The following is a 101,151-nucleotide window of genomic DNA, read 5'->3' as shown; positions in this document are numbered from 1 at the left end:
GTACAGTGCTCACCTTTATTTCCCCTTCGCTGTTTCTCTACCCAGAATGCGTCTGGAGTGCCGCTTCCCACAAGCAACTCAACTTTGTTTACATCAGTTTTCGGTAAATTGATACCATTATGGTGCTTCCACTTACCTGTCACAGACTGGTCTGACAACGACTGCAAAGATATAGGTAGGGCTTTAACAGACCAAACCCTTTGAAGGTTAATAACCTGACCCCAATTTAATGCACTTACCTGTAGTTGTACTTCTTTCCAATTCGTCTTTTGACCAGACTTGTTGACGGTAGTAAACGTGAACTTACAAGATTTACTTCAGCCAAAAGCCTTTATCAAGGCTATCGCTACAAAGTGTTACATCGCTCCCTCATAAAAGAGATCATAAGTGTCTACTTGCATACAAAGGTGCTTGTCGCATTGATTTGACCTAAAATATGTTTAATCTTGTTATTCATGTCATACTATATAAAAATATTTAAAAAGAATGAAATATTTTTTTATATATTTTTGTTATATTGTTATAGACAAGGTATGCAACATCCGAGTACGACACTTATGGGTATGTCCGTTCTTGTTGTTAAAATTTTCCAGCGTGTGGTAATATCGTCGGATTTTCGCATGGAATCAATGCAAAATAATGTTTATTTTTCTATCTCAACTGACTATGAACAGATCCTTATTTGCAGTAAAGCCCGCAAGTAAGAAATCCACAACTGGTCCAAAAAGATGGGGAAATTCGATGCGAATTCACTGTTTTTTACTTGACTTATTCGCAAGGTCATAATCATACATTGTTTTTGCTACAATTGAACGTTCCCTCACAAAAGTAAGAAGATGATTGAAACTTGGTTCAATCTGTAACAATATACCTTTAAAGCATATGCCTTTAAAGTTAGAACTGATATTATTGTTATTGTTGTTATTTGTTTTAAGATTCCACTGATCATACTCTAGAAGATAAATTTCTTTATTAAAGGAACGCATCCTTATTAGTTATTGATTTATTGATTTTTGCATTGGTATTATCTATATACAGTCCTCCCTTTGGAAAGAAGAAATGGTGAGAAGGATAAGAGAAGATCATAAAAATAAATGACCTGGGTTGTTGTGGCGGCTATTGAAATAAACTTAGAAATTACTTTGTAGTTGTTATTTAAACTCCCGTCCTGTTACACGAGGGTTTATTTTTGGTGCCGTGACTAGGATTTTTAAAAAATGGACAGGAATAAATTTGTGTAAATATGTTGCAAATATTTAATATACGTGACAATGAAAAGAACAGCAAAATTTTCTCTAGCATAAACAACAAGTCTGAAAAGGTGTTGTGCAGAAGAGAAACTGGTCAAGACTTCGAAATAGGAGAAACAAGCCCAACAAGGAAAGGCGGCGTTCAATGAACGCAACCCCCAACCGACCCAGCCACAAGAGCCAGTGGCAAGGAGCCCAGGAGGACCCCAAAACAAAAGCAGGACAGGGCACAAGGGCATGGACAGGCTAACTACTAAAATCATAAATAATTAGTTACTGATAAGGAACTAAAAGAAAACAAATAAATGATTGAAAAATAGGCCCATATAAAGTCAAAGGGCACAGGGGAAGGGGACAGGAGACCCGGGGAAGGGAGGGGATAAATAAAATAAATAAAAACTGGGGGCAAAGGGGAAAATACTTACCGTAGACGAGAAAACAACAAGGGACACAAGTGTCACCAAAACAGTATGAAACAACATAGACATGCATCTGAGGAACACAGAGTGGCGCCGTATTTGTGGTGAGTAACTTTAAGTACTTTAATTAATTGCTATGGCTGAACGGGAAAAAAACGGCAGATCTTTTTAGGCAAATGGAACAGCAAATTTCTCGCTTACCAATCACTGTAGTAGCCCAGGACGTGGCTAAGGCGGTCCCATCTTTTGAAGGCGATAGCAAGGCTTTCAGGGACTGGATAGAAGCGTTGAAATATGCAATGCTTGTCGGTATGACCAGAGGGAGTATTAAGTATATTGCTTATCAGTCAGTAAAGGAGCCGGTAAGCAACTTTATGAAGCGTCGTTTCAAAGCATTTCCTGACCAATCATGGGATGAAATAAAAAATGAATTAAAAATAAGGTTCGCAGAAATTGTTGACCCGCAATACGCATTATTGCTTTTGCGTAAAGCAGTACAAAACGCGTGTGAGTCTATCCAAGTTTTTCTAGAAAGATTAATGGATCTTAGTAAAGACTGTTTTAAATGGACAGCCTCAATACTTTATCCGAAAGATATTAATTGGTTACTTCACTGACGCACTGACGTGTGACTACTTAAAAATGAAAATTATGCGAGCAGACCTATAAAACTTTGGACGAGGCCGTGGCCATTGCCGCTGCTGAACAAAATATCAGAAAAAGATTTACTTTAAGGTCAGGGCATGAGTTTGATTAGCCACAAAGATATATTGGCCCAGGTCCTGTGTCGATGGACGTTTATTTGTATCACCAGCAGAGGTTTTGCATTAAGTGCAGAAAATACAGACATGTTGTTCGAGACTGTAGGAGCAAAGATATAAATTAAACCAATTCAATGAAAAAGAACTCTCGTGTTCAATGTCGAAATTGCCAATTTGGGCATATTGCACGAAAGTGTCCTAACGCTAGGTCCAGGCAATAAAATTACCCAAAAAGGGGCGCTTCTCCCATGTAGAAGCCGATGGAAGAAGAATAAATTTAAGAAGCAACATTACGCACAAAACATTTTAACACTTAGTTTAGCTTAAGATCAACTTTAATTACAATTGAAAAACAAAAATTAAGAGCTTTAGTAGACACGGCGCTGAATGTTCATTAATTCACATGAAAGTTGATGACAGACTTAGAATTAAGAAAACGCTCTATACATTTACAAACAGTTGATGGTACTGCATTAAAAGTACATGGATATATTGATCTTTCTTTTGAGATGGACGGTATAAAATGGGTTACCAATTTGTTTTTGCACCTGACATGAATAGAAAAGTTATTTTAGGTAGGGATTGGTTACGTAATCACTGGATGAGTTAGGGTGTCCCGACGAAATAGATTCAGTCGTGCAACACTTAAACATGCAGCCTGATTGTTCTTGATTATTCAATGATCGTAGATAATGTAGACACCAGAACATATTTCGAACAACCTTGGGTCTTAGGAATAAGTTATGTCACGATAACAGATCATGATTTCGAATTGCTTCACAATTATAACGTTACAAAATCTATGCTCTGGCCACGCTTTGAAAGATATTTCCCGGACCTTACTCAGGTTCAAACCCCACAATCCCTAAAGGAAGTCAAAGAAATATTCCTACAAGGTCTCATATATGAATTAAATTTCTTGCATAGCCTTTAGGTCAAGAAAAAACAATGGAAAATGTTGGCTATACGTGAGTGTTGGCTCAATTTTCATTATTATTCTCTCCATTATTGCACTATGCCTATAAAAAAATAGGTTATATGAGATGCCGAAATGCACATATTTAGCTTAGGAAAGAAGTTATCTCTCAACATAAAGAAAGCACAGAATTGGTTTCTACCGAGGAGACACAACGTTCGTCCAGGAATCCAAATCTTCCTGTGTCATCAAAGATACTTTAGATACTTTTTGTAAAACTGATCTACCCAAGTTTGTCTTAAGAAATTGTCACCGAAGTTTCAAGTTTATAAACGTTTTGGAATGATTAACTGTGTTGTGAGTAGTGTGTATATTGTTGTGTATAATGTATAGAAGCTACATTCTTTATACTATTTGGAATTTATAAACTAATTATACTATTAACTATGTGATATTATATAAACTAATTATTATGTCGTATGAATATAAAGCTATTGTAAATGAAAAAAAAACAAGAGATTTAACAGAGAAAATATTATTGTAGATCTCCTCTATTCTTTGTACTTCGATCACTTTATTGTACTTTTAATCGCCGTAGAGGGGGAGGATTATTGTTGTTATTGGTTTTAAGATACTGATCATAAGGAGTGACTTTACAGAATCACGGCGTAGGACGACAACAACAAAGCAGTCCCCCTGAACAATTGCGAAAGGAAAATTAATTTGCTTCAAACTTTTTTCTATCAACAACCAACGCCGTGACGAACAATAGTTTAGTTAATAGTTCCTCGATCATCTCAATGAATATCAGACAGAGGTGACTCTTTATGTACAGCGTGATTTATTGTGGATAATAGGCATATATCTTTAACAAAATTTACAGTTTTGTTGATTACATTGCTAATATAATAACAGTGCTTTATCATTCTAAGAGGACTTTCATTGTTAGGACGCCATGAGCTGGATTAATTTCCATGGACTTTAGAACTTGAGTGACAGATTTTTCTTGTTATCATATGAGTTTATGATTAATCTTCTGATTCATTATTCTTAAGTTGACTCGTTCAAAGAAAAAATATCTTGATTAATTGTGTACTCATAGATTGACTCAGTTTGAAAAAAATATCATAATTAATTCAAAAATCCGTAGAGACTCATTTAGTATTTGAAAAGGTTCATGGTGAATGATATTCTTTTAAATTAAAATTATGTCTTACGTGTGGGGCCAATCTGTAACAATATGCCTTTAAAGCATATGCCTTTAAAGTTACAAAGTTCTGATATTATTGTTATTGTTGTTATTTGTTTTAAGATTCTACTGATCATACTCTAGAAGAAGTATTAATAAATTTCTGAACTATAGGAACGCATCATTACTAGTGATAGGTTAATTGATTTCTGCATTGATATTATCTACATACAGTCCTACCTTGGGGAAGAAGAGATACAGAAGATCATAAAAATAAATGACCTGGATTATTGTCGCGGTTATTGACATTAACTTAGAAATGACTTTGTATGTTGTTGTTTTTTAACTCCCGCCCTTTTACAGAGCCCGTGCTCCATCAGGCTACTTGCAAGTTCGACCCACTTGAAACGAATGTGTAGTGGTATTCTCCTGACTCTTTTTCGCAGATTTTTTCCATATTATTCACATCGGGCATGAGACCTAGCTGAGTTAGAGTTATGTGAAATTTCTCCATATGGTGTGACAGGTTCATTAGACCCTTTACATCATTATTTATATGGCACTGCCATTTACCAAATTATCTGCATGAGACCTGGCCAATGAATGGGGTTTACCGTACGTACCTAGACTTTAGGATTACTTTAGTCCTAAAATAACATTCGTTCGGAGACAAAATTACACAATCTTCAATACAATATTTGACTTCACCCTGACATAATTGAATTAAATAATTTAATCTTAATCTATGATCACTTACCCTAGCCTCAATGTTCGTTAAGATGTTACTGAGAAATTTACAATAATCAGCAGGATTCCCATTAAATTTCATTAATTTCGGTTTTGGTAAACCATAAATGTTCTGAGAACAAACTTGTGTGGATGTCACATTGTCACAAATGTTTTCACCAATTATATAAAAAATTATTGTCAGGTTAGTCCTTTACGTAATTTCCTTATCGAACGTAGGTTGCTGGCGGATCAGTAAAGGACAGCACTCCTCTGTCGTCGAAATCTTTCTCTTCCATCTCAGCTAGTTCTAGTTCGTGCCGGGCCGACTGGAGTTCGAGCTCTCGGCGAACCTCCTCGCTCCTACGCTGTTTCTTGCTTTTCTTTCAACCGTATGAGGCGCAGTTCTTCCCTCTGCTTGCGTGAGGCTGTAGAGTACATGTTACAGCGGAAGTAGTGGGACTCGTGCTTTCTTGAATCAAATCACTGATTTGAGACAATATATCCCGGTACTGCTGGTGGATTTCCTCGAACCTTTTATGTTCAATAACTTAAACAGTGCCTGAAAAGAACACGTTTGCACTAGTGTTCACTTCAACTGTTTAATAACTGTAAGTTAACTACTGTTCAATAACTGTATATTACGTGGGTAAGAGAGAACACGTTAATACCGGTGTTCACTTCAAACTCTTCAAACAATTACATGGACACTACAACACAGCCGTAGCGGGCAGCTTCGCAAACAAGAAGATGTAATGCACGCGCTATATTTCAACTTTTATTCCAGTTCGATATATATAGCGTATAGCGTTTATCTGAAAGTTAAAATTTATACTTTAAATAATAACATATATACAAACAACATACAAACTATTCATACATACTAACAAATTAACGAATAACAATACAATTCATCCTTAACTATGAACAATTACTGTGGGAATCCTGCTGCTAGTCACGTTAACATTTATAAATTAATATAATTACTGATTATCAACTTTTACAGCAAAATTTTAACTATGATACGGTTTTATTTATCTTAGCATAAAATTGTAAATGTATTTACCTTAACAATAATAAATGTAATTATTTTGGGACAAATATTGTTTAAACAATAGTTTTCCCGATCGAAGGCAAGTAAAACAAAAAAGCTTACTGAACAATGGTATCTGTGTCCGAAACTTAGTAATTTGAAACACACACCATTCGTACTTCACATTCCGATATCTCAACTTCTACTGCGCCTTGGGAAGGCGGCATCATGTATTTGCATAAAATTATCATTTCTAGGGACAGTTTTGACCAACCAAAATGCACGAAGCGCCCTCTAAGAAAATAAAAGAAAACTTTCATTTTCTAAATATGGGGATCGTTAATTAATAGGGAACGCTAAGTTCTGACAGGGACAATTCAACTCAACAAAAGCGCTTCTAAACTAACACTCCTCTGGACAGTTGGAATCAAAACAATTAATCAAAACATAACTCGGTCTCTGATAATCAAAACCAGCACCAACTTTCGGAGTCTGGAACAAACAGCAACAACAAACTGAAAATTATTCAAGTTAAATTCAGATATGATTCCACCTTACATTTTTGTTTATATTTTATAGCTGGATAATTTAACAAATGAGTTTAAGGCAACAACATTAAGTTTCACGCTTTCTTGTATAGGTTTAAAGGCACATTATGCCTCAGAAATGAATACGATTAAACTTCATTAGAATAGGCATGCATGTATTTTTTAACGTTCAAATAATGATTTTAGAGCAAGGTAATTGCTTGTAACCTGAAGAAATTGGCGATAATGTAAAATAATTTGTCATAAAAGTAGCAAAATTTAAGTAGTATTTTGACTTCCATATAAAATACTAAATCACTATATAAATGTCTAGTAAGAAATAAAAGGTATAATTTTGACAAAATGCAAACTACAAAATTAGAAAAAATGAGACTTTCAAATGCAAAAGAGTATTGGAAATTGTTAAAAAGTTTGTGTGGTAATAATATTTCGAACAATATTTCTGCTGATCGTTTTGCTGAATATTTTAAAGCAGTTAACAACCCAGAGTCTGCATTTTTTCAACCTGATGATGATGTTCTACATTTTAAAGAAAGATATCTTAATAATGAGCTTAACGTTATGTTTTCAGAATTAAACGTGGAAATTTCTTCTGCTGAGGTTTTAAAAGCTTGTAATGAGTTAAAATTAGGAAAAGCGGCAGGTCCAGACTTAGTTTTAAATGATTTTTTTAAATATGGGTCTCAAAATAGATTTTTCTTATCTTTCCTTAAAAATTTATTTAACAAAATTTTTGACCTCGGTTATTTCCCTGAAAAGTGGACTGAAGGATACATCATCCCTATACACAAAAAGGTGATACAGATGAATCTGGAAATTACAGACCAATTACTTTATTAAGTACTATAGGCAAGCTATTTACTAAAGTTTTGAATAACCGATTAAATTGTTGGGCCGAAGATTATAATGTGTATATTGAAGCACAGGCAGGCTTCCGAAAAAATATGGGAACGATTGATAATATCTTTATTCTACATGGATTAATTAATCATATGCTTAACAATAACAAAAAACTTTTTGTAGCCTTTATAGATTTTACCAAGGCATTTGATTTTGTTGTACGTGATATAATATGGTATAAATTACTTAAGTTAGGCATTAGAGGAAAGATATTAGATGTCATAAGATCAATGTATAATAATGTTAAATCTAGAGTTAAGCATTTAAATACAGTTAGCTGATGATATTGTGATGTTTGCGGAAACCGAAACTAGTTTACAAAAAGGTTTAGATCTGTTATTTGACTATTGTATGAAATGGAAACTAACAGTTAATGTTGAAAAAACAAAGGTAATTGTATTTAGAAAAGGCGGCACAAACAGAAGAAATATGAACTTCACATATAATGGTCACACTGTAGACATTGTTAAAAAAATTTCTTATTTAGGTATTACATTTACCACAGGTGGTTCTTTTAGCGCAACGCACGAGACATTAGCAGGCCAGGCGTTGAAGGCAATATACAAACTCAAGTCTAATTTAGTTAAATTCACTAATATTGATGTTAAGCACTCCTTAGAACTATTTGATAAGTTAGTTGTTCCTATTTTAAACTATGGATGTGAAATATGGGGATTCAAAGAAACAAATGTTATAGAAAGAATACATTTACAATATTGTAAACTACTTTTAGGAGTACGTGCCCAAACCCAGAATAATTTTGTCTATGGAGAATTAGGTCGAACAAGTTTACTTTCAAATAGCTAATATGTATAGTAAGATTCTGGTTTAAAATATTAGAATGCGAATGCACAAAATATATAAGACATGTATACGATATGATGTTAAGAGACTTAGAAATGTATCCTAATAAGATTTCATGGGCCTATAATATTAAACTTTTACTAGACTCATTAGGTTTTAATCATGTGTGGCTATTCCAAGGAGTTGAAAACAAAAATATTTTTATAGATGTATTTAAGCAAAGAATGTATGATAATTGTTTACAACTATGGAACGCTCAATTAGAAAATTCGACAAGAGCCAGGACATATAAACTTTTTTCATGTTTTAGATATCAGCCATATTTAGACATTGTTAAAATTACTAAATTTAGAAAAGCATTAACAAGACTGAGAGTGTCAGGTAGAAGCGGGTAGATGGCATAGGCCACAAAAAATATCATTTGACGAAAGAAAATGTAGACTTTGTAATACTCTAGAGGATGAGTTTCATTTTTTATTTGAATGTCCCCTGTACCAAGATATTAGACAAATGCATATGAAAAAATATTTTTGGAAGAGACCTAATGTAATTAAATTAAGAGAACTATTTGAATCTGAAAATATTTGGATTGTTAAAAATTTAGCAATATTTGTTTACAAAAGTTTTGATAAAAGAGACAGTGCATTGTATCAACGATAACCTTGTCCTCTCACTATTTCATATATATGATGCTTATATCAAGTCATTGATGTTATCATATACATTTTATATGTATCACATATATAATAGACTAGATATGTTATAATGAATAAGTATTGACTTTTTAATAGAACTATTTTATGTATACCATGCTATATCATGCCATTGATGTTAATATGTAACTGCTGATTGTATTATTACTGTGTACTGATGGGCATATTGCCTTTGTATGAATAAAGTTTATCTATCTATCTATGAAAAAGTAAAAAGCAGCATATGAAAAAAATGGTTCAGATAATTGACCAATGAGTAACGTTTTCGAAACTATATATAAAAGTATACCAAAAATAAAAGCATTTGAGAAATAAGAATAAAAGCCATTCTGAGGCATTATGGGTCTTTAAGTATGAAAGGCTTAAGATTAAAATGGTGATAAGAAGAATGTCATTTTTAAATAGGGGGGGGGGGGGGCTTTTGTCCGGAGTTACCGCTACTGCCAGAATAACCCGGAGTTACTGATACTGCCAGAGTAACCCGGAGTTACTGATACTGCCAGTGTAACCCGGAGTTACTGAAACTGCCAGAGTAACCCGGAGTTATCGCTACTGCTAGAATAACCCGGAGTTACTGCTACTGCCAGAGTAACCCGTAGTTACTGATACTGCTAGAGTAACCCGGAGTGATTGATACTGCCAGCTAACCCGGAGTTACTGTTACTGCTAGAGTAACCCGGAGTTACCGCTACTGCCAGAGTAACCCGGAGTTACTGATACTGCCAGAGAAACCCGGAGTAACTGATACTGCAAAAGTAAACCGTAGTTACTGATACATTTGTACTGTCAGAGTGACCCGTAGTTACTGATACTGCCAGAATAACCCGGAGTTACTGCTACTGCCAGAGTAACCCGAAGTTACTGCTACTGCCAAAGTAACCCGTAGTTTCTTCTACTGCCAGAATATTGTGCTACCGCCAGATTTACTCCAGATTCTAAGTTCCAGAATATGTACCGCAGTAACTCTGCTGCAAGAATCCACCGCAGTAACTTTACAGCTTCTGCAAAGCAGTCACCGCTATAACTACTAAATAACTTTAACGTAAAACGAGATAACTGAAAATATACAAAATTGATTTTGACTTACGACAAAGAAAAATATTCGTATATTTATCTGAAATGATAAAGTATCACTTAACAGGGGAACTCAATGTACAGGTTAAACAAAGCAAACATCAATGTGAATAATTAATGATTAAACTTGATCGCTTAATTAGTCATATAAACATTTGGAAAAGTTTTGTAAAGACAAGAACAATTTAAAGCTTCGTATAACAAAGGAAAATAATACTGACCACACTTTAAACAAATAAAAAAGTGGGCCATGAGTTTGGGCATGTCCGATCAATTTTCAGTAGCAATATTAAGTTCATAAGTCTTAGAAACAATTTAAGTGTTAACGCGTCTTTCCTATAGCTAGTATGTATGGCGGTACATATTGCTTACTTTTTTAGAAAGACTTTCCTGGGGATAAGATATTATTTGTTACACATAGGGAATCTCTTAATATAATTTTGTGCGTTACCATCGAGATAAAATAATGAGTAGTTTATCTGTTCCCGGAAGTGACGACATCCATGCACGTGCCGGCTCGAGAAATGAACAGGTTCCTAACATAGTGTAAGTACTATAGTCAGCATATTCCAGCTATATTTCGTTCATAGAAGCTTTTCTCACTTTTACAGCTTTTTCTATCTACTTCATCCTGAATTAATTACCGTTTCTTAAATGTTCGTGAAGTTAGCCAGACAGCCGGAACAGCCGGAGCAGCCGGAGCCGGCTGTTCCGGCTGTCTGGCTAACTTCACGAACATGTTTCTTAAACCTAGAAAATATTCAAGTTCCTATAACTAATGGACTTATTGTCATCGAGTGGCATGAAAAGAAATCAAGAGTGGCGTTAAGCACGAGTGGAATATGCTATTTTTTATACCGATCGATGAAAATAAATCCTGTATTTACAGAAAAAACTTGAATTTTTGTTTATCATAAAATTATCCTTTCTCCATTTTTTAGTCTTTTTTACTTATTGTATTATAAACATTTTTTTTTTTCATTATCGATTAATGTTTTGTTTTGTTTTTTTCAGTGAGAAAGAAGAATTTGAATATTGTTTTGTTGATCCCCTGGAGAAGGATTATGAATGCCCGGTGTGTGGTAGCGTGCTCAAGTACCCGGTGCTGTTCGAGGAATGTAGTCACCGGTGTTGTGCCAACTGTTTACCGGAACTACTAAGGACTACCGCTAAATGCCCGATAGACGGCACTCCCATTGATAGAAACCGTCAAGTAAATATGTTACTTTACAGCTTTATTATAGTATTCATTGTAACGTTTTAGTAATGTAAAGTTTATTTTGAAATAAATTGTGATATATAATAGATACATGTACATTATAAAGCATATTTCATATGTATATTTAAAGGCACGATATGCCTAATAAAATAATTTAAAAAAAATCTTATTCAGAAGGGCAAACAAGAGTTTATCTAAATAGAGTATGTAAGTTGCTTAAAGGAACTCGACTGAAGTCCAAAAGCCTAAAAACATAAAATTTGAATTTCGTACAAAGCCAGGGCACTTAAAACATAGAGATATGCAAAAATTAATTAAGAAATACTCAAAAATAATTTGAAAATCGTATTTTGTGCAATTCTTTGTCCGATTAGAGAAAAATAAGCGTTGATCAACTTTCAGGATAAAAAATAAAGCATTTCTGGGGCATAATGGACCTTTAAGGAAAAAAAACAAAACAAACATAAACATTCGAATTATAATCAGATCAAGGTTTTTCAAATTCTCACATAAGGGTTTGTTAAATTCCATCAGGTCACTATAGAAATATTCATGTAAAATTAAAATGATTATTCCATTTTTTAAATCAGCAGTTCTGTTATTTATGGACCAGTGTAAACCGTATTCCAACCGCGAGGAATAGAGGTGACATTATCTTTTGGAGGTTTTAGAAAAATGAGTTCTGTCTCAATTCCCATGATTTACATTAGTCAGTTGACATTCAATTGCCTGAAATCCAAGGAGAACCTCGGACCCTACTGAAAACCGCACATACTCTGTAGATGATCTAGATATTATCCATATTTTTGACGTTTTTTTTTCCAGGGTTTGAGCTAAGGTTATATAATAAGTTCTTAAGACACGGGATGGATGAAACACAATAAAAGTATTTAAACAATTGTTTTGAATGCGTGTTTTGTGTTTAATTATTGACTGCGTTACTGATAATAGTACTTATAAAGTTTAAAGAAAATGAGAAAACACTTCTGTGTTATTTGCTTTTTGGATAGAACAAAATCAAATTTTACTGTTTGAAACAATTGAAAAATATAAAAGATAGTTGGATTGTTGTCGGAACTGGAACATAAGTCCCAGGTTGGAAAAAGCGTCGTTTAGACTAGTTTAAATTTAAAACTGAAAAAAATCTTTAAATATTCGGTGAATTCAGTGGAAATATTTCTGATGCTCACTTGTTGAAATAAGGTATGAAAACTAAACAAATATGCTCTGTTTATCAGGTTATAACAAATATGTTATGTTTATCAGGTTATAACAAATATGCTCTGTTTATCAGGTTATAACAAATATGCTATGTTTATCAGGTTATAACAAATATGCTATGTTTATCAGGTTATAACAAATATGCTATGTTTATCAGGTTATAACAAATATACTATGTTTATCAGGTTATAACAAATATGCTCTGTTTATCAGGTTATAACAAATAGCCTCTGTTTATCAGGTTATTGTTGACAAGGAATACCAGAAGGAGATAGAGGCTCTCAATGTTAACTGTTCTTTCTACACTAAAGGATGTACGTGGTCGGGTAAATTGAAGGATATTCAGGTAGTCGGATTTTCTAATTACAGTTTTATTTACTTTAATAATAATGTTACTCTGACAACTGAAAACACCACGTGATTTGTTATTTCCTAGTGTATTTTAATAAAATTTCAAACGTATAAGAAAAACATAATTTACAGATAAACTTTGATTAAAAATGCTTAGAACTTTAAAGGAAAATATCAGTTTTTAATTGTTAATATTATAAATGACTTGATCAATCTAATTAAAATCAACTCCTAAATAACGATACGTATTAGGTAAATGTAAGAAATAAGTAGATCTGAACTTTAGTCAGATTGAGTGATCGATATATTAAACTTGAAAAGTTCTTGTTTATTATTGTCAGATTCACGTCGCCGACTGCAAGTATTACTTACTGAAATGTCCAAAAGGCTGCGGAATGAAGCTCGAGAAAATCGTGCTAAAACATCATCTTCAAGAAGACTGTGACAAACGTGATATACGCTGCGAGTTTTGTTCAATGCGCATGCGTGCTGAGGAGGAGGTCCATCATTTAGGAACTTGCGGGAAGTTTAAGATGCCATGTCCTAACAAATGTAGTAATGGTAAAGAACTTGAGCGCGAGAACATGCGAGATCACTTGGAGAACACGTGCACACGAGAAATGATAAAATGTCCATTCTGGGATGGTGGTTGTCAGTTTGAGGTAGGTTTCGCAGGGACTCTGTATTTCATGATTGTCATCTATCATAATTTTGTAACATCAGGAACTAAGTTATGAGAATACATGTACTTACTGACTCAAGTTTACTGAAACCTAATGTACATTTGAGCCGCGTCACGACAAAACCAACATAATGGGTTTGCGACCAGCATGGATCCAGACCAGCCTGCGCATCCGCGCAGTCTGATCAGGATCCATGCTGTTCGCTTACCAACCCTTTTACAAGTAGAGTAACTGATAGCGAACAGCATGGATCCTGATCAGACTGCGCGGATGCGCAGGCTGGTCTGGATCCATGCTGGTCGCAAACGCATTATGTTGGTTTTGTCATGACGCGGCTCATTTGTACTTGAATCACAGTGACCATTCTTGTGGTTAGTGATAATCTTTATTAAAATGATATGCACTCTCTTCTTGTATGGTAAACTCTGTTAAAAAGTATTTGATACTATTGGGGACAAAAGGAGCATGTTCTGAGCACTATTCCTATTTGTTAGTTCTTTGAAGACACTTTTAGAGTTTCGTTATTCCTATTTAGGAACACAATTTTAAGAGATGTATGTTTTACAGTGTAGGAGAAAGCATATGGATAAGCATATTAAAGAAGACCCCATTGTTCATCTGGGAATGGCATGTGACACGGTCATTCTTCACCGCAAGGAGCTGGAAATTCATGCTAAATCCTTAACGAAGCAACTCCAACAGGTATCTTGCAAATAACACATTAATTTTGTCGGTGACATTTCACAAAATAGGAATAATATTTTCGGGCTATTTAAAGTGTGATTATACGATCCTTTATTTTTCATGAAATAGTTCTTCTGATGTTCATAGAACTGAAGTCTGTAAGTCACAGTGATATCAAAATTTAACACTTGCTGCGGCTAACTTAAACCGAGCTTTGCAGAAAAAAAATCATTGCCTGAAGTCTACATAAGACATGACTTATTGATTAAATTCAAATAAAGTGACCCAATGCCTTCTGACCACATGATTAGTATAATGCACATGTGAAAAAAAAAAACAACAACAACAAGCCGAAAAGATTCATTCGTCGCATAGCTCTTCGTCCAAAAAATATATTCAATTTTAACACAAACAGTTCAAGGTTTCCAAAAAATTGTGTCTTGTTTCTCATTATATAGTTATAACGGTCAATATTTAAATTTCTATCAGATAACTACATTAGAGCGGAAGGTTGACGCCTTGGAGAAGTTGTATGGTTGTCAAATGGTGTGGAGAATAGAAAAGTGGGCGGAGAAAGTACATGAAGCTAAGCTAGGTCGTAAAGCCACACTGTTCAGTCCGCCATTCCTCACAAGTCGCCATGGTTACAAGATGGCGTTGTCTTTGTGTCCATACGGAGACGGGAAAGGTTGTTTTTTTTTAATTCAGGCGGTATCGCTATAGCATTACGTACCCGTAATTGAACGTTTTGAATAAGGGCTCATGATGACTTAACGTTGAATATTGTAAGGTTGTCAAAACAATCTTCATACAGTGTAGATACAATAAAAGATCTTAAGACCGAACGTATGTAACTAGCTAGGCTTCTAAAATTTGTTGAATTTAAATTTAATACATTTTCAGTTTTCTTTTCATTGCGTGCAATGAAGAATAATACATTTCATAAGTAAAACAAAGAAGTTATGAATTATGAATTTGTTTCAGAATGACAAAGTGTCTTTATTTGCAGCTCCGATGGAAGTTTCTGTAAAAATTAATATGCATATATGCCTTTGTTCGCAGCACGTCGATATTTACAAGTATATGCTTTGGGTTCCAACCCAAAGGAAATTGCTATCGATATTTATATGTATTTACCTTTGTTTACAGCACGAGGGAAGTTTCTGTCTATATTTATATGTATTTACCTTTGTTTGAAGCCCGAGGGAATTAAGTTTCTGTCTATATTTATATGTATTTACCTTTGTTTACAGCACGAGGGAAGTTTCTGTCTATATTTATATGTATTTACCTTTGTTTGAAGCCCGGGGGAAGTTTCTGTCTATATTTATATGTATTTACCTTTGTTTACAGCACGAGGGAAGCTTCTGTCGATATTTATATGTATTTACCTTTGTTTACAGCACGAGGGAAGTTTCTGTCTATATTTATATGTATTTACCTTTGTTTGAAGCCCGAGGGAATTAAGTTTCTGTCTATATTTATATGTATTTACCTTTGTTTACAGCACGAGGGAAGTTTCTGTCGCTATTTATATGTATATGCCCTTGTTTACAGCCCGGGGGAAGTTTCTGTCGATATCTATATCATATGCCTTTATTAAAAGCACGAGGGAAGTTTCTGTCGATATTGATATGTATATGCCTTTATTTACAGCACGAGGGAAGTTTCTGTCGATATTTATATGTATATACCTTTGTTTACAGCTCGAGGGAAGCTTCTGTCGATATTTATATGTATTTACCTTTGTTTACAGCCCGGAGGATGTTTCTGTCGATATTTATATGTATTTACCTTTGTTTACAGCTCGGGGGAAGTTTCTGTCGATATTTATATGTATTTACCTTTGTTTACAGCCCGGGGGAAGTTTCTGTCGATATTTATATGTATATGTAGTGGCGAGTACGATCCTTTATTATTATGGCCGTTCGGTCACACTGTCACCTTCACGTTGATAGATCAATGTCAGGATCCCGAGGCAAGACGTAACGTTAGCTACATTATACAGGTATAATTCCAATATCCAACCACAACGTGTGTTTTGTTCTTATTTTTTTTGTCTTTCACGTCGTAATCTATGAAATTCTTTTATAGGATCAGTAAAATTTATCTTTGAAATACCTTCATTTAGAAATCTTCCAAGCTCGAGACGACCATGTTGCAATCACTTGTTAAGTCTTTACAATTGTAGAGGTAAAATTTAAAGAAACCATTACCTTAGAGCAGTAACGGGTTAACTTCTATCAAATTTTAATAGGAATTAACCCTTCACTGCAGTAAAGTGACATGACTAGTTTTATAACTTCAGCCATTTTTGTCATTTTCCAGTTCTGCTATCCATTAGATGCTTATTTGTTTTATTTATGAGACACAAATAATGAAACAGGTCAACTACGACTTCATCCTGGATATAACCTTATAAACCAAGAATTGTATGACAAAATAACATTCTCGAACATTATCTAAATTTTCAGCCAAATACAATCAAAGACAACAAACCATTTCTTGGACGCCCTGTAGGCGAGAGGAACGCGTCTTTCGGTGCACAGAGGTTTATAGAGTTGGACATACTGGATACATACGACTATCTCCGAGATGATCAACTATTCATCAAATGTGAGATCGACAGTGAACACATGATGCTTCTTTAATTAAATATATGTAGAATCCTTAAAACTTTCGCTGAATGTATGTAGAATCCTCAAGACTTGGATCGTACAATGGATATTTGTACAATCCTTAAGAATTTGAAGCATACCAAGAATTTTTGTAGAATCCTTTAGAAATGCAACAGAGAATGATTTTTTTTGTAGAATCGTTTACGGCTATAAGCTTATATTATGAATTTAATATGTAGAATACTAAGACTTGAAATACACAGCGAGTATATGTAGAATCCAACAGATTTGAAATATAAAACGAGTATAATGTAGATTCCATGACTTGAAATATGCATTGATATATACAAAGAAGATAAGAAAATATGTAGTTTTCTTCTGTTTGCATGTGAAGTCATGTTGTTATACAATGAAAATGAATATGTAAATAAAACTTTTGGCTTTAGGATTAGTTTCGTAATTACACTAGCAAATAAAGCAATGTGATTACTTTTCAGAAAACTCTCAGGTGCCAACCTACCCGCCTACTTGCTTGCAAGCCATTTTTCTGATGACCCAAGGCACTCAAGTAGAACCACTGACATTCCGTAAGCAAGCTGGATAGCTTCCTCACATGAAATAATCCAAAGTAGAACTGGCCATAGGGCATTCATTAAACTTACAGAACTTGTCTATGACAATTTGATTGACAGTGTAAAAGTGACCAGTGATTCCAGCTCTTGATCAAAATAATAATAGGATAAAAAGAAAAATCTTAACTTCTATTATTTTTATATATCTATAAAATTTAATTAACCAGTAGCTGACAATAATAATACTTCAATACAAAACAACAGTTTAATGGTAAACAAGTAAATACAATAAAATTGTATACCCAGTTGAATATTCATACAAGTATATAAAAACAGGCCATGTTTTACTGACATATCCAGTACTACTGGACATTGATGCATTACACAAAATATTTTCTTAAAAAATATGGTTATGTTACATAACTTTGTCTTAAAGGGGTAAAAAATGACAATTGTGAATAAGAAAGCATTTTTGGTTAAATTATGTAGAAAGTAATTGAAAGCAAGAGATATATGACTAGGCTTGAGAATTTTACAGTATTTAAATAAATATATATAATTATAAATGAATGAAGTGTGGAGGTATTTTCTACCCTACTTTCTCAAGAACTAAACTATTTGCATTCCTTTACAGAATTACTAGGATACATTAAAAATTAATTTTAATTCGTATAAATGGCCATAACTTTGGTATTTCTCAAGGAATGTAAATCAGGTTTTTTTTGGTTTAGTTTTCATCCTAAATTTCAGTTGTTTCTAAATGATTATAAAATGTTGTAGATGTAGGAATTCAGAAGGGACAAACAAGAAATACCAAAATATAATTATTTCATTTTTTAGTGGGCTGATATAATATCAATTCAAAATTTTAACAAAATCTTCAGTTAACTTACAAAGAAAAATACAAATTATATAAATAATTTATGAGTAAGAGTCATAATTTTTCAAATAAACTCACATGTTCTAGCATTAGATTACATTAGAATTTTACACCACACATTTCCCCATCATTAAAGCATTATATTTTGTTCTCTTTAATAGTAACAAAATATAAATGTACATTTAGTTCAACTTCAGATATAGTCATGTAACAGGATTTACAGAAACCAGTCATTTAGTTTTAAAGGGAGACTCAGGCAAAATTTTCATTTCACCGTTTTGATTTTTTCATTCATTACTCTGTAAATGCCCTCAAAATAAATACACTAGGCAATCATAGGAACAAAACTTTACTCCTTATAAAAAATAAAATAGTGGCATACTAACTTGATCCAAGTGAGTCAGGTTAGAACGTTAAGATTTCACAAAAGTTGTCACAGTGAGCTCTGGACACGTTAAAGAACATGTCAAATGAATAACTTAAACTTATTTCAATCATACAATATCTACATTATCTGTTATTGTAACTTCCAAGGTTTGTTCAAGTCACATGGCTTGTTTTAAAACTATGCGGTGATTCTGTCGGCATCTAAGTTTGTTCATTATATCTAGATATATTTACGCTTTAAACCCGAAATATCTAGAATTTATATAGAAATTCATGCTGAGACTTTTTAGCATGATTTGAGTACATTAAATCATTTTAAAAAATTTGTCATTTAATTTTACTATTATAGTGCCTCTAAATCCCATAGAACATTTTTAAGTTCCAGCTCACTGCACAAATAAAATACATAAAATACAATTCATATGGGTATAGTATATATTTAGACCCATGGCATGAAAAGTCAATAATTTTTGGCTATAGTTAATCATATTTGTTACAACTTATACCCATAAATATTTAGATTATCTCCCCTTTTGTATTCATAGTAAACATGTATGTATATCAAGTTTTTGAGATATTTTGATACTTTCTGCAAAAGTGACCTTAAACAAAATTGTTAACAAATAATTATGAGGGGATCATGATTAAAGCTCTTTTTCTTTTTCGAAAAGATGAGCAAAGAAATGGAAGATGACAGAAACCGTTTGAATTGAGCCTTATTAGCATGTTTATGTAGCTAAAACAATACTCAAAAATTTAAATTAACATGAATTATACATCACATAACCACTAACAAAAATCATAAACTTTCCAGTATTTTTACAATACAACAAACTGCTACATTGTGTAACCAGCAAAGAAAACACAAAATTAGATGTCAAAACAGTATTATCATATTTACCATGTATAACATAAGCATTTAATGCCCAATGTATACCTGTTAATTTAAACTTTACCAAAATATTTCTGAAAAATAAATTTTCATAAAATCAAAAGTTGAAACTGGGCAAAAGAAATCTCCATTGCAGAAATATTATAATTTGTTTGGTCTGCATTCAAGAAATTATATTAAAGACATATATAAGATAAACTATTGCACAGTGAAGTGGCAGTGTACCAGTGATCACTGCACTCGTCACTCACTCATTTTCTCACTCATTTGCTACTTCATTCACTCACTTTTCTCAGATATTCAAACACTCACTTGCTTATTTACACAGTCACTCCCTCACTCACATGCTCAGTTACTAATTCACTTAGCTCTTTACACCTGATGCCTTTAGTCAAGACAGGTTTGTATAAATATTGAGTAAAACCTTTTCCCCCAAAAAATCATAAGCTTCTATAAACAATTTTCTTCGGGTAACATATAATTGTATTGTACCAAAATCATCAATTTATTATAACAATACAATTACAATGTGTGGTATTTAATAAATTACTAATTTACACAAGAATTAGTCTGACAGTACATGAAGTTTTTTTGTATATTCTGCATGTAGTTGTTTTTTTTGTATATTTTCTGAAACTATAATATTTTATCTTGTCAATGACATCTTACTGGCCACAATGTTGACTGTATCACAAAATCAATAAAGCGCTTTAACAATATACTCTAAAATGCAACAAAATAAATACGATACAACAGTCTACAGCCCTTATAAAGGGCATCTTCTCCTCGCTTTATATAACATAAATACAAGGGGGAAGTTTCTTTTATACGAAATGCTTTTTAGATTCTCCCCTGCCAATATTATGCACATCATCATTCTGAAGATATAAATTTATTTTCTGTTTGTCCGAACACGTGACATGTCATCCATTTCTTCATCACTCTGGTAACCAGTCGCCCCTGTGTTTGTTCCAAACCCTCGTGTAGCTTTCATCAATTCAGCATCTGGTCTCGAGTGACGGTTTTCATATAGTAGACAATTTAACGCCTCTTCATATATCTTTGCTTCAGGAAATTCAACCTGAAATCATACCAACACTTTTTTAAGGAGCTGTAATTTAGTAATTTTCTTATGCCTAGCATTTTACTAAACCAGCTATTTGTTAGTAACATAAAACATCCGACTAATGCCCTGCTTAGTAACGATAGTGCAAATATATAACATAAGATAGTCTTTTATGTTGACAAAACAATTTGTATCATGATTATAATACCAATGTAACATATCTTTTTTTAAATGTCTCATGGGTGGTAAAGCTAACCAGCTTTCCTGAATACATAATTAGAAAGTTAATTTCAGTATTTCCATAACAAAAGACTACTAATGCAACATAATATCCAAATCAACGGTGAGAGACAAGTGACCTTTACACGCAATGTCTGAGATCAATGGTCATGAAAAAATTCCCCCTTGTCCAAGGATCGAACCAACGACACCTGGATTACAAACCCTTTGGACTCCAGACTTAACTAAGCAGGCAGACATGGACATAATGAAGGCTCAGGACAAAATTAGGAAATTAAATATATATAATATGTCATTTATAATGATAGTCTGTTGATCATGTAATGATATGAGACTAACACCTTGTTTCGTAAGTGAGCTTATGACCATCAGACATAATTCATTATTGTCATGATAAACTATGATTACATGTACTAATATATCACTTATATAATTATATATACAATGTATATATAAAAACAAACACACATACCTTAGTATGTTTTTTCTGTTCACCATACACAATGGATGTACAACAAACCTCGGCTATTTTCTGATTATGACCGTAGAATGACCAGCAACAGATTTCACTACTACCTAGAACATCTTTCAGAAATAAGACACGCCCACTGAATCTTAACGCTAACTTGTCAAATAGCTCCAAATTCTTCAAAAAATTGTCATCAGAATTTCTGCAATAAAATAATACAAATCCTTATTCATTATATCTATCTTTTACAATTACATTGCAAACATTCATTCAACCAGTAAAGTAATGCAAATAAACTCAGAACTTACTCAAGAAATCATGTTCAAGCTTTATAATAAGCTAAGAATAGCATCAACAACTACTTCCAGATAAAATTGCCTTAAGTAATAAGTAAGACTTACTAAGACAATTTATTTTGTGATAAATTCCAGTTTGGCTGAAATTCTAATAAATTCATAGCCTTATGAAATTCAAATAAGAAAATCAATGATTTACTTTACATCAAGGGGCCTTGGAAGCATTTGGAAAAGAGGTGCATGTACTTTAATTTCGTATTTTTAACAATTTTTTAACATACAGTATATAACATTGGTCAAAATTTATAATAAATATATACTTACGGAGTGTATGAATACTTGTTGTTATGTCTGTTACATATTAGTTTAATCACAGGCTGAAATATAATATAAATATTTAGATAACAAAATAGTAAATACATGTATAACAAAGTGAAATTATAAAATACTATTTTTCATCCAAACTTGTGCTAGTTTTAGAACTGAAATATTTTCAAATTTATCTCAGGTTCTTTCCTCACAAAGCAGAAAAAGAGACTGATGTGTAATAATGTAACTTTTGAATAATGATGTATATGTACATGTAATCATAAAATTTCTTACTTTGATTCACACTGGTTGTTACTTAATAGTTTAGGTTATGGTGAGCCTGGTGAGGTAGTGGTTATGGTGAGCGAGATGAGGTAGTGGTTATGGTGAGTCAGGTGAGGTAGTGGTTATGGTGAGCCTGGTGAGGTAGTGGTTATGGTGAGCTAGATGAGGTAGTGGTTATGGTGAGTCAGGTGAGGTAGTGGTTATGGTGAGCAAGGTGAGGTAGTGGTTATGGTGAGCCAGGTGAGGTAGTGGTTATGGTGAGCCAGGTGAGGTAGTGGTTATGGTGAGCCTGGTGAGGGTAGTGGTTATGGTGAGCCAGGTGAGGTAGTGGTTATGGTGAGCTAGATGAGGTAGTGGTAATGGTGAGTCAGGTGAGGTAGTGGTTATGGTGAGCCAGGTGAGGTAGTGGTTATGGTGAGCCAGGTGAGGTAGTGGTTATGGTGAGCCAGGTGAGGTAGTGGTTATGGTGAGCCAGGTGAGGTAGTGGTTATGGTGAGCCACGTGAGATAGTGGTTATGTTGAAATAGAGTGGTAATGGTGAGGCAAAGTGATTATGATAAAGTAGTGGTTATGTTGAGATAGAGTGGTTATGGTAAGGTTGTGCTTTTGATGAGACAAAGGGGTTATGATGAGACATAGTGGTTATAGTGAAACAGAGTTGTTATGGTAAGGTAGTTGAGGTCATTTTTTTACGAGATCACTATGCTTGTGTCTAAAATAATACAAGGAGGAGCACCTGAAAACTTTGCTTAAAACCTCACTCATAAACAATCTTCAACTTTAATTTGGACAAAATGATACATTAACATACCTTTACAGTTGTTGAGATGAGACTTTGTTCCTCCCTTTGTGAAGTGACCAGTGGTATACGACACATTGGTTCTACATCATCCTTACCAAGTCTCTGTAAGATACACATATCTATGTTACAGTTGCTCAAAAATTACAATTTTCTCACGAACTGTTTAAACTTTAATGTGCTAAAACTGATTTAAAGACTTTAAATAATAGTAAGCATCTAAGAAAAAAAAGTCAGATCAAAATTAAAACTGTTGAGATGTGGCTAGTCCATGCTAGTAGAGGATTGGAAATTTATGTTTTCAGAATCATGAATTTGGTGATACCAAAATATCATTCCAAATTGTACCAGCTCAATCCATCAACTGAAACTGATTTATCATGCATGTATACATACATACATGTAGTAGAAATACACGCCCAAGTTCTTACAAAGTTCTCAGCATTTCTATCGACACTTGATATGTAAATCAAGCTCATTAATTTTGTAACCCTTAACTTGTTTAGCTAAAAGTGATTAGCATTTTCAACAGGTATAAAGCTAGGCGAGCATGTATGCTCATTTAAATAGGCTCTACCCTGTTGGTAGATTAGTTGTAAACTGAAATCCTTCAATTTTCTAATGTATTATCCAAATTCAAGCAGAGCAACCCCAGTATACAATTTTGGCAGGAAAAGAGGGTTTTAGCATTTTAATAACAAAATCCCTCAAAATAACAATCTGTTCCAACAATTCCAAGAAAATAGTTTGTTATAACTTATATATGGTAAGAACTTAAATATAATCAAACCTTTAAATGTGCCTCCACAAGTTTGACCAGATCTTGAACAAGGAAATATTTAGCTTCCTGCAACAGTTCCATCAGTTCTCTCCTACTGTCTGGAAGTGCAACAGTTCCATCACGCAGAAAATTTAAAATGTATCCAAAATACTGACCATTCCTGTCTATTAAGATCCAACCTGTAACATAATACAAATGAAAATAGTAAAAAAAAGAGAACAAAATATAAATAAAAATATATTATATTATGAAAACAGGACCGTTACAAGTTATAAGTAATTTACTAAAGTAAACAATTTGTCAATGGCCAAAAACAGACTGTCTCCTAACAACATTGATCATACTGCTTATCTCTAAAACAGGTGTTTAAAAAAGTTATTGCACAAAAATAGAGAAATTTTTAGTTTTAAGAGGACATAGTGATGTATTTCAGATCTAAATACTATCAGTGTTTGAAAATACATTGGCCTCAACAGTGCATACATATACAATGTATAGGCTGGATATATGTGACTCACCTACGGCTAGAACTTTTGGCTAGCAATACGGGTAAAGGGTCAACTCTGCCCTATACCAACTCAGCACAGGTCAATTCCGCCCTCTATTATTAACTTATATTACGATATAGATTGTTTAGTTAATAAAAAATTCAAGGAGTAAATAATTATAAAAGTATTCAGAAGTACGATCACTTACAAACAGAAATTAAAAAGGTTGGCAGTGTACATGTACGAATTGTTTGAAATTTTGAAATTATCTTTGTTAAGAAGAGATATCAATACAATATATGTTAAACATTGATCCATAAATATAGTTTTTAGACTGAATTTTATGACAATAAATGTTATTGTATTTAACACTGTTTGTTCTTTTATACGACCAATGCTATTTGAACGAAATTAAAAAAAAACAAACATCTGAAGTATATATATTGACAAAACATGCAAATAAATTGTAAATTCTTCCTTTCTCTACAAATTCACATAGAAATTGGTACTTTGTCAAATTAAAACTTTTCAATATCCTTGAGTAGAGGTCTGTGAAAAATGAAAGTTATAATGAAAACATATAAAAAGTAATAAAAGTAAGCATTACCAGTAATATTTAATTATGGGCCAAGTTGACCCGTGCCGAGTTGGAATAGGACGGAGCTAACTCGGAGCCAAATACCTTTTAGGGCCAAGCTGACCCTGATTCAGCAATACGGGCCCTAGTCCAACTAATTGTACTGCGCGATGAGATATTGTGCTATTTTCTGTCTGGGCAATAACTCGCAATATAAAAGAGAGATTCTGACCCAGAATGAAAATGATCTAGGAATCTCATCTGGCCTTGGAGGAAAAGTCAACTCGGCCCTTTACCAACTCGGCACGGGTCAACTCGGCCCAAGTTACAAAAATATATATAACGTATTAACTTTGCTTTGCATGTTGTTAAGGTAAATGAATGATAAGAAATATCTTATTATTATATAATTATACATTGTACTTCTGCACTGTTTGCTCTTTGTTATATTTATAAACTCTCTCTGTCTGTCTCTTAAAATATGAACTACGTAAATAACCGAGGTAAATCAAGTGAAAAAACAAGAGTTGTTTCCATTCGTTTGATAAAGCCATGTTTAAATCGCTAGTTTGGGGCGATTAAATGTCCGATTTTAAAATTTATTACATCAATTAAAAGCTGGTGATCTAAGCTTCCTCTCAGTATATATTTCAACACATTCTTTGACACTGAAGGTATTTAAATTTACGGTTAAACCTACGACGAGTACAAGTCAGAAATACAGTGAGATACGCAATCGGTTAACTTTACTCGCAATTCTACTGATAAGAAAAGCCTGTCTGCTGCTAGTTAGGAAACTGTCAATCTATGTATTATAAATAGTTACAATAATTACAATAAATAGTGATAACACAAACCTAAATATTAATAATTGAAAAGTGGGCCGAGTTGACCTGTGCCGAGTGGGAATAGGGCCGATTTGACTCGGGGGCCGAGTACGTTTTAGGGCTGAGCTGACCAGGATTCGGCCTTGGCACCTTAATAAGTTAATGTATTTTGACTATATGGGTCCGTACGGCTAGACACTGCCAAAAATTAAACTAAACTCACTTCTCTGTCAGGTTCAGAATTCAAGCTTTGGTAACTATATTCCCAGGTTGGGGTTACATTGACTGGGCATTAGATACAGGAAATGCATTGATACAGTTCACCAAATTTAATCACTAGATGATAGATCTATCACTAAAAATTTGACATTTTACAACTTGAAAAAAGTGAGTTTTCACACTTATTACACCGTTTTCCTGTATTTATGCTTACTTTAAGATAATGTTATACCTTCTGAATCTGTAAGAACCTCCATGCGTCCACTAAACATCGCCCGTAACATGGTATCTTGCTTGGTAAGGGTCCCTATGGTCGTATAATGGAGGGAACCCCCTACGTTCAACTTCACATATTTAGAAGAATTCCCTTTTATCACAGTTTTATGTTCACCCGACATGTTTTTGGTTACTTTAGCTTAATTGTTCACGACCTATAATCTTCAACAGCGTAACGTCTAATGTAATTCCACATACCGGACCTTTTAAAGTGGTTAAATTTAGTAAAATATTCTTAAAAATCTATTTTTACCACACCTAGTTTGTTTCTATTTTTAGAACCAATTTAGAGATTGTGACGTCACTTGTGTCAACACCCTAAAATTATTACGAATACATTTTTACGTTGTTATGATCTTCAAAAGGCTACAGAGGAAATATACATATAAAACACACAAAAATGCAACAAAAATATAATCATAAAAATATTTTTCATTACCCTTGGATTGCCCATAAAGTACCCAGCACTTCCCACACCAATGTATATTAAAATTCATTTTAATCTATAAGACTTATAATTAATAAGGAAAATGTGGAACACAGTTATGTTTATCCATCCAAGGTTTATTTGATAACCACATAGTTGTTGTTTTTTTTCATCGTATAATTGTATGTGACAGGATGACAAAAATTGGCAGCCTCACTAGGGCTCAAACATAGGTCCCTCCCACTCTGCAGCTCTTTTGACCCAGCTACATGTAACCGACTGCTTACCAACCTTCCTGTAATAGTCAACAGATCTATACCATAATAATCTGGTGGCCTTGCCACTTTAGATGTCTTTGTGACCATAATTGGTAGTCTCAGTCCAAGGGCAGTAACTCTAACTTGGACTTTATGGCCCTTTCTGGAAATTTATGAAAATTCATAGTTACTGTTTAACATGCTCAATCAATCTTCAAAAACTGGAGATAACTTCGAGATAATAAATGAAGGTCACTTATAACCCATAAGGCTCTTCTGGCATGGTTTTCATTTCAAAATGAACATGCAAAAAGACCATTGAATGTATAAATACCAACTTTGTCAATAAGCCGGTGACACAAATACCAAACTACCGTATCTTAATAGTTTTATCAGATCCTAAGGTGCATATGTACAAAAAGTCATGAACTCAAATGGAAGAGCTTTAAGTTACTGATATCTATGGATTTAGCTTGTCTGACATTTTTATGGTCTTTGTTATCAGATCTTTTGAGATATCTTTTAAAAAGAAGTAAAGTTTTCAAGATGAACTTCAGAAAATCAACCATGCTCTGTTATCCCTTAGCCCAGATTTCCGCATTGGCCATTCCAATTTGCAGAAAAAATGTTGCAATTTTGCGCATGTCAGCACATTTTCCAAAAAATTATTTCCACATATGGTATGCAAAAACACCTTTTATGTGCGGAGAAAACCAAGCTGAGTTTTAATTAAATCATTGCTTCATGTGATAACTGCAAACCTTGTTTACATACAGCCTTTAATTTTGATGAAAAATATTATAATTAGACATACTAACATCAAGCAGAAAAGTAATTTTCTTGATGCCATTTAGTTTTACTAATGTCACAACTGACATAATATGATATTCATTTAAATCTACCAAATCTGATGATATTACATGGATTAAGTTCATGACAAAGTTGTCCTCGGATATTTGCTATTTAAAGGTAAACAAATCTAGTCATAAATTTTTTAAATTTTTATATCATAATATCAAAAGAAGCACTTAAAAAGTAACTAGAACTTGGCGAGTCGGATGTGTTGCCTTGTGAACAGTATAGTTCTCACTTAGGCATTTTCTTCTTAAATATAGGTAATTTATGAACACTGCTAAAGGGCAATAACTAAAAAAAAAAAGAAGCGCAGATTACCAGTTTTTGTGCACTGCACTTCTTCTTAATGAGATCTACCATCCTATGAAGATTCAAGTCCATAGTTTTTATGGTGTAGGTGAAATGGCCGGGATAAAAATAAAGTAAGAAAATCAACAAAAGGCATTGACTCAAAAATCATGGAGTACCAGTTTTTGTGCACTGCACTTCATCTCAATGAGATCTAACATTCTATGAAGATTCATATCCAAAGCTTTTATAGTTTGGGAGAAATGGCACTGACAAAAATAAAGTATGAAAATAAATAAAGGGCAATAACTCAAAAATTAAGAAGTGCAGAGAACTGGTTCTTGTTCACTGCACTTTTCCTTAATGAGATCTATCATCCTATAAAGTTTCAAGTAAATAGCATTTATTGTTTAGGAGAAATGGCCCGGTGAAAAATAACGTATGAAAATTAACAAAGGGCAATAACTAAAAAATTATGAAGTGCAGAGTGCCGGTTCTTATGCGCTGCACTTCTTCTTAATAAGATTTATCATCTTTAAAATTAACAAAGGGCAATAACTCAAAAAGTAAGAAGTGCAGAGTACCAGTTCTTGTGCACTGCACTCATTCTTAATGAGATCTATCATCTTATAAGTTTCAAGTTGATAGCTTTTATAATCCATGAGAAAAGGCCTGGTCAAAAATAAAGTATGAAAATTAACAAAGGGCAATAACTCAAAAATTAAGAAGTGCAGAGAACCGGTTCTTGCGCACTGCACTTCAGGTTATTAAAAGGAGCATGCATATCAAGTTTGGAGTCAATCCGACTAATAGTGACCAAGTTATGTGCAGGACAAGCTTTTGGGGACGCCGACAATGCCACCGCCAACAAAAGTAACCCCTATATGCCCTTTTAAAGGCAACACAAAAATCTGCAAAGGATAATAAAGAAAATACTCAGAATTGATTTTTGTGCAACTCTACGCCCAATATGAGTAAAATTCATTCATTTATGGGTCATTTTGCATAATAAAAATTAATGTACTGGAAAGGAAAAATTGGTGAGAGAATGATTAGCAAATTTGCACATGATTCAGACCAACATCAAATGGTTTACAAATTTTGGAAAAATATTTCACGTCAAATATCATGTCAAAAAAAACTCAATGGAGTCACTGTAAGCTATAATGGTCCCTTTAATAAATGTATAGAATGAGCCAACAAATATTTTCTGATTTCAGCTCTAAAAGGATCCTTAAGTCATAGGTAATCAAGGTTAAAGAAAGATTGCTCGTATTATCTGTTACAATTATACTAAGCAGATATTTTTTAAGAAGAAATCAAATGAAATTACTCATGTTTAAATAATTTTATTTTATTTTCATAAAAATAATATAAAAAATCACAATTGCATCATACTAAACTATTGTTCACAATAATATAGTTAAACAAATGATAGAGCACAACAACTAATGTTTATAGTTATACATCTGCCTGCAGGAAACATGTGACAAAATGTAACTCATCAGAATATCAAGAATAATTCAGACAGTTCATTACAGGCTGCAATTTAAACACAATAATCCTGTCACAATTATACAGATGAACATTTACTTCAGATTCTTACATGTACATTTTGTGATTCATTAATGTTATGTGAACATTAGAAAGTCACTCATGCTGCAGAAGGAATGGATTTAAAGATTGTTCTACAATATTATCACACTTTAACTCGGTGGTTTTTTCTCATCTGCTGTCCCAAGTACTTGTCTTTCAATTTCATTTGGTTCAATATTCTTCTCCCTCATAGCTTTCTGAAAAAGGAATAACAAACCTCATTAGAAAAATATGAAAAGAAAATTTTATATAAAATTAATATTTGTTAAAGATGTCTTAACAGGTTTTATTGAAAAGAAAAAATAGAAGTGACATATTTATCTAAACTGCAGTATTTTTCACATAAAACACAAAGTTTTAAAATGTTTGATATCATTAAAATTTTGATAAAAATATCCCTAAAAAAAACGGAAAAGAAAATATGATAATTTCAGATAACTGGGACAAGCAGCTGAGTTATTTGTTCAGCCAATCAGGTAAACAGATTTTTTATTTCATCAAGTTGATCATTGTGAAAGAGTATTTTACTAATTTAATTAAGAGAATATATGCCAAAGATGTAAGATTTAAACAGTACTTTTGTAGCTAAATTGTCTAAACATAATTATACAAAAGTTTATAAATGTAATTAATATAATACAGATTCAATTATATTTAATTTAAAAGCCATGCTTATAATAAGAGCATTAATATCAGTTAATAAACATCTATTTAAACAATACACTTATAAATGGATCCATCGAATGCTCATTGGGCGCCAACATAAGACGGGTTAGACTGCTTATTCAATTGTAGTTGCTTGTCCCATACTATGATATTTCAGATGATACAAAATGACATATTAATTAGATTGTTTTTGAAAAGTACACTTAGGGCAGCTTTGTAGAGGGGGTATAGCTAAAGATACTTCAGCGAACAGGTTTTATAGTTCTGCTAGACCTGTTCGCAGTGTCAAAATAAAAGCGACATATAAAGTTATGGAAGCCAGAACTATCCGGGGTAGTGACTAATCGACACAAAGAACCCCTGTTCAAAAACACAATTTCATCATAATTCAGTAGAAAGTTCTACATGTACCTCAAGCAGTTAATCTTTAATGGAAGAAACAAGCACTAAAGGAGTTTTTTATGTGAATGTTTTACTGTATTTCATCATCTTAGTTTAAACAGATACCTTGACACACTGATTGTAGGGTTTAAACAGTTCAGGACATGGCTCCGACTTCTCCCCTTTCAGAAATTTCTCAGACAGCCACTCATTAAAACATTCGTCGTAAGCTCGTTTGAGTTCAACACACTCTTCCCCTACACTATTCATGTTTACAGGGTTGCATATGCCGGAAGTGCCTACCAACACCCAAGAACCTACATACACATATAAAATAGTTTTTAAAAACTGTTCACGAAAAAAGTGAAAACTGTCTCTTTTCTCACAAAATTGACTGACAAAATTATAGAAAAGTTAATATTACAAATGTGCAAACAATTTTGATAAAAAAAGACAATGTTTTCCACATTGCGGAGGAATACAGTAATGAAAGGGTTTGCCTAAAATACGAAAGTGAGATTTTTGACGAAAGTGAGCGAAAGTGAGCGAAAGTGAGTTTTAGAATTTGAATTGTATCGTTTTAATAGAATTTTACAGTACAATTGCTGTTTGTCGACGTATATTATTAGCAACTTATTATATATATATTATAATAAATTACCATAATCATGATTTAATCGCCATTTATTGGCCTAATTTCTATATACAAGTTCAGCGATCTTCCTTTCGCTTACATTGAAAAATACGAAAGTGACTTGTAAAATATCAAATATTGAGTTTGAATTGAAAATGTCCTTAAACTGCAGTTTGTAAACGTATATTTTCAGAAATTAATAATTTGATATTCAACACTACATTTCAGTTAAACCTTGTATTTGATATTTTAGAGGTCACTTTCGTATTTTCAATGTTCACATGAGCGAAAGGAAGATTGTTGAACTTGTATATATAGAAATTATGTAGAAAAAATGGGGTAAAAATCATCATAATGATTAATTTTGAAAATGAATAATATTAATTTTGGATATTATACGCCTGAAAAATGCAATTTATGCGTAACTTTCAATTTGAACAATGCTTTATTTCATATTTTACAAGTCACTTTCGTATTCTTCAATGTGAGCGCAAGGAAGATCTCAGAACTTGTGCATAGAAATTATTCAAACAAATGGTGATTAAATCATCATACTGATTGTTATTGAAAATATATATTATATATTTCTGATGATATACGTCTGCAAACTGCAAATTTCAATTTAAACTCTATATTTAATATTTTACATGTCACTTTTTTATTTTTCAAAGTGAGCGAAAGGAAGATCTCAGAACTTGTGTATAGAAATTGTGCAAATAAATCGCGATTAAATCATCATAGGGATTATTTTTATAAAAAAATGTTATTAGTTGCTAATAATATACGTCTACAAACAGAAAATTCAGTGTGAAATTCTATTAAAACGGTACAATTCAAAATTTAAAAGTCACTTTCGCCCACTTTCGCTCACTTTCGTCCAAAATCTCACTTTCGTATTTTAGGCATACCGGTAATGAAATAAGCACGTGTTTACATCTGTCAAAACAACAAATGTAAACAAACATGTCTGAGTGTGTGATAGTTCCAGCAAAACGTGACAGGAAGGTTATAACTGGCCCAAAAGGTTATATGAAACATTGTATTATTACGAAGTTTTTGAAAAATGATATAAAATTTTAATTATAAAAATGTCGCGAAAATATATGACAAATAGAAAATTCCTGAATTTCGGATATGTCACAATTTGGCTATTGTTTTCTTTATGTACACTTACTTGAATGTATATACATGTACATTCATATATATATATTTAATGCCAACTATAAGTCGATGACTTCTCAGGAGAATGTAACATTAGTTACTGTATTTTTAAGTTATGCTCAGACAAATACATTTTGTATATTTAAACAAGTTATGCACTGTTATGATTTTCATCACACAGATGCTGCCATTCTAAACCTAGATTCTAAACACTGACTGGTGTCTGAACCCTATATCTGTAAATAACTAGGTGGACATTCAATAATGTTGTTAAACTGTTAACACAACTGCAATTTAGTTGAAGTGGCCTTATATTACCCCACAGTCTACTAAATTTGGTGTGAATTTCTGTTACTATTGTCCTATCTTGTGATTGCTACTTTTTTACTCATATCCTACAACTTCACTATATTAATTACAATATTATATAAAGAGAACTTCATAAAAAGTTAAATTTCATTTGGAATGTAAACTGTTTTATTAAACCATTGTAAATTAAGGTTATTAATATTATTACATTTGTCTGGATATAAAAAAAAAACCCGCCTTTTTAAGGATGTTTTAGACTTACAAACATGCTTCTTTTCTGTACAAGAGATATTTTCCTTTATCAGTATCTTCATATTTTGTTGGAGTGAAATAGTGGCATTAATATAATTAAAGTGGCATAACAATAACCAATTTCTTAACTTTTAAATTACATACATTTTTGTGTATTAAAGCATTATTTTGAAAAACAGTCACTATTAAGAATGTCCAAGCCAAGATTCAAAATCCAATTCATTTCCAACTATTCTTATAATCTGCTAAAATCAAATCATTGTTTACCTGATTTTAAATACAACATAATTTAGACCGAAAAAGATTTGAAACATACCATAATACATTGTAATTCAATTGTTTTATATTTCAGGACCAAGAAAGACTGCTCACCAGATTCCAGATGAAATATTAAATGATGCCATGTTAAATGAGGCAGTTCAGCAGGTTTCAGAAACAATTATTATCAACTTTCTGTATCATTTAATGATAGATTGCTTTTAAAATTTCACTTGTTTTTATAATGAAAAACTAATGTTATAAGATAAATGTATTTTTTTCCAATAGCAATGAAAAATCAAAATATAATAGACAATTATGGCAAGCTTTTTGATTATTAGGCAAACTTAATGTTTTAGCTACATTATTAGCTTCTTTTTATGGCTTCAGTGTTGTAATAGTGGTCAAAGGGAAGTAACTACAATAAACTTTACTTAATCCCCATAATTAAACATTAAAACCAGGTATCATAAATGTTTTTCCTGGAGCCATATTTCTAGCTTAGATTTTGACTGAATAATATCCCTTTTCAACTGGGAAAATAATAAGTAAAATGCAACGTCTGTCTATTCAACCTGACTGATGATATTCTTTTTAAACTTCACACTGTCTTTAGTGTCGTAATTGCAGGTCACTGGCCAATTTCCAAACTTTGGCATATCTCCTTGATTTTCAATGAATTATTCCCCTTAGTGAAAATCCTGTATAACTTTTGTAAATTGTACGTTATTAATTAATCTCTGAAAAAGTGTCAGACACCATTTTTTTTGCTTTCAGTTACCATCAAATTACAATTTTGAAATTCCTAAAACAATATGGAGGATCAGACAGACTGGAGCAAAGAGAGGTAGGTTATATGCTGCTGTTGCCATGGTGACAATTTATCAAATTACAATGTAGATACATGTACATGTAGTTAATACGTGCAATGTATATTTTTTCAGTGTTTATTTATCTGCAGACTTGTTTGTTTATACGCATACATTGTATTTAAAGGGTCTCCACTGAGGGTTTTTAAGGGTCTCATGAGAGGACTGAAAATATTTGTGAAAAAGATTTGTGTACTATTTTACAGAGGCCTTGAACAAAAAATTGTGTTCAAACTTTCAGATCATTTTCTAGCTCTGTTTTCCCAGATAATCCTTTTTTGTGTAAATGGCCCAAACATGAATAGTGTTGCACTCAAATCTAGCTAAGAATCACTTAAATGATCAATATTCATTGAATTTTGAATATATTTCTTTATTATCCTTTACAGACTTTTTCATTTTGAGTTCTTGACTATTACATGTATTACCTACTAGTAAATAAGAATTTCAGATTTTATGTTTTTTTTGCTTTTTAACATCCCTGGAGCTCCTTTAAGGTTCATAAGATTCTTTTTATATTTTACAAATATATAATATATAATATAATCCATCAGCTTAGATTTCTCTGCTGAAAGATGATTTTAGGGAAATAGTTTTTGATTGTTGATAACATTGATATTCAATTTACATGATATGTTTTATATTTCAGTTGCCCTGCAGTTCCCAGAAGGTCTCTTGTTATTTGCATGTACAATATCAGATATTATAGAACAGTGAGTTATCTCAATCCTTAAGTCATTTCACATCGGCATAAGGCTTATACATTTTCAAAATCAAGGAAGCAGACTTTTGAAAACAATAAAAAATAGAGAGAAAAAAGCTTGAAAAGGGAATCGAAAAAAGGCTTGAAAGGAAAATAGAAAAAAAAAAGCTTGAAACAAAATACTTCAGAACATTCATCCATGCCCAGTGGAATCAGTATTTTATACTGAAATAGATATTATTGGTAGCACTTTTAAGCAGTTTAAATTAGACAAAGTTTTGTTTAAATCTCTCACATGTAACTGTATGAAGAGAAGGTCATAGAATTGCAAAATTTTGTTACTGACCATTATGGCTTGTAATTGCATGCCTCGCACCACTGTTTGTTTAAGTGTTGTAAGGAATAATGAATTTGCTCATGTTAAAAGGCTTTTATTGAAGTTATAAATTGTTCTACTTAGGCAAACTTTCTTGTACCTGAAGTAATCAAACTAGCATAACCTTAATACCGTAAGTTATCGATATACAACAATTATTCAGTAATACTGCGCATTTGTGACATTGCTTGGTTGGATAATTGTGATGTTTATATAGTTTTATATACATGGCTGCTGTCAGTTTTTGTAGAAATTACAATTTTCTTCCTCTAAAAAAAGACGTTTGCTGACAGAATATATGTCCGTATATAAACACTTGTTTACAATATAACCCTTGCCGTCATATATTCAAACAACTGTTTATTTAGGGCTATACAAAGTGCCAATATCTTTATAACTAAATATGTATGACATGACAATAATCATACAATGTATATGATCAGATTTACAGATGCCGATACATTGATTATGGGAGACGTGACATATGGGGCATGTTGTGTTGATGATTATTCTGCCCGCGCTCTCGGAGCTGACATCATGATCCACTATGGTCATAGTTGTCTAGGTAATCTTTCCCTGCACCCAAGGGGTCATTATGTTTTATTCGAATTCATAAAATACCTTTGCTGTGTTCATTGTCCTATGATCATAAAATGGTTGTTTCCCAAGGCCATTTGTTTTTGGGCATAGTATGAAAAGCTTGAAAAATTTTCTGACAATATACCTGAAGGCCCAAATTTAAGACATCTTATTCAAAGAACGACTACTCACTAGATGGTTAAAAATTGTTTGAATTGTGAAAAAGAATACTTCCAATATGCATGTATTAAAGAAATATATTACATATAGTTTATTTCCTTAAGAGTAAATGGCAGTTGCTTTAATTCATTGATTGACAGTTAAAAACTTTACAAAAACAACAGCATAATATTTTGTTACAGAATATTATATTTTGTTTACATATAATATTAATTTGTGTTAAATAACAGAGGCATTTTATATAAAAAAAACTGTCTGGAGCATTGACCTTAAGAGTCTAAAAAACGATATAATTTTATTGTTGATGAATTTTATAAAAGATATTTCATAAGATATAGCTTTATACCCTTTAAACTAATTGGGGAAAAAACATTTTGTCGAAGACCACATGACTGGTATTTGAATATTTCATATGTTTTATATTTCAGTACCTATAGATAGAACAGAGGGTATACAGATGTTATATGTGTTTGTGGACATTAAGATTGACACTGTACATTTTATAGACACATTGAGACATAATTTCTCACAAGGTACATGTACTAGCCTAGCACTAGTCAGCACTATACAGTTTGTTACAGCATTACAGGTATATATTGACACTGTGTTATAGGTTCTTTTAATTACCAGTATTTATTTTGGACTGCCACATACAAATACAAGTAGTCTGAAAATTTCTCAGCTGGAGGCACTTTGAATATTTTGTGTAAAAACAGTTCAATACGTTGATGTGTCATTCACCATTATATTTTCAATAGATAAACTTATACCAAACTTTTATATGTATAAATATGTACGACCATAGACTTTGATGCTTGTGAGAGGTAGGCGAGAATGTAGAATAGAGTTGCTTTTAATGGGTTCACAAAGACATGTTTAACTCTTAGGAAATAGCTCTTTAAGTGAGAACTCAGATGTATAAATCTGTCAGTAATTAATAATCTTGCTAACTAAAAATAAATTTGAGCATTTACTATACCATATGTCGGGAAGACGTACGCTATGTGTAGGCGGAAACAACAACGACGTATTGATGGCGGGAATCAAGATGACGTCAACATATATATCAACGTCACTACCGCTTTACTTGTTTATATTGAGATACATGTAATAAAAAAGATATAGAAACAAGACACAACGCGAAGCTTATATATCTATACCTCACACCATACTTAAAAAATCTGTTATTCTTTCAGTCTGTGAGTGAACATCTTAAGGAAGAATATAAGATAATATTACCTCAGTGTAAACCTCTCTCACCTGGAGAAATACTTGGCTGCACATCACCAAAACTAACTGGAGCTGATGTCATTGTGTAAGTGTCAAAATTAATGCTGTAATGGTTTCTCTGTGTCAGTGTTGTTGATTTCTAGTGCTGGTTCAATGATAAATATTTATATAACTTACTTGAAGACAGTTATCTAACAAGTCTCCCAGGGTTCCATTTTACTTATTAGTAAAAACGATACATAATGTGCCATATCACCTTACTATTTCTCATCTTCACAAATTTTTTAGTAAAAACAACTGAAGCTTTTTATATTCTTCAAATATTAAATCATGATTAATTTAAACATTATCTATCTATGCTTGATGTGAAAAAATGTGTAGCTTATTTTTTTGAACACACTCTCAAGCACATTTCCTAGAAATAACTAGTCAATAGAAAGAAGTCTTGTGATCCCATTATGGCTTAAACCTATGTTCAGAAAATTTGACTACTAGACTGCCACATCATAATCTAAAGATTGAAATGAAATAGTATATAAGATATGCAAGAAATAATTTTTGATACATAAAATCAATACAATGTGAATATAACATACTATTGCAGATATCTGGGAGATGGAAGATTTCATTTGGAGTCAATAATGATCCATAATCCTGATATACCAGCATACAGGTAAATTATCTCATTAAACCAACCTACAGGTACACCATCTTGATATACCATTACACACTATACAGTTAACATTTATATAAACGAAATATCCTAATATACCAGCACATGTATAGAGGTGAAATATCTTGATATACCAGAATACACTATACAGATAAGATTTCTATTATACCAGCATTCTGATACACCAGTATACAGGTATTTTATCCTTATATACACAAGAACACAGTTACTTTATCCTGATATCCCATTATGCAGATAAGTAATCCTGTTAACCATTTATAGTATAAACATGTAGTTGGTATACCAGTAGAGAGCGTAGCAAGTGTGATAATATATACCAGCATTCAGGTAAGATATATACTGAAGACCAGTATATAGGTACCATGAAGATATCCTATGATATTAAAGAACAGTAATGATTATATGAACCCCTAATGCAGTCAACATTTAGGTCAGTTATTTGTCCACTGCATTGTTTATGGCAGTAGAATGGTAATATTGTGTTGGGAATGCAGTTAGATAAATAATTAATAAATTTTAAAAAGAGTAAGTAAGCACATTAGTTACTCAACTTACTAACACTGTAAAGGTCATATGGTGACTTTCCAGCTTTACCTCAAGTGGCCCTCTGTGCATTATTTCAAGCACAAACAGGCATCCAAGTAGAACCACCGACGTTCTTTAAGCTAGCTGGATAGTTTCCTCACATGAAAGAATCCAATGTCCCTGGAGGGATTTGAACCAACAGCTATGAGTGGCAAGTAGTTTGAGGTCAAAGACCTCAGTCACTTGGCCAGAGACTCTCCTTTAAACATTTAATACAGCATTATTTTTCCTCCATATTTTTACATTTCTTCCTTTTTCAATATTTTTAGATATGATCCGTACAGTAAGATATTTTCACGAGAATATTACGAGACAGAGAAGATGCATGAAATACGTAGACAAGCTATAGCCCGGGCATCTCGTGCTCAAAATATTGGAATTATTCTTGGTACACTAGGCAGACAAGGAAATCCTAAAATTCTACAGGTTCGTGAATGTATAAACTTTGTAAACAAATATTCTACAAGTATTTACAAGCAGAGTAGTGCATGGTTTTTATACCTAATCATATGGTAAATTCTAACTTTGATTAAAAGCTTAATGCACATTGCCAGCAAGTTTATTGGTTGTCTGTCAAACGTTGATCTTGTAATGAACTGGATAAGAACTTACTGCTCTTATATATGATTAAGTTTGTATATTACAAAGATATTTTTCTGATTGTGACTCCTTAGATAAACCACAAATTGTTTAAAATTCAACATTATATAAACCTTGTATTGTTTTTGGTTTAAAGAGAATTCAATTAATATTGTCCATGTATTTTGACTTCCAAAAAATTAATTTGTTTAAGACTGTGTACCGTAATGTTGTCTGGGCGATAAATAGCAAATGTATTTTCACTAGTATAGAAAATGTGCAAAAAATATACCTACCATTTAGTAGAATTAGGAATATACATGTATGACTGAATGAAATTACTTAATGTGGAGATTTGTTTTTTTTTGCAAACATAATGAAATCAGGACATATGATACATCCGTGATATATACATTTATCACATAAACTGTGGCGCAGAAGTATAATAATGCCATTTAATAAAAATGATTTTACACTAGTGTAATAACTCTTTGACATGACGTTTGTGCTATATATAAACATATAAGCATTAAAGCGCGCTAATGTAAACGTTACACTATAGGCGCGTCATTGAAAAATTAGGTTATTTTAACAGTTTACTGTTCTTATTTTATATATGTGATAAATAGAATATTATATTTGTGTAGATTCAATAATAATTTTATTGAACTCGAATAAAACAATATTGATTTTATTCAACTTGTTCAATAAATTGAGACTAGTATTAAACTACACTTATTCAATATCCTCTATATATTTTCATTAATTACACATAAGATTTTGGCAGATGTTGATTTATAGGAAAGTGCCCTTTTGGAAACAAAAATCTGTTATATTGATAACTAACCCATGATGATTTATCTTCAGCATCTACAAGATAAAATTGTTGAAAGTGGTAGAAAATATGTCACTGTGTTACTGTCAGAGATTTTCCCAAATAAACTTGCTCTGTTCCAAGATATAGATGCGTAAGTAAAAAATATTTACAGGAACAAATATACTACTATAAACTAAACAAAGATTACATTTATTATTTTGTTTAACAGAAAAAAAGAACAAGTAATTTTTTTCTAGACTTAATGTAGCTATGTTATAACAAATAAATGTCAGGCTGCTTTCACATTTTTAGCTTGACTTTTTTTTTTCACGAAAAAACAAAAGAGTTGATAATAACTTTTTAAGTTTTCATTGTATTGGCTTCGTACTTGGCTACAAAAGCCATTGGGACAAGACCTTCAAGTAGACCAGACGAAAAAAATTTTGTGACAGAAATATAAATGTATCACCTGTACTTAAAAAAATATACAATGTATTAGTAAATATTATCATTTCATATATAACAGAATAGTAACAGAGCTGTTTATATTGTAGTTGGGTACAAATTGCGTGTCCAAGATTGTCAATAGATTGGGGAATGGCATTTGATAAACCTTTACTATCACCATACGAGGTATGTAAGCTTAGGTTTTATAAATATACTACATTGTGTCACATTTCACATACATGTGACAAATGAAATGGGCCATATCTGGATTTTCAGCTGGATTTTGAGGCTCAAAACTGGATTTTTTTATTGACTCGAATTTCAATGGGTGTTTGGCACATTTTGTTCAAAGAATCTATATTACCCACAAAATCATTAAATGATTTTATTTTTGTATGATTTTTTTGTTGATCAATATTAATTCATTTCACCAAAAAATAAATAAATAGATAAATAAATAAGTGTAGTCATACAGGCTATTTCTAAAACAGTCACATTTTCACATTTCATTATTTTCAGTTTAAATAATTATATCAGTCTTTTCACTCATACAATGATTGGCTAATAATTTAAAACACAATCTATTTGAAAACGTGCAAAACCTATTCATGAACAAAAGACTCTGACAGTTGAATAACATAACGTAAGTAGAAGACTCAAAATAAATGCAAGAATCGTCCAGTAAATTAAATCCACATTTTTGCCTCGATGATTGTGTAATTCCTAAACAAAACAACAAAAAAATTACCCACTCACTAAAAATAGGTTAATTAGACATGTACTATTTGCCGCATCTCAAACAGGTTTTTGAATCATCCATTTTAAATGATTCTGCTCACCTTTAATCTTTATCAGTGCGGCACTAATCAAAGAAAATCAAAGGTTGAGCCGAATTCATACATGTAAATTTACAGAGTCATGTTGATTTTTTTTAAATATCGGGAATTCAAGCTGTAATGTCGGGAATCTGGATCAGTGTTGAAATATCAGGATTTTTTTAAATCCCGCCAGGATATCACATTTATGATTTAATATGTTACATTAAGTAAAAGTATATCTTGGATTAAAGCTTTCTACGAGTATCTCAAAATTTACTTTCCAATATTTTGTCCAAACCTGTCTCTCTTTTTTTAGCAATATATTTTGTGTTATATTATTTAGATGTCAGTGGCGTTGAATTCTGTACAGTGGCAGAGTGTATACCCAATGGATTTTTATGCTAATGACAGTCTTGGTGCCTGGACAAACAATAATGAAGCTCATAGGCCAGTCAGACAGAGAAAAACTAGACCAGTCAAAATTTAAATAAAACCAGACAACCATTCAGCATCATCTGGAGGCTTGCAGGCAGAAAAGTTACAGAACAGTTCTGCAGACGTTTGTTTAGATAAACAGAACACTGTAGCAGATAAAACTGTTTCAGACAAGAACACTGAAGATTTACATGAAGTTTTAAATACATGCTCTGATAACTCTTGTTGCAGAGCAGAAGACACAAAATGTTGCGCTAACAATACTTGACCTAGTTTTTATGATAGCAATAAAATGTTACATTAATCTCGATCGTTGTTTATTCTAACTGTATCTTTATAAGCAACAGGACACTATGTTAAGTTCTGAAGCTTTGTAATGTAGTTTGTCATATCCTTAATTTAAATTGGGGTAACATACAAAATGTGCAATTATTAAAAAATAGGTATTTTTGTTAAAACGTCTTTTTAAAATCATTTTATTTTTTTTATAAATAATTGCCCTCCAGCCTTCATTTCAAAAAATTTGTTAGAAATACATAACTTAAACAATTGTTTAAAACAAAAAAAAAAAAATTTTAAACCTTGCTCAGGTTTTATAAGTACTATGTTTGCTTTTTCTACGAGCTTTTTGAGTATATAAAGCCTATGTGCTCTCATTTGTAATTCAGGCACTGTCGGGTTTGCTTAAAAGGTAGAGCGTTGACTTTGCATTGGGTGTTTTCTGGGTTTGATTCTCAGACAGTGCAGGTCACTTTCGTTGTGATTGATCATAAAATCCTGTCTATGGTCATACGCACTATACCTCTGTTCTGGTATGTACAGAAGTTGTCAGTTGAAAGAGAAGGCAACTAGTACTGGTAAACTGCTAGACAGCTTGCCCAGGAAGAATACGGTGGCTAACTGTGCTCTGGTAAATTCATTGTGGCTTAATGCGAAAAACTACCAATACCACCACATTTGTAATTAATTTGGTACATTGTATTGGCAAAACAAAGGTTATTATAATTCTAGTCTATACTAAGAATAACAAAAACATTTAAATTATGGATTTTTTCTTTTTATTATTAAAAGCCTGTCATAATATGTTTATAAATAATCTATATTTACACTTTTATACAAATGATCCATAAAAACAAACATTAAGAGATTCATCTACATTAGATCAACTTTAACACATGTACAAAACTTGTTGATGTAGTTTACATCTCTATCTAAGGCCACTAAGTTCACTAACAATAATAGTGATATTGTATTCAAAATCAAGATAGGTACCTTTACAAATGTGACTTTTTAATGCAAGCAACAAAATAACTGGAAACCTTTGCCACCAGTAATGAGCCAGGTCAGCATGCACTTCTGTAAGTGACTAGTAAGTGGTTTATTTAGATAAATTCCTCAAACTAAAGAATTCAAAATACCTTAACAGAATAACAAGTTTACTACTTTCATTGTAATGAGATTAAGCCATCATGAATATTCTAACATGCCTATCAGACAGATAGGGTGATCAAGTGCATAGCATATCTGTCTTCACGATTATCTTCCAGCAGATTTGAACTTGAACCATGCATTATTCAACAACAATGCACTCAAAATTGATATCAATCTCCTAAATGATACAGACAGCATAGGTTATTATTGGTTATTCAAACATGGATTATCTTGTGTTATAAAGCAAGTTATGAAAAATATCAATGCTAAACAGAATCCTGTTACACCACATTGAGGCCTCAATCTTGTTTGTGGCTGCCGGAATTTAACTTCATCATTACTGTAACCACTATCATAATCTTACACTGATCTAGTTTTTATATATCATTTACTGAAAAGACACTTCAGCATTCATCATAACAATCTTATTATATCTAACAACTTAACAAGGACGGATATTTTCTTTTATACTTTATTTTGAACCTTATTTCAAGCAGTGGCTGTTCGTGATGAAGTTTTTATCAAATCTTTTGTTGCACTTTCACGAGCATTTAACATACGCTGCCGAGCCTTCTTGAAGGCATCTGTAAATATAAAAATATAAATACTCATGGTTAAATCCCTGCACATTTGCTCTCGTAGTACAAAATGCAAAAAAATAAATTAAAAAAAATACGGTTTTTTTTTTTGCTCATCACTATCACATTCAAGAGTTTTTTTAATAAGGTAACATAAAAATGAAAAAAGTTGTCACAATTAATTATGCAATTAAGTTTAATTATTATAATTTATCAAGTAATGCTTGAAGTTCTTGATGGATAGACTGACAAACAGCCAACATGAGAACCACAACATTGTAGGATAAATCAGCGTATTATAAATGTAAAAACCTAACAATACTTGATTTCTCAAACTTACCTAACACATTTGTGATGTTCTGTTGTACAGCATTTATTCTGAAAAATTTAGAAGAAATACCTTAAAAAGTAATAAAATAGAAACTAGAAGAATAAATCATTAAATTTAGTAGCTCAAGGTATTTACTATCAACATAATTAATATTCCAATATATGCAAAAACATAACCCTGACATAACTCCATACGGAACATGGCACATTTGTTTGTTTGTTTGGTTTTAATGCCAATTTTAATACTTTTTTGGTAATATTTTGGCAATCAATTCACCTTGTTGGCTTGATAACTAGCCAGTAATTATCAATTTCTCCACTAGTGACTGACCAATAGTCCCACAAGTTTTTTTAATCAGGTGTGAGAGACAAATGACCATTAGACCTTCTATATAAAATCAACTATGTCACTGAGAAATTTAACTTTGCACAAGGTGATCATATCCCTACTGAGCTATTATTTGGTCAACATGGTAGAAATAAGTAAAGGCAGAAATATAAAATTCAATAATATTTGGTATAAATATGCTAAGCATAAGCTGGAATGTGAATACTTATCCATTTCTACAACACTTTTTTTTCTCAAGTTTGATATTCACAACTGTTAGTAATCTGGAGGTATACAGGTGTAATTAGATGTATATGCTTTATCAATTTCAAGTATACACGTTAAGCTTTGTTTTTACAAGTCAAATATCAGCAAAACTCAAAAGTATAATTAAATAAAAGGAAAATTAAAATGGCAACATAAGAATGGACGATATATTTTTTAGACTTACCCTAATGCCTCCAGTAGAGAACTTAATGACTGTTTACTGGCTTTCTTCTCTCTAAATGCCCTGAAATACAATTATATATCTCTTTTTTAATTTAATTGGTTTGTTAATTGGTTGGGTTTTTAAGTCACAGAAGACTGTTAAAATTACATGGACATTTTCCAGCTAATAAACCCTTAATACCCTCCATGTGCATCATTTCAGGCATAAGGTGGCATTTAATACAATGTACTGGTTAGTGTTTGTCAAGTCAGTATTAAATGAAATGAGGACTGTTTGATGCTGTGCACCAGCATAACAGAATCAATGAAATTAATGCTAACTTTCTTAATAGTTAACATTATGTAGTAAATCTTATACAGGCCAAGGATGATACGCTGATGTTATGGGATAGTATTTTTTGAATAGGTGCTGATAAATTAAACAAAATATAATTTCAATTACTAAAGTAGACATTTTGCAAGCCAACCGGAAGAACTTTCCCAGAAAGATTTCAATTGTCAAGTTGGAATTTAACCTCGCGATGATTCAAAGTCAGTGACCTAAACTTCTTGATTCCTGAAACTGACCTATGAGGAAACATGGGTCATGACCAGAGTTGGGCCAGAACCCATGATATCTGGGTTGAGAGGCAGACAGTTTGACCACTAGGCCACCAATTCTCTATTAATGCTTGGTATAAATCATATTTTCTTTCACTAATTAGACAACATGATTTGGTCACACTTGTCTATCACATTTCCATATACATGTATTAGGAAATCCTTACAGTCTTTAAAACTGTACATCTAAAATAACATTGATAATCTTTGCTTGCTATTAAAACTCATAGTTCATAAAGTAAAAATATAAACAATAAAATACCTTGACTGCATCATCACATTTAGGTTAACATCCACACTTCCTGTTGTTTCTGTCTTAAATCCAAACTTACTCAAGTGTGTTCCCTGTAATAAACAAATTTGTAAACTTTTAACTCTAATATTTTACTGACTATTTTGTTAGAACTTATATCCATCATATCAATGGGAGAACATAGAAAATATTAAAGAGTTACAATTGGCAAAGTATATCATGAAAATTTCTTGTTTCTCAAGAGTTTCCATAAAGAATGTTTGCTCATTTAGCTTCATGAAAATAAATTGTTATTGTTATTGTTTATCGTTAAAATGCTTTGTAATTAATCACTCAGGCCTGCACATATGAAATAAAACCATGCAATATTCTACAAAAACACACTCAAAACCAATATCTTTTCCTAACTAAAGAAATAGATATCATGATACATACAGTAAATGTTGAAGGAATGGCTGAGTAGGTGGGATCCTCTAGCTCTGGTGATCCACCAATGAAAAACCTGCGTAGCTGTGATGTCATACTTGTACCAGTAGGTCGCCAACAATGTAGTCTCTCCTTATGTTTACCTGGAATAAATGATGTTATAACTTTAATTTTTGTATTCCTTATGTTTACTTGAGAATAAATGATGTTATAACTTTAATTTTTATATTCCTTATGTTTACCTGAGGATAATAAATGATGTTATAACTTTAATTTGTATACCTTATGTTTACCTGAAGATAATAAATGATCCTATAACTTTAATTTGTATACCTTATGTTTACCTGAAGATAATAAATGATGTTATAACTTTAATTTTTGTATTCCTTATGTTTACCTGAGGATAATAAATGATGTTATAACTTTAATTTGTATACCTTATGTTTACCTGAAGATAATAAATGATCCTATAACTTTAATTTGTATACCTTATGTTTACCTGAGGATAATAAATGATGTTATAACTTTAATTTTTGTATTCCTTATGTTTACCTGAGGATAATAAATGATGTTATAACTTTAATTTGTATACCTTATGTTTACCTGAAGATAATAAATGATGTTATAACTTTAATTTTTATATTCCTTATGTTTACCTGAGGATAATAAATGATGTTATAACTTTAATTTGTATACCTTATGTTTACCTGAAGATAATAAATGATCCTATAACTTTAATTTGTATACCTTATGTTTACCTGAGGATAATAAATGATGTTATAACTTTAATTTTTGTATTCCTTATGTTTACCTTCCTTATGTTTACCTTACTTATTTAAAACATTTTTTCAACTTGTCTTTTTTGGCTAAAATAAGCTTTCATTTCTGTATAAGGTGAACCCCAATACTACGTTTTATACAGTCTTTCCTGATGTTCACCTGAGAATAAATGACAGGACAACTTTAATTTGTATTCCTTATATTTCCCTGACAAATAATCCATACTTTTTTCACCATGAAATTTGAGGTAAAACAAGCTTTCATTTCTATAAATAGGGAACCACAATGTTAAGTTTTTATTTGTAATTTGAATTTCACCTTGTGTAACAGGTTTGAACACATTTCTATCATGGAAAAGATTTCATCTAATAAAAAAAAAGAAAAAGAAATCTGCAAACCATGTTACATACAGCATATTAATCACAGACTAAAATAAGATTCAAATTAATGGTACATTGACATAAACTTTAGCAAATATATTGACAAATCTACAAACAATAAAACAATGTTGATGTAACAACCTGGTTGTCCGGGTATGGTAAGATATGTGTAACCTTCTGTCCGGAATCTGTTCCACGTATCTAATGATAACACTTCTATCATTATAGTTGGAAAATGTGGTAACTCTAACTCTGAAATTATAATCTGTTCACTAGTACCATAATCAAACACAAAATATCACACTACAAGATATATTCATATAGAGTCATGTATTTATTAATTAATTACAATGACAGTGTCAAGATGTTGATGAACTTTATTAAAAAATATACATGTATATACATACATGTATAAAAAAATAAATCATTTTAAATATTTGCAATTGCGGTATTAATTATATATTAAAGTTATGCATTATTTATCACATACACATGCTGCTTTTACAACTTTTAAAAATGTTATTACACAGCTACATGTGTATATATTTCGATGTGATGACATTTGCACTATATAAACATAGTGTAAAGATGTGCTAAATATAAGCATTAGACTATAAGCTGCCAATGAAGAAATGATAGTTTTTAACTGTTTATAGATCTTATTTGGGATAGATGATAAATAGGATATTGAATTAATATATATGAAGTTGTTGAGAAAAAAAGTATTTTGATCGCCAGAGGCTCGCATAATAATTTTTTTTTCAACTCACTCAATGAATTCAATATTGAACCTACAGGCTATCTATTGCTAATATCTTGTCTTAAAATATTAGAACAAGACAGCTGACATAATAAACTAACCTTTCTCTTCCTCCACTAAATTATCATTTCTATAGAACAGTTCAAAATGGAAGGGGAAACTAAAATAAGCCACATCATCCTGTAATTATACAATAAACAATATTTAAATATATTCATATTGATATATCTTTACTGATAATTTGCTTGAGCTCAGTTTTAACTTGCAATAGTCATAGAATTTAATCAATCCTTTGAATTAAGTTTGTAAATTTGTTAACTTAAAGGCGCTACACAGAAGTCAAAAAGCTTAAAAATAAAAATAGATCATATGTTACACTTACAATGGAAAAATCTGCCAACAATAATAAAGAAATATAGATTCTACTCTTAACTAAATAGAAAATCAATATTTATTCTTAGTGGATTTTTGTGAAAATCGGTGCAATGCTTTTATTATTGGGTCATTTTGCACAATAAAAAGATTATTTTTGATAAATAGGGTGTAAGAGCGATCCTAAAATTTGCACATGTTACTAATTCAGACCTACATCAAATACACAAATTTTGGAAAAAAATATTTCCAGTCTCATCATGTCAAAATACCTCAGAGTAGTTCCTTTAAACTTACGGTGAAAGATATCAATCATATGCTTACCCTTCCATGAACTTTGGTAGCACAGGTCTGTGTAACCCATGACAACTGTTGATGTCTCTCAACTGACCAATCTGTATATAAATATAACACAATAACTGTAACATTATAGCAGAGTACATGTCTAATCTATTTTTTGGATAATTTCATACAATAACGAACTTGATGGCTTCGTCTTAAGTGTTGGGTTTACCATACCACTATATATCTAACAATTTAAATGTAGGTGTAACATACATGTAAACATCAAATAACATACAAGCAAGTTGTGTTTAACTATGAAATATGTCAACAGATGGACACTAGATTAATGAATTTACATTACTATGAAATAATAGTAATATTTTCACCACAAACAAAACAATATGAAAATATTTGTGAGAACGTTGTTATTGAAAGCACATAAAAAGTCACAACTCAGATCCATTAATAAATTCAGACTTGGTAACAGTTAAAGTTAATTTAAATACTCACATTTAGGAAGATCAACAAAGAAATGAAGATACAGATCGTCATATTCAAAATCTTTTGCAGACTCTAAAATGAGAGGACAATGAAGCAGCATTAAATGTTAAGCATAATTTTCCTTTAAATGAGGAGTATTTATGCAATGATAAACAAATATTAAGTTGAACTTCATTAAACAAAAGTTGAAGTCTATAGATCAAATGCCTTAGCTATTGAGGTTACTCATTATCTAAGGAGTATTTATATCATATACAAGTTATAAAGGTTATATTTGGAATTCATTAAACAACAAAAAACAAGTAAATCAATTTAATGTACAACATTGAGCTATCTGCTTGATTTGTTTTGGATGAGTTTTAACCAAAACTGGAAAGGACATAATTATGGCAACTTTCCAGTTTTCTTGGCGGAGGAAGATCTCAGTTACTTCTCCAGGGATTATTTCAGGCACGGGTGGGCATCTGCATAGATCGACCTGAACCACTCAGTAAGGAAGGCCCTTTCTTTATAGTTATACTTTATGAGCACATTAAATCACTCACCTATTTCTCCATAAACCAGTAATCTGAGAACATCTGCTGGTGGCTGAAATATATCAAGTTTATTTTGTAATGAAATGTCGTATAATATAGGTATTAAAAGTTGTGTTTTTAAGACACACACATGTATGCTTTCTCCAAATGATATCAAGTACAAAGTATTGGCAAAGTCATGTACTCCATGGTGTTATGACAAAATACTGAAAGGGGATATACCTGGCGTTTTGCAAGCAAAGATAGCAATATATTTGAAATGATATATCAATAAATGAAAGTACAATTATATGAAAATTTAAAAAATAATCAAATTCCTTTCTTGTGTTCTTGAAGTAAGCTACAGATTATCATTTTCAAGTGGTTTAATAAGGTCATTGATAATAAAGTAGCAGAACATACCAGCTCAAATTCTGTACCGACACAGGCCTGTAGAAAATCTTTATGTCTGGTATAAACTTCTCTATACATCTTCATCTCCCTATCTTGTTCCTGTCTATTCATCTCTTTTGATGCATGTTCTATTGTATACTCAAACACATCTGAAAATTAACAATGTATGAAGAATAAAAAAACATATTTTTTCTAATTTTTAGTATATTCATGATTTTAACAAAAGCTCCAAATTGCATAGATTACTCACATGTTAGACTTTAACTGCCCTGGCAGTTATCAAATCCAAAGTTGCAGAGGCGATGTGACAGAGCGGTGTGGAAGAGTGGTTTACATGTCAGACTGGGTATACAAGGACTGCTGGCTATAAATTCAATCAGATGCAAGGCCTTGTTTCTATGAGTTGCATTGCTTAATATTAGTTGGTTCCAGGAACAAATTCCAGGATGGGTCTATAAGCTTAATGTTTCTTATACAATCAAACTTAAATTCTATATGAATAAATCCCACAGTAACATTGTCAGGACCAAGGGGTTCAAAAATACTTTTACACACCAAATATGTGAAGTATTTTTCATACTAGTGAACAAATAGTTAACACGGATCGAACATTTTATCTCAAGTAAGAATTCACACTATAAATGTATAATTCACCTTTCCCAAATTCTTTCTGGGTTTCTTTAACGTAAGCCCTTCGACCTCTGTTAAAGTCTGGATGTATTGAGAGGACACCGTTAGCATCTATCTGTATTGTACATAAAACCACCTCTTCCTCATCTGTTGCTAACCTGAAATACATAACATAAACATGCGTTAGAAACAACACATTCTCACTGCATGACAACTTATTCTCACTGCCTGACAACTCATTCCCACTGCCTGTTATTAAATAGTGCAATCATTGGGACTTGAATTTTACCTCTTTTTGTTTGTTTGTTTGGATTAAAAGCTGATTTGACGCATTTTTTTCTTACTCTGCAGGTTGTCCAACTAACCAGCTTTTACTGGATAACTAACCAGTAATTACCAATTTCTCTGCAAGTGGCCAACTACTAATCCTACATCATTTCTGAATCAGTGGCGAGAGACAAAAATGTCCATTAGACTCAATGCCCGTGATCTTTTGGTACTGACAACTTTTTCACAGCAAAAACATTTTCTAACTTGCAAAAGTAAAATAAACTTGCACTTTTTTTAATTTAAAGAGTCTTATATACAATCATAAAATCTGTATATATGGATGTGGATGTATATTTTTGTATGTGAGTCAATTTAAACAATAAATTTTACCTGTCTCTAGGACTGAGATCTGCCATGATATGCATTATTTGTACAGGTGAAGCCATCAGATGATTCCTGGTAATAAGCTCTTCTGTAGGATCATCTTCTATAACATTTAACTTGGGTACAAATGTATGATCCCTGCAAATATATACAATACCTCCCTGTTAGTAGTCTTCTTACAAACATTATAATTTATAACATATCATGAATAATCTCCCTTAGCAGCCATTTTTAGAGTTATCTCTCAAATGTTTATAGAAGAGCTGATAAAATTTCTAACAAATAAGTCTTCTATCATCACTATATCAAAACATGAAAAGCTGTTATATCCAGCAACAAGACATCTCATTTTTGTCTCAATTTTTTTTCTTCAATTTTGTCGAGCAGTATACCTACATATACAGTATACACATGTAATTAAAAGCAAGTTTCAAGAAATAATTATAACAAAAATGTTCCAGTCTGACAACCTTTTTACAGTGTAGGTTAACATGTCTTACTAGTTACTACATTATATGGCCTGTAATTCAAAAGTATAGCCTGAAACTATAGTATAGTATCTATCATCTTTCATGTTAAATCAATTTTTCTAATTAAATCATTGTTTTTTAATAATCTCTCAATTTTTTAACTCACACATAGTTTAATATCACATTACTTTTAACTTTAACAAGAGCTGTCCGTAAGACAGCGCGCTCGACTTTTTTATTGCTTGCCAATAAAAAATGTTTTTGCAGTAAAAGGCAATACAAGAATCTCTGTATTTTTAAAGTGAACAATGGCCATGAGCATTAAGATATTTAGTGAAGAATTATTTTACTGAATTGAATATTACAGCAATGTTTATATGACATAATTTATGGTAAAGTGAACAAGTGGATAGGAATGAATTTTTTTAGATTTTTTAAGTTTTTTAGTGCTTGCCTATAATACAAAACATTGACAGTTAAGGGCCATAATTCAAATAAAATCTTTGACAGAATTACCTTCTCCTGGACATGTTTGGGAATCATGATTGTAAACAAGTATTCCAACTTTCAAATTAATATCTCAAACAGTTCAGTCAAAAAGTGGACTGGTACTAAAAACTTAACCAAGATTCTAAGTCGATAAAAGGCCTTAATTTTTAAAACAAATCCTTGACAGAGTTACCTTCTCTTCTCTTGCGTACAGATGGGGGTAATGATGTGAAATAGCATTAAAAGTTTCAAAGCAATATCTCAAAGGGTTAAGGCAATAAGTGGATTTTACCCATATTCAATGTATTTTCTAAGTCAAAAAGGGGCATAATTCTGTCAAAAACCTTGAAAGAGTTATGTCCTCTTGTCTGTTGATGAAGGTCGTGATGGTAAACAAGTATGGTCAGTTTCAAAGCAATACCTCCAATGGTTTTGAAATAAAGTGAGGTGGTACAAAAAACTTAACCAAGCTCAATACACTTTCTAAGTCAAAAAAGGGCCATAATTCTGTCAAAAACCTTGACAGAGTTATGTACTCTTGTCTGTAGATGGAGGTTATGATGGTGAACAAGTATGGTAAGTTTCAAAGCCATACTTGTAATACTTCTGAAATAAAGTGGGGTGGTACGAAAAACTTAACCAAGGTGTGACGCCAACGCCGACGCCGACGCCGGGGCGAGTAGGATAGCTCCCCTTTTCATAGAAAAGTCGAGCTAAAAAGGAAAAAATCAACAATTGCAAAACATAAGAATCACAATCTACAAATTTTAACAAATAAATATAGCAACCAATATTTAAATGTTAAAAGAAAACAAAATGCATGGCAAAAATTTTACAGAATGTACACACTTTTTTCAAACTTGAAAACATTGTATTAATCAAAATAACTGCTGTTATTTAAAACAAACCAAAAAACAAAAATACTTTATAAGTCTTATCAGAATTTAATGCCTTCTGTTTGAATGATAGGTTGGGTTTTAAACCACATCAAAACTGTGAAGGTCATATGGCAACTTTCCAGCTTAACTGGTGGAGGAAGACCTCAGTCGCCCCTCCTTACATTATTTCAGGTATGGGCTAGCACCTGAGTAGAACAAAAGATGTTACATATCAAAGTAATCGCTATCAAGTAAATCTATTTGATATATCTCGGGAGAAAGTATCTTAGTTTTTGTATGATCTATTTATAACTACTTGTATTTTTTTTACTTTTTTAGCATAATAATTATCACATAGCTTACAAATTTGATTCTTCTATATTATTTTAATATAATTTAATATAATTTTTTATATCATTTATTATATAATTTTATATTCTAAATTAAAAGTATATACAGGCCAATTTTTAGATTTCAAGACTGTATACTAAAGTGTGAAATTTAATTTACATGTGCAATAGTGATCATTTAATATAACATATAGATATAATAGTGTGAGCACAAAGTCTGTGATGATCAATGGTGAAAAATAAAACTAAATCAAAATTCATTATAAAATGTCAATTAATAATTAAACTAACATGAACAAAATTTCTAAAGCAAATAAATTACCTGTATGATCTGAAACAACAAAGTTACAACAAATAATAAAATAAAGATATCATCCTTTAAGATTCATACAAATACAAATGTATATGTCCTACAGTGACTCTTTCCCAATATTTTACAGCAAAATAAAGGTTGTTTCCCTGGCCTGAAATAAACATCCCCCCCCCCCCCCCAAAAAAAAAATGCTATATTTTCCCCTGAAATTTCCTGTACACATTCTTCACCAGAACCATGACAGCACTTGACTTATACCAGCCAGCTGATAAATTTAATTGACTGAAAGGCAGAAAGCTGGCCCTATAGATAGCCTCTGAAATGTACCATGCATGTTGAATTGAATTGAAAATATAAAATTTATCAATTGCGTGGGTATATGAGTAAATTTAGAAAGCCACAGAGTTGTTTTGAAAATTGAACAAGAGGGCCATGATGGCCCTGAGGTCGCTCACCTGTATATAGCCCCCCCCCCCCCCCCCCGGGGCCAATTTTTACCCAAGGGCTTTTATTTGTTTATTTGAACAGACTTGGTAGACACCCATAAGAAGATGTTTCATGCTAAACATCTAAGTTCTAGCTCATTGGGTTTTTTTAAAGAAGATTTTTTAAGTATTTACTATACACATATAGTTAAAAACAATGACACCCCTGGGGCAGAGCTAGTTTTGACCCCCGGGCTTTAATTTGTAGATATTTACTTATAGATGTTTCATGCTTAATATCTAAACTAAAGCTATTTGGGTTTTTTCAAAGAAGATTTTTAAGTTTTTGCTATACACATATAAGGAAAATCAATGACCCCCGGGGCGGGGCCAGTTTTGACCCCAGGGCTTTTATTTGAACATACTTGGTAGACACCCATTAGAACATGTTTCATTCTAAATATCTTAGCTCTAGCTCTTTGGGTTCTTTAAAAGAAGATTTTTTAAGTTTTTACTATATGCATATAGGGAAAATCAATGACCCCCTGGGGCGGGGCCAATTTTGACCCCAGGGCTTTTATTTGAACAAACTTGGTAGACATTCACAAGAAGATGTTTCATGCCAAAACTCTAAGCTCTAGCTCTTACGGTTCTTTAAAAGAAGATTTTTTAAGTTTTTACTATATGCATATAGGGAAAATCAATGACCCCCCAGGGCGGGGCCAATTTTGACCCCAGGACTTTTATTTGAACAAACTTGGTAGACACTCACTAGAAGATGTTTCATGCTAAATATCTTAGCTCTAGCTCTTACAGTTCTTTAAAAGAAGATTTTTTTTAAGTTTTTACTATATGCATATAGGGAAAATCAATGACCCCCCTGGGCGGGGCCAATTTTGACCCCAGGGCTTTTATTTGAACAAACTTGGTAGACACTCTTTAGAAGATGTTTCATGCCAAATATCTAAGCTCTAGCTCTTACAGTTCTTTAAAAGAAGATATTTAAAGATTTTTCTTTCGGTTGCCATGGCAACCAGAGTTCTGCATGGAATTAAATTCTTTGAACAATTTTTAAAGGTGACCACCAAAGGAACATTCCTGTGAAGTTTGGATGAAATTGGCTCAGTGGTTTATGAGGAGATGTCATTTAAAGCAAAAGTTTACGGACGGTTGGACGACGGACGGACGAAAAGCGATCACAAAAGCTCACCCTGTCACTTTGTGACAGGTGAGCTAAAAAAGGAATCGCTATCCTTGAATAAATACATAAGACAAATACATAAAAGTAACTCAATGGATCTATAAAATAAGTTAATAACAAGAGAGGACAATTCACTTGATATTTATCTAATATTTGAATGGTAAAACAACTTAAAGGGTATTTGACTAAATCTAATGTATCCTTGCATATCAGACAGGATTATGGTATCTACTGTTTACACAAGTGCTAGAAAAACCAGTATTACACCCTTCGTGTAAGACAAACTGTGTGCTTTAATATGATGTCATTCCTGCCTGCCTTTTATGATTGAATTGCGTGCTTAGAATTACATGTACCTCATTTTGCTGTTGTAAATTTAGTTGTAAATTCATAAGCTACTCTAAGAAAAATCTGCTCAATTAAATTATCAGTGTTCATAATTTCTTTCTGAAAATGATTGATATTTAATATGCAAGAAAAAGAATCAACCACCGGCTGTCGTCACAGACAGGAATATCTAGTTTTGGGTAACTGTTTAGCGGAAACTTGGCAGAGCAAAAATAAGATGTTCCAGAACAAAATATTACTTTGCTATTTTAACGTCGTAATATTATATGCACTTTACGACTGGAAGCAATATCTATTGGCGATACAAGTGTACAGGTTTGGTAAAAATAAAATCGAAATTACATTGCACACATTGGTGCTTACATGCAAAATAAAACTGACTATTAAGTATTTATTGCTTTTAGGGCCATAACTCTGAAACACATTATAGAATCAGAATGAAACCAAGATTTATTGGTGATATAAAGTTCTTCAAAGATTTGATTCAGATCAAATCAAAAATAAAAAGATTAAAATAGAGGCAAGAAATAGCTGAAGCACATGCATAATTCACATATGACAACAGAAAATGGCCGTCAGGTGGTCACAAAAGCTCACAAAGATGGAAAACATCAAATTACAAGTCTATGGATAAAAATCTGAGAAAAATTATTAAAAAACATGAGTTAAAGAAGTGTCTTCTCTGTGCTATTTTTAAACCATAACTGACAAAAAAAGTGTCTCAAGACAGCTTTACACCAAAAATACATGTACTACCGGTACCTACTACAAGTTGTATGTTAAAACAACAGATATACAATGTGCTACATTATTTACCTGAATAACACTTGTAAAAGCCCTTTTATTACCATAATACTAACAATTATTCCAATGAATTACCAGAATGCTTCTAATTATTCCAATGTATCTTTTCTGGAAAAGAATGTCCTATAGTCACCAAAACATTTTCATTTTATTAAACCCAAATCCAACCACAATTCTGTTATACAGAACACAATCATTTTAACATCATACCTCTCTTTCCTCTGTTTGGCCATTCCAACACGCCTCCTACGTATATGAGACATTTTCTCAGATAAGAATGTAGGCTGTTCCTTAGGTGATGTAGTGAGATACTCTGTTGCCTACAATAGATTTGTAATGTCATAAAAGATACATGTATTGTAGATTTAAATGACTGTCACAATATCATAAATGAAAGCAGATTTCGAATTTAGCAATCTTAAAAATATACTATGCTCATCCTTGAGTAAAATATTCTTATCACATAAATTTATTGTAATCTTCATAATTCTTCCTGAATATGTCTAATTTGAATAAAAGAAGCTTCTTTCCCTATTAAAGATTAAGTAAAATTGGTCTTTTCTTAAAAAACAGCCTATTTTTTTAATGACACAATATATTCGTATTGTAACCACTTATAGTGTGTAGAGTTTAAAACAAAACATATCTACTTTGTGTAAAGTCAAAACATGTTTATTTTATATTTACAAAGAGACTCTCTGTGAAGCAATTAACAATATTTTCTAATAACAAAGTTTAGAATAGTATATCTTTAAACAATTATAAGTTATTTCAAAATTCTCTATGACAGAACTAAAGAAGAGAATGAATTACTTAAATTTTTATTACAGATTCCAAGGAATTTTCCCTTTATAGTTTTTACAGAAATTTTCTTATGAAAGTCTGAGAAAGATCAAAACAGGTAGATCTAAAATAAATAGTTTATAAACCACTCTGATGTCTGGCATGATTTAAACTTTACAAAGGTGAGTGGAAAGTAAGATAAATTAAGGACTAAGCCACACTGGCTTCATGTTTTAAACATACCTCATCCTCCTGAGAGAATCTGTCATGATCTACATACGTAAATATCCTGTTGGCAGGTTTACCTTTGTCCCTGAAACATACATAAACTAATGCACAAAAAAAGGAATGTTTACATGTCAAACAATGCCAGATGTGATGTCAATAAATCAAATGACATCATGAAAATTACTTCTCTGCTCAACGTTATTCAATATACATTTATTTTCACCTATTTTCTTTCTATTTCTATGTCAGAATAGTAACCAACATTAAATTGCAGTACAATTATGTATTATTATGTATTAAGTATTCTGAAAAAAAAAGAGTAAGGGAAGAGACAATTTTCCATGTCTATCAATATTATAGTATATAAAATCTACATCAAAACTGGTCATTCATTATCAACAGCAATATCTACTGATGATTCCAATATGGCACCAAAAAGTACTAAATTATACAACATTATGGATCATGCATCATGTATTGGTGGTTGTTATCCTAAATGACCTTCTGGATTACTGCATTAAGCCACTTTAAATTTACCAGAGCACAGTTCAGCCACGGCATCATTCCTGGGCAGGCTGTCGAGAAGTTTACCTGTACTTGATGCCTTTACTTTTGGAAGGAACTGCAAGTTACTTCTGTAACTTCTGTATATGTCATAGCAGAGGTATGAAGCAAATGACTGTAGGAAAACCTTCATGATCAATCACAACGAAAGTTACCTACACAGTCCAGGGATTGAACCTTGCCTGCCCAATTCAGTCTAATATTCTTTAAGCTAACCTGGCAGTTTTATGTAGTAGCTTATCTACTTTGCTTTATGCTTCAATACAGAAACAGAATTCTTATTCTATGAAATATTACATAAGACTGCATTTTTAATTACTGTAGGAAATATTTATACACAATACTTACAGAAGTGCCTTCACTTCATTATGGTATTTCTTTTCTATTGGTGAAAAATTTGGGTCATCTGAATTGTACAGTTCTATTTCCCTCTGAAATATATGCATATATATGAATATAATAAAGTATGATAAAAAATTTATGATAAACTGTTCATACACACATAAATCATTGTTTGCTGTCTCAGTGTCTCATCTAAATATGACAGTGGTTCTACACCTAAATATATAAAACATGATTTTATCTGACTGAAGTTTTTGTCATAAATGTTAATCAAATTCAATTACGTAAAAATATTAACGTAAGATTTGTAATCTTAGTGCAGTAACTGGTTAACTCCTATTAAACTATATAAGGAGTTAACAAATTACTGCACTAAGGGGACAATCTTTTGTCTAATGCATCTAATTTGATATCAAAAATTACAAAAACTTGCTGGACAAATCAAAAAGCCTTTTTTCTATTACAATTTGTCCTAACTAGACTAAACATTGCAGTAATTTAGGGTTTTTTTCCCAGGATTTTGGGAACATGATCCATACCCATGGAATTCCGAATTTCAGTGATGTTTTGTTAAAAATTGGGAAAAAACACATGACTTAATTTTGCAGTGATTAAATGAATGCAAAGAATCACTGTCTAGGATGGCATCTTCAAACATTTAAGCACCATAACAGTGAAGAAGCCCTTATTTTCAAAAATTTTAGAAAATGTAATTCAATATTTTTCTTTTGTAACTTTTAATTGGGAATTTTTTCCTGTGGATTGGGAAAATAATATACTATTTTCAATTGGGAATATGACTGAATATCGGCTATAAAATAAGCCCCAAACAATCCCTGTAATTAATCATTAGAGTTTTAACAGCAATGATAAATGATCCCCTGTCACTAGACATAGTTTAGAGCTAATATGTTAACCTACATAAATGAACAGTCTGGCAGACTGTACTTCTATTCAATCTCATTAGGATTCTATGCCAACAAAGATTAACTCACCTGGCTAAATATTTTCTGTTGCCAACTAATGACAATCTCTTCCTTGTCCTTCATGCCTTGTTTTGTAAGATCTTTAAGTTCAACATCTTCAGATGATGGACGTCGTTCTGCCGGCGCACCGGGAACTTTTGGTATCAGACTTGATGAAGTAATACGATCTAACTTCACACTGAAATATAACATAATAAATATCTATAGTTCTCTGTTACCATATAAGATGTCTCCATTCATCAACTCATAATATCTTTGATGTCAGATATCTTTGATGTGAGCCTAGAAATCTTTGCCTGACCTGTCACAGATCTATCACTTTTTATTGTCAAAATCCGTAAGGTTGAAAGAATCATTATCAGCATCCAAAACAGATATCTTCATTACGGTGTATCTTTGATTGCTAAATGAATTTGATAAACCAATAACCACATCTTTAACAATAATAACCTTTATACTTATTGTGATATTCATTAATTAATACATGTATAAATCTATGACCTCTGAACTCTCAGATTAACTACATCTACTCTGTATGCTTTTATACTCATGCCAGTCGTAGAAAATCAAAGCACAGAAGGCGCTGAATTTGTTTGGGTCTCAGAATGTCAGAAAGGTGAAGGTTGTGAGATTATAAACCAATTTGTTTTTGTATAGCGCCACCAATGCTTTCCAGCGTTTTAATTGTAGTAAATTGGCTATAAGACTAATTGCAACAGTTGAACACTGATATTCAATTCAATGTTTATTTGACTTAAACAATTTGAAAAAAAAATGAGTTGCCTGGGATTTGAACCCCAGACCTCTCGCTTCCTAAGCGAGCGCGCAAACCCCTCGGCCACGGTGAAGTTATATGATAACGGCATGAAGAAAACCATATTATTCTAAATTAGGGTTTGTAACCTTTATTATTTCGACGCTAACTGTTGTTTAACGCAGATGTAAATAATCATGGAGCTTGCTATGTGCATGTATATCTATAAAGAATAAAACAATATTAGAAATCTTCGAACATTCGGGAACTATTTTGCTTGAAAATTAATGCGCCTGTCATTTGACCATCTTTACGCAGTGATCTCCTCCGAATTTTTCAGCGTTAGTGTACATATAAAGGGAAGTAACCGCTTCAAAAAATCAGACTACTTTCGGCATTTGCAATTAACAGCATCAGGGTCTGAAATTTTGCTACCATTATTTGTTTTGTCTGATGACCCAAACAAATAAAAATGTAGTAAACCTAAGAGTAGACACTCTGTAGATCTTAATCACTGTTCTTATACAAAAGTAAAAACATTAGAATCCCTACTTAAGACATACCCGGAATTAAGACCACCAGTTTTTCAGACCATTTTTTAAGGGAACAGAATTTTCTGTTCTTTATTAAAGATTAATGGTTACATGATTCAGAATTAAGACCACCCCGCTGAACACCTTTTAAGACCACCAGATTCACTCGTAATTCTTTGTTTTATTCTTTTTTTGTCCCTTCTATTGAGACCACTGATATTAAAGTCAACACCTACCTAGATTTTAAATTTGTTGTTATAATCTACCCTTCTTGAATCCTCTTTGGCATGACACTTGATTTCACAAGGTGTCAAAAACTGTTATTATTGGGCTAGTATTGTATGAAATAAAGTGAGAAAGTAATTTTTTGAGTGGTTTAATGTTACTTTTAGCACATTTATTTAGGGCTTGCATTAATTTCTTCTGTGATACACTGTAACACTTTGTATAATAATTAATATTGAAATCAGAACAAAGAGAATTAATATTAATTATTATCTTCAGGAAGTCAGTCTTTACTATCTATTACGCAAATCAAGAATGAAATAGCTATGCTGAGATAATGTTAACAATTACCCCACCCATCGCCTTTTATACAGGCAAAATTACAAACACTTTTTATTTGACAAATATGTTCAGTGATAGTATAAATGCTCTAGTCAAGATGGATATCAATATTATTATTCAGTCTTTTCCTTATAGTTTACCTCAATCTAAGGTTTTTAACAGGGTCTGCAGAACGATAATAAGCTGTTCCCACATCAGGTTCGTACAAGTCCGCCATGTTGCCGCTAATCAAAACAAAGCAGTTCCGAAGAAAATCAAGGTAGAAAGCCGCTAAATATAAATACGTCATTTTTAATGGCTTCAAAATAGATTTATGCAATATTTTTTTGCGATTAATATCAAATCAGTTTTTGTGGGGTTTTTAAATGCAATTTGGACTCTTTTAGCAAAAATGAAACCGGCAGTTACTAATAGTTCGAACACCACTAAATGATGTTCACAATATACATCTTAGCACAGGCACAAGTATCGGACCTGGGAAGAAAAATATGACCAGATTGATAAAAAAAAACTGTGTTCATCTTAAAAGTGTCAAAAAAAAAAATGTAAATAATGACCCCCTTTAAAAATATACTATATAAGTTAAGAGAAGGCCGGAAACTCCAGATTCGAGCCTACGAGCATGGGATTCATTTCCCGGGCCGTTGTGAAAACAATTGGCCAGAGAATTAAATATATAAAACTTTTATCACTATTTCACGTTTATATTAAGCTTCAAAATGAGACCAACCCCAAGTCTCTAGCCCTTCCCGTTCATGAAATATCTATCAGGAAACGAGCGAATTCGTGCTAAAAATCCTTGGTAGACAGAATTGCGGCACAACAATTCGGTACGTAAACATAGACTAATACATGTATGTCAACTGAGTACGGGTCATAATCACTTGAATTTACTAAATAATATTACTAAATACATTATTGGTCATATTTTTCTTCCCAGGTCCGATACTTGTGCCTGTGGATCTTAGTTTATGCATAATATGGTAGTATTATTAAAGATACTGCTTATAAGCCGGTGCTAGGGTTTGTGGACAAAAGATTGCACTTACCAGAACCGTCCATGAACAAGGTCATTCAAATCAAGACTTCATCATTTTCAATGTTACCGTTTTGGCCATTTTTATGGCATTTCATTTTTTATGTTACATGCATCCAAAGCATATTTGTCACATACCCTGATCTTGAACATACAGCAATAATATTTCATTTTAGACTTGCTTAGTACAACGAAGTTAACATAATTTCAAGACTCATTGAAGCTTGGAGAAATCTGGTAATAAGACTGCTATGTGCTGGATTTGTGGTGTATGGGAGACTGGGGTATTCTAGCTGGGACAAGGAGCACTGTGGGACTATGGTATTTTTTGATATCTTTTGTTCTTTGATTTAAACCTGATCCATGCAGATGATTGATCTTGTCAAGCTTTTTTCCCTACAAAAGTTTTATGGCGGCAAATTGAGAAAAAATCAGTCTGGCGAGTTGTAACAGTATTTGATTTACATACATTAAGTACAGACCTTCCCATGATGCTTTAGTTATAATGTTAACTGCGCATGCTTATTAAATATACGTACTCTGCTCTATGTATTATTCCCTGCGGTCTGGAGACCGCAGGGTATTGGTACGCGTTTAACTTTTGAGGCATGGAGGAGCACGTGACCTGTTTTCGGTACATGGAGGAGCATGTGATCTGTAAACCGTACATGATTGGTTAAATGACCTTTTCGAACACCTGGCTAAATACCGTTTGCCGGTATGTTACGGATTTACCTCTAGGGAATAAGTCAGAATTACACCTAATTAAGAACAAAAAACTATTACGTGATATTTTTAATTTTCTATAATTATGTTACCGTTTAAGGTGGAAAAACTTGAATGATGTGTTTGAAAATTATCAATGTTTCTTTAATATGTATCTCAAAATGTTACAAACAATAAATTGTTTATACTGAAAATCTACAAAATTAAAATATTCGTAGTGGCATCTGCCATAATAAATAGAGATATTTTCTGCGTAAACTTGTGTGTTTACTTTATTTTTTTTTGCTCGGAAATATTCATAAAATAGTAGGCCTATTTAATCATTTTCTTAAAAAGAAATAATTGTTTTATGTTCTACCTTCTCCGGTCATCAACGGTCACCCTTCTTCTATATTGATCGATTATTGTCAACTATATTCCTGATACAAACGTTTATTTACCCCCCCCCCCCAAACAAAGTTGAAAATAGTTAAATTAAATATCTTTATATCATTAGTAAGTAAGTAAGTAAGTAAGTAAGTAAGTAAGTAAGTAAGTAAGTAAGTAAGTAAGTAAGTAAGTAAGTAAGTAAGTAAGTAAGTAAGTAAGTAAGTAAGTAAGTAAGTAAGTAAGTAAGTAAGTAAGTAAGTAAGTAAGTAAGTAAGTAAGTAAGTAAGTAAGTAAGTAAGTAAGTAAGTAAGTAAGTAAGTAAGTAAGTAAGTAAGTAAGTAAGTAAGTAAGTAAGTAAGTAAGTAAGTAAGTAAGTAAGTAAGTAAGTAAGTAAGTAAGTAAGTAAGTAAAAGTAAGTAAGTAACGACTTTATTTAACGAGGCTTACATATTCAGTTTCCCGATCTTCCATGTGGGCCTCATTAAAAATGTTCCCCGCAGGAAACCATTTTACTTGTAGCTCTGTATGAATGAGTTGTGACTAGCTTAATAAAATATATAAACGCATGTTTGTGTTCTTATACCTGCACCAAGAAACACGAGTACAATATGCAATGTTTACCTTTCAAAGTGCAGTTCTAGAAAAGACAAATATTGTTTTCAAATTCTTCCATATTGAATAATTATATGCAGAGACATAGATAACAGAGATGGGCAACTTCCTAGCCAGTTAAAATATCACGCGTGCCTGCTAAACTTAAAACTTGTAGCAAGTAAAACTTATTAACCAGATATCAAACGAAACGATGATATTTTAATGTCATGTCAATACTGAGTACCGCAGCTTTACTGACTGAGCTATCCGGCCGCTTACACATCTTCTCCCTGAAATAGTGAACAGTCAGGACTCTCGATTGACACGGGGATCCGGGTTATGACTCGTGATAAATGGGAAATGCACAAATTTGACACGTGATAAAATCTGCACAAGAGTCAATTTGCCACATGGGATTTTAAGCTATGCAATAATAATTACCTTAAATCCACTCCTAATTTAGTCTAAGATGCATTTGTAATTTATTTTTCAGAGCAGCATGAGGAGTGCCTGCTGTCTTTGATTGGAAATAAGGATTACAGTGAACATAACATTCAAGTTATTCTTGCTGCGCATCTTTTTGGACCATTGGCTGGTGGTTACGAGATTGGATGCGAAGGTTTCCCAAAGGAAGCAAGAAAATGTCCTAAATGTGGCAAAGATATCAGTGACAAACTAAAGAATACATCACTTGGTAATTTACCTTTCTTTTTACTTATCATTAAGAACATATTATCCTTATAGATAACATGGTAATTCTTGCTAAAAATTTGCCAGTAAACATTTAGTATATTTCATAAAATATAATATCATTAAATAACAAAAATATCACTCCAATTTGAGTGAAAGGTGGTCGCTAACTCTCAGCAGGAGAAATTGCAGAATATTATATAGGAGAAACTATTCTTTGTTTATAGCTTGACTATTGGAAGAATAATGATAGTGCTATCCTACTCACCTGTGTGTCAGTGTCTGCATTACAGTTTGGTTAAAGTTTTTTTAAATGTGCAACTTCTTGAATGTACACTTTAATATTTCAGCAACCAGTAAAGTAATTAGTGGTTAGTATAATATTAGTTATATTTCCTGAAGCCACTAAAAAAGTCGAAATTTTCATTTCTGTAGCTAGATACATGTTATTTATATTAATGGTCCATTATGACCAAGAAATGATTTTATTTTTTTCCCCTAAAAGCTTTTAGCTCACCTGAGCACAAATAGCTCAAGGGTGAGCTTTTGAGATCACTCTGCATCCGCCATGCATTGTTAATGGATTAAAACAATATCTCCTATACCAATAGGCCAAAATTGTTAAAATTGAGTAGGAATGTTCCTGGCATGAAGCTCTTTAAAAATTGTTCAATTATAATTATCTGTGTATCGTAGATATTTGTCATCCGATATCAATATATCATCAGGAAGCTTTGCACTAAATTGATGACAGGTCTACCTTGTGGACCTATAAAAGAGTTACATGAATTATGTTTCTTATCGTTTTATTGTTTTCCAGGTAATGGAGATGTTTGGCACGGGAATGCTGACATACTTGTGAATGGAAGTGTAGTCAAGATAGGAGCAGAAGACGATAATGGTAGTGGTGAACCAGTGCGCAAGAAAATGAGAAGAACTGAGAGCTTGAGAGATGATGAAACTGAAAACACATTTTCAGATGAAAGTCATGTCTCTGACAGTGTTGTGGAAACTATTGGTTGTCATGCAACGTCGCAGGTATTGGCGCAAACAATTGTTAATGCATTTACTGAAGTGAACAAAGAGCGAAAGTTGGCCAATTCTTTCATACCCTCATTTATTGCCACATCTGAAGTTATAAGAATTACTATGTATAACTGTGGATTGGATAGCTTGATTATGTCTGCTGATTTGGATATCTTCAAGTACGATCGAGACAAAACTACCTTAAATGTTTCAACTATTTTGAATGTATGGTATGCCTTAAATTTTAATAATTATTTTGATGAAAGGAATGAACTCTTTCCAAAGTTTGAAATTTTATACAAGAAGTCAAATTTCAAAGAATTGACGGATAAAGTATACAAGATATATAATGAAAAGTGTACTAAACCAATGACAGAAACAGAAAGGAATAAAATTATTAGATTTGAAATATCACTGGAAAGTTATGCCAGTCCTATCAGCTCTTTGATAGATGAAACACGGACATTGCTTAAAAATGTTATACATGCAAGCCCCTGAAGCAACTTTATTAGGAGTTTGCTTGTTGGTTGGTCAGTACATTTTATGCCCCCTTGCACCGCAGTGAAAAGGGGTCATGTTGTTTTGCAGCATGATGTTGGCCAGTCCTTCAAACATTGTTTTCCTATCAATAATTTGAGACGGTTGGTGCATTACCATGAAACTTCATACATGTAGGTGCATTGGTCTTTTGACCCCAATTGATTTTAGGGTCAAAGGTAAAGTTAACATTGACCTCATATGCCAAATCGTTTTCGACCCAACAATCAATGGGCCCATGACCCTCAAACTTCATAGGTGCACCTTTGCCAGTACATAACCTGTATTAATTTTTGAGGTCAAAAGCTAAAGGTCAAGATCACATTAACATTGTATGTCAGTACAATTTCTTAATGATAAGACAATCGATGGGCCCTTGGACCTCAGACTTCAATAGGAGCATAGGTCTTGGGCAGTAGATGACCTCTTCTTATTTTTGGGTTGAGGGCTCAAAGGTCAAAGTCAAATTGACCTTGTATTTCAAAACAGTTTCCAACCAATAACTCGACAACCGATTTGCCCTCAGACACAAATCATTAATGGACCCCTTTGATTTTGGGGTCAATCTCTCAAAGGTTTACATGACATTGACCTTATGTACCAAAACGGCTTCAGACCAATAACTCGACAACCCATTGACCATTGGCCTTCAAACTTCATAGGTGCAGTAGATGACCCATATAGTTTTTGGGGTTGCAGGTTAATGTGAATGTCAAGGTCACATTGACAACAAAAAGGTTTTTGACATAACTTGACAATTAACTGGCCCTTGACACTCATACTTTATTGGATCATTGGTCTTGGACAGTAAATGACCCCTTTTGATTCTGGGCTTTAGGGCTTTAAGGTAAAGGTCATATTGTATAATTTGTATAAGATATTTTTTCAATGAAAGTTGAAAAAATACAACATAAAGATGATAATGTGGAGGACCAGTTTAACCTGTGGGCACTTCAGGTCTGTTTGCCCAGTCTGTCTGTTCATTTTCCCACAAGCACTGGATCCAGTGATAACTTAAAAAGTGCTGAAAACTTTCAAAATAACAATATGGATAAAATCATAATACTAACATCATAATATTTTTCTAAAAAATCAGGTTACTTTGGTAACATATAGACTTTAAATATTGCAAATTCATTATGTATTAAAGGAACTCCACTGAGATTTATAGCACAACAGGACTTGACATAAATTTTCAATATTGATGTTCCATTAATGTTGGTCTAGAGCAATTGTGCAAAATTTCAGATCATAAATTTTGCTCTCTCAGTTTTTTTCAGAATAATTATTTTAATTGAAATAACACAATATTTAAAAGTGTTGCAATGCTTTACAGTCAAATCGATCTTATAGTAGTACAAAAAACCCGATTTTCAAATAAATTATGTGTATATTTTTACATTTTTTTCAAAGACTTTGACATATCTTTCTGTTTTAAGTGCCCCAGCTGATCTATGTAAGAAATTCAAATTTTGTAGTTTTAGGCTTTTGGGCCTCAGTACTCCGGAGTCCTTTAAACTACTAATAGTTACTGATCTTTTGATTATCTGTTGTAAAAGCATAATTTCTTTCAGTATTCAAACTTTAATAATCCAAGAATGCAAATAACAAGTCATCATTTATGCATTTCTTTTAAATTTTCCTTGCTTGTATAACTTGAGAACTTTGTGTTTTGTTACTAAATACTGTAACATTTTGAAAGGGAAAATATATAGGCTACATATTTTGTTTTATCTCTTCTTTGATACACGTACTTCTTATATTTTGTAAACAAAATTTATTGTCAATGTTTATTTGGTAAAGGTAATATAAATGAATAATATTTTATTATTTTCCTTTTATAAATGTAACATCTCAATGTACAGGGTAATTGTAGTTTACCATGGTCATGATTTGAAATAACACATAAACCAGAAACATCAACATCCATTTGTTTGGTTACCTGTCTGTCTTAAATGGATTCAAATGTCTTTTTAAAGATATGCATATATATCTTTAATTGTCAAATAATGAAACACTCATTTAATTTTTTAGCTAGTATAAATGTTCAAAATTAAACAAAATTGATCTTTCCCTAAAAATATTTATTGTGGCTGGTTATATTTGGTAAATGAATTGACCTTATTAATTTAAGTTCATGTTAATTAACTATGGAATGACATATCAATATACATGTATACAATTGAACATGCACATTTTCTTTACAGAACTCATTACAATGTATTTTATTTCCTTTCCTAAAACTTTTAATACTTTTTTAACTTGATAACTTTGTTGTTTATTGAAAGGGAAAATGTGACAGCTTCATGTTTTTGTCTTTTTATTTTGCAAATCGAACATTATTAGTATCAATGAACATTTCTATGTTACCTATTCAAAAATGTCTGAAATGATATTGCATAACTTTGTTTATGATGTCAACCATATTTTAATTTGTTGAATTATGTAATTAAACTTCCTTGAAAAGTTGGTATTAAATTCTGAAATATTACGTGGTCATCTTTTAATTTTGTATAGTGGTTTAGTGGCTGGAGTACCTGCCGTCGATCAATTCGTTCTAGGTTTAAACCCTCTGATTTCCTCATATGGCATCAGTGTTGGGTAATAGATCCTGGAAGCTTTCTCAAAAAGCTCATAAATTTCCATAGCAACCATTGATTTTCTACAGCAATCACTGACTTTCCATAGCAACCAGTGACTTACATAGCAACCTTTGACTTATATAGCCACCATTGACTTTCCATGGTTGACATAGACCTCTTGCAACCAGTGACTTTCCATAGCAACCAGTGCCTTTCCATGGCAATCAGTGACCAATATTGCAACCATTGACTTCAATAGTAAACTTGACTTTCCAAAGCAACTAATAATTTTATTAAAATCCACCAAGCTGGCTAAGGATTTGTTTCAATAGACTGTAACATTTTATTACAGTTGAGTTGAAAACAAAATTTGATATTAAACATTAACAAAATTGCGCACTATTCTGTTTACTGGCAAATAGCAAAGGTTAGAAATGCATAAATCTGGTAATATTTTAATTTTGATCAACTAATGACGTTGTCAAGAGAAACTTTATACATGGACATTTTTCATTTGATAAAATTTACATCTACAAGAGTATACTCACACTTTGTTCCTTTAAATTTTAATTGAAAATTACTATTTTTTTTATAAAAATGCGTTTATATAAGATGAATAACTTGTTGTTTAAATCCTGTTTTATCTTTATTTTTTTCCCTTTAAATAAACTTTGATCATGTTAAACCATCATTGATCCACGCGTAAAATATAACTGTCTAATGATATGATTCTATTGTAAGAATTTCATTCTTAAACTTGCCGCCGGAAAATGACCATATGGGCCAGCATTTCATAGAGAAGTTAGCTATATGCTTTTATAAATCCTTTCGTTTCTACGGGTACTACACAAAGAGTGAAAACTCTTGACATTTTAATCCTATATTTGTATTTCGATTATTTCCCTTAGCTTTACCATTCAACAAACAATATAAGTCAGTCAGAAAGGCCCGGGTTGCATTTGTATAACAAATATCATGAAGCTGTGATGTTGCGAAAAATTTTTACCATTGACCATTAATGTAAATTGGTAGACAGGAAGTGAATCAGCAAAAGCCCTCATTATGGGTTCATATGTCAAATATCGAGAGGCTGTAAGAAAACTGTTACGAAAATTTCCCAATTTTGACCATAAATGTCGAAAATTTAATTAAGTTGGTAAACAGGAACACCTGAAATCGAACCCCACGGTATGGAACCAAGTGTTATTGTTGTATGCCAAATATCAAGAGGCTGTGAGAAAACTGTTACGAAATTTTACACCATTGACCATTAATGTCGAAAATTTAACTAAGTTGGTAAACAGAAAGTGGATGAGCGACAGACCTGAACTCGAATCCCACGATATGGGACCACACGTTAATGTTGTATGCCATAAATCAAGAGGTGAAATAAGTAATTGTTGAGAAAACTGCGATTTTTTCCCCGCCGCCGCCCGACATTCACCATCTATAACCAGGGTTTGCACCTATGCAACCCGGCCAAAAAATCATGCAATGATGAAACAAAACCGTTGTTGTTACAAAATATTTAATATTTTCTTTCATATACAAAAGACCAGCTTGTTAACATGTTCTGGTTAAAATATTCTTTAATAAACCAGCTACAAAGTTAGTCGAACTGATTGAACAAATTATACTATAAATATATAAGATAACGGGAGTCTTTTAAGAATGATTTTGATAGTATCACAGAAGCATATGAAGAAAACACTTAACCAAATGTTAAATATACTGAAAATTAAGTCCGGCTAGATGTTGCACCCACAGCTGACTGTTTTTCTCGCAGCCGGTTAATCAATGCGTTATTATTATACATGTACCTTTGTATGACAAAGTAAAAAGTCTGTTTTAAATTGGTGACTCTTAAATCTTATAATTTTGTAATCAACTTTCAACACAGTCTATTAAATGCATAATAAGCAAACAAATGCATGTATTAAATCTAAATTCTATGATTATTTAAGTCAGTCATAACGAGGCTGTAAAAGTCGTGTGGAAACTGCCCAGCTTCTCTGGTGGAGGTAGAAATCATGTGACTTCGTGCATTATGTCAAAGACGAAACGACACCGGAAGTGAAATAAATTACCATTTATTAGCTTACCGAAATAAAGCATTATAAAATCTGATACTGATAGTTACTTCATTTACATTATGACAAAAATATAAACCGGTATTTCATTTTAAGGAGTCTTTTATAAGGTTTGAATGACAAAATTGTTGATAAAAAAACACGTAAAAATTAACAGATTAAACAACAGCTGTCGTGATGACAACGTGCACGACTACTATTACAAGAATCATTATAAAGCAGTATCTTTAAGTTAAAAGGCCATAATTTTGTCAAAATCAATGTTAAGTGTTATGGGCCTTAGACCTCCTTTTATGCTAAAAAAATAAGTACCTATTCCCTACAGAAGACTAGTTTTGGTACCAACTTGCGCAAAATGACTCCAAGGCCGGGGTAAGAAGTCGGCGTACAATATGGTTTTCACACATCAAAAATGTGTATTACGTTGCATAAACAGATATTTATAAGGCAATATATATTCTTTTATGAAAAACGGGTTCATGAAACTTAACTGAATACATAAATGTTATTTGAACCACATATAACATTTTAATGCAGTAAAGATGCTATGAAATATGTAGTGTAACATTTTTCATATCATAACATAAAAAAAAATTATGAAGAAAATAAGAAACGTATCTTAAGCAAATCAAAGGTATACGAATATATCAAATTTGCACGCATCCACTTTTTAAAATATTATAATGCCTCACCGTTAAATGTTATTGCATTTAGGTTAGAAAAAGATATTTTGAAGTTACGTTGTCTTAAAGCTGCAAAGAAAAGTAAAAATATTTGCAATTAAAGTAATGATATACAGACATCATGTTATATGCAATGAATGACTGACTGATTTTGCAGTATCTACTGCGTGACGAACACAGTACAGGCTACTTGTTCATATGGTGACCTTTATTTGATAATTTACGTGGATTGAACATGTGTTAATTACTTATTTTGTTCACTTGACAATATTGTATTCTTTAATACATTTTCAAAATTGTCATGAAAATAAGATCGAATCTGGAGACGTGCTGCTTTAAAGTGAAACATAAATTATGTATGCTTCATAACATGATAGATCAAACGAGAGTTAACAAAAACTGTCTCATATGTTAGCAATAAAAATATATTTATAGTGTCAAACACATGTTAGGTTGTTTAGTAAAATATCTAGAATATTTATGTGTAAACAAAACAATTAAAAAAACAAATCATAGATCTACACTACTTTGTAGCGACATGATCAATGATTACAAAAGAGCATGAAAAACAGGTCTAACTGGAAATTCAAACTTGCCCGTTAAATAATAATTACACCTGTTCACTTGCTACATTGAATGTATATTACTCCTTCCTAATTCGACTTTTTAATCAACTAAAAAACTTTCAAGACAAACGGCTCCAAACCCCTTTTTTCAAAATTCTCAGTTGGCTGGACGCATGTCTTGTCTCGAAATCATTTGACTGTACATAACTGTCCATGCTGCTCTCTCTTCATATTTAAGATTAGCGTATGTACCCAAAACAAAGAAAACACTACAAAGATTCATTACTCCTTATGGCAAATACCCCAAAGACCTTTCAAAATCTAAGTCACTTCGACCTGGATTAGAGGTCCTCATATTAGAAAACATATCTTCTATCTCCATGTCTTTCATATGTCTTCCACCCCTGTCATTTAGTCCTGGCCCACTTAAACCATCTTGGGCGGATTTAGACTTGTTAGCACTACTCCACCCGCCCCCATCTCTCGTTTTTAAAAACTTTTCTTTTTCGTCCTCGTACGACCACTGTTTAGGTGGTTGTGGGTTACCAACCCCTAAATTATTTCCATATTTAGAACCGTAATCGTCACTTTTAGTTCTCATATTATGACTATAGTCCGTTCTTCTTTGAGCAGGAGGGCTATTTTCAGATTTTGGTCTGGGATGTCTGTTTAATTGTCTATAGTCCGTGTTATTATCATACGGACTTTCCTCTTCGTCGCTATCACCTTTGGTATTGAAATTATACGTCGGAGGTCTTTCCTCGGCTTTGGCTGGGACATCAGAGGTACGAGGAGATACTGGTTTTAGAATGTTTTTAGCATCGGCAAATGGTAAACTTGGTAAAACACGAACGCCTGCGTGCCGATTAGGTGGCACTTTGGCTACCGGTTTCCCACTTTGTACTTCCTCCATCCGGCTTTCAAGGTTCGATGCCGAATAAACTTGATCGTCCCTTTCCGGTGACTGTCCACGCGGAGAGGAATGTCCTCTCGGTGGAGAATGTGATCGCGGGGAAATCCGACCACGTGGACTCAAAGGTGGCGATCTAGGATGCTGATCTCGCCTAACAGGTCTTGAATATTCGTAACTACGAGATTCTTCACCAGAACCTCTACCTTGCCATGGTGGAGGTTGTCCACGGCGCTGATCTGTAGACGTGTCGGGGAATCTGCCGCCTGGATAATTTTCAGGTCCCCGATTAGGTGGACCATTGTAATCTCCCCTTGGAGGTAGATTTGGTCGGTCTGAATATTCGTTTCTGGGAGACAATCCACCAGATCGTCTGTCTGGGTATTCGTTTCTTGGTAACATACCACCGGAAAATCTGTTTATCTCCCTATCTCCTCCAGAGCGCTGACGTTCATGTACAATTCTGTTATCAAATTCATGTTCACTTCCAAAAGAATCCCTTTCAACATATCTACCACTTGATGTTACCATTTCTCGAGGTAATCTGTCCGGATATGGGTCCCTGTCAAAGTCACGTGGACCCATTCTTTCCCTGTCTCTTAGTTCAAGACTCCCTGATCTTCCAGAATTTGGAGGCGGATATCTATGGGGTTCTTCGCGAAAATCACGTTCGTAACTTCTGTTGGTCTCCAATCTCCTGTCATCATTGTCATTTCCTCTAATAAAATGTTCTTGCTTGAGTTCAAGACCCCTACCTTTATATAGAAATGCATAATCATCAGACTCACGTTGTCCCGAATTTCGGGAATCACGTTCTCGAGGTGGTCCTGGTGGTCCTAAGTTTCTAGGAATGACATCAGGCTCTGGCGGGAAAACACGCGGATCTGGTGGCGGACGACCATGATAAAATTCTGGGTTATCTGGACGCTCTTGGAATCTATGTACCATGTCTGCAATTCGTAAAGCGTCCTCAACGACTGGAATCACAAACATGTGGCAATCGACTGCCTTAACACCCGTTGGTCTGCGCATTACACATGCTAACATAGGAGGGTGAGATATTTTTGTTAAATGATTAAATTTCTTTTCTATTTGCACAAACAACTTATCTTGGCTTGGATTTCCTTCAGGTTCGTCAATAGGAAGAAATGCTCCGTAGAATTTTTTATCCTTATTTTTCACTGTAACAAACTGCACCGCTTCAATGAAATGAACTGAAGATATGTCATAAAATTCATCGTTTGGTTGCCCAGGATGACCTCCTGGAAATAAAAGAATAATTCCTCTAGGATTTATTCTAATTCCTATTTCCGGTCCAATTTTATTGTCAGACGATTTCCTGTATGCAAAGTATTTATCACGAAGTGGTTTTTGTATAACACCAAGTCCTGTCGTTCCCTTCGTGAGCATTGACGACCCAAGATAGAATCCGACATATTCAGCCTCCATCTTGTCAGGTGAACGCTCGGAATTCGATATAGCCTTGCGTTCTGCTTCCAGAAACTCGTGTTCAAAATCTGAAAATATAAAGATAAGAACGTAAATACTTGGTACTGTCTTTAAATGATATACATATGAATAAGTAATTGTCTCGTCGCAGGTGACAAATTTAAATGTCTACGAGCCAGCTGCTAATAACAAAATTAATACAACAGGACTGTTATCGAAGTCTTTAACTAGACTTTCCGGGAACGGTTTTGACACTGTGGTTGAATGACAAAACCGACACGTCAATAAATGTACTTGTTTCTTAAATGTAATGTAGTCTTGGTCACGTTTTTCAACCTTTAAAAACTAAATTTATTTAAAGTTCCATTTTTCGAACTGTCCATTATCGATGTTTTTATATTAAAATCAAGAGTCACATATCAGTAAAGATCCTGGTCAGACTGTACGGAGATGTAGGCTGGCCTGGTCCTTTACTGTTGTCCAAAGCAATAATCACTTTCAATTCTAGGTAACATAATAACTTAATTAACTGTTGTAAATAGCAAAAGTCTACAGCTGGGCGTAGCTTTAAGAGAAGTAATGTCAATAGCAATTAAATGATTGTAACTGTTTTTATTTGTTTTACAAGTATTTGTCATTGGAATATAGCACACCTTTGTTATAGACAATAATAAAACTGTTTACAACAGATGGGAGAACAATGAATCGTTTTGTTCATAACCTGGTTTCTCACGGTGCATTAAATGCTTTACAAACTATTAAAGACCAGCCAAGAATGACTGTCGTTTTTTAGGTACAAGGGGAAATACTGACGAATCCTATCGTTAACGAAATAATAATGAGTACGACCCAAGATAGAATCCAACAGTCAGGTGGACGCTCGGAATTGGATAAAGCCTATATGGGTATGTTTACTGTGTGACTACCACTACAAGAACATTTTAACCTGCAGAATTTTTTGTTAATGGACTTGTCCAGCATCCATATCTGGTATGTCTATTATCAATTTCTTGGTTGTCAAGACCAAGCGGTCAACAAGAGCCTGGTCAGATTGCCCTGATGTGCAAGCTAGTCGGCTTCTACATGTATACTATGGAAATATGCTTATCACTTTATTTCGAGCTGTGCAAGAGTTTCATTATATTGTTAAGGAGACATATAATGCAGTTAGCAATAAAGTTACGTAAAGTTTGGGTTAAAATAAAAAGGGGATCTGAAAAAACAACAGTTAGTCCCTCTGCAATAAATACTTTACAGGTATCCGCTTAAGGTATGTCGAGCAGGGCCTTTGAACCACAATTTCATCAAAATATTAACGTGTTGTTCCACCTAAGTGTAATTATACGTAATTTATACCAAAAAAATTTATACGTAAACGGTAAACCAACTCAAGTTGAAAATAACCTTGTAAAAAGTGGTATACTGTATATCAAATTTTCTGTTTATTATAATGTTTGATGGAGATAGCTTTTGCCGGTTTTTAGAATTTTTATTCAAACCGTCTGTAAAAAAATCAAAACATCCTGTGTGTAGATATGTGTTATATATGAAGTAGGTGTATAACATTTTATAGACCTCATAGGTAACAAGTCGTATGTAAAACAATTCATATGAATGAAATCACATGCGTAACGGGTGTTAAAAATGTGTAATGGAAATAAAAGCATAAATGCAAAATAATTTCCCGCCGTGTATGAAGCTACGATGGTATTTTCCACATAATTATCCCTATAAAAATTGCATAAGCTAAGCGAACCCCACTCAAAGTTTGGTCCGGTATTTACTAAACATTGCGGTGACAGACGTGATTTCCGCACAGCCGCGTTAAAGTGGCAACACATTACTGGTATTACCTTCTTTTGTAATATTACAATAAAAGATTCAACGCACAGAAGAATCTAGACCAACCAAGTGGTGCTCTTTAAACTCAGTCGAGCCTAGTACATGCAAACATCACACTTGAAACAGCTAGAATTGGCTAAACTAATTAAGTCAATTTTAACGATTTACTTGGACTGCAACCATACAGCTATAACCGATACGCCAAAGTAATAACGGCACTGGTGATATTAAATATAATATTAGATGTTTAATGAAATTTTACTATTTCTGAAAAAACACATCACTGTGATTATAATATAAACCCCCATTTCGGACAAACAGAAGTGTAACATATTAAAAATGTAACGATTGCAATCCCTCATGTTACCAATCTGTTAGAAGTGTGTTTTGTTACAAATGTGGTCCAACAACACTCTCATGCAGTTTATAACTTTAGAAACGGCGTGTAACATTAGTAAAGCTTGAAGTCCATTTTTATGTCCACAATAAAGTGACCCTTTAACCCGTGTTTTATGAATGTATTTGTTTGAAGTACTGAAAATAACTGCCTATAAAGACACTAAATAAACTTTCTATTGAAAAACGAATTGATCCTGTATTGTTATAGGAAAGTTATCTAGCATTTGAGTCAACAGTGCATTTTTCAGCCATGTCGCGCAGAAACAATCAATTTTCAACAACAACAAAAACGCAGCTTTTGCCATTTTAAAACCACTAGTTAATTAGTTATCAACATAAATTTCAATATTTACTCTTTTAGAGGAAAACACGAAAACTTCATTTACGAGAAATACTTTGACATGGCGTAACGTAACGTAACGTAACGTAACGTAACAGTTCATGTTAACATTTAAACATTAAGATTAAAACGTTACCATAGTGAGATAATCCCGACTGTTGTCCTCCCATAGTTTTAAACTAAATTATCCATTAATATTATTAAAGGTATATAACAAAGTGTAACCGTAAGTATGTAAGTTTAACAATACACAACCCCTGCACTAATTAGCATGTACTAAAAAGTCTTAATTTTGATGGCCGTCATTGCGTTACATAATAATATGACGTGAACGCACGTTATCAATCATGTTACACAGACATACAAAAAAACGAGGTTTTAAATAGACAATTACAAAAAGAACCGAAAAACCTACCCCTTGATTGTATTTTCTTGTTTAACAACACATTGCGTTTAATTTAAATGTCTATATTGTGTTATTTTAATTTATTTTTTTATACAGTGAAACCTGTGTGAAAAGATGCCTTTAAAAAAGCAAAAATATTTTTATATAGACAGCAATACAGTACTTGATGTCAGTAAAAAATAAAATCGAACGGTTTAAGCATATTAAATAAATGAAACAAAACGACACGTATCGTAAAAATCAAATGAGTGTATATATATAAGGTTATAGTATTCATATATATATGGGCCTAAAAGGCATCACAAGTACTCCGGAGGGATTTCATTTAAAGCATAATATTTAGAGGGCGTTAGCTAATGAGATGGAAAACTTGTGAAGAAGGTAAGCTACAACTCCATGCGAATGTGTTTATTTAATAAATAACAAATGCCTTTCAATCGAATAGTGTCTCCTCTATATGTATGATTGCAATTTGGTAGTTCAGATTTCTCGGACCAGACGTTTACATCTTCATTTATACTTTATTTGTATTTGAGATTTACACACGGACTACATGATTACAAGTCATTTAATTTTCACTCATTCAAATCTATAAATGCTCAATTCGTCCCGCCCTTAAACCGTAACTGCGTTGCGTAATATGAGTTATTTCTATTAAGCAACTAGTCCTCCATTTTTCTTTTGCTTGGCAATCGCTTTTCGGCCTTTTCCGTCAAACTTCGGATATCTAATATAAAACATCAGATCTGTATGTAATCTTACATCATAACATATATTTGAACGTTTTTAGAAAAGATAAATGACATCAGGTGACACGTGCAAATTATCATAAGGTCTCGAGCGAAGGTCATCATTGTGTTGACAGGTTGCCAGTGTGTTTTGTTACTGCTGACACTTTACTTAACTACTATAAAGTTAACCCTCAGGTAGTTTGAAGTGGGGATAGGCTGTTTCACATTTAATATATCTATTAACAGTAAAAACAATGCATTATTCATTTAATGATTGATGGCTATAAATAAATAAACCCAGAGAGAAAACTGAGATTTCGTCTGTTTTATAGAAGTTTTTAAATTTTCATTTTTTTTAGTCATTGTTATTATTCTTGTGTAAATTTAAATGTGGTAATCTCTTTAAATGTATTTGGCAAAACAAAATTAAATAAAACACCTGTGAAGACGCAAAACTCATTATTTCGGTCATTTAATCTTATTTTAGTTTCGTCTTGATTAAGTGTAATGATTTATTTCAACTGTATGCTTTAAAGTAAAGGAAAAGGGGCAGAAACAAATTCGTCTTTAAACTTGTTGTTTCTTTCAGAAAATAAAGCTCGTTTATTTTTATTCTAAAACATCATACAACTTAACAAATTAATACAAAAAAAGTCAAACATTTCTGTCAATTTATAAACAAATAACAGGTTTATTGTTAATGCATATTCATGAAACATGAAGTACAGAAGTGCATGCTTTAAAATATTTTATCTTATTTACGAAACGCTGAAACACTAAATCACGTGACTTTTGTGGAGTGAAAAATATTCATCGAAAATACTCAAAATATAATTATCTAAAAATGACTTGTTAATTTATATCTTATTCGTTTGACAATTTTATCTCCGACTCACAACTCTTTAATTACAATTCGACCGATTTCGTTTATAAGACTTTAAAATTAACTATGTAAGTTAGATCTCTCTTTTTTCATACACTGTAACTTTTCTCATTAAATAATACCTACAATATATTTTGAAAAAAAAAACAACAACAAATTTTACTTTTTACGCGTATATACATGTACACATCATCATGCAGATTTTCATATAATTTATTTTTATCTCCGCAACACCATGCAACATAAATTTCTCTTGTCAATTTCTTATTCTTTTTCTTCCATTCTTTCATTATTAAATAGATAACAGTAATTGGTTTCCTTTATCTTTGTTTATTGTATTTGCACTAATAGTCAAGCACCAACGCAAAAATGTTATCTTTATAAAGGCTATACTTTACATGTTTACCTTTTGAAAACATCGGGTCAATATTGTATTTGATTGTTTATTTTGTATATCTGAATTACCTGACGAGACAATATTGTAAAATAGAACGATTCTACAAAGGAATGGTGTCAAAAAAATAAATATGTCACATTTTACGACATGTTCCACTGCGTTAAGAGGCCAGAAATGAATTACGACAATCTGATTTTTGGCAATGTTATTGCTAGTTGATTGTAATCTTTTGTAAAAACATTCGAATATTTGGCATGAATGGATAATACACTATCATATGGAATGTCAGTTATTTGAACTCCCGGATGAGAAGATGATGACCTAATAAAAATAACAATATGCCAAATATATTTGAAACAACATCAAATTTGAACCTTGACAGTTGAGTTAATTGCTGGAGGTCATATACCAGGTTTCATGTCAATGAATAGTGGTAATATTAGTCTCTGTCTCTTGCAGCATTTTGTAACACAGTCTCGTGTAAAAACCATTATTTTAATAATTGAATGTTACTTTGTCATTGATACATACAAAAGTTACATTGTACTTTGCATTAACAATATACAATGTATTTGCATGCGTAAATGGGTGATTTTCCCAGGCTTGATACTAACCAGGAATTGTTTCAACAAATCTATTAAATAACACAATCTACGCATATAAAGTCAGCACAATATGGATGATAACGCATTTTCTTATTCGTTATATATTTTAAAAAACGTTTGTTTTCTACGTAAGTTCTATAAACAAATATCATACCCCGGACACTGAACCATTACTGGTATGAACTTTAAAATACCATAAATGCCTTCATGCACTAAATATTATCAAAATAACTCGAGGAACACTAAAATGTTAATCTTAAAACTACTTAAATCATTGCCACGCATGATAATGTAAAAACATTTTTTTTTCCAGGCCCCAAATGTAACCCGATTAAATTACATTTTTTGACGAACCTTAATCTATACTTCTAGCGGCAACTGAATCTACCCGTATACGACCATTGCAAGCCAAGGTCTCCAGCACTGCTATGCCGTCAGATCATGGTCTGCACTGTTCGCTATTCAGACAATGCATTTTTAAAATTCTCTCAAAAAAAGTGATGACTGGTTTTAGGCAAGATTGAAAAAAAAAACACGAACAAATCCATTTAATATACTGAGCGTGGAAAGAAACTGTACACCCAAATAATTAAAAACAAAATATTCATCGTCATAAAGATTCAAAATGTCGTGAAGATCAAGCTATTAAAAAATCTAAGAGATTTTCCTATTCTTTTTTCTTTAAATCTGCTTTCTTATTTCATCAACTATCCTGCGATATTTAGAAATGCAACATAATGCACTATTTCAAATTACCTCCCTTTATTTACTTAATGAATGGCTTCGAACGGCGGCGCGGACGTAATTTGCACCCTGTAAATTTACTACCGTGAGACCCAAGGTAAATTGGACATTACGATAATATACAGAGATTCGGTCATCCGTTACATGAATTTCAATCATTACCGATCAAGATTGTATTAAACGCTTGTTTATGACCCTATCAAGTAATAAATCACAGTTGATGATATATCGCCAAATCTCCCCCAAGGCTTTCAACATCGTCGCCACTGTTTTCTTTTCTGTTTTTCATTTTCTTTTCGTTTTTCGGTCAATATAAACGTTTTAAAATGGACTAATTCCTTTTTTAATTATTATTGTTGTTCTTCAGATAGTTGATGTGTGGTCATATCTGGCTGACTAGAAAACCCAAACTATGTCGCATTGCAGAGTTTGTATTCCCCCACCAAATGAACAACACACAAATGTGCTTGTTTAGTTGTAAACGTACATTGTATTCACATTTTTTATGTTTGTTTGTTTATTTCGTTTTATGCCGATTGTAACATGTTTTGATCATAATATCGGCGAAAGGACCTTGACCTTTCCTTGATCACAATTTCTCCGAAGATCTGCATGATTGGCTAGAGACAAATGAACATCACCGCCGCCTTTTCCGCTTTGAATAAAAATAATGCCGCATACCAGTTTCTTTCTAAAGGCAATCATTTGTATATAGACACGTGAATAATGAAGATCAATGACCCAACATTCCGAAGGAGCTTTACAGAATTCTTCATAACCATGATTCAGTTCATAAATAATAGTTATTCTATATATTACATTTTATGACATCAAATACTTTATAACTATTACTGAATGACTATTACTGAATCATATTCATTTGAATAAAAAGTTTAAGAGGATTTCGCAAGTCACTTAACTAATCATATTACCATTAGGTAAACATTATAAGTTGCTCCGATATCACACATACATTCATGTAACATTTGTATATATTAAAAAAATATTTCTATCTGAAAGATTTCACAATTTCAAGGCCTTTATTTTGATATGCTTGGTTAAATATAAAAACAGTTACAATTTAAAGGCTGAATCACATAGCCTTACGGAGGTTAAATGCACAAGGTCCATTTTTGTTACCATCACAAAATTATTTTTTCTTGAAAAGTGAACGTTATTTTCAGTGTTTAAAAATAGTTAAAATATTTAACTTTAAATATAATTATGACGCATATTATTTCATCGTATTGGATCTTCTAGTCATGACCGACCTTTGCCCCAAATCTTTGTGGTCAGGGCTAAAGTGACCTTAACCTTTGACCAAATGACCCGGATCATCCTCTTGCTACGACCAACCTCCAAGGATTCTTGGAACACGCGTTTTTTATTTTTTGATCTGGCAAGCGACATACGTTGTATAAACCACTTCTTCGCAGAGGTGAATAATTGTCGCCGTTCCTGTTCCTGTAATTGTTCCCATGTTTTTGTCGGGTTACCTATCTATAGAATAGAAAAAAGTGTCCTCATGTTCGAAGCTCAAAACCAGTGTGTAGCCTCCTCGGGGTAAACAACATATGGAATATTTCCTTTTCAAGAAGGAACATTTGATCTATTTTTCAAGGAGTCTACTTTTTTAATATCCTGCTGAACAGCGATTGCTATAGCATTTCTGGAAATACTTATACTTCTTATCTTTTATTATTAGTTATAAAGATCGTTGACAGGTTATATGGCCCTATATAAACGGCTATTTGTAAATATAACCCGAGCCGTTAGGCGAGGGTTATATTGCAAATAGCCGTTTATATACATCCATATAACCTGTCAACAATCTTTATAACGAATTTATAATACAGCAAGCATCATTTTTTGAGAAAAAAAGTAAGATTTCTTCATGAATCGACAGCAGCCGTGTATATTATTAGTTATAAAGATCGTTGACAGGTTATATGGCCCTATATAAACGGCTTTTTGTAAATATAATCCGAGCCGTAGGCGAGGGTTATATTGCAAAAAGCCGTTTATATACGGCCATATAACATGTTAACAATCTTTATAATGAATTTATAATACAGCAATCATCATTTTTAGAGAAAAAAAGTAAGATTTCTTCATGAATCTACAGCAGCCGTGTATATAAAACTATATAAACGTCACGATTATCCAATGAAAAGCGACGTTACAAACGTGCAGTATTATAAAAAACTATATAAACGTCTCGATTATACAATGAAAAATGACGTTACAAACGTGCAGTATTATAAGAGACGTGTTGACAATATTTGCTATGTTAATTCTGTGTCAAATAAACGCTTATACGTATGTATGCGGCGGGATAAGTGACGGACAATGCCAACTTTTCTCTTGCATGTCATGCATGTTCTTCCTTTAATTAAAACATTTTTTGGAATGTGCTTCAGTGCGCCCTGGTTGTGTTATAACTGTATATCAACAATGGTATGCAAGTTAAATGTATTGTTTGACACGAAAAGTACAGCGTAAATACAACATATCAAAATATTGCAAAACATTTACATAAACGCCTTGTTCGTTAACAAAGGTTCCTGTCAAAATATTTGTTAATTACTGAACCAAAATAAATGCTATGTACAATTAAAATCAAAGCACAGAAGGCGCTGAATTTGTTTGGGTCTCAGAATGTCAGAAAGGTGAAGGTAGCCTGGGTACCAGTCTGTCGATTTTTTATGTGCTTCTGTTCGGCAAATCGACAAATTGATACTATCAAAACCAGAGATGTTGTGTTATCTATGAAATAGCACGTATATTATGAATAAGCAAAAAAATATAAACGCCTGAATCCCATGCTAGGTAAAGGTTGTAAGACTATAAACCAATCTGTTTGTAAAGTGTCACCAAATTCTGTTTCCAGTGCTATAACTATAGTGGCTTCAAGACTAATTGCAACACTGATATTCAATTCAAAGTGTATTTGGCTTAATCAATTAAAAAAAAAAAAAAAAAGAAGACATGAGTAGCCTGACTGGGACCTCTCGCTTCTAAAGCGAGCGTGTAAACCCTTCGACCACGGGGACTTATAAGATAACAGCCTGAAGAATACCATATTATTCTCAATTAGAGTTTGTAACCCTTATTAATTTCGATGTAGTTTGTTCACGGTAAACCTATTGCTTAACATTGAAGTAAATAATCATGGAGCTGAATATAAGCATGTATATCTATAAGAATAACACAATATTAGAAATCTTTGACCAATCGGGAACTACTTTTTCGTTACGAAAACTAATGCGTCTGTCATTTGACAATCTTTACGCAGTGATCTCCCCTTAAATCTTTCGACGTTAATGTGCATATGAAGGGAAGTAACCGCTTCAAAAAACGGACTACTTTCGGCATTTGCAATTAACAGCATCAGGGTGTGAAATTTCGCTACCATTATTTGTTTGGTCTGACGACCCAAACAAATAAAAACAACAGCTGTCGCCATGAAACCAAATTGATAGCATGTAATCAAAACCTCAGAGGCAACCAATCTTTTCCAGATTTTTGACTTTTTAACAATATCAAATTTGAAATATATGCAGTGATAGAAAACTGTGTGCAATACGTGTGTCATTCTAGGTATTTTCTAAAGACTAGTGTATACATGTAAAGCATTCTAATATGCGCAGAATAAACAAACTATGTATCGCGAACATTTTTACCGGTGTTGATGTAAATTGTGTATATCCACACCACAAAAAAACACTTTTAAAAGCAATTAAATGTATACAAGAACGTTGTAATTGCTTTAATGTATAGCAGATAATGTTAATTTATGCTGCCAAAAAACAAATCCGGATTTAAAATCGTCAGATTACAATGATCGTATTTCGTTTTAAAATAATTGGTGATATTGTATCGCACAATACTTCCTGTTGCATTTATCCAATAAAACGCCCCGCAAAGAAGTCCCAGTTGGGTAGTTAAAATGTTTGCTTTAACTCTGAAATCAAATAAGGGTGGATTCGGTGAATAACAAATTCTTTACAAATTTAATGACCAAGCATATTTGCGATGCATGCCGGCATTTTTGGGGCTTTTTTGTTATGCATGCATTCTTCAAATCACAGCTTTGTTATTAAACATGTAGAAATTATTTTGATAAAATCTATAACCATTTAACCAGTCCTGTATTGGGATAAACGAACTTCTTAGATATTAAGTCCCTGTCTACCAGTTAAGCGATTGGGAATTTCAATTATTTTTCTTTACAGCGTCGTATCTTGTTTGTGCAAGCGGACGGACATCAGTGTTGTTGTTGTTGTGGCTTTTCCTAACGATGACATTCAATCAACCAATCTAGTAAAGCTAGCTTAATATTCGTCTGTTGGAACTTCTTCAACTTTACAATTTAAGACCATACCGCGTTTTTCTTTTATCATTTAGACCTGAAGTAGATCTTCCGTTATCATAAACTTTTAAATTCTTTGTAATATCTGATTTATAAGTGTCCAACGATTTCCTGTATGTATACACTTGAATAACCTATTCAATCAATAACGTAATTTAAATGTGAATCTTATCTTAGATTACAACCTGTACAATGTCGAAAAAGTCACCCTGAAGAACGGCGTCATCGAACATACGGAGGCCGATCTGCTCCCTCCTATCGTATTTTTACCCCCCCCCCCCTTACTTGGCGTCAAACTAATACTTAATGAAATTTTAGTCTTCTTTAAAAAAATATTCTCACATTTTTTTCAAAAAATAAATAAATTAATTAATATTACCGCGGTATCACGGAGGACCACCCTATCAGATTTCTTTCGAAATGTTAATAAATAAAAAATAAAATACACATGTACATATATCCTCGAGGAATATACTAAATGAATTAGTTAATTAAGATTTACAGCATTACACATATATATATCATCACTCAACAATGTAAATGTATCTTATTTTGTTACAAAATGCGAAATTACTCACTCAAATGAATTAATAAATAATAGGCTTGGTCGGAAACATTCACATATTATCACGATTTCTTTTTTTCTTTTGAAGATACTTGTTTACACCAATTTTTTTTTTTTTCCATATTATTCGAATTAAAAGTATGTAATATCCTTAATTAAGTATGTAAAACCTTTAATTAAGTATGTAATATATTTAGTAAAGTATGTAATATCTTTAATTTAGTATGCAATTTCTTTAATTACGTTTGTAACATATTCAATTAAGTATGTAATATATTTAATTAAGTATGCAATATATTTAAGTTAGTATGTAATATCTTTAATTAAGACGATAGACCAGCTTCTAGTTAGGTAGACATTTTTGCTGTTCTTAGTAAAAATAAGGAAGCCGATTCAAACTGCTTTTTTATGTATAACCTATGTATGCATGTTACATTACATGCTGCTTTATAAATATGTCGAAGACTTTCACAAAATACTAGTACACGCCAAATAGAAGTAAAGCGTTCGAACGGTTTTCAAATATTCATGAAAACTGAAGATGATTTGTGCAAAACAATCACAAAATACCGATTGTTTTTCAAACATTTATACATGTATAGGTTCTACCGAAATATCATTTTGAGTCGACTTCTAAGTTCTATTAGAAATATACAATGTAAGTATATTTTAAAGGCCCATTATGCCTCAGAAGTGCTATCAATTTTACTTCTCAAAACCATTTATTTTTGGTATATTGTTAAAGTTTTAAAAAGGTTCTCATTTTCAATAAACATAATTTTTATGTACATGAAATATTTTTCTTTTCCTGCTTTTGCTTAGTCAGCTATCGGTATAATTCTAGTGAATAATCAATTAGTACCGTTATTTTGTATGGAAGTCAAAATACTAATTTATTTACATATTTTGCTACCTTCGTGACACATTACTGCACGGTCAGTGCTACATTCTTTAGTATTCAAAACATGTAACATGCTCTAAAATAATTATTTAAGCATAATTAAACACATGGTTGACATTTCTTAAGAATCAAAGAAATATGAATTTCTGAGGCATAATGCGCCTTTAAGAAAAGCAAAATGTTATACCTTTAAGTGGTGTGACTGTTGGTAAAGTTGGCTTGAAATAAAATCCTGCTATGTGACGTACGATATTAAGGCGTTATATTTACAAATTCAGGTGTTTCCCTCTTTTTTTCCAGCAGTCATGCATGATAGGAGGTTTATTATTGAACGCGTGCCTGATTTTGAAAGACAAATTTATGAAAATTTATTCTTATTTTGTCACACGGAAGGGATCGGGTGTTTATCAAGAAAGCTGCGTCATGTTTGTGGTATAACAAAATAATATGCTTTTTCAGTTTATTAACTAGTCATCAACATTTGATCGTGTCCTCTTATTCTATTTCTATGAATACAAATTTGTCTTAACGCAAATGTGTTTTTATTATTATGATGATGATGACGATGATGATGATGATGATGATGATGATGATGATATTGATGTTTAACAGTTAACAAAACTTGATCAGGTGCTCTAATTTCATTTATAAACGTTATCATAACCTGAATGAATTCCACAACACGCTGACAATAGCAATATTGATACATGTATCGTTCTTTACTGCAATATCTTCAATATTAGTTCTGATTGTACTGCTGATACTCCTATGACAGCTGTTCTATTGATTTGCATAGCACATTTATCATGTTTCCTAGAACAGTCACACTGGTGACCTAATACAGTCACACTGGTGACCATATACAGTAACCCTGGTGACCTAATACAGTCACACTGGTGACCATATACAGTAACACTGGTGACCTAATACAGTAATACTGGCGAACTAATACAATTACACTAGCAACATAACACAGTTACACTGGTGACCTTATGAAGTTACACTGGCCACCTTAGGAGTCACAATGGCGACTTAATAAGTCACACTGGCGACATAATACAGTAACACTGACGACCTCATACAGTTACAATGGCGACCTTATGCAGTAACACTGGCGACCTAATAATCATAAGAATTACAGTGTCGACCTAATGCAATCGCACTAGTGATCATATCGTAAACTGGTGACCGTATACAGTAACACTGGTGACCGTAAACAGTAACACTGACGACCTCATATAGTTACAATGGCGACCTTATGCAGTTACACTGGCGACCTAATAATCTTAAGAATTACAGTGGCGACCTAATACAATTGCACTAGTGACCATATACAGGTCAAACAGGTGAATGTTTACAGTAACACTGGTGACCGTATACAGCAACACTGGTGACCTAATGCAATCGCACTAGTGACCATATACAGTCAAACTGATGACCGTATAAAGTAACACTGGTGACCGTATACAGTAACACTGGTGACCTTATACAGCAACACTGATGACCATATACAGTAACACTGGTGACCGTAAGCAGTAACACTGATGACCGTATACAGTAACACTGGTGACCGTATACAGTAATACTGGTGACCATGTACAATCACACTAGAGACCTAATACAGTCATACTGGCGACATTATAAAGTTACACTGGCGACCTTAGGAGTCACACTGGCGACCTTATACAGTCACACTGGTGACCTTACATACAATTACACTGGTAGCCTAATACAGTTACACAAGATTATTATTATCATTATTATTATTATTATTATTATTTCAAGCATGCTCTTAAAGGTTTAATAATTTAAATAATAACTGAATGCGTTGCGTTTTAACGGTGTATACTCGGTTAGGATGATGGTCAAAAGTTCGATACAGCAGGCCCAAAACTCGTAGACCCTGTGGCCATTATGCCATACACTTGTTAGAAACTAGAAAACAATTGCAATGGAAATATCACACGGGTATAAATTGTCCTCTAACCTATGGACGGGAAAATGTATAACATATTTCTTAACCTGTGACCAACATGACACCGTTTTAACTTCAATGTGTGATGATTTTTAACTTAACCGGTTACGCAGTATGAAACGGCCTATTTTAAAACTGTACGCCCTTTATACAAAATGTAAATCAATGAAAAAGAATCTTAAAAAAATTAAATTGTTTTACACTTTCTGTGATAGAAACGTGTTCTTACCTTTAATTAGGACCACGCCCACTAAATTAGTTCCAAAATGCCTTTAGTCACATGTTAATTCCCTTTTGTCGATATTGTCCTGCAGAATTATGCACGCTTAAAACAGAAGTATTTTCCTTTCATACAAGACAACACTAAAATGTCGTCTGCTACTGTACACGAGATTATTTATTAAAACATACCTGAGGTCTCGTGCGTGACGGCAAGTTAAAAATAGACACGATCCAGTTTATACTTTATACTATATTGTTCAATAAAAATTCCTATCTGTGTGCTTTAAACTTAACACGCAATGAATTTATTCAAGTGTTTCAAAAAAAATGTAAACATTTGATTTGGTGTAGATCTACTCCGTATACATTTTGGTATGCAGCTTAAATATTAATGTAACGTAAATGGTTTAATTTGGTTTTAGGCAGGAGATACCTATTCCTTTAATGGTAAATTATTGATCGAAAAGCTAGTAATATCTATTTTCGTTTGAGATGTGTAATATGAATAATGGGCAGGGAACGCTATACAGTACTGCAGTGTAATACCAACGCCCAAATCGGAAGCCGATATTATAATAATGCGACAGGTGGTTTACACCCGTGTTTATCTCCCTTGCGAGTTAAATCGATTTTTTAATAACATCATGTAATATTGTGTAACCTATATACATTATACCTGAAATATTTGCTATTTTATTACATTAATGTTAATGTTAAACGTATTTAATATATAAAATGATATTAATACGCATATATTCATTATTAAATGTTGATCAATATTATATTTAATATACAAAAAGTTCTATTTCTATAATCTCTTCATTAGACATAATTACTAGTTTATTTTTTTTTCATCAAGTTAATTGGAATTTACAGCCCCACCAACCCTTGGTAAAATGGTATACAAAAGTGTAGGAAATTTCCTGATATAATAATATTATATTTACTCCGAATAAACACACGCATTCTTTTTTACTTGGGAATCATCTGCCGTTTTTCATAATTATGAATGGCACTGATAACCGCCGTACGTATGAACACATCTGCTGTTGTTTCTCAATCCAAATTTTACCATTTTCATGTTTAAATTTCATGTTTTAAATTCTGCTTAAGCCGGTACTAGGTGGGGGTGGGGGGGGGGCGTGGACAGTAGCTTGCACTTTCCAGTACAGTCCATGAACAGGCTCAATCAAACCGATAAATCAAGCCTGCGACAACTTTGGACTTCTATTTCTCTCTATTTTATGACTGTAAACAAATGATAGTTAGGAAGTTTAGTTTATGTTAGTTGTTTCAAGGGAAACATTTGAAAAGAAATGCGAATAAATCATTGCAAAGAACATCCAGCGTTTCGTCGTTAAAAACATTTTATGCCTCAGACACAATCTTTAGGGAGGGCAAACATGAGTTTCATAATGTTAATATAATAGTTGTATAGCAAGGTATTTGCTTATCACCTGAAGAAAGTAGTGCTTAATGTGAAATTGTTTGTATGAAAAGTGACAAAATGTAAACGATGTAGTATTTTGACTTCTATACAACATACTTCACCACCCTAACTATACTATTTGATATAAAAAAATCAACAGAAGCAAAATATGTTTCAGGATATTGGCTAATAATTATTTTGGAAACTATAACAGGACACCAAAAAAATATTTGTGCATCTTAATGTACATTAACAGGCTGATTATGCTTCCCTGAATGTATTCAATTTGAAGTACATTGTAATCCTATACGAGGATCTTTCTTCCTGTTGCAGTCTTTAATTTATTCATACGTGACTTTAAACGTTAAAAAAACCCATTGTTCAAAAACATTTTCGCAAATGTGAGCGAATAAATCAGTTTCTATGTAGGGAAGCCTTTTGAAAAAAAGAGCGCTACAACTTTCTGTCGTCTTGTTTGAGGTAGTTAAAATATCGCCTGTTATGATTTAAGATTGACTAAATATCTTGTTTTAGCTCGACTATGTATAAAGCTATATCTGATAAAATATTGTGTAGCTTTATCCACTACTTTGTTGAAATCAATTGTTTCGCACCATTTTATAAAAAACAATAAATGGACTCCAATAGAAAATTGAACAAAATTAAACTTTTCTCAAAACACAAGCATTAAATTTTCTGAAATACACAGTTATATTTTATGATAAATACGTACATTCATATTTTCTATTCCAGCGCACGGGAGCACGTGCATTAGTACACTGACTTATCCGATCTCTCTTCAATCTCATTTTCTTACTATCCTGTTTCGAAAAACATAACGAAAGTATGTTTTTCTTCTTAACTTTTCTCAGTTTTCTCATGCACATTTTCTTTTTTTAGATGGATATCACTAATAACACGAAGACGCCATTAGAGTCCCACTTTTAGATACAACATTCATTTCAAATATCGAAGCAGTAATCATATACTAAACAACGTGCACATTCATTAGGTACAGAGCAAACTGAAAACCTCTTTCCTTGGAGCAGAGTTAGGAAGAATTCTTCCGTGGCATAATCGAAGATTTGATGACGATAACGATAAATAATTAGTGATGACTTTAGACCGGATCGATACAAACGAGACTGTCAGGGGTATTCCAAATAGCATTTTAATTATTCAGTGGATAAGCTATTATTCATTAGGTTACCTTTTCTTTGAATCAGCATTATTTTCTTATTGTATGAGAGATGCCTAAAGATTATAGGAAATAATTAACTGGAATATATCAAATTTTACGGTCGTAAGAAATAATTTTCTACGAGTTTGATACGGAGAGGCAAAATCGGCACGGGTATGATAAATATAGCACTGTGATTAAACTTTGATTTCCTCATCCGTTTTTGGCCATAGGGACTCGGCACAGTGTTGGGGATAGTGTAAAAAAGTAATTCTAGAAAAAAAATATATAGTTTAACCCGGCACAGTGTTGGAGATTGTGTAAAAAGTAATTCTAGAAAAAAATATATAGTTTAAACCCGGCCGGATCCCTATGATTTTGTCAGATTTGAAATATGGATCATGGACAATAAATCAATCTAAATATGCCCTAAAAAGATTCGGTTACGCAAAATATATAAATTTGCAAATATTTAAAAAGAAATAACTGCGCAAGCTAGTTATCCAAATGATTACCGACTTCGCGCCTTTAAAGCCATATTTTATGTTCGTATATCCAAAAAAACAATGCATTAATGATACAAATATTCAAAATCTTTGATGACTTAATTTGGAAAAAAATCATAGTACAACCAGTATATTAAGTTTTAACCCTACGTACATTGTTCATCTGCAAGTAATATAGAGACACGTATATATAGTTTTATGTGTTCTGACACGATGCAAAAAAACAACTTTTATTTCGGTAAACTTGTTCAAAATTCATCTGTACTATGTACATGAAAATATGCTTTACTGTAGAGGAATTGTATAACTACTGTACAGAAAGAAGAAAATACATCGGGGAAACTGTAAAGCATCTGTAAACATTATTTATGACTTGTACATATAGGAAATATCTGATTAGGAAACTGTATATTTATTATAAAGGAAACGTTATAATTGCCTGTTATAACCATAGGAAATAAAGAAACCCAAGAAAACTGTCAAGTTATATTATAATTCTCATTATTATTAATAATTATCATTATTATTATCATTATTATTATTATTATTATTATTATTATCATCATTATTATTATTATTATTATTATTAATATTATTATTATTATTTTTATTATCATCATTATTATTGTTATTATTTTTATCATTATTATTATCATTATTATTATTATTGTTATTATTATTATCATTATTATTATTATTATTAAATTATTATTATTATTATTATTATTTTTTTATTATTATTATTATAATTATTAAGACCACTCGTATTTAGTGTTTTTCCCGACCGTTATCTTCTCGAAAGATATTCTTTATCCTAAAACTAATCTATATATTCCTTAAACATTTTTTACAGAAAATGTTCAATATTTATAGTGCATATATGGAGCCTGGGACCAAAACTATTTTTTGGTCCCAGATGAAGCATTATTATAAATTGTCTTCGTGGGGAAATTGTCTTATCAAATGAATATCTCCAATATCCCCGATCGCAGCTTTTCGTTCGTTTCCGTCAATCTTCGGATAAGGACCCCAGGACTAAACAGACGGACGCAGATACGCTACAGGACTAGTCCCAACCATCCGTTTAATGAAAAACATTTTTTCAACCTTTTTTATCCAATAAAAAGGGTCAGGGATATGACCATAATCCATGCTGTTGAAATCATTACCTCTTTTTTATTTTATAACTGTTGTATATGTATATAAAGTGATTTTGTAAGGTCAAGAAAGGATGGTTCCCCGACCCATAATGGTCATTTGGACATGGAGAATAAATGATGTCAACCTTATTGTTGGGGCACGAAAAAATTAAAAGACTCTAGTCAAAATGTAAGGTCGGTCGGTCGGTTGGTGGTTCTACTTGGGTGCCCGCTTGTGGCCAAATTAATGCTCGAATTGGCATTTAAGGTCTTACTCCACCAGGTAAGCTGAGGTGTCGCCATAATTATGACCTTCACAATGTCGTTATGACTTAATTAAAACTCAATATATCAAAGAAAGATCTAAGGCCTCGAGGAGACGTGTCAAATTAACAGCAATGAAAGAAAAATGTAAAAAACAACAACATTATACTCATAAAACATCAGACAAAGATTGATGGTGATTTATATCATACAATTGGTCAAAAATCATTTCAATCTTGAAATACAATAAACTACTGACCTTTTGATGATTTATTTCCCATTTTCTCTTTAAAATGTGTCAATAAATAACTGGTATCTTAACCTATATACAACTATATGTCATATATCATTGTGACACGTGCTTGCACAATTAACCAAATTTCAAAACGTTTATAAATTATTGATATCCCTTTATAAGATAACTTGGCAGTCCGGAGTTTTTGAAACACATTTTAACTATATTGAGTTTGAGAAACGTTTTATTAGATTCCGTGACATCCATGCAACTTCAATGAATCTTATCTGTGTCATAAAGAAAGCTTTTATGACCATGTAAGACATTGAAGGACTTGTCAAGTATTAGGGTGCTATGCCACTGTGTTACTGTACCATACAATACGCATTGAACCTTGATTACTTACCTGTAATAAATGAAACTTGTACATACATCATAAAACTGGTATTAAAGCTGGGTTAACTTTATGAATGGAATGGTTGCTGTTTCATTCATTTACTTACAGTTTATCTGAACTGATGCCAAAAGTCAAGTGTCATCCGAGTATATATCGAGATATATAGTTAGGCCCTTTCCCCGTTTTACGTTGTAACTTACTTAAAGGCCCATTTTACCCCAGAAATGCTTTTATTCTTATTTCTGAAAAGCCTTTTATATTTGGTGTCCTGTTTCCAAAAAGGTACTCATTTGCCAGTTATCTGAACCATCTTTTGCTTCTGTTGCTCTTTGGCAATTGTTACATTTGTATATAGTGATGTAGTATTTTGTATGGAAGTTAAAATATAACTTTGTTTACATTTTGATAAAAATTTATGACAATAAATATCACATTCATCAGTATATTATTCATAAAAAAGGCATCTTAAATGCTGGTAACTATTATTTAAATGTCATAAAACCCATATTTGCCGTTTCTTAAGAAAGAAAAAAATACATGTTTCTCAGACATAATGTGCCTTTAAAGATATTTGTACTATTCTCATATTTGGGTTAATACTCTTATAACAGAAATAAATTGGAGCCTGGGAAATTCTTACTGAATATGTCTTATTTTAATCCTAGGATGCACAAACTATGCATGTGAAGCTGCATTCCCTATTACAGGTCAAGTTAGGGAGGTCCATTCCATAAAACAACTCCATTTTTTAAACGACTCGGTGCATTCATTCATACTGTGATTTTCTATAGTGTGTTTAGTTTAAATTAAGAATGACATTTCTGCACTGTAAAACATATTTGAGCCGCGTCATGACAAAACCAACATTGTGCGTTTGCGACCAGCATGGATCCAGACCAGCCTGCGCATCCGCGCAGTCTGATCAGGATCCATGCTGTTCGCTATCAGTTTCTCTACTTGTTATAGGGTTTGTAAGCGAACAGCATGGATCCTGATCAGACTGCGCGGATGCGCAGGCTGGTCTGGATCCATGCTGGTCGCAAACCCATTATGTTGGTTTTGTCATGACGCGGCTCATATTTAGAATTTGGTGTGATGGTCACAAATAAGAATTTCTATTTCGCAAATTAAAATCTTGTACTGAAAAAAACACACTCCCACCGCACAATCGAGAAAAAAAACTAGATTAATAGGGAAGTGGCAAAATAATTATAAAGAAGAACAGAACATAAGTACAAAGTACGGTATAATCGTGACAAATTCGTGACAGAGATATTTACTCTAGCTGAGACTGGATAAAAAGGTTAGTAATATTTAAGTATCTCCTACCTTAAATATATACACGTATATCGCAAAGGAAAAGTGACAGAGTGGTGGGTGGTTCAAAAACCGTGTTTAAATCTATGAAAGAGCTGTATTATATTGTATGATAGTAGGAATGATGGTCATGGATATGAATTTGATTTTTCAAAAGCGATTGGCTCAAATGGTATGATAAAAAGTAGGGTGGTACAAAGATCTGAGTAGAAATGGATATATAATTTTGTCAAATTCATGACAGAGTTATTTCCTCTTGAATCGAAGTGAGTATCATGCATTTTCATTAACATGTTTCCAAGCGATCTTTAAAAACGTAAAATGAAAATGTAAAGTGGTACAGGGGAAAAAACTGCTAAATTTATCAAACAGCATATGGTATATCATTACGCTGAATTACTCACTTCCGCTTCAAGCAAAATATTTTACCGATGCAAAGCAAACTATTTGACCCTTTTTACTGGCTATATTTTCTTTGTACGAACACAAAACATGCCTAGATTTCCGTTTTCTGCTTGTTTTACAAGATTTTACAATCACCTGTAACAAAAACATCTCTTGTTTTTATGTCACTGGGCATTCCAGTTCTTCTACTTCACAACACTTTATGCGATAAAACAATGTACAATGTACTTCGTGACGTCATTCATTAACACGCCCCCACATCAATAAAAAATATAAGGCTTAAAGATATAAGAAAGCTCGCACATGAATGTGGCTTATCCCGGCAGCGAGGGTAATTTAATATAAATGAAACACACAAAAATCGTGATACTATATTGTGAAGAAATAACGAGGGGTTGTGAGTTCACAATCACTATTCAAGTGTTACTTCGATTGATCATTTAAGGCCCATTATGTCACAGATTTATTTTCCGATTTTTTATGTCATGATGTAGTTACCAAAATGTTACTCATTTGCCAGTTACCTGAACCATGTTTTGCACCTTTTGCTTTCTTGCAATTATTACAGGTAACATTGATTTAGCATTTTGTATGGAAGTCAAAATACCACTTAGTTTACATTTTGCTACTGTTATATTGTATATTTATATACAGAGTAATCGTTGCTTTATTCAAGTGATAATTAAGCATCAAACAGTGCTCTAAAACCATTATATAAACATTATAAAACTATGTTTTCCCTTCCTAAAGAAGGGGGGGGGGAATCGTTTCTTAGACCTAATGTGTCTTTAACATCTGTGAATACTAAAGAGCTTGGTAAGAATATTTTTGCTCTTGGACTGTCCTGAAAACCGCAATAAACCGATACTGTCTGAAGAGCAGTATTGCTTTGGCACTGGGGCTATACCCATACCCCAAGTGCTATGAAGGTGATTTGATCATATTAGCTCACTTACAGTCATTGATTTTAGCCCCCGCCCTCCATTTTGTTTCATTGTTGTCTTTTTTTTGTAATTAAACAACTGTTGTCTGACTGGCCTTTATTTTTTGTGATCAAGGGAGGTAATTACTGAATTGTTTACTTCAAAGAGTGAAGCAGTTATTTACCCTTGACTTCTTACCGGATAACCGCATCAAGACATGGTAATGCATAAATTATCAGGTCCATTTCGAAGTCGTTTTTTTTATTTTGACACAAAACACGAGAGTAAAACTTCAACTACAAACCGGAATGACGAATAAGTCTGTCCTCCAAGATGCAATGACGTTTTACTTCAGTCATTGCTCACAGATAGTACATATTTGGACTTGTTTGATGAACTTCAAAACTTATATAGCCTATTTGAATAAATGAGTAGATAAACAGGCCAGAATAATCACTAACCTTGTCAAATCTCATCCCATGGTTGTTTGCTCTGAAACAACTGAACACTTTAGAATTTTAAAAATATCAGATTATTGATGTAAATATGGCTTCCATGTTGTGTTTAACGGTATTGGAGCTATTATAACCGGGTTAAATAATATTTGATCTCATAAGAAATTTTGTACTTAAATTGAACCCTTTTAGAAACATATGTAATGCGTTCATTTCTCCACACACAGGGTACATTGTATGCCGGCAATATATTGCTCCAGGATTACCTTATTTCGTTTTCTTAGTAGTTTTTCTTTATGTGAATGTTGTCACGTGATATGTATGGCGCCGGTCGTGTTTTTGTGACGAGTGATTTATTTCTAAAATAAAGGATTTATATATCATATTTATGGATACGTTCTAGATCATTATGTGTCATACGAGGGACTAATTAATTCTGAATGGGAAATAAACGTAAAAACAGGCAAAGTAGTGGAAATATTTGTGAAAAAGAGAAAAACAGTAAGATTTTCAAACCAAGAGGCCCGTCAGAGGAGTCGGAAATTTCCTTGAGCGAAATCTTAAATGAGACAAATTCTGTTTTATATTGCACAAGTGACAATGTAGGAAGTGTGTTTGGTGGACCGTGTCCGGGATCGGAAATGTCAAGCGAAGCCACCGGTCGGCCGAAGGAGGGCCCCACTAACGCTGATATACTAGCTTATTTGGAGAAAATTAATGGGAGAATAGGTGACGTGGAGAAGAGGCTTGACTCTTTATCTGTGTTAGAAAAGAAAGTTGATGGATTTGATCGGGAGTTAAAAAAGTTATGGAATGCAATGGAGGATAGAAATAAGAAGCTTGATGCCAGACTCTCATGTGTGGAGGAGAAAGTTGAATGCTCAGATTTTAGCGTTGCACAGTTAGAGAGCAAAGTGATCCAATTTGAGAAAGAGCGGGATAGTTTGAAAAATGAGGTAATCTATTTGACTAGTCAATCTATGAGAAACAATTTGATATTTACTAATATTACTGAGGCAGATGATGAAGACCAGCATAAGACAGAAAGGTTGTTAAGAAGCCATTTAGTAGATAAACTTAAAGTAGCGCAAGATTTAGTGGCAGATATGAAATTCGAACGTGTACATAGGATAGGGGAGAGAAGTAGAGGAAAACCTAGGAACATTGTGGCTAAATTTGTTTTATTTAAAGATAGGGAATTCGTTCGTAGACAATGGAAGCAGCTACAGGGAACACAGTTTAACATGTTTGAACAATTTCCGAAAGAGGTGATAGAGAAGAGGAGACGCTTGGTACCTAAGATGAAAGAGCATAGGAACAAAGGGGATAGGGCATGGATCGCCTACGATACGTTGTATGTGAATGGCAAGGCCGTCAGAGAATAGGATTGCGCGGAGGGTAAACTTAACATTCTTTCTTGGAATGTAAATGGACTATCTGCTGACAAAAAAGACAATGATGCTTTTGTAAATATTATTTCCAATAGTGATGTTTGTTTTTTATATGAAACTTGGGCATGTTCTACCAGTAACATTGAAATAAATGATTATATTGTACATAATTTTTATAGAAAATTTAAACACCGTAATGCCAAACGATCTAGTGGTGGTATAGCTTTATATTATAGAGATAGTTTAAAAAACGGCATTGAAATAGTAAAAAATCATTACGATACTATAATATGGCTTAAACTTGATCATAATTTTTTTAAGACTCAAAATGATATTTATATTTGTGGTGCTTATATATGGGTTGAAAACTCTCCTGCATATAACGTTATTAATACTGACTTATTTGATCTTTTAGAAAATGATATATTTATATATGAACAAAAAGGTGATGTATTTGTCACTGGAGATTTTAACAGTAGGGTTGGTAAAAAGAATGATTTTATTGTTAATGATTTTTTAAATTCATACACAGATGATGTTGACTATACACCTGATATGAACCTATTACGGGCCTCAATTGATAATGTAAATAACAGTCACGGTGTTAAACTTCTTGATCTTTGTAAATCTTCATGTTTACGTATTCTTAACGGTAGATTAGGCGACACTTGTAAATACACCTATGTTTCTCCTAGAGGCGCATCGGTTATTGATTATTTGCTGACCAATGAACGTAACTTTTCACTGGTGGACAATTTTACCATAGATTCTATTAATGAATGGAGTGACCATGCGCCTTTGCGTTTTTCTTTATTTTGTAATAATAATGTAAATAAACCTGATAGTTTTTCAGAGATTATTTTTAAATGGGATAGTATACACACCAATAATTTTCGAAGCGGTCTGATAGCTAAATTACCTGAGCTAAATACTATTATTGATGATATTAATTTTTCAAACAGAGACTCTATAAATAGTGTATTAAATGACTTCACTTCTGTTATTCGGAGCGTAGCGGACCCTTTATTTGGAAAATGTTGTAAATTTAACACATGTTCCAATTTTAATGATAAATCAGTATTAGATAACTCTGAATGGTTTGACAGAGAATGCATTAATGCAAGAAATACATACTTGGAAGCATTAAGGGTTTTTAATACATGTACTAATGATTCAAATAGAATAATATTATGTAATTGTAAAAAGAAATATAAATTTATTGTGCGCAGAAAGAAAAAAACATTTTACAATAAAAAAATGTCTGAATTAGAAAATTTAAAGCATAGTAATCCGAAACAATTTTGGAAATATTTTAAGAGTAAATCCAGTTCAAAACATAACGGTATCCCTGTACATGTATTTAAGGAATATTTTGAGAGCATAAGTAGTGATTTATTTAACTGTACAAATATTGATGCGGAAAATTTTTGTGAAAGCCATTCTTTTAATGACTTGAATACTCCATTTGAAGAATTAGATAAGCCAATAACTTTAGAGGAAATTTCAAAAGCTGTTAAATTATTGAAAAGGGGTAAATCTTTAGGTAGTGATTATTTGATGAATGAATATTTCATAGAAGGTTTTGATATAATAGGTGCGCATTTGTGTGATATATTTAATGCTATTTTAAATTCGGGTTTTTATCCAGAGAAATGGACTGAGGGAATTATAATACCTTTGCATAAGAAGGGTAGTACTGATGATGTTAACAATTATAGAGGCATAACATTAGTTAGCTGTCTTTCAAAATTATTTACCACTGTGCTTAATAATAGAATTGAAACTTTTTGTGAAAGTAATAATATTATATCTGATGCTCAATTCGGTTTTCGAAAAGGGCGTTCTACAATGGATGCTATATTTATTCTTTTGTCTTTAATCCAAAAATATTTAAATCAAAATAAACGTTTATATGTAGTTTTTGTTGATTTGATGAAATGTTTTGATAGTATTTACAGAAACGCATTATGGCTCAAAATGTATAAAATAGGTATCCAAGGTAAAATGTTAAGAATAATTAGAGATATGTACCAAAATGTAAAATCATGTGTTAAGTCATGTTCTAGTTATTCTGATTATTTCAATTATGCCATTGGCCTACGTCAAGGGGAGGTAATTTCTCCAATTTTATTTTCTCTCTTTGTTGAGGATTTGGAACTTTATTTGCAAGACAACATTGAAACTGGTTTGACATTTGATGATGTTATATTGATTTTATTATTATTTGCTGATGATATGGCCATCGTGGGCAAGTCACCAATAGAACTTCAAAATAATTTA

The 101,151-nt window shown here is 32.5% G+C and overlaps 7 protein-coding genes across 9 annotated transcripts; 3 read left to right on the top strand and 4 right to left on the bottom strand.

Moving 5' to 3' along the window:
• Nucleotides 1-10,799: 10,799 nt before the first annotated feature.
• Nucleotides 10,800-17,460, top strand: LOC132742419 (TNF receptor-associated factor 4-like). Its single transcript, XM_060730840.1, has 8 exons — nt 10,800-10,879; nt 11,348-11,546; nt 13,015-13,119; nt 13,466-13,786; nt 14,375-14,509; nt 14,981-15,179; nt 16,348-16,499; nt 16,966-17,460. The coding sequence occupies exons 1-8, from the start codon at nt 10,800-10,802 to the stop codon at nt 17,140-17,142; spliced, it is 1,368 nt and encodes a 455-aa protein (XP_060586823.1). The 3' UTR covers nt 17,143-17,460.
• Nucleotides 17,461-17,863: 403 nt separating this feature from the next.
• LOC132742443 (BTB/POZ domain-containing adapter for CUL3-mediated RhoA degradation protein 3-like) lies at nt 17,864-26,768 on the bottom strand. Its single transcript, XM_060730875.1, has 6 exons — nt 26,429-26,768; nt 24,095-24,264; nt 23,317-23,409; nt 22,236-22,288; nt 21,619-21,817; nt 17,864-20,921 (listed from the first exon to the last, which is right to left on the bottom strand). Exons 1-6 carry the CDS (start codon nt 26,592-26,594, stop codon nt 20,733-20,735), a joined length of 870 nt encoding a protein of 289 aa, XP_060586858.1. The 5' UTR covers nt 26,595-26,768; the 3' UTR covers nt 17,864-20,732.
• Nucleotides 26,769-29,632: 2,864 nt separating this feature from the next.
• Nucleotides 29,633-31,261, bottom strand: LOC132742447 (TP53-regulated inhibitor of apoptosis 1-like). Its single transcript, XM_060730880.1, has 2 exons — nt 31,069-31,261; nt 29,633-30,092 (listed from the first exon to the last, which is right to left on the bottom strand). The coding sequence occupies exons 1-2, from the start codon at nt 31,210-31,212 to the stop codon at nt 30,006-30,008; spliced, it is 231 nt and encodes a 76-aa protein (XP_060586863.1). The 5' UTR covers nt 31,213-31,261; the 3' UTR covers nt 29,633-30,005.
• Nucleotides 31,262-32,482: 1,221 nt separating this feature from the next.
• On the top strand, nt 32,483-42,176 carry LOC132742442 (2-(3-amino-3-carboxypropyl)histidine synthase subunit 1-like). Its single transcript, XM_060730874.1, has 12 exons — nt 32,483-32,600; nt 33,651-33,724; nt 34,334-34,403; nt 35,075-35,138; nt 35,948-36,069; nt 36,692-36,852; nt 37,460-37,578; nt 38,098-38,166; nt 39,042-39,198; nt 40,219-40,319; nt 40,723-40,801; nt 41,777-42,176. The coding sequence occupies exons 1-12, from the start codon at nt 32,540-32,542 to the stop codon at nt 41,918-41,920; spliced, it is 1,221 nt and encodes a 406-aa protein (XP_060586857.1). The 5' UTR covers nt 32,483-32,539; the 3' UTR covers nt 41,921-42,176.
• A 735-nt stretch (nt 42,177-42,911) lies between these two features.
• On the bottom strand, nt 42,912-61,856 carry LOC132742440 (tectonic-like complex member MKS1). Its single transcript, XM_060730871.1, has 18 exons — nt 61,731-61,856; nt 59,746-59,914; nt 58,757-58,839; nt 57,860-57,929; nt 57,044-57,153; nt 51,562-51,693; nt 50,926-51,059; nt 50,281-50,420; nt 49,888-49,930; nt 49,352-49,414; nt 48,881-48,951; nt 48,286-48,364; nt 47,566-47,676; nt 46,274-46,407; nt 45,848-45,930; nt 44,987-45,046; nt 44,218-44,255; nt 42,912-43,883 (listed from the first exon to the last, which is right to left on the bottom strand). The coding sequence occupies exons 1-18, from the start codon at nt 61,805-61,807 to the stop codon at nt 43,789-43,791; spliced, it is 1,692 nt and encodes a 563-aa protein (XP_060586854.1). The 5' UTR covers nt 61,808-61,856; the 3' UTR covers nt 42,912-43,788.
• Nucleotides 61,857-62,897: 1,041 nt separating this feature from the next.
• On the top strand, nt 62,898-67,078 carry LOC132742418 (uncharacterized). Its single transcript, XM_060730838.1, has 3 exons — nt 62,898-62,910; nt 64,809-65,009; nt 65,826-67,078. Exons 1-3 carry the CDS (start codon nt 62,898-62,900, stop codon nt 66,527-66,529), a joined length of 918 nt encoding a protein of 305 aa, XP_060586821.1. The 3' UTR covers nt 66,530-67,078.
• A 4,146-nt stretch (nt 67,079-71,224) lies between these two features.
• Nucleotides 71,225-89,407, bottom strand: LOC132742435 (uncharacterized). Of its 3 annotated transcripts, none has more exons than XM_060730865.1 (2): nt 89,238-89,407; nt 71,225-74,916 (listed from the first exon to the last, which is right to left on the bottom strand). In XM_060730865.1, the coding sequence occupies exon 2, from the start codon at nt 74,846-74,848 to the stop codon at nt 72,779-72,781; it is 2,070 nt and encodes a 689-aa protein (XP_060586848.1). In that variant the 5' UTR covers nt 74,849-74,916; nt 89,238-89,407; the 3' UTR covers nt 71,225-72,778. The 3 variants fall into 3 exon arrangements, with proteins under 3 accessions (XP_060586848.1, XP_060586849.1, XP_060586847.1); XM_060730866.1 differs by lacking the exon at nt 89,238-89,407 and adding an exon at nt 87,221-87,277; XM_060730864.1 differs by lacking the exon at nt 89,238-89,407 and adding an exon at nt 77,566-77,699.
• Nucleotides 89,408-101,151: the final 11,744 nt, after the last annotated feature.

The sequence above is a fragment of the Ruditapes philippinarum genome, unplaced genomic scaffold (assembly GCF_026571515.1).
Source record: "Ruditapes philippinarum isolate M1 unplaced genomic scaffold, ASM2657151v2 ctg265_1_1_1_1, whole genome shotgun sequence".
NCBI lineage: Eukaryota > Metazoa > Mollusca > Bivalvia > Venerida > Veneridae > Ruditapes > Ruditapes philippinarum.
The sequence above is the reverse complement of the archived record's forward strand: the minus strand, read 5'-3'. Positions and strand labels throughout refer to the sequence as shown.

Excerpts from the sequence above, each read along its gene's own strand:
- LOC132742419 (XM_060730840.1), top strand. The coding sequence starts at position 10,800 with ATGAGTAGTTTATCTGTTCCCGGAAGTGACGACATCCATGCACGTGCC. Across the intron at positions 14,510-14,980 it reads TAACGAAGCAACTCCAACAG|ATAACTACATTAGAGCGGAA; the intron begins GTATCTTGCAAA and ends AATTTCTATCAG. Across the intron at positions 15,180-16,347 it reads TCCATACGGAGACGGGAAAG|CCCGGGGGAAGTTTCTGTCG; the intron begins GTTGTTTTTTTT and ends CTTTGTTTACAG.
- LOC132742443 (XM_060730875.1), bottom strand. The coding sequence starts at position 26,594 with ATGTCGGGTGAACATAAAACTGTGATAAAAGGGAATTCTTCTAAATAT. Across the intron at positions 23,410-24,094 it reads TTGTGGAGGCACATTTAAAG|AGACTTGGTAAGGATGATGT; the intron begins GTTTGATTATAT and ends TGTATCTTACAG. Across the intron at positions 22,289-23,316 it reads TCATCTCAACAACTGTAAAG|CCTGTGATTAAACTAATATG; the intron begins GTATGTTAATGT and ends ATTATATTTCAG.
- LOC132742447 (XM_060730880.1), bottom strand. The coding sequence starts at position 31,212 with ATGAATAGTGTAGGGGAAGAGTGTGTTGAACTCAAACGAGCTTACGAC. Across the intron at positions 30,093-31,068 it reads CCTACAATCAGTGTGTCAAG|AAAGCTATGAGGGAGAAGAA; the intron begins GTATCTGTTTAA and ends TTCCTTTTTCAG.
- LOC132742442 (XM_060730874.1), top strand. The coding sequence starts at position 32,540 with ATGTCTGAGTGTGTGATAGTTCCAGCAAAACGTGACAGGAAGGTTATA. Across the intron at positions 34,404-35,074 it reads ACAGACTGGAGCAAAGAGAG|TTGCCCTGCAGTTCCCAGAA; the intron begins GTAGGTTATATG and ends TTTATATTTCAG. Across the intron at positions 39,199-40,218 it reads GAAATCCTAAAATTCTACAG|CATCTACAAGATAAAATTGT; the intron begins GTTCGTGAATGT and ends ATTTATCTTCAG.
- LOC132742440 (XM_060730871.1), bottom strand. The coding sequence starts at position 61,807 with ATGGCGGACTTGTACGAACCTGATGTGGGAACAGCTTATTATCGTTCT. Across the intron at positions 58,840-59,745 it reads AACAGAAAATATTTAGCCAG|AGGGAAATAGAACTGTACAA; the intron begins GTGAGTTAATCT and ends CATATATTTCAG. Across the intron at positions 48,952-49,351 it reads CTTTGTTGATCTTCCTAAAT|ATTGGTCAGTTGAGAGACAT; the intron begins GTGAGTATTTAA and ends ATTTATATACAG.
- LOC132742418 (XM_060730838.1), top strand. Across the intron at positions 65,010-65,825 it reads ACTAAAGAATACATCACTTG|GTAATGGAGATGTTTGGCAC; the intron begins GTAATTTACCTT and ends ATTGTTTTCCAG.
- LOC132742435 (XM_060730864.1), bottom strand. The coding sequence starts at position 77,599 with ATGGGAGGACAACAGTCGGGATTATCTCACTATG. Across the intron at positions 74,917-77,565 it reads GTCGGGATTATCTCACTATG|ATTTTGAACACGAGTTTCTG; the intron begins GTAACGTTTTAA and ends TTATATTTTCAG.